Consider the following 136,515-nt stretch of genomic DNA (forward strand, 5'->3'; position numbering starts at 1 on the left):
GAACAAGAATGTAAACAGAAGGGCAAAGTCTCAGGTATTCTACAGAGGATCACTTCTGTGAAAATTATTCCATCCAGTAAAAAAACTGTAAAATGCAAGGCAACGCCTGAAAGGGAAGAGGGACACTGTAGGAGTGGACAAGGCTCAGCAAGACTGGCCCCAGGGTGAAACAGACTTGGAAATGGTTGCTCCCCATTGAGGTGAGCAAAACTGGTACAATACCATGCTGGGAAGCACCTAGGAGAATCTGAAAATAAACTGGAAAACAACATGCTAGTGCCTCAATTCCTGGTGCATTTTTAGTTTCAATATTTTCTGGAACAGAACGTGTTAATTTTAAATTTGGTGAGCTTATTAGAAACTCCCAGACCAAATCACTAATCTCACTATACTAGCACTAATATAAAAGAGAGTTTAAGACGGAACAAGAGCTGGATGAGCAGCTGTCACATCCCCCCCAGCCCACCTGATGAGAAGGGTCTCGTCCTTCTCCCAGTCATCTAATTTCCTCCAGCTACTGTTGATGCTGGTGACCCATGCAGATGCAAAAAGGGAGTGAGTATGGAGCAGAGCTCAGCAAAGCAGTTCTCCTGACTCACTAATGGAAAAGAAAAGGCAACACCATTCGAGCAGCTCTCAAGAACAAATCGGGGACCTTGACTCTGCACAGTGAACCATCAAAAGTTTGTTCTCCAGAGCAAGAAGATTTTGAACTTAAAAATAATCAGTGCTGGGACCTCTCTGTACTGTCACATTTTGTTCACTGATGTGGGATAAGACTACGAGGCAATACTGAATCAAGTCCCTTGTTTACTGCATCCAAGAGAAAACTCCGTATAAGCACACGTGTGATGTGCTGAAATGAAGACTAAGCTATTTCTCTCCTGCAGTCTGAATTTCAATTACTGTGCTTGTTGCAGCGTACTGAGACCAGACCTCGGTAGCCATTAGCTGGAGAATCAAACTGTAATGTGTTTGACCCAATATATGTCCTGGTGAGTGACAGAGAATGGTATTGAGGAGGAAATACCGTGGGCTGTGATGGATCGGATTCCTGGAACAAAGAATTACTTTCCTCTTCTCCATTCCCTTTATATCCTCCTGCCAAATCACCAGGGATGGTGCTATTAACTATGGGCTACAGAGAGCATTGCAGCATCTTGCAAGGAAGTCACAAAGACAGGTTTCATACTAAATAACTGGACTGTCAGAGAGAGAGGAGAGGACACTGCATTGCTGCGAGACAAAAACTGAAATATATAAAGTATAGCTACCCCATCTTGCAGCTTTTTTGGGGCCACAGGCTGCTATTTATTATGTGTGTACTGTGCCTCATACAATAAAGACTTTGATCCCTGACTGGAGCTTCTAGGAGCTCTGTAATACAAACAGTAATAACAAACAATTACTCCATATCACAATGATGAATGATTAAAACATTTTATTGTGTTTAACAATTGGGTATATAAAAAACACAAGGAAGTTTCAGAACAGTTAATCTTTAATTGTGGGTTGGTTTTTTTTTATTAACCAAACTGTCTTAATAAATCTCTGGGCATTTCATTAATGAGCACAGTTACATGTTGTGGAAAAGCCAAGTGATTATCATAAAAATTATGTTTTATGAAGATTTCTACGCTTTTGTTTTACTTGCTGTGTTACCAGGCCTGCAGCACAGGCCACAGAACTACAGTGCGGACATACAGTCACTTTTTTACCTCTACCTCCTTTCAAGCACACACCCTTTGCCTTTTTTGCCAGTACCACCAGTGGCAGTTTGGAGACAGGTTAGACCCTGTTATCTCCTTCAACACTGCGCAGTAAGTGAAGAGGAGAGTTCAACAACTCCTCATGACTACTCATAGTGGACAACAAGTCGGTGGCTGGGACTGCCAGGGCTGTGCCCCACCCTTTGTCACCTTAGCACTGCAAGGAGTTTAAGGTGCGTGCTTTATACCCCTTTGTGTTTGCCAGAACTCCAGAGAGAAAATTTTGCTGTCAAACATTCACAGAGAGACAATCTAAAGTGAAATCAGAAAGCATTTAGTTGGAAAATGAATTCCCGTTTATAATTCAAGAGTCCACCTCAGAAACCCACCTGAAATTCTTGTTTCTCTAACAGGCTCAAGGCCTGGATTTCCAAATAAAACGATGCACAGCTGACTGCTGGCTTCAGGATCCAACCCAAAGGCCACCGACTTTGACAGAATGATTCAACAACTTCAGTGTACCTTGGAGAACATCTTTTAGGACAAAGCAGCAGCACTCTAGCCCCACCTGGAGTCAATGGCCACATCATGGACACTGAGCCTTTATCCCTACTGTTAAAGACAATGGGAGACACCAATGGCCTAAGTCTGTCCCTAAGGCCAAGTGGCGTGTGCCCATACCACAAAACTTACTTTTTCCCCAAAAGAAGGCAGTCTGATCCAGGCTGGCAGGGTACTGGCGTTTGCAAACTACCATCTGGTAAATAATAGTTGCCACTTTGCTAACCAGCAAAAACAAACTCTTTGGGTTAGTTTCAGACCTGAAGAAAAGCCCATATGCCTGAAGACTTCCCTGTTTCCTTTCATCTGCATCTATATCAATAGGTCTAACACAAGATGCTACATCTTCCTGCCAGCCTGACCTTGCTCTTCATTTTCACCATTCCTGTCCAGCACTTCCCTAATGCTTGCCCTCACACCTGCATTTGTGCAAAGCAATTTGTTAAAGCTTGTGTCAAAAGTGCGTAAAAAGTAAATATTTGCAAAGACCAGCTCCACTGACTCTACCTGCTATTACCTGGGGTTGTGTTCCTCATGGACAGTCAGGTGTTACCAAAGCACAGGAAAGTTGACTTGTGTTGCTGTCATCATCTGCAGTAGGTATTACAGCCTGAACTGTGGTGCCCAAAGAAGAATTACAGCTAATGCAACACCCAGAAAGCCTCTTAGCACCAAACCAAACACCAGGCTTCAGCCTGAGCTTGGATTTGACTCACACACAGATCTGTTTACCCTTGATTGAGTAAACCACTTACAAACACTTCCAACCAGCCCCGTGGCCCAGAGAGCAGAGCAGAGCAGAACAGGGCCGGACCACAGGGTGTCCTGCCCAAAAGTCACACCAGCACCTTTGGTTTCACAGAAAGTTAACGCCAGGTCCAAACTCCACCCTTGCACATAACCAGACATTTCCCATTGATTTCTCTATCCCTTCCTCCAGTGACCAAGAGGAGATATTGCCAGATGACTGGGTGGTGGCAATCTGAGAGGGCCTTTCATAACGGCAACAGCAGGGTAGCTTAGCAAGCCTGTGGACATCCTCATTTGAAAGATAGATCAATGGGCTGGCATTCAATGAAAGTGGCTTATAATCCCCCTGTTGTTTTTCTGAGGAATTATCTTTCCTCTTTTTCAAAGGTGGTGTTTTTTTCCAGGTTCCTGCTACTTTCATGTAGTGTTTCTACAAATGTGTTTCTAAATAATTTTACTGGCAAGAATATATTCAAAAATAGTGTTCTCAGAAAAGCTTTCAGTAATGGAAAATAGATTGGGTGTTGTGTAGACCGAGTCACTGAAAATAGAGTTTCTATCATTTGGGTGAAAACACACAGAATTTCCATATCAACTGACCAGTGTGGTGTCCAGCCTGTAACTAACAAGATGCAGAAAGCTTTGCAGAAAGCTTTAATAAATCCTTATTAAAGAAGGCATTCATACCAGAACAAATCATCCCCTTCTACTTGGTTCTTTTTCTGGTAAAAGGGAAGAAATAATATGTGACAGATGCTGATAACTTTGCTCAGAGTGCTTCTGCAAGATACTGAGATATGGCAAGGCAATGCATGGATCAAAAAGTTATCCCTGTCAAAAGAAGCTGGAGGAAATTCCACTACTATCATTTGTCAATAAGCAGCCCACAGCTGTTTCTTCCTAACTCTGGATCAAATTCTTAAGGCATAGGTCAACTACTAAGGATTTTAATGACTTACTATTTTTAGTAGTACAAAACATTTTAAGGTCACACTCATTTTAGTCAGAAAATAGAAACACATCAAGTACCTTAATGCATTCAGACCAGCTAATCAACACATCAGCACAGCCAGGATTTTGAATCTCAAATACCTTACTTTGAGCTGCTCACGGACTGAAAAATTCATAAATCAGAAATGACTAATGGCCGTATTCAGCAAATAATTTCAGACAGCAAATGCATTTGAGAAGCCCTCAATCTGTCCATAGGAAGACCAGAAATGATAAGAAGAGCTGACTTTGGCTGTCCTTCTCTGGGAAATGATTTACTCATAGGAAACCCCAGTTGTTCGGCTCCCAAGACACTGGCCCAGAGGAGCTGGACAAGCCTGGATCCAGCTCAGGGCATGCTCTTGACAGTAATAGCAGCTGCCCTACAGAAACCCTCAGGAAAATGTTTACAGAAGCTACCATATTTTTTTTTTTTAAAAAATTAAAAATCTCTATCACTCCATCTCCTGTGTTGGCTCAATCCATCAGGACAAGAAACATCTGTTCCTGCAGTGGCTGGCTGATCTCTCCACTGAACCGCACGCGTGGCAATAACAAAGCATGTGAGGTTTTAAAATTAAATTTGCTATGAGATTGAAATCGGGCAGATCTGCAGCAGTTTCTGTAAAGCCATATACACTCAATTAACAGCCAGCCATCGGGCAGTCGCAGCACAGGCACCGCAAGGTGATTCCAAACCCTCAGGCCCATTCCCTGACCGCAGTAGCCATTCCAAGACACCCAGGCTCAGGGGATCAGCTAGAGGATTTCACCTTTTGGATGACAGCACAGCTCTGAGGGACACCAGCCATGAGCAAGCTGAACAACACTACTCCAAACACTCCTGCTCATCTTCCTGCTTCCCTGGGAGACCCCGTGGGCAGCAGAGAGAGGAGTTAGAGCTCTCAGCTCCCTCTAACTTGGCAGAGATCACTTTCTTCCCCAGTGTAGTCCGTGTAACCTGTGCCCAGGGCAAGGTGCTGCTGGCAGGTGGCCACCACCCATGAGGAGAGGTCCCAGCCTAGCCCAGCCCCTCAGCCACCATGGTGGCACCTCGGGGAAAACATGCTTAAGGAATGGAGAAATGCCATAAAGACAGAGGGAGGAAAAACGTGAGAGAAACTGCCCTTCAGAAAACAATCAGAGAAGGCAATTCAGCACCTGGGAATCCTCCTCATGGCTTCCCCCTCCACCCATGGCAGAGCTCCCAACAGCCCCAGCCACACACCATATCCCTTTCTAGTGCAAAAAGGCAGCTTTTTGTTTGCCCACCTGTGTCTGCCTCACATGTGAGAGACCACACATGAGCTAGAGCACAGGTGACTGCACACATTTAAATCCTATAGATACATGGAGCAAAGATGTGTCCCAGGAAACCCACCTCTTTGCATGAGGGACACTGTGTGTGCAAGAACATGGGAGAGCCAAAACCATGTGAGCACACAAGGACCACAGCACAACCACCAGTGCTGCATCTGAACACCTTATTCCGTGTTGAATCATATGCCAGATCTGCTCACTCTTTCCCCTCCTGCACAAATCTAATAAAAATGAAAAAAAAAGCTGCCACTTACGGCCAGCGGATCAGCCCCAGCCAGCCGTGCGGTTCCATGCTGGATATAGACTTTACTGTCAGATACTCTCTAATCAACTGAGCTGTTTTGCAGGGGTTGTTTTTTGGTTTTTTTGGGGTTTTTTATTTAACTTTTTGTGGTTGTTTTGTTCATGGCTTCGCTGTGCTAGCAAAGTTCTGCTGGGCTCCTGGGCATATCACTCACACCGCAGTCCGTGCATGCCACAGACAGGGTTTTCACTGGAGTTCAATGTAATTGCTACCATTTATCACTTTAATAGTCTAATGAAGGTGAGATGTAATTAGAAAGGTGTCAACTGGAATATGGAGTTTGTTTTACAATTATCTATACAGCAGGTAACCGCTGGCACAGAACAGCGCCTTTTAAAAAGCTGGTAATATGTGGCATAAATGTTCATCACTGAGTGACTTAAAGTGACCCACAGCCACGTTCTGTAATTGCTGCCTCTCTTTATAAGTGCTTGAAAGCAAACACAAAAAGATTGAGCCCCTCCCAAGGTAGCTTTTCCAGCCAATGAAGATGGTTTATGTCCATGCAACTGAGCCCATATAACTGTCACCTCAACTCCATTCCCACTTGCAGAGTGATCAGCAGTGATTTTGCTTGAGTGATTTTTGTCTGTGTAAGCAAACTCAAATGAATGCAACAATAATAAGAACTCCCAGCAGAGCTATTGCAAAAAAAAAAAAAGTCTTCAGAAGGAAGCACATAGCCTTCTAATTGCACCCACCAAAAAAAAGAAATTTAAAAAAATCACTGAGAATTAAAAGCAGTTTAGGAAGTTGCATTGCTTTCTGGTTTACTCAAAATAAATGTTTATAGGGTAAAGTGAGTTTTATGCAGTTGGCAGGATGGCTGACCCTTACTTAAGGCAAAATGTCTAAAGGCACAAATAATGCTTCTCCTGGATAACGATCTCCTGCTGCTAAATAAATACCAGGGTTTGTTGCTTGATGGATATTGTGCAGTAAAGTAATGATGGCTGATGGTGCTGTTAGCAGATAGCTTAAGGCTGAGTGGGAGACCAGAGATTCAGACAGTCAGAAGTCTCCTGAGCCCACCAACCACAGTACAAAGTATGACTCTCCTTAAAGAGCTAATCTTGTTTCTGAATAAAAGTGTAGTTTTAATTTGTATATTCTCTTGAGGGCTGGTCAAATTACTGGAAGAGTGGTTACTTCAGAGAAACAAGCCCTTCCCTCTACAGAATGGAAGCATGGACTTTGGTACTTGGCTAATATCATGAGTGTACTCTAGTCCTGGTAGCTTTCTCCAGAATTTATAGCTGTAAGATTGATGACCTGTTGTACTGACATCCTTCTGACATTATCTAAAATGGATTTTAATTTAGTGCAAAAGACTGACTAGAAGTAATGTTGAAGATTTTAGCTCAAAAAGTCAGAAACAGTGAAGATGTAGCCTGCAGCTGTAAGAGCTTAGACTTTGCCTAGCCCTGCTGTAAGATGAAGGCAGGACTCGCACCTGCCTCTGAGACACTTCCATCCCGTTCATCATGACAGGGTTCCCCCGTGTCTTACAAACCCATAACTGGCTCTGCATAGAGCCTTCCCACTGCAGATGCAGCAGTGGGTTAGATGAGGGTAGATTCCTAAAGTACTTGCACATGACACCACAAGTGTTGCTAGCTATTTATCAGATGATACTCCTGTCACTAGTCTACCATTTAACATTTTCACCAGGCAGTAGGAAGCACTCAAGTCTTCCATAAGCATCATCCTAATAGCTATGAATTGAGCCCCTTTCTGCATTATGTGACCAGCTATAGTGCAGGTAGTATAGTATTTTGAAGAGTGTGGTCACACTCTTAACCAAGTATCAGTCTGCCTCCTGGTACACACTCCCAGCCTGGTCTTCATTTCCTAGCCTAAGTGACATGCACATCATTTCCAGGTGGCACTTACTGTCATGGTGACATAAAAATTGAGTTTATGAAGTTCCTTAAACTTCAGGTTGAGACCTGATTACAGCTTCCCTGTACTTTGTGTAGCCATCTGAAGCTACACAAAGAGAACATGAAAAAATGACCATTTCAGAGAGGCACCATTTTGCACTCACCTTGCAGGATTTTACGTGCCTTCACAAAGAAGAGGTGGCAGCTCAGGTACTCTCTTCCTTTTCGTCAGTTGAACACAGTTCTTTGATATTCTCAGAAGAAAGTCTTCCTGCTTACAGTTGTATTGTAGCAGACAATCCGACTTCTCATTTGGGGATTGAGTATTTATTTTCTATGTGGACATCCCATACACGAGAATCAGCATAGGTTGCTCCAACAGGTGGAAGCCTGCAGAAGTGAAAGCTTGCTACAATGTGGAGGCCATATGATGACAGTGATGGGTTAGAGAAAGTGATACTGCTAATTGCAGCAATTAAACAGTAATGATATAATTAATGCAAAAATTATGCATGGCTCAAATCCAAGCTATTGGAGTGCAAGAGGTATTCATCACGCCTAGATGAAAATCATTCCTGTTGAGATGATATCAAATCTGCTTTTATGACTTGATCGTGGATAATAGTTACGAGGAATTCAGGGAACAGTGACAGACTATGTTCAGCAGTACAAGTAGCCGATGGGAATGGCAATGAAACACAAAAAGACGTTAAATTTGATTGGACAAATTGAGCACTGAAGGTGAAGAGAACTAAAAAAGGCTTGCTATAGCAAGACCTTTCAGATCCATGTCCTAGACCAACAGCAGATATTGTGCCCCACGTAGCCACATGCAAAGACTGGTTCAGTTGCCAATACACTCAAATGTACATTTGGTATGGCCCTTTCCAAATGCATGACAAGAAACAGGACCAGAAAAGTCAACTGATTCATTTTACTTTTTATACAGCAACTTTTGGTGAAGAGCAGGTTTAAAGACCAGCATTAACTCTGCATAACCCATATCCCACATTTCCAGCCTAGTATACTCACAAATACCTAATCTGAGAAATAAAGGAAATTAATTGGAAGTGACAATAGGAAATTTTAAGAAGTTTGAATAATATTCCTTAAACTTCAGAAATCGGGTATTCTCAGATAGCTAGTAAAAAACAGTGAAAGTTAAAAGTCATCTGTCATGTTTGTTCCATGCCTGTCCCAGCTCTCAGCTCATTATGCAGTTTGGCTTCTAAATTTTGAAAGTCTACCCTGTCATATTTCAAGGTATCTATCTCCCATCAGGGCTGTTAGGAGGACATGTTAAAAATATGGCTGAGAAGGCCTCATAAATTGAAAGGAAAAGATTTTTTTATGATCAAAGGCAATTGTGGCAGCCTGTGAATGTAGACAGTCACATCAGTCAGATGGCTGTACCCAGTAACTCTTTCCCACATTTAGACCAAAAGACTACCACTGTGATTGCCATTTGATTGTGCAGCAGTAGCAGAACTGCGAAATGCTTAGAGTTGTTTGGCTGTGCTACAGGTTGAAAACATTGTATGTCTGTTGCTCCTACAGAAATGTTTTGGATTTGCAAAGCTGGACTTTGGCCGCCCCAAAGCCTTTCCCACAAATTCAGCTTGAAATATTACCGCATTAAGTGATAGTTTACTGGAACTATATTACTTATGCTTACATACTGGGCATCTTAATGTAGCAATAAATAAATAAATAAAATGTTTGCTGAATATCACCATACATTTTACTGATTGGTCTTCCTATGGACAAGGACAGAGGTCTCAAGGAAAAAGGGAAGGACTCTGAGCAACCTCTAGACTGAAAATACACAGTGCATATCAGAAAGCAGTCTAGTTGCTAGCACTGAGTGTTCCTGTGTGTTTTTTTGTACCATGGCCCACATGCAATCACTTTTAACCAATCCCTCTGTGCTGAACCCAGAATCCTCTGTCTGGTTTCTTAGCAAGTCACTGGGGTGAAGTCACCAGGGAGTTCTGAGAGTCAAACTTAGCATACAGTGTACAGCTTTGTCCTCCAGTAGCTTAAAAAATTTTGGTTTATTTGTCTCTAGCTAAACATAGAAAGCCCTGAGGTCCAGTAAAGTGGACCTAGTATTTGTGTTCATGCAAGCATACAATATATTGTCCATTTGGCTTTATGAACATACCTTGTTTGGTGTCTGAGGAGGAGTAATGGTTTTCCATTTAGACTGTGGAGTCTACTGCTTAATAATAAATACACTCCTGACATTGTTAAATGATAGCCTGCTTCTAATAAACCCCATGCTGATCCGTGTGTTGGTTAGAGTGGGTAATTCATCTTCCTGGGCTGTTAAAACTTTAGCTGGGATTATAGAGACAACATGAATCAGACACGATCAGTATGTTCCCTGCTGGTTTGCTCATTTTCTCCCCATAACAAAATACTGGCTAGTTTTCTCTTCATGTTGCAGATTGTGTTATTAGTTGATTTCATTATTAATCACTCCTAAGGCTTGGGAGGCCTTTTCAAGGCACATACATAAGGGATCCACACGGTCTACAGCAAAAGACCACTATACTTTCATGCTCACACTTCTCCCAGGCTACTTGGTATCAAGTTGTAATCCCTTTGTGTTACTGCATAAAGAGCCTGCAGCCACACTCTAACTCCACAAGAATGAACTGAGTGCTCCGATTTTTTCCTTGATTTGCTACCAGAAAGAAAGAAGGAGGGGAAAAAAAAGAGGAGAAAAAAAAGAGAAAAGAATCGTATTATCCTCAAATCTAATTATGGCCTCAATAGCTCCTGAGGATTTGGCTTTATCAAGTGGCTCATAAAAGCCTTCCTTGCCATCATGCCTGCTAATACCCTTTGGTCTCATGCGCTGATAAGGGCTTGTTTGAGTCATTTTAAATTAGCTGATAACATGCTGACAAGTAGGCTGCAGGATGCACCAGCCAGCCAAGTGCCCCTGAAAGAGCAGCCTCCAAGGAACAGCTTGCAACTGCCTGAACAGACCCAGCTTCTCGCTCCATCGGGGTCTCACCAAAAGTAAATGGGCTCCCACTAGCTCTGCTGAGGTTAGCATCAGCCCCGCCAGGACCAGGCGTGTCATACCAGGAAGGTATGCACAGCTCACCACCAGTGAACCTCCACAAGCCATCACTGTAAGACTGCGGAGACAGGGCTCCTCAGGCCCCAGCACAGCCCTGCACACTTGAGCACACAGGACACATGATTTAAAAGCAGAGCTTTTAACTCCCCACTGCCTTCACACACACCCACAGCCACTACTATTATTATTTACCCCAAAAAGTTGAAATCAGGTTAAGGACACATTCTTTTTCTGTCCCCAGTCCAGTTACGTCTTTCAAAATCCAGTTGAGGCACCACGAATTTTTACTTTCCCTTCTGGATGCTTAGGGTCTCAGGCACCTTTTGACAACTACCATTAATTATTGTGATACATGAACATGGGACCTTACATTTCCACAGCTGCATACAGGCAAGCCAACAGATTTGCTTTCTGCCACCAAAGGCAACAAGCTCAGCTATGACCCTGTCCCCTGCAGAATGACCAATGCCTGCCCCAGGCCTGGTCAGCCAGGGTCTTTCTCCTGTTGTCTCAGGGACAACCTGAGTTGGCATCTATTACAGGGAGTCCATCTGCTCCTCTTTGGGGATAACTTCTCAGTGTTCATGAGCCAACCTGACACTCCTGCCAAGGCAAAACGGCAGTGCAGGACCCACAAAACATACCCAGTCTTGGCACAACTATAGCCAGCAGCTTTGCGCTGAGGGAAGAGAGAGGATGACTCCAGGCAGGAGTTGCACTGCAAATGCACCTGTATCTCCAGTACCAAAGCAGTGCCCCAAGCTCTGATACCTCTTAGATATCCTAAAAATTAGATGTTAGCACACATCAGGAAAACCTATTACAAAACACCAGGAGAGATAGGGAGAAGGGAGGGAAAGGTGGTGGTTTTGTTGTTGGTTTTTGGGTTGGTTTTTTTTTTTTCCTCACTGCTTTTCCCTTTAAGGCATACTCTGTTTTGCTGTTTCCTGAAGGTTGACTGCCAGAGTGCCTAAACAGTCAGTCACCAGCTGAGGACCAGACTGGAAGGACAGAATCATCCAGAAGAGGGAGGAAGAAAGATACAAGACACAGAATCTATCCAGAGAGAAAAGCAAGCTGCATGTGTGACCTTCTAGACCACCACTTACCAACTAGCAGCCCAGGTGGAACCTCACAGACCAGCTTGCTGCCTCCTGAGGGCAGTGGGAGCAGCCTGGCATCTTATTTGCAGGGCAAGTCCCTCAAAGCCGATAGAGCTGCCACATGTGCCCTGGTAATACACTCTAGATTACACCACCAGGCCTCATGAGTCTCTGTAATATGACTGGGAAATATGATACACCTGTCCTGAATTAGAGTAGATAAGTTTATCTCATTTCAGAGCCAACTCATGGATGGGTAGAGATCAGATCAGCTGTAAGAAATTCCTTTTATTGTGCAACTTGTTATTCACGGTAGGGTGAAAATGGCTTCAAAGGTGAGCTGGTGCACTCTGAGGGATATCTTCTTATATCTAATGTAGTTTATACAAACCAAATTGGTTTTTGCTTCAAACATCTCTCCGCAGAAGAAAATCAATTTCAAGATGCAATGGCTGTGATCTCTCAAGCTAAGGATCCATTGCAAACATACTAAGTGTTTGGCAATGCAAAGCTGCAGAGACACGACAAGTAATGCACGTTATCAATGTATGTGCCGTGTTCAAATCGAGGTTTCACTTCCAAGGCACTGAATAATCTGTTGCCATTCTAACAACAGTTCCACTAACAGAAGTGAAAACATGGTGTGACCAGATAAGCAAATTTCTTTCAACCCCTATAGCATTCTGGGGCAGTCATTTCAAGCCACTGGATCAGTTATCAGTCAAAATAAACCACCCTGAATGTGCAGGGTGCTGACCCAAGATCCACCCAGGCTTTCTCCACCCCGGGGAGCAGGCATTTTCATGCTCAGATTTGAAACATCCTTGGTTACTCCCCAGTCTCACCTGACCTGCCGCAGCAGCAGCAGCCTCACCTCCACAACTTATTTTGCAACTTGTGAACCTGCCTTGCCCTCTGTCAGCTCTTGTGTCAATCAGACTACCTGTCAGTGCTTCCTACCACGGCCAAACCTCCAGGAAAACTCCTAGCTTGTGCACAACCCTCCCCAGATCAACTCCCCAAGGATTAGTAAGGAGGTGAAAGCAGCCTCAGGATGAGGATTAGGAGCACTCTCTACCAACACTGCATGCTCTTTTGCTTCTTGTGAAATGATCATTGCTGTGAGTGTCCTTGTCAGCGGCCCTGGGCAGCTCAAGTCCAGTAAAACTTGTAACAGCTATCTAAATTGTGTTGGCTTAGCCCAAGAGGGTCACAGCTAATGTTAGTAATACCCTTGGATCAGGTTGTGACTGCATGTAGACTTTGGGTCTATCTCTGTGTTTAAAGAAAATAAACTGGGTGCCCATGGAGGTGATTCAGGAACTGTCAGCAGGATCAGAATTCATGAAAACTTGACAAAGTGCTTCTAACACTGATTCATCTAAAAATATTTCAAATGCAAGAACAGAATTACAGTACCAAGACGCTGACCTCCATTAAAATAGGCTCAGGCAACCTCCCCAAAGCTGAGAGGAGGCATGGCATTGTATCTGTCTGCTGCAGAGACACACAGACACGTGGCTCATTCTGTGTCTCCGTGGTCAGTTAGTTGGGACCATGTAGTGCATGTTTAATACCTGATAAGAGCACAGGAGCTCAGAAGGACTACGGGAACACTGCAGAGTCGCATGATCTTCTCAGCAAGAAAACCGAGGATTGGGGGGGTGTTGCTCTGGTGCTCTGTTACAAACGGGACCCCATGGTGTAGCTCTGAGTCACTGGGGGTGAATTTGCAGCTCACTCGGGCAAAGCACAGCCACTCCAGCCCAGGCCAGGAGATCATGCTGACAGTTTGCGAGGGTCCTGCTGCAGAATTAAGGTGCCTCGTGCGCATCCTGGCAAAGGACTCCCTGCTGCAGTCCCTGCAGGACTCGCCTACAGGGAAGGCAACCCTTTCCGTCACACAGGGTAAAACGCAGAAATTTTAAAACTAGGAAGACTTGTATCAGTTTAACCTTTAGATGGGATTTGCTTCTTCCCACTTCTCTCAGTTTGAATGGTGGGAACAGGCTAGCCAGGACACTTCTGTCTGCAGTCAGCTCACAGCCCGAGGTAAGAAAGGCTGGATTGCAGAGACTGCAGGAAAAGTATGTTTACAATCTGTAGATTTGTTTACACTTCAGATCTCTTTTTTCCACCCTTCTCTTAAAAATAACCCTAAACACATTCCTACTGACTTGCAGACTCCAAAACCTTTCAGCCTGGGACAGGCAGTATCTTTCTTTTATTACATACAAGCTTTCAATGATTCCTTTCCTTTTTTTCCTCCTTGTTTGTTTGTTTGGTTTTACAACTGAATTTAACCCTGTACAATAGCAATGTCTTGCCTGGACACTTCTTTCACATAAATCACAGGAAAATGGGAGTCATCACTCATTGTGTTAGACAGTCAATAGATAATTACTAGATGAGCACTTATGCAAAACCCAACCTTGGAACTAAGTCATGTTTTCTTTTTGTACATCACACGCAACCAGCTTGGATTTTCTTTGTGCCCAAGTAATACCAGAGAAAGAAAAACAGCCCCCTACACCGCAAAAGCAGCATTCTTACCTGCAAATTTGTATGTTGCTTTTTGTCAGCTCTAAGCTAAAATGCAGCTCAATTTGAAACTTAATTAGACTCAGTTGGAGAGGTAGTAGCTTGTAACAGGTTTTTATTCTTACAGGGTTCTGAAGGCACTTCCAGTGAGTAACAGAACAGTGGACATATGGAAAACATCCATAAATCTGGAATAATTCCACTGGATTTCAGCCCTTAAGTCTCAGTGTAAACTGGACACCCATACCAGGCTTCCTTAAACTCTTCAGCCATCTAAAGCAGCTGCATAATATTAAAACTGACCTGGACTGATCATTCAAAATTAATTTAGCCAGAACATTAATGAACTACAGTTTCTTGTGCTGCTTGCATGTAATCTGCTTGATTTTTCTTCTTTTACCATTCTACAAACAATTCTATCCCACAGCTTTTCACTAAAGCTTTTAAGATCTGAAATTTGAGCAGCGCAGATCCTATTGCACATTTGTGATCAGAGTCCAAGCCATGAAGAATACCTACCTGCTATACCCTGGTTTGCTTGGGGCAGTGTGGTGGGTTCACCCTGGCTGGCAGCTAAACCCCTACCCAGTCACTCACTCACTCCCTGCCAAGTAGGATGGGAGAAAGAATCAGAAGGACAAAAGTGAGAAAAACTTGAGAATCAAGATGAAGACAGTTTAATAACTGACGGAAAAGGAAAGACAAACAACCCAACCAAGTGATGCAAAGGCATTCACTCACCACCTACAGACTGATGCCCAACCAGTCTCTGAGCAACACCGACTCTGGAAAAACTCCCACCCTCCCAGTTTTATTGTTGAGTGTGACATTGCATGAGATATCTCTTGGGTCACTTTGGGTCAGCTGTCCCGGCTGTGTTCCCCCCCAACCTCTCACCCAACGCTAGCCTACTCGCTGGTGCAGCAGAGAGAGATGGAGGAGGCCTTGAGACTATGCAAGTACAGCAATAACTAAAATAGTGTTCTCTGTTATCACTGTTGCTTTGGTCACCAGTCTAAAACACAGCACCATACAGGCTGCTATGAGGAAAATTAACTCCATCTGAACCAGACCCTGTATAGGCAGATAATAAGGGTCCACACAGGTAACTCCAGAGACTGCCAGTCCATTGCCAGTCCAGTACTGCAGTATTGCATGCAACAAAAACTAATACTTGGCTTTCTCTCTGTTCAAAACATTCAGTCTTCACTAAAAGTTTAGGAAACTGAGGCAGGGAAATGAAGTAAGCTCTCCCAAGTCGCTCCTAGCAGCAGAAGAAGGGATTAGCACTCAGGGCTGGTGCTTGTCTTGAACCACAGTCCTCCAGTCTCCATCCACCAGCCCCATTTTCCTATTGCATCACTGGGTAATCAAAAAATCTTTGAATTCAGTTTCCATCTCTTTACTACTAAATTACTACATTGGTATGTTTTAAGCTGAGGTTCCATGCATTGATGCTTTGTGTTGTTATCTTCTGGCACTGCACTGGTACAGAGAAAGGATGAGCACAAAATACCTGGAAATCACGTAAGCAGAGAGGTAGGGACTGTAAGACTTCCCTAGCCCAACTAAAACCGGATAGATTTGTTCTCACAGGAACACAGATCTCCTTCAGGAGGGAAGGGGAAAGCTAAGGTGCTTTTTGGTTTGGGTTTGGTTTTTTTTTTTTTTGCATAGCCTTGGTTGGCTCTTTAAAAGGCAGTAGTAGTTCTAGCCCTGAGTTTCCTGCTCTGAATCTAATTTTCCCAAGGCACAAGGAGTGACTTACCTGGAGATCATAAAGGTTGTCACAAAGCTCAACAGCCAGGATTAGAACCATATTTTCTACTTTATCTTCTGTTCTTTCAAGTCAGTACAAAACGTTGTCTTACTACCAAATGACATCAGGGCTTAAGTATAGGCATAGGAGCCCACCTAGATACACCTATCAGTGTCATGTATATCTGTTCCCAACATGATAATAAATGTCTAGGCAAGTAACAAATACAAAGCAAAAAAGGTTCATCTGTCTCCAGTGTATTTTAATAAGTGAAATAAACCTAAAGGTATGAGCTGGATTTCAGCACCAGTTAACCTTTCCACTGACACAATGCAAGGTCTCTCTTTGCAGGGATGCTAAGCAGAAGATTTGCTAAATGCCACACTGGGGCTAACTCAGGAGACTGCCAGCCCATTGCCTGCTTATATAAAGCTTCCCAGGAGTCAGGCTGATACCCTCAGCCTTCTCTGAAAACACTGCTGATCTATAGGGATAACCTAATTTCCTGGACCATGAAATAAGCTGTAGTCTAAGGGTTACAACTGATGGATGCATGAGACACAATCACCAGTTTGCCGCGCAGGTGCTGCTCCCCAGGTCTGTTAGGTACTTGGTGGCTTCTGGGCTTGCAAGGGACTTAGCTGAATGATGCTACTCTCTGGTAGGGGACACCATGCTTGATGTCACCTTCCCCACTGCCTGCCTTCCACTGCCCCCAAACAACTTCACCGGGATGACCTTAGTGCATGTTTTGGAATAGGAGGGGTTTGGTATAGCATTTGAGTTTCACAAAAAGGTAGAAAGCTGAAAAGCTGGTCGAACAACTTCTCCCTGGAATACATTCCTGCAGGTCCCATGGGTCCGCGTGCTCAAGCACACACATGTGTAGTGAGGTAGCTGTTTCTGCTAAGGCAAAGAAGAGCATTACCTGTTTAGAAAGCTTTGGCTGTCAGCAAAATGGATATTTTTGGCTTTGGTGGAAAATAATAAAGCTAGGTAGGTCTGAGGTCCTGCTTCAAGTGTACCCACCAGGTGCTGGACTTCAAAACTGATGCCAAGTTGTTCATCTCTGAATTTTCCGAATCGAAGTGCCAGTAGCTGGGCAGTCCTGGGCTGCAGGCACAGTACAGGTGTGAACACATTAAGCTTCAAGCTCTTGGGAGCTGCTTTCCCTTGTAAGCACTAGACAGGGAATTACTACCACTTGCCTGTCATCACTGGTGTGAAAAGTAGGTGTGATATTTCCTGGTTCAATTAAATAGAAGGAGCCCAAGGTCCCTACCTTTCTTTGTGAAATGGGTCCATTCCATTTTAAGTGCTTCCCTTTGTTTCCTGCAAAGTGGTGACATGGAAACAATGCCATCTCCCACCATGAAATGACAGCCTGCTCCAGCCCTTTCATAACAGAAGCCCTTGAGGTTTGCACCAAGGGAGCTTGATGAGGTTAGTAATCACTGCAGCACACGGAAAGCATTTATACACTGCAACCCTTTGTAAATAAAGAGTTATACTGGTTTTGTCACTAAAGCCGGGGAGATTTATACATACAGCTTTCTCCCAGCACTGAGGAAGGAGAAACTGAGGCAATAAAATCCCAAAAGCCAGCAATTTATTCAAGAAGGGATGCTGAGAGCACTTGGAAGGCTCAAAGCTTATGGTATTTTACCTATAGTTTGCAGCACAGGAAACAAAGGATAGGATTTTCATTAAACCCTAGCATTTTGAGGGACATAAACTGTATTTTCTTTCAAGTCACATTGACAGTCCTGTGAAAGTTCTCTTCAAGAGCTGTTACTACACAGGAGCTGTGTGCACAGCTCTTGGTGATTCATTGCCTGTCACCTGTTGCTGTAGTGGGAGATGCTCTGAAAGAGGCTGGAAAGGACCTTCCGGTCTTCTATTTCTAAGACCTGTTCTGAGGTCTCCTTTGGCAGTCACCTCACTCCCAGATAGTTATAGCACCTGACATGACCTCTGGTTAATGACTTATGTCCAAAAGCTGAAGAAATAATTTCTGCCAGGTCTGCCTATGCTAAATGACTTTGGGAGACAGGTACTTTGTGACCCAGGGTTCCCTGCTCACAGGTGTGACTGGGGGAATCCCAAGCCTTTTCTTCAGTACTTCACATCTTGGGCTACAAGATACCTGAGAAGCAAAACCAGGTAATATCCCTTTTCCTTTCTCAGAGCAGTCTCTACTTTTAAGTACCTCCTCCATTCCTTCGGTAGCAGCATTTCATGGGAGTCCCCTCTTCTGTACTTGGGAAATTGGGAAACAGAAATATGACACAATTACCTTCAATTACCGAAAATATTACTTTTATGGAAGAAAAGTGAAAATTTGACTTATTCCAGATCTGAAGCAGTGAGAGACACATAGTGAGATTATAGGGGAGTTTTCAGTGTCCGAGGCTCACCCATGGCCTTCAGAGAGGAAAAATAATCGTGTTACTGCCTTTCCTCCCAGTTTAACAGCAGTTTATATCCTTTAATCTCACACACTGAAACCTGTGTTTGCTTGGGCTTTGGAGATTCAACAGCCCCCATGTGTAGTCAGCACAGAGCAGGATTCCCCCTTTAGTGGCTGGTTTGATCCTGGCCACAGTCATAAATGACTGCCCTGCCTCTGTACACACAACATGTACGTGGATCAGGTACAAATTTGAACGTGCAACACGGCTCCACCTGTGCCGTCTGCAGAAGACATACCCATCCACGGCAAATGAAAAGTGCAAAGATAATTCAGTGTTTTCCACTTGATCCCAGGCAATGTTTCTTAGCATCCCTTGGCATATTTCTCCTTACGTACCTGCCTCACCCCCCCAAAAGCTATTGAGATTCTTGTTTTGCTGAGTCCAAGTCTCCTTTTGGTCTCCAAGGCTCTTCTACCTGTGTTTCCAGAGAGATTAATCAATGCTGTGCACACTGAACTTCTGTAGGCCCCCCTGAAGGAGCCCCGGTATCCCTCTAAAACATTTCAAGTTTGTTTCTTTACCACCCCTTCTCTTTGAATGTATGACTGCTAACAGGCCAATACCATCTGCATGTCTTGCAGACAACATCCGTTGTTTAACCTGGAGCACCATGTCCTTATTTTTATTTGAATTATTCTTCTCCTGTTCCCTAGTACACAAGGACCCCCAATGGTTTTGCATTTGAGCTCCATCTGGTGCATCTTGGCTGCATGTAGCAACGTCTCAGTGCACATCCCCATTGTGTAAGTCCTCCAGCAGGTCAAGACATCACCATGTCCCAGCGCTGACTCATGGCTGTGCTCTCACAAGGGTTGATGACAAGCTCCTTGGTACTCTCATTTGTGTCCCCAATCGTCTCAGTGTCCAAACAGAAGCGTGAAGCTATGTGTTCAATGTGTGATCCAACTTTACCCCATCGCTGAGAAGAAATACATGAGAGGAGAAACAGGGGTCAACAGGCTTCCTCCTCATTATGCTTTTACTACACTGTGCCAACATCAAGAGGACAGTCGTCACTAAGCCTCTGTGCCTGATGCTGGGACGGACAGGGTCCCCAAACCCACACCAAGCAGAGCACACACTGAGCATTTCTCCCATTAAAAGCACACTTATTTAAGCTCAGCCTCTGCCTGGCTTCAGGAAGATAATATATTACTAACAGCTTTTTCCCCAGGTCACTGGTTCAAATGCCAGCTCGATGATTAACTGCAGAGAAATGTTAGCATCTGCTGGCTGACTGGCAGCCTGTGTGAACTAAATTGCCAGTTTTAGTTTGACTTCTGCAGATAAGTATCCAGATCACCACCCGCACTAATAGACATCCTTATCAACACGCTCATTTAAGAGGCAAAGGGCTGAACAGGCCAGTCTGTACTCCCAGACAGACCGTGCTTCCCAGATGAAGTCAGAGCGCATGGGCGATTTGATGTGCAGTAATACTATGCTGAAAGAAAGGGAACTTCAAAGAAAACAAGATCAACAACAGGCCTCACCTGCTTGTTGTCACCTTCTTTGCAAGGTGACAGCAACACCTGGGAACCAGGGAAGAGGGTGTACACAGACAAGCAGAGCTGCTGCTGGCGGACTTGGTGGTTGTATGTGTATGTCCACTCCTGCAAAGAGGAGAAAAAGAATGGAGGTGAGAGATCAGGGTTGATTCTTAGTATTCTTCTACCTGGAAAGCAAACACTTTGACTTGGATCCTGCCCCCTCTGAAACCAAGCACAAAACTCACTGACTTCAAAAGGCACCAGGACAGGTCACTAGGATGTTTGAAGCCTCCCCAAAACAGCAGCTGTCATTGGAGGACTGAATGTGCCAAAAAAATGTCTACAAAATCTGCTGGAAGAAAATTGTTCACAAAGCAAAGGATTTCATAGCCAGAACTGAGCTGTGGCTGGGGAACAGGGGGATGGAAAAATGACAAAAGAGAGGCAGAAATACTACACACAATGTGCAATCCTCTTTGCAAGTGGCAGCAGGAAAGAGAAGGTGATATATAGCAAATGGTTGCAATTCCCAGGATTCTGTTCCCAAATATGACAAAAATCAGGGATAAAGCTCCCTGTTTCATCAAACGAGTGGGACCAAACTCCAAATGTTTGCTGTACTGGTTTGCTATGACCACTGCTATTCTGGCTCCCCTGGGTTGTCTTGGAGTTTTTTTCCTCATGCTGCTTTTCATGTTCACTGGGTCTTTATCAGCTCCTCAGCTCAAGAAATAATATTTGGGGGAGCAGAGACTCTTTGTCCTGTATAAAGCTTACCATACAGTGGGGGCTCTCTGGGATCATCCCCTTTTTCACCCATGGAAATTTTCCTTGGGAGAAAAAGAGAAGCAGCTGATAGCTTGACAAGGATTTCAAAATGTGCTAGACAAAGCATCATGCAGGTACAGATATACTGCTTAGCACAGGAGTATTTCACGGAAGTTTACTCACAATGTTTATTCCAGTTGAACGTTTTCCATTATTTACCTGCGCTCATATTACCCAAGAGCAGCTCCTGTGGGTCTGAGACTGTCCAGGCAGGGATGTCTCCCTGCTCTTCGTGTGTGTACACAAGCAGACAAGAGCTGCTTTGGCTTATGAGAAACCACAAACCATGCTTTTATATAACCCCGGAGAGTGACTTCGGGAACAAGTTTTTTGCTTAGAACTTTGTGCGAGTATTAACTTTAAAATTAGGGCTGGAAGGGGTTTCTGAGGGCATCCATCCAGAGTGCAAAGCAGGATCAACTCCTGTGGTCGGAGTAAATGGCTCTGCGATAGCAGTCAGGTGAGCAGCAGTGGGAGCAAACGGAAAACAGGTTCCTGAGCTGTGGCCAGGCAGGTAAGCAGGACTGGAGGACAAACAGCAGACTGGCTTCACTAGCAGAGGGCAATAACCGCACTGGAGAGAGCAAGGCCAGAGAGCAAGAGGGTTTCCACAATAGGCCCCAAGAGCCAAGGCAAATGATTTGACAGGGTACAGGCTATGAGAACTAGGAAAGCTGCTGTGAAAGAAAAGGTGAAGAGAGAAAGAAAAACAGTTGAGAGCTCAGATATGGAGGAGTCAGAGCTCCGGGAAGAGTGAAGTGAGCAGGGGTGTTGGCAGTGGAGGGGAAAGCCACGCTCAGATGTATGGCAGCTAGGCTGGGCCTGGAAAAATGAAGGGCAAAAGGTGTTCCTGGGAGACTGCAACCCTTTCTGAGTGCTGGCAGGTGAAGTGAAGAATCGCTGCCCTGATCTCAGAGCTGAGAATGCCTGCAGCTCCCCCTGACTTTGAATGGTGAAGGCTTTGGGTTGCATTAACATGACTTATTAGAGCAGGGAAACGCTTCCACCCCTTTGGTATTTGTCACCGTCAGCAGCTCTAACTCCTCTCCCCGACTTCAAAACAGACAGCTACAGGCATTTAATTCCTGGGAATATAAATCTCACTTCATTCAGGTTCTTAGCCACCTGGAAGGAAAAACACGCTTTTGCACAGCAGACCCAGATCCACAAGGACTTCACACTGTGATTCTCACACCCCGCGATTCTTAGTCTACTACTCCCCACCAGCTAATGGAAATCAAACCTGGCTTTCTGAACAGTCTGTTCACAAGCTTCTCAGTGAGAGCTGCCCAGGATTTCGGCACATAACAAGCATTCATTTTCAAAGCTGTAATCTGCACCCAAAGGGCCTTCTGGCAACTACTCCTTTGTCAGATGGATCAGAGTTTACCTGATCCTACAGTGAACACGTTCCAGACATCCCAACCATGCATGCTGTCAGCTGCTGTGTAAACCACCAGCCTGGGAAATCAGGTGCCAAATTAGTCCTGCATCTGTGAACAACGGAGCCCTATGGGGCAAGCTCCAACACCTGTTCTTGGCGACGGCATTGCTACAAGCTGCTTTGAAAACCTGCTTTACATTTTTAACCAATTGTTCGCCATTTTAGCTCAGGACAGGGCTGGAGTTGCACCCATGAGGCTCCTCAACATGTATATGTTGAATCCCCCAACTAACTCAGGCCATGGGACTTTCTTTTTTTTTTGCTTTGACCTCTTAACCTTCTTGCTTCACTGAGGCACCTCATGGAGGACTGCTCCTCCCAGAGATTCTCCATGCTTTGTTTCCAGGCCAGGTTCTGTTCAAGCCCTCCCAATATTCACATTCTCTCAAGGCAGGACCATCCTCTCATTCAGCAAAGTGCCACAGGATAGACAGGGTGGTGGTAGCCATCTCTCCTAAGCTGTTGTTCATCATAAGAAGTGAGGCCTTCAGGGCTAGATACATGCGTCAGTTGGACAGCTGACATTGGATCCTCCCCTCTTGCCCCCAGGCTGTCCTGCTACTGTCTTTATCTAAACTGACAGATTTTCACACAGCTCTTCTATTTTGGCAGAATGGCTTTTTATGGAAGCTAGTCCTGCTGAAAATGTTTTATCCAGTTCTAATCATATCTTGTCTCTTTTCAGCCCTAGATGAAAGCCAGAGAAAATGATGCAGAAAATGAAGAAATTCGGGAGGAGCAGAGAAAGTCACTTGAACACCACAGAATCCATTAAAGGCTTCAAGTTAAAATACAGGCAAATAGCCATGCAAATTTTTATCTTATCCCATTCCATCTCTTCCCTGATTTGTATCAGTTGAGATGAAAATTCCTGCTTTTTTTCCCCATGAGAAACTACTTTATCTTCTAAACCCTGGCACACTGAGCACTCACATGGCCAGCACAGCAGTAACAACACCAGCACAGCAGTAACAACAGCAGAGCTTCGCACCCTGGACGTTGTGGTGGATGGGGCAGCCCGGGGTACTCCTAAGAAGAGAGACCTTCAAGGTTCAAGCTAACATGGCTTCAGGGCTGCAGACTGGCCTGAAGAGATGCCAACGGGGTTTACAGCTGACCCTGGCACCAAGGAAAAACAGACATACAATGTGAAACTGAGATCAAGATTTCCAGCCGTTTCGAAGACGAAGATGAAGTGGTGGTGGAGCAAGGAGGAAGAGGGCAGACTGGGAGAGCAGAACTACCAGCAGCACACCACAAACAGCAATCCCCTTCCTCCAAAGCCTCGGATAACACTAACCTCCATCTGAGGCTTGCGACCATTTTTCAAGGCTTTAGCATCATTTGAGCAGGCATCTGTCACTGTTACTCAGGAGCACTGTGAACTGAGGAAATTATTTTAAAATGTGACCTTTGGCTTGGAGTAGCCTGGCTGGCAGAAGGAGAAAGGAGCCCCTCAGCCTAGCAAGGAGTAGCCCCATAGGAGCCTGGTGTTACGTGACAGAGTTGTACATGCTCTGCTGCTGAGCAAGAGGTCAGCCATACCCTAAAGCCGGGGTAGCAGCTAAAGAAAAATGTTTCTGAAGAATCCAGGAACAACTTCAGCCCTCAGTTATCTTTTTAAAATCACAGGGAAAGATTTCCCAAGGCATGTGACTGAATGGGTCACCTAAGGATATGAAAGTGCTTCCCTCATCAAAAGGCCCTGGGATGCCACTAGCACCTACCACATCTGGGGAAAGGGAAAGCAAAGTACAAAAGGTGCCCATGGCAGCCTGGGTGCAGAGGTGACACTGCTGCCAGCCAGCCCCTCTGCTTGGCTGGCTCAGCTTGGCTCTTGCAGCTCCAGACAGCCTACAGCTGGGGCAGGACGTGCCCAAGAAGGAGAAGAACAAAGACTTTTGAGGGGAGGAAGGTCAGAAGAGAATTTTTATGGTTGAGATGTCTCAGGATGGACACTGTCAGGTTAGTTTGGATAGATGCTAAATGTTCACCAAAGAAAGTTCAGATCTAGTCAGCCCATAGAGGTCCTCAAGCCAACTGGGGTAAGCTTCAGTGCCACATCAGGCTGATGATCACATTGCATTTCCTTCACAATGAGGGTCAAGGACATGCCACCCTAATGCAATGGCAGCCAGTCAGCTCCAAGGCACAGATATTTTGGGGTACAGGCCAGGGAAATGAATGCTGCAACCTTTCACTGTTTCCTCACTTGTCTACGAGATGACTAACTTTACACTCATCTTGTGGCTACCGCTTACATGTGTGTGAGTATCGAGGCTGAAGCGTCTTCTACTTTTTTATCTGAAGTATGTCAGGTTTCATGCAACTGCTAATGATTAATGGTTTATTAAATAAATCCCAGAGTCAGATGTCTATTCCAAAGATGTACGTACTAATATCAACTGACACTTAGTTTGAAAAGAAAACCAGTCACTCACATCTTCATCAGATAGAGCAGGGCAAAATTATGATCAATTATTTTCCCTCAGATGCATTTCTCTTGTGAAAAACTAAACCAATCAGTTCATTTAGCAAATGAGACACAACAGCACATAGAGTACCAAGGCTCCAGTGGGCAGGAGCGCAAGGCAGAGCCCGCTGTGTCCTGGGGATGGGCAACATTGCATAAAGATCTCTGCCAGTCACTATCTTAAGAGCAGGTCCCTCTGAGAGCCACCCCAAGGGACAGAGCCTGCCCTGACTGCTACCAGACCTTTTGGAGAGGGAAGGGCCAAGTGGATCCCAGGGATAAGAAGATAGAGGTATCCCACACACAGATGAGGGGTCTTCTTGTGCCTCAGCACTCCTTTTAGTAATTCAGGACTAACACCAGACACCACCAGGGAGGGTTTGTGAGAACTGCTAGGGGTGTAAATCTGATTTCACGGCAGTCAGAGTATTCTCAATTTACCCATGCTATGGATGCGGCCAGAGGGCTTACAACATCCTTCCCCTGCACTACAGATAGAAAAAACTAAAATAAAGAGCAATTGATTGTCATCTGACAGCTCCTGTAACTCTCTCCTCAAACCATGGTGATCTATGACAGCTCAGATCTTCTCACACCTGATCCCACGACTTAATGCATATAATGCTGGTAAAGGGCTTGGGGAGCCTTGTAGGGAGACAGCTACAGAAGGGCAATCAAGCAACCAAATTAATGCTACTAATACAGATAATAAAGGATGTGGATGGCCAGGATATTTTCATAGTACTTACTGAATGCCAGAAAAGCACAGCTTTGATTTAGCTAAGCCTATTTTTCAAATAATGAAGCTTAGGGTAAACAAGATGTGACTCCAGTATGTTAAAAGTGAGGATTATTGCTCTATTCTGGTATACCAAATACGAAACTAAGTAGCATTCAGGACTGCTGCATAATCTATCCTACATAGCCTGGTGACCATAACCCCCCATGTCATCCACAAGTTCAGGTGGTCTTGTAACAATGTGTAATTAAAATTCAAATTTCTATTCACAATGAAAATTTAAATATCCTGCTTTCATCTGAAATATTCTCCACGGGTACAAGTAGCAGAGAACTAACCTAGAAAGACAGAGAAAGATAAAAGGAAAAGGTTTTTCTCTATTCTTGCCTGTGTATTGAGTGTGTATTCAGCAATCTGTTTGTAGTGCATTTTTCTGTTCCCCTGCAGAGTTAGTCCTGGATGTGCACAAGAAATGGACTTGCCATCCAGTGGGAAGTGTTGACCTATCACTAACTGCTGCAGAATCAAAATGGGAAGATGAAAAGTTTGTGGCATGGAAAATTCAAAATATTTACTCCACAGAAATGTCAAAACAAGATGTGCTCGATGGGAATGAAACAATCCAACTTGTTGGCATGACATTTCTTATTTTAAAATATCACATCAAATTGGTATTTCAGAAAGACCAATGCCATTTCATTTTGAAACGCTAGCTTGCAGCAGCAGTTTTCATTCTGATTTTCCCAGATTTTTTTAAAGACATCCAATTCATTGAAAATTGCAATTGTCACTAAAACTTTTTTTTTTCCTTCAGCAGAGTTGACCCTGCAAAACACAATGATCTGATCTCAGATCACTTGTCTTGCTGCTTGTGTAAAAAGTCCGTGTAGCAGTGGAAGAAAGAAAAAGAATCCTAAAACCGGGAAACCAGTTAAACCATAAGAACTGTAACTATGCAGTACTTGCTGTTATATTCACTATATTTTCTGAACTGCCTAAAATTCAGGCAGTCATTGTTGGTTTTACCAGACTGTGAAGCAGATATTATTTTCCTGACTAAAGGCAGGCACGCAACTGCATGCGAAAGAGATGCACATAATGACATGCTTCATTTGCACATACAAACTAGGGACATTTCCAGCAGCATCTCTGGGCTGGGCCTTTTATATGCATAGCTACCTGGTTTGAATGTGCAACCATGAGGGTTAAGGATGTACAGTGAAGTATAAGCAAGCACACCATTGCCTATTAAATTATTTCAGGGCACCCCAAAGAAGCAAGTGATTGTTATCCTCCCTGTTTTATAGATGGGAACAGTGAGAGAACTGACGTGCCCAAAATCACAAAGGGAGCCTGAAGCAAAGGCAGGTTTTGAAGCTGTGTCTTCAGGGTCTTGCTCCAGCGACTCCACTGCAAGGCACATGTGCCTGCTCTTGGCTCTAACATTTCACAGAATATGCTTTTGAGAACACTGATTCATATGTTTTTTTCTCGTCTCAGTGAGATTGAAAAAAACAAGATCATCCTCATTAAACTCTCACTAGTTTAATAGGCAATCTAATATTGAGAGAATGCACACTATGAAGTTATAAATACCATCGCGATTCAGTGCATTTTGAAAGAAATAAGGCTGAAAGATGAGAGGAAATTATAGTTCTCTGTCTTTCTCTGATCTCTGCAGATGAACAGTGCGTGGCGTTCCTGAGCAGCAGTAAGCACTCAGTGCAGGCTAGCACAGAGGTGAGTGGTCCACCCTGTACTGTGGCTCCTGCACTAGCCCCTGCTGCTGCCCAGGGCCTCCACCGAGGTAAGAAGAACTTAGCAGGGTTTAACTACAATGCTACCTTAAGAAAGGGGCTGGCAGAATGGGTAATTCTCCAACAGAGCTTTAGCAAACTTAAGAAATCACCTTAAACCTGCCTGGGAGCCTTCTCTCCAGCAGGCATCATGGGATAAGGCAACACATCTTACCTGTGCTGTTGCTGCCATGCCTTTGCTGCTAATGCAAGGATTTAAGCTTAGGACAGGGAACTCTTGGACTTCAGACTTGTGCGACTCCAGGCAGCTCTGCCTTTGCCTGATCATCCCAGTCTGATAAAGCGATTCCTCTGGAATCCTGTGGGAAAAGCGTGAAAACAACATCCCTACTCCCCCAGGCACACAGAGTACTCAAAGGGAGCTCAGTGGGGTAAGGAGGGTGCAGCCGCACCATTTCACCTTCAGAAAATGAGAGTGGCAAGATCTATTACAATACTGAACCACTGAGAGCAGTACATGGACAGGGATGCTGCAGAAGCAGCACTCAGAGATGGATGGATGGCCTTTATAAGAGGAAAAAATAAATAACACCGCACAAGGCAAACAGAGGAGCAAGGAATAGACTGTGAGCAGGCTGAAGGTCAGCCTTCAGCTTACAGGAGTGGGAAACTTTATAACAAACCAACACAGAGCTCTGGCACTCCCTGTGAATGCTACTGTGCAATGCCACACATGGCAAAAAAGCAAGAAAACAGCTATAAATCATTTTCACACTGTGATTCTGCATTCAGCCATTGCACCAGCAGGTCTCTGGAGATACCTCCAAAACTTTTGCATCCTTCCTGAGGATGGCTCCTAATGGTGACCGGGGGAATGGATGCAATGCTTTCTGGAGTAATTTTGGTGACTAAAAGGCATCTGTGCAAAAGTAATTCTGGTAGTGCATATTAAGCAAAGCATTAGGCTAGGAGTGAGGCAGAGCCACCTGAATACAGGTCATAAACTGCTAGAGTGGATGGTTTGACAACAGAGGAGTCTTGAGTATCACAGAACAGTGTGAAAGGACTGGAAATTACATGCTTGTTTTGTAAGAGTCATTAAGTACTGAAACAACCCACCAGAGGCTATGGTGGATTTTCCACCTCGGGATACTTTTGTAAGGAAAACTGACTATTTCCGTATACCACCTGTCTCACAGCAAGGGCAGGAGGATACCTGAGGAAGCCCCAAGAGCTAAGAGAAATAACTGGTGCTTTGCCCCTCACCACCCCTGTAGCAAAGAGCCACAGAGTGCAGGATCACAGAAGAACCATGTCACACTGTGAGCAAGCTGTTTAAAGCCAGCACAAAATTCACTGGGCCTTTCTGTGAAGCTCAAGGGAGGGGTTGCCTGTGTCCCTGGGGCAGTGTGGGCACTGGGGGTGCAGAGGAAGGCTCTGTGGGGCTGGAGGGATGGAGCATCCCACTGGCCTGATAGAGACACGTGGAGATCGCACATCCCTACCGAAGTTCGGGATAAACATTTTCCAGGTACCACTTGAAGCTGTGGCATTTCAACCTCTTCCGCAGCTCCACTCTGCTCTGGACACTGTGGGAAGAAAATATCATAGAGATACAATGGAAATCATGAAGGTGAGACCCAGTGCACCAGAAAGGGAGGCTGAGAGAAACCCCAACAGATATGCACAGAGAGCAAACACAAGAGCATCATCAGCTCTATTTTCAGGTCTCTTCTGCATGAGCTTGGGCAGTCATTTTGATCTCTGTCTCTTTGGAGGTCTCACTTGGTAAAATGGCATGATGACATGTTGCCATTTTATCAAGGGGCCTGGAGTTTGGTGGATGAAAAGGTTCATGGAAAAGTACAGTCATTTAAAAATGATTAGTAAAAAAAGGTATGCTATCTACTATATGCAATAAAGAAATCAATATATGCTATTGTAAGTTACTTTTAGTTTACAGGACTACAGAAGGCCTTGATTTCCAAGAGCACCTAAACACGCCTTTAAGTCAGCAGAAGTTAATCACATGGTGAAATACTTCTTTCTTTCATTAACCAGGGCAAAATTTCTGCTGACAGATCATGCTGTAGTGACATATTCTGAACTCCATCTCCTCCCTGGACCAGCCTCTACCCATGGAGCTGGTATGAGCTGGCATTTACAGAGCAGTAGGAAGCCTCCAGTACCTTCTCTTCACATAGGCTATCTTCTCTACACCCTCATATATTTAGCAGGACAGAGCTGTTACTTCATTTGGTGCTGATGGACGGGAAGAGGATATGAATTCAGTGGAAACAGGTTAGTCAGCAGGACTTCAATTTATTTATTGTGGAGATTGAAGAGTAGCCACAAGGAATTCGGGTTTGGATTTGGAAACCCCTGCAGTTCAAAGGAAACTTTCTAACGAAAGGAAGAGCGTATGAAAATGGGAAATTAACAAATACTGATGGTCCTCCTGACAGGGAGGCATTTCTGATTGTTCACAGAATGAATGGCAAACTGCCTGCATACAAAGCACTTGCTCCTTTCCAATAAAACCTTAGTGGGCCCAAAATCTGATTATTTTCCTGTCCCCCAGCTGCCAGCGAGGACTCTGGACTCTCCATGCCAAACTCTGCTCTGGGACCAGGAGTACTTGTACCTAATACCAAGAGCAGGAGATAGGCAGAAGGGGTTTTTCCCCCACCTTGATTTGGTTCACTCACCGGCATAAACCAGCACAGCATATAAACTAGCTGCTTATATGTTTCATTGCTGTGCTTATAGCATCTGCCTACCATTAGCATTTAATTGAGCGTTACTACAGAAACAACGCAGGCGGGTTTCGCAGCAGGGCGATGTCACTGTGAACACCCACTGCAGCAGGCAGGGCACAGGCAGGGCAAAGGCAGCAGAGAAAGACACTTACTTTCCATAAGGCCTCCCTTGGGCTGCAGGACGAGCCGCGTAGTAGTACTGCTTGAATTCGTCCATCCACACCTCCGCGGTGCGCTTGGTGTTTCTGAAGGAGGCAACGACAGACAGATGGAACCAAGAAAGCCTTCAAGGTGACACTTTCTAAAATGCATTGACTAATCCATCCTGCTCTCCTTCCATCCTCAGCTTGGTCTTTGGCTTCTCCCAAACCACCTTTGAGCCAGCCCATCCTTCACTACTAGAGAAGGTACTCCTCCCCATTACTCCAGGGACCAAACACAACAGGCCAAAGCTTGGGTGAAGATTCACCATTTCAAACTCAGCTGGGTGCCTCGCATCCACCAGACTCAGAACTGAAGCTTCTCTTAAGCATCATCTCCCAGGCAGGCATGGCTGGGGTTTTATTTAGTGGCTGCGATGGTGCTCTGAAAAGTGATGTAAAATTTGCCAAAGATTGAAGGCAAGTATTTCCTTTGCATCAATTCTCTATGGACTCTCCTGCTTTGCACTCCTGATTCCACTGAAGCAAATCTCAGCATTCAAAACTTAAGAGAAACCACCCCGGCCACAGTGCTGTAGCACAAATGTCAGTCTTCCACATCAGCCAGGTGTCTGCAGAAGGTTTATGAATCTCAGGAAATCTTCTGTTGACTTCAGATGGCTCTAACTCTCCCTGTAAATGGCTTTGTTGCTCCATGCCTACCTGCCTATCCCTGCCCAGGTCAGAGGAGTCCTCCAAGATTCAGCTCCAGGGCAGGCCAGTGCCTCCAAGCTATTGCTACCACACCACTAACTGCAGGTGCCACAGGGCAGGCTCTGGATCCAGCCAAGTCCCACACAAGCAAGCACAACACTGGAGCTGAGCTGTCTCTTGGACTGAAGTAGACACTGTGTGGAAAAAAAATCAATACCTGGCAGAAAGGTGGAGATATTTTTTGCTAACATCTCTTTTAAACAGAGGTACCACATAGCATCAGGTTGCCAGAAAGCTGCTTCTCCTCTCAGTCTGTGTACTGTAACATTAAGTTTAAGGCCGATAGATACCATAAGGTTAATAAAATCCCAGCTCCTAATGCCTATATTTGGAGATATGTTTCTCCAGACCACTTCAGTCCCTTGCTGATTCATGGTGCTTCTTCCTCTCTCTAAGGCCACTGCAATTGCCTAAGTGAACTTGGTCAAGAGATGCCTAAGTAAGTCACAGTGTCTACACCTCTACCTAACGTTCCCAAAGTGCAGGTTTTTTTGTCTGGCTTCCTGATCTCAGTCAGGTTTATAAGAAACATGGGGATAAATGCCGAGGCTCACACCTAAGCATTGATTCAGATCTCCCCAAAGTCCCCAGACGCCTGTGCCTGAGGTGCAGCCAGAAGACTGTACCCATTCAAGCTCCCCTTGCTCCTCCTGCAGGTGATGCAACACAGACGCTACCTTTTCCCTTGGGTTTGCAGTGGCTCCAACAGTGGAGGCTTTGCCACATAGCCTCTTCTGTAGGAGTCTTATTTCACTACTAAAAGCAAGAGCCCTCCTCATGACTCTCAAATTTGTGCCCTCCTCCTTGATGCCAGCAACGCCCTGTGCCCCTCACCTTTTGAATCCAGGTGACAAGGTCCCCTTCCTGCCCCACCTGCTGCGTGGCTGGAAACTGCATATTAGATATAACCAAGAGATGTAATTTTCACTCCCCCAGGTTGTTGTTTCATGCAAAGCATGGGGAAGCTGCAGAGAGCCCGGGTCAGTGGTAACACCACTGCAGGCGGCTGGGTCTTCACAAATACTGCCGGCTCTTTATAACACTGGGAAAGCCACACTAAAAGGAATGCCTGGTGTGTAAACACACACAAATGCAGTTTAGCTGAGAAACAACCCTGCATTAAGTGTAAGTGCCTCTGGTGTTTTTCTTTGTCATTTACTTAACGCACAACCTTCAACCTCATGCTCTAAAAGAGGAGGAAATCCTTCCTGAGTTCGCTAGCTGCTCCGATCATCTTTCCAATGCTGATTCCCACTTCTGGACTACCTCCTTCCTTGCCTGCTGTTTCCAGGATCTTGGCCCATTTCAGCCAGACGTTTCACTACCTGATTCAGTCTCTGTTCCTGCATGTGAGGACAGATTCCCTTCAGCTGAGATGCCCTGGCAGCTCACTCAGTGCCCCCACCATTAAGGTGCAGCCCATTGCTGCCCCTGCTTGAGAAGTAGCACCAGCCTGGACGCAAAGCTGCCCACTTCGGCACGCTGCTCGGCTCCTCTCTCTGAGAGGCATCAGGAACCAAATTTTCTGGTTCAGCTGAGCCACACTTAGCCCTCAGCTAAGGTCACTGGGAGCTGACAGACATTTCTAGCACCGTGATTTCAGGTCATTGTAAATGTGTTCTGACGATGTTAGGGTCTAAATCATTTGCTGTTACGGTAGCTAGTGCTCAGGGAGATGCTGGGGTCATTCCTCCATTTTCATGCTGATGAAAGGTACCATGAAGTGTCCTATTTCTGTCATATTCTTGACACTGTAGAAATCCTAAGGGAGAGTTGTACTGACTTGCATTTTCTTCGGCTCAGGAGATTCTCGCCCAGGGGTATTTCAAAGTTTTCCAAACCAACTTTACTCTCCATCTTCTCTGCTCCCTGCTCCCACAAGGCAGCACCTTATTCCACTTCACAAAAACTAAGCAAGCACAAAACACCTACTTAATGTATGTATTGGCGTTTCCCTCTGGAAAGACGTATGGATGTTTCTTCCGGAAGACATGTCCAACGCGGCTGCAGGGGATGATTTCCAGGCTCCCTCCACACATCCACACACGGAAAGAGATTTCTACAAGAAAAGCAGCTTCAGCGTTTTGTCTTTCTGTCCTACAGCAGGCTGGATCCTGGTGTTACCTCTCACTTTATCCTCTGCTACATTAAACTGGGGTAAATCAATTACCAGAGGGGCTTTCCTAGGCACAACTCCCTTAAAAGCACATTTCAAAGCTTCTTGTGATCTGTTTGAAGTCAGTGCACTTGAAACCTGCCTATAGCACAGCAGGTGCTATCACAATGGCAAGAGCGAGATGGTAAGTAGGTCCCTTTTCATGTAGACCCGCTTACATTGCAGAATCATCTTGCCAGTTTTGTGCTCCTGTAATTACTTCTGCACTGCCTATTTCAGAGTCAACTCCCTCCATAGGGCTGTCAAGTTCACCAGAAAAGGCCATGAATTCTACTTATTAATGACTACAACCATTATTATCTTTATGAATCCACCATTGATTCTGCAAAGTGAACAGAGCTATGCAACCATCACCTGTCCCAAAATGGATAGGAGCTTACCCTGCCCAGCACAATCTCTGGGCCGTGAGTGCCAACATTGCAGTCCAACAAGGCACCCACCTTCACACAAGCAAAGGTCAGTGGTGGGAGGGATTATCCCCAAAAAATCTGGAAAAGCTGTCAGTACAGAAAATGTCTCCCAGCTGCCCCAAGCTGCTCTCTGACTGGTCCACGGGGCCTTTGTGGAGGAAAACGAGCCTGTGGTACAATTGACACCAGAAGTTACGGGGCTCTTGGCAGGGAGCTGGATGAAATCCTAGCTGGCAAGGTAGGAGGGGTTGAGCAGAATGGCTGATCTAATGGGTCCATCTGGTCCTAACGCCTGTGAAGCTATGAATCTGCAGCTATATTGTCAGAAAGTCACGCTTAGACAGAACCAGCATAGAAAAGAAATGAAATTAAAAAGAAAAGGCTTCTGCAGTTCTTTGCATCCTATTTTATCATCTGTTGACAGTATAGAGCTACATGTAGCATGTATTTACTCCAAAACTACTAATTCCTTTTCACTCCCCCCGCTACCTTTAACTACAGAAGTCAGACAGGAGGCCACCCATCGTCTTTGCCAGCTCATGCTTCCCGCAGTCCCCTCACACACACCAGCGCAAGGATGACTTGTCCCCAGGTTGGATGTTGGCAAGACAAGTGCCTGTGGCAGGAAGACTGTTTGGGCAGTATGGACAGGAGTCCTCCTCCTCCTCCTCCACTGCCAGCCCACAAAGCTGCCATGCCTCCAAAAACAACTCACAGCTTCAAGGAGCAAAGGAGAATTGGAGCCCGGACCTCCACAGCCACCTACTCTCAGCACACATGGCTCAGCCACGAGGTGCACGTCGCTGCAGAGGTGGGAGCTGCCTTCACGTCGCTCCCATCCCTGCTCCCAGCACACCCACCTGAGCTGATGGAAACGGGAGGCTGGCACAGCCACAAAGCCCTCTCGTCTTGATGCCCAGGTCCAAAATTCAAGGCTTGAGCCCATCCCCAACAGCTGTCCCTGGCACCAGGGGCCAGCAAAGGCTGGGGTGGGAAAGCACAGCAAATCCCCTCCCCTTCCCTTCACTGCTATGTTTACAGGCAAGAGCTGCAACAGCAGCTGGAGCCTCACCACTTTCTCCAGCACTGGATATTAACAGGCCAATAAAACATGCCCTTGCACCGTGTCCTGGTGCTATATTGGGAGCAACAGCTGCAGGGAAATGAGATTACGGCAGGATGCGGCCACTGTAAGCTGCTGTGCTCGGTTCCCCTCGCACGTGGCTGTCACTCTCATTTGCCTGTGTGTCACAGCGCCGGCTGCACCGCCAGCACTACTGTGTAAATCAGAAGGGCGCCTGATAACGGGGGACAATCAGCTGAGCAGCTGTGAACAACAGTGTGGCTGTTGCATCGTGCCTTGCCCTCCTCTGGTCCTTCTGCTCAGCCTGGGAGAAGAGCAGCTCCCTGAAGCGCTACAAGGGAAAGACTTGCACTGTTCAGTCCTTGATTGCTCTTAATTTAAAGCCTAATGAAGAGGCGATCTCTGTGCACTGCGAACTGGAATGAGAACACAGTGCTGGGGAGGCAGGAGATGGTGAGGAGTCTGAGCTCTCTGCTTCAGACATGTTGCACCCTGCAGAGCCTGCTCCAGTCCCAGCAGAAGCAATTAAAGCACAGGTTTTGGCAGGTAGGGATGACCCACAGAGCCATCCCTGGCAGCTAACAAACAAGGTCTCCAGCCAAGAGCTAAACGCTTCAGGAGGAGGTAAACTGAGGCACCAGCAAAGGCATGGCATGGGGCCAGCTCAAAGAAGCCAGGGAAGCAGGAACCAACAGCGTGCTTCACCTGACCCTCGAGAGATGTCTCCAGTGTGGGTCACCCCTCTGAGTGACCCCCAGGAGAGATGCGAGCAGTACGTGCTGGGGTGCTCTGGGCTTGGCCTTAGCTTGGCCTTTAGCGCTTCTTGCTGGTCTGCCAGTCCTTCTCCCATTACTCATCAATTCATCTACAGGGGATTAAGAAAATTCAAGAAATAAAACAACTACAATGTCCTCCTTCTAACCCAAACATACTTTCTTTTGTTTTGCCTGAAGTCTCCAGCCCCTTCTAGCTGCCCAGTCAATAACATTAAAGGCAGAAGCGATGCTCCCCAGGACCAGTTTTGGATCCCCTCAGGACTAAGCTACCACAAAAAGCATGGTTCACTGCAAGTGCCCAAAATGAGGAGCTGCTCAGTCAGCTCCTGCTTTCTGTCATCTGCCCAGAAGTGACCGGAACCAGCAGGACCACAGCTGCCCTTGCCTGTGTACAAAGGAGAGGTGAGACACGCTGCCCTCGACTGCTGTGCCTGCAGGAGATGCAGCTTTGAGCTGGGTATGCTTCTGCTGTCAGGGTGATGGGCAAGATGGAATCTGCCCTGCTGCTCTGCAGACCTGCACTTTTTTGTTGCAGTGCTAACCTGCCTGGCTTCCCTCTGTCACGCTGATGCTCTGAGGCAGCGTTACACCCTGCAGCACAGCCAGCGCGTGCTCGGTTGGGACCAGCCTCCCGGGGCATAGCACCAGTAAGGGAAACATCACGCTCCGTAGGATGGGCAAGAAGCACAACGCCCATTGCAGGGCATCGGACAAGCTGACAGGATGGACCTTCCCCAGAGGGCAGGCTGCCCTGTCACTATTCTCCCAAGAGCAGCTCAGGCTGGCTGCTGTCAGAGATGAGTGACAAGCAGAGATGGACAGCGGGTCAGGCACAGTGGGGCAGTCCGTCTCCTCCTGTCTAGCTCCCTTCTTGAATGTTTTGTTTGGGCCACTGATTCAGCGGGGGAGGCAGGAGGGCTGCCACTCCCCTCCTAGGTTTCCTCAGAGCCACCCCACTCAGAGGAGCAGATGCTTTGGGTCAGTCTGGTGGCAAGACACCCACCCACAGAGAGAAAGCATGAAGGAGCAAGATCCTACTGCATAACGAGATATAAATAAATAAAATATGCTAGAGGAAAAAGGCATGTGAAGGAAACAACAGTGCCAGGCAGCGGATGGGTTACTGCAAGGCAGCAGCATCTGTTCCCTTGGATGACTGACAGCATCACCGTATGTGTTAAGACATAAGATCCTTCCTTCCTTGCTAGCTATCCTCCCCAGAGGTGTGAGCTATTAAAGCCAGGTTCTGATCTGTCTCCCTGACATTGAGTGCCTCCCCCTTCTTTCATGGATACAGTCTATTGCTCTGATCTGCAGCATTGCTATGGCTTCAAAAAGAGAAAACAGCCCAGTCTGATCCAGCTCCGCTCGACAATGGGGGACAAGGGACAGGCTGTTACCTCTTTCATGTGCCCTCTCAAGTGTGCATGCAGGAGATTTCTTAATGCCCATCCTGCCCCATGATAATGGACAGAGGTGACTGAATTTGGGTCAGCTCTTAACCTCTTTTTTTCCATGCAAGAAAAATGATAGTGTCAAGGAGAGCCTGGCAGCGCTCAGCCATCTAGTGATACAGGAATGAATAAGCAGCCATGTTACTTTGCCACCTGCTTGCAGCATGCTGATAGAGCTACTATTTCAGGCACTCTGCAAATTCAGGGAGGCACTGATGCCTGAGTTCATAGCTTCGAAATGCCGTCGTCAGACAATGGAGTAACAAAGACACTTTTTTGCTTTATTAATGAGAATATAAATCAGGAAAGAATAGAAGGGTGCATATGGTGTTCTTTCATCTATTGGTAACACCAAAGCTGAAAACTGTGGTTTAGGGTATTTACCTATAGAAAATCAAAGCAGCATGGAAGGCAGGGAGTCCTGAGTACCAACAATTCTCAGTTCTCATCATTCGTGGTTGTAGGATCTCTTACTCACCTGAGACCATAACCTATGAATTTAAGTGACAGAAACTATGCAGAGCACTCAAAGTAAAGTCCAAAATGACCTTGTATCCATCTGGCATGACTCAGGAAGAGAAGCCAACACAGCAAGGCATAGGAGGAAGAAGAGTGACTCACCGAAGTTCTCCCCACCCCAGATGTCCATAGCACTGTCGTACTTCCCCAGGTGGTTGAACCAGGATTTGTCGATCACAAACAGCCCACCGGCAATGATGGGAGTCCTGCAGAATTGGTAAGGGAAAAAGGGACACGCTCTCAAACACTGCTGCAGCACCTGGATGCACAGAAGCAGCCCTTCCCTTTGCCTCCTCTTCCATGGTCAGGACACTACCTATGTATCTCTTTCTCACCAAATGAGGACAACACACCTCAAAAAGCATCTGAGCCTTTTTTTCAGTTGCCTTGGTATTTTGCTGTCAATCATAAATTGCCTGGCACTTAATGACTGGCTAACGCACCCGTCAGCACAACTCCTACAAGCCCGAAGTTCACAGCCCTGATTGTAGGCTTCAGCATCAAAAATGCACTTAGCGCTCAGGGGGGGTTATTCACTCAGACGGGCTTTTTGCCTGGAGCCAGCCTATTAAGAGCACCATTCCACTGGGGAGGGGAAGGCAGAGCCAATTCAGAAGGGCTTTTTAAAAGCCATCACTAGCTGTGTGATCTTTATTTCAAAACAGGGTTATTTTTCATTCTTTGGATTAGCTTAGAAAACTGCACAGAGAAGGTCTGTGGAGGAGGGGAGGACAGACCCAGAAGATAGCTTGAGGAGACTCACCATTTGCTGGCACAAGTCCTGTCTCCATTCAACTGCAGACTGTGGACGCCTTAGTGTAGGCTTGGGAGGAGCTGGGGTGACTGCTGTGCCCAGCCCTACATGGCAGGACAACGAGGAACGCAAGGCAACCCTTTGGGAAGCCAGCAAGAGCCCCTGTTAACAACAGCGTCCTAAGCAGCAGCAGTGTTTTGCTCCCCTGCAAGCTTTCTGAGGCCCTGAACTTCCCCCAACACTTAGTCTCCTTCATGCCGCACACCTCAGCACTTCATGGCTGGGGATGCAGACACCAGCACTAGGCTTGCTGCCAGGAGATTTTCAGCAGAAAGAAGGATTCCCTCCATCCCACGGCATGAGGACAGATGGCATCTCTCCCATTCAGTTTTGCTCTCTCTCCTGAGAGAGCACATCCTGAATTTCTAAGGAGCCTTCAGCGAGGTCCAGAAGAGCAGTGCTGACCTGGAAAGGCTGAACTACACACTACATTTTTATCAAGTATGCTGAGGACACTGCCTTATTTTTAAGCGACAGCTGAGCTGAGAGAAGCAGGAGTCTAGAGCACTGGGCTTTTCCTCTAACCATATTCAGCCTCCTTAGCACTACCAAAACACAAATAACCATAAATATACCACTTCTACCCTTGTAGCACCCTCAGGCTTCAGTGTTGGGAGGTGAAGCTGTACTGCAAAACCCAAGCTAGCCAGGAGCTCGCTACAGGTATTAGAAGTTCAGAGATGTCCTGGAAGGAATATCACACTGCTATGGTGCATGGTGACACACATGAGGTCAGATGAGATGCCTGTCCTGCCCCATGTTCCTCAGGTGCCTCCTTCCCCCTCTTGACTTACTTAATGGGTTCAGTAGGATCAAGACGTTTGGCTTTCTGCTCCGGGGAAAGCTGCTCCCATTTGAAATGCAGACTCCAGTCAAAACCTTAAACAAAATTAGAGAAGTACCATGGGGAAATTAGAAATGGGTATGGATTAGGAGGCAATTCAGGCTGCAGAAGCTGTGTTTCATGGAGTATTTTCATAGAATCATAGAATGGTTTGGGTTGGAAAGGACCTTAAAGATCATCTAGTCCAACCCCCCTGCCATGGGCAGGGACACCTTCCACTAGACCAGGTTGCCCAAAGCCCCGTCCAACCTGGCCTTGAACACTGCCAGGGAGGGGGCAGCCACCACTGCTCTGGGCAACCTGTGCCAGTGTCTCACCACCTTCACAGTAAAGAATTTCTTCCTAATATCTAATCTAAATCTACCCTCTTTCAGTTTAAAACCATCACCCTTCATCACTACACTCCCTGATAAAGAGTCCCCCCCCATCTTTCCTGTAGCCCCCTTTAAGTACTGGAAGGCCACTATAAGGTCTCCCTGGAGCCTTCTCCAGGCTGAACAACCCCAACTCTCTCAGCCTGTCCTCATCAGGAAGGTGCTCCAGCCCCCTGATCATCTTTGTGGCCTGCTCTGGACCCGCTCCAACAGGTCCATGGCCTTCTTATGTTGGGGGCCCCAGAGCTGGACACAGCACTGCAGATGGGGTCTCACAAGAGCAGAGTGGAGGGAGAGAATCATCTGCTGGCCACACTTCTCTTGATGCAGCCCAGGATACAAGTGGCTTTCTGGGCTGTGAGTGCAAATTGCTGGCTCATAGTCAGTTTTCCACCCACTAATACCCCCAAGTCCTTCTCCTCAGGGCTGCTCTCAATGCACTCTTCGCCCAGCCTGTATTTGTGCTTGGGATTGCCCTGACCCATGTGCAGGACCTTGCACTTGGCCTTGTTGAACTTCATGAGGTTTGCACAGGCCCACCTCTCCAGCCTGTCCAGGTCCCTCTGGATGGCACATCCCTTCCCTCCAGCGTGTCGACCGCACCACACAGCTTGGTGTCATCAGCAAACTTGCTGAGGGTGCGCTCAATCCCACTGTCCGTGTCACCAACAAAGATGTTAAACAGTACCAGTCCCAACACCGACCCCTGAGGAATGCCACTCGTCACTGCTCTCTACTTGGATATTGAGCCATTGACAGCAACTCTTTGAGTGTGACCATCCAGACAATTCCTTATCCACCAAGTGGTCCATCTGTCAAATCCATGTCCCTCCAATTTAGAGAAGGATGTTGTGAGGGACAGTGTCAAAAGCTTTGCACAAGTGCAGGTAGATTATGTCAGTTGCTCTTTCCTTATCCACCAATGCTGTAACCCCACTGCAGAAGGCCACCAGATTTGTCAGGGATGATCTACCCTCGGTGAAGCCATGTTGGCTGTCACCAATCACCTCCTTATTTTCCATGTGCCCTAGCATATTTTCCAGGAGGACCTGCTCCATGATCTTGCTGGGCACAGAGGTGAGACTGGCTGGCCTGTAGTTTCCTGGGTCCTATTTATTTCCCTTTATAAAAATGGGGGTTATGTTTCCCCTTTTCCAGTCAGCGGGAACTTCACCAGACTGCCACGACTTCTCAAATATGATGGACAGTGGCTTAGTCACTTCATCCGCCAGTTCCCTCAGGACTCACGGATGCATCTCATCAGGTCCCATGGACTTGTGCACCTTCAGATGCACAATTGTCTTGATGGTCTTGAACCTGATCTTCTTCTACAGGGTGGACAGTTCTTCTTTCTCCCAGTCCCCACCTTTACCTCCTGTGTCTTGGACGGTGTGGCTGGAGCCCTTGCTGGTGAAGACTGAAGCAAAAAAGTCAGAGTACCTCAGCTTTCTCCATATCCCAGGTGACCAAGTCTCCCTTTTCCTTCCAGAGAGGGCCCACATTTTCCCCACTTTCAAAAAACTTAATCCATGGAGATGCAGCTCTTGGTAGAAGAGTCCAATGACTAATATATTTTACTACTGCATATGAACAAGAAACAACATACTTCATTACAATTGCAAAGTCAAGCACTGCAAAGGCAGGAAAAGTCAGAATTAAAGCTCCTGCTGAAACCTCACTTTGTCCCCTTGTGCACACAGACACACGCTCAAATGGATATTGCGTGCTACAAATAGCACAGGCATACTAATAAGCGCTACAGTCGCATCCTCTATTTGTTGCCTAGACATCCCCCATTCCTCTTGTCGGCAGCCCAGCTTTCAGTGCTGCCAAGGGTGGCTTCAACATGACCCTTATTTCCTGCTTGACCTCTTCATCCACTGTAGCAAACACCATTCCTCACGCCATGCTTACCGGTCTCTAAAACAGCTTGAAAACAGCCAGCAGGGTGCACTGAACAGTGCTAATGTGCTTTTTGCAAGATAGCAGGAGCCAGCGGTGTGGTGCACAGCCGCCAGCTCCTCCAGCCAGTGCATGTTCTCACCATGGGATGGACACCCACAGGGCATGTACGTGGATTGGACTTACCTCCTCTGAGATCCGAGGAAGCTGCCACATAGGCAAAAGTGTCCAAGTTAATGATGTCAATAACAGGGCTGACCACTCGGGTAGAATCCTGGAAAGCAGAATTGAAATGACTCATGACTTCAGATCACATTGCTCAAACTGGTCAAGGGATGCTCTAAACTCTTGGAGACACCAGGTTGCTGAAAATCTTGGTGTCATGTAGGTTTGTCAGGGACAAGTGCCCATCACTGCCCTCTTCTCCTCAGTCATCACATCAGTTCATCCAAAGAATTAATGGCAGCAGCACCAAGCAGCAGAGGTATTGCTGGGAACCAGAGACACACCAGCAAGAGATGCTGGGAAGCCAGGCACTGTCTCTCCTGGGAAAGAGGACTGCGTGCTGCTGGGCCACTGAGCTGGCATCTCTCACCAGCTTTGGCTTCACCCGCAGTCTCCCCCTCCACAGGCTGTGCATGTACTTGGCGCCCAACTTGTCTGTATGCAAAGCTCTGTCTGTCTTTTGCAAATTCACCTATTTTACCTCCCTTAAAAACTTTTTACTGGAGCTCAGAAGTCAGGCAACAAACAGGCAGTTGAAAAGACAGAGGAAAAACACAGGCAGTCAAGCAGCTTAAATACAGATATTTTTTAAATGTACAAACTATGGGGTCAGAGTTTTGCCAAAGGTGTGAAAGGGTTAAAAAAAAGATATGAATTATTTTAAATAATTGGTAGTGATTTAAGTAACATTTTGTTATGGGCAAAGATATTATGCAAACAGTTATGAACAAAAATATCTACAGGAGGAAGAGACTCTGACAGCTTTGACTTGTCTCTTATCTCCCTTTTCTTTTCAAAAATCCCAAACTCCAATTATAGCTCAAACTTCAAGCTTTTACCCTCACTAGATCAAATAGTTTTTCACAGCCATGCAAAGGAAAGCATCTGAGTGCACACAGGCTTGCTCTCTCCCAGAAAAGATTTTGTTTTAGAAATTAGTCCTAACAAAGAAGTATTCAAATGCAGCTGTAAGAAGCAGCAACCAAAAGCCATGAGCTGGGAGTTGGACTAGAGCTCAGGTTTTCCAAATGAGCAAGACAAATACTTAGTATTTCCATAACAACGTCAAGTCAGGAGTCTTAACATGACTTTCTGTGAGTCAAACATCCCACTGAAAGGGCAAGGTTTGCTGTACCTACATACCACATGGAGAAACTGAAGCCATGTTCAAGCGTGATGAGCCTTTCAGACCCATCATAGCTGCTGCACAGTGCCACCAAACTGTCACAGCTCAATATACCCAAGCATCCTTTAGTTGCCTGAGGGTAGGGGAAAGGTTTTAAGCAAAGCACCTGCTTTGTGTGCCAAACACTGAAGGGAAAGGATCACATCTAGCCATTTAAAACTTGCCCCTCAAGCATCTTACTGGTGAACACTTCTAATCAACTGACACTCATCCCCAATTTCTATTCCACTCCTACTTGTTACAGGGCACAACTTCTTGCAAGAAAATCCCTTTTACATCTTGGTGCATTACTGCAAAATGCTAGCCTTCAGCAGTACAACCTTCTCCATGCCTCACTTTCCCTGCCATGTCACGGGAACATTTATATTTACTCAGCTTTCATGAAGGTCTCTCTGGCCCTCAAAAGAAAAGAACGGTATGCTCAAGAGCACAGCACTATTGATACGATTTATTTTGGGCAGAGCACCAGATCTTATTATAGGCAGCTTCACCCTTCTGGTTTTTTGATACCCTCCCATGCCAGGGCATGTTAATATTAGTAACACCCAAATCTTCAATCTTCTTTCACATGAAATCCTCAAAAATCTGAGAATGCATTTCTCCAATACACTTCTCAAACATACTAAATTATGAAACATACCAGAAAAAAACTCAGAAAATGGTCCTGAAGACAACGGATACATTTCAACCTTGGAAAAGGACCTTGATTCCAGCTTGTCTCCCAGCCTCTACATCATGACCATGTAATGGACAACAAAAAGGGCCACAGTTTCTCCTCCAGCCCCACAGCAGCAGCAGGCAAGGCCAGAGGGCCAGGCTGCCCCTCAGCTGCCTCCCCCTGCCCCAGGAGAGCTTCAAACTTGGGGGAGGATGCTTGAGCTGAAAGTGGGGAGACACCATCCACTGGTTCATCCCAATGCCATTTGCAAATTGAGTTTTGGGGCGAGCTCGTTGAGTCATACTGTAAAAACGCCTTGGGCTGGATAATTACATTTTTAGAAAAGTTATTCAGTCGAGATGCACCGTTAATGGCTTTAGAGACATTTGTTCTGTAAGTAAAAACAAGAGCCTGTGCCCACGCACTCACAGTCATACGCTTGCAAACACTCTGGTGCAAAACACCCACTGTCACTGTCACTCCCTGGGACATGCACCCTTCCAGGCACAGGTCTGAGACCCCCCAGACACCCTTTCTTCCCCCCACATCTCTTCACTTGCTCTTAGACTTTCTAGTCCTGCTTGTTTCCAAACTCACATGCTGGGCAGGCACTGCCCACAGCTGAAAGTGAGCGTGGGCCTGCGGACGGGTGCCTTCAGCTGCTGGGAAAGCTCGACGTGGGGCTTGAGGGGCACCTTCATGCAGATGCATGGTTGGCACATGTGGGCTCTGGCATTTCCCACCACAGAAAGCTGCAGGAATAGCTGCTCTGGCTGAGAAAATAAAAGATAAGTGATGCACGGACTGGCTGGTGGTGGCAAAAGTGCTCGGTGTGCTTTGAGGCACTCACTGATCCTTTGCTTGAAACTTGTATCACATTAGCTCAAAGCAGACTGTTCCTAAGACTAACACGGTAAGAAAACACTCTTTCTAGGTAGCTAATCCTCACCGCAGCGGTCGCACAGGGAAGCCATCTCTGTAGCACAGCCTGAAGGTGGCAGCAGTAACATTTCATACACTTCATTGATCAATATTTTAACCCTGATGGAAAGGATTGGTATGGTGGGAAGAAAGAAACCGATGAGACTCTGCCCTTATCCTGCAGCTTTTGTGAGCAGTTAAAAAGCAAGCAAGGAGGACTCCACTTGCTTTGCAAGTCCCTCAACACTCGTCATGGTAAGTCTCCCTTGCCACCTGGGCTGCAAGACCTGGGCAGTGTAAGAGCAGCATGAGCAGCAGTGCAAGCTAACAGGCTGTCTTACTTCCAGCCAGAGAAAGATTTAACCCAGAAGAAAAAATAAAAAGAAGGCCACAGAGGTGACACGCGCATTTGATGCTATATTCTGACCATGATGCAATGAAACTCCTATGGCGATGCCGCACGTGGCATCCACATTCACTTACCCCACGGGCACCAAACGTGGGGCACAGTCGAGGAGCTGTGCAAGAAAGCAGCTTTGCCTGCCCCCTTCCTGCTGCCACTGCTGCCCTACTCCTGCCAGAACACATCAAAAACTCTGCCTGGGAAAGAGGCAATTGCTCTGGATATTCCTTACCTAAATACAGCAGGGTTTTGGCAGAAAACGAGGAATGCCTGCCTTAAATAAGCTCAGAGGAACAACTGATGCAGTAAAGTTTAGTGGGGAATCCCACCCTGGGGCAGGAGCTCAAGGGAGCTATGAGGCTTGAGTGCGATATCATAGCACATGTTCTCGAAATTCCACCGGAGCTGCAATCAATAATATGAAAAGGCCATTTTCATTATATTACGATTTATCAGCAGCACTATGGCCCATGCTGCAAACTGAGGTTGGAACCTCTTCAGTGCTGGCTGTGCTATGAGCACCAGCAGCACCGACTGCCCTCGCCCACCACAGAGAGACCTGACCTGGTGCTGTGCCCTGCTCCCCTGTCTCATTGCTGCTGCACACAGCGGGGACACAGCCCTGCCAGCACAGCTATCAGGTATGGAGGTGTGAAAGGTTGGACACTTTGGATGAGGGGCACCGTGAACATCAGCTGAGCAGGTTTCTCCATAACCCGTCTCAGCTTCCCGTTGCTCCTCAGCTGCCTTTATTTCAACATAATTCAGTAGTTTTAAAATTACCAAGTAATAAGTACTAGCAATCAGGAGCCAGAGGTGTAGCAAGGGTGGAGGAACAAGGCACAGCAAAGGGAAAGGACCATGCGTCCACGCCAGAGCTAAGAGCTTCATCCCCTGCACCATGCCAGCAGGTCACCAGCACAGAGCTCCCTCTGACTCAAGTGACAAGGCGCCGGGAGCCTCTGTGCGCACGTCTGGCGAGAGAGTCGCCGCCGGCGAAAGGCGAATGTCATTGTCTGCTCCGAAATCAGCAGAATTTAAATCCTATTAAATCAATTTATTAGCACTTAATTTGCGTGAAATTAAATTCGGCCCCTATTCAAGGAGCCGTCACTCCCTTAAATCATCAGCACTGAGCATTTTACATGAGCCTAATTAAAAACTCTGCTGGAGCACTGCCCACGTATTCCCCTTTCACCACTCAACCTGTGCTTGCTGGTTAGAGCTCCGCTGCCCTGGGACGCACCTTGTCCCACCCATCCACGTGCTCTCTCAGTGACGGAGACAACCCCACCTGGCTGTTGTGCGGACGAAGACCAGCAAAGGCCACTTTTTACCCCAAAAGCTCATTGCTTTCTTACTCAGATGCCTGCATGCATTTGGTTACGGTTGGGTGGTCACGCCCATTGAGAGGGAAGAAGAGGTGGACATCAGCAACGCAACCCCTGAGGGTGGCCCTGGTCGCTCAGGAGCACTCACCTCTTTGATCCTCTGCAGCAGAGGGAGCAGCCAGTCCTTATTCACCTCACAGTGACTGTCAAGGAAGGTCAGGACTCCTGCTTGGGCCACATCTGCCCCTCGGATTCGGGACCGGATCAGACCTGTTCAGGGACACACCATGTCAGCTGCTGCCCAGATGGCTGGGAAACATCCCCAGGCTCCTCCAGCATGGTCTCCTGCATTCACGCATCTCCTGGGTTTTGACCCTTCTAAATCCCATTCAGATAAAACATGGCTCGGGTTCATTGCCTCCTTCCCGGCGCTGCAAGGCATGCCCACCATTTCCCAAGGTTACCAATGCAAATAAATGGCTCCACCAAGATTAATGATTTATGGCATTTATGCTGATCCTTAATCTGTGCAATTATTTCTGCTGTCACCTTCTGGGGCAAAACACGACTTAAAATGCTTTCATAACCCCCTGGGTAATAAAACCAACATAGATATAAGTCAGTGGGGAATGGGCCAGGGGAGTTGAGGATGGGATCACCTCATGCCAGAATTAGGCTTTTCTTAGACTGCTGACTTTACCCTGCTGTGCCCCTTTCCGTGTCTCAGTGACCCCCAGATCTCTCTCCTGCCCTGGGGGTACTGCTGATGTGGAGATCAATGGGAACACATTTTCCACCAAGGAAAGAGGGTCAGCTCTCAAGGTGCTAAGAGCCCACTTGGCTCATCAGGGCCCTGATGGTGAATTTAGAGCCCTTCAGAGCTGGAAATAGATTGCTGCATGTGTTTGTGACAGAGAAAAATGAACAAAGAGGGAGGTCATGGAAAACAGCTGCACACACATGAATTTCACACTGGACTCTTCGGCAAGATCACTGCTCTTAAAGATGCTCTGTTCTTATTTATACAGGAGTCAACTGGCTTTCCAACACTCCTCCTGCCTGCAGCTGATGCTCAAGTGAACCGCAACATAAGAAAGGAGATGGTCCATTGGCAAACAAGAGGACACACAGGTTGCTCAAGGGGAGCAGAGCTTCTTGATCAAGGAGAAACAGTGGTGATACGAGGGGAGATAGGGGCAGATAAAGAGAGACAGAAGGGTTTCAGGGAGCAGCCACACATCAGGTCCATGCAGAACGTCACTGACTTTCATATTAAAATTCCCTAGAGGAAATGGGTCAAGGAACAGCCTCTGAGCAGGAGGGAGAGGGACAGGATAACAAAGCCTGGAGCAATCCAGCATTTGCCGAGGTCAGCTCCTGCAAAGCAAGATGTCCCTGTATATCCCTCTGCAACTTCTAAGATCTTGTGGGTAGGCAGTGCCTGCTGTATCCACCCCAGTCCTCCCCAAATCCTGTCAGATCCTGAGGGATACAGCTTCAGTGATGTATTAAGTGAAGAAGGCCTCCAGGCTGGGTTCCCAAATCCTGACTGCTTTATAGAGCACCAATCCTGCAGGTCCATCCAGTGCTGGCAGCAAGCCCATATATACCCCCATAACACAGGAGAGAAAGGTGAGGAAGTGCAGGTCTATGGAGACCTCCCCTATCCTCCTGCCAAAGCAGGTATGCCTCTTACACCCATGGTGGAGATTATGCCACCCTGACACCAGACGTGCAGAGCTGAAACCGCCTGCAGAAAGAATCCACAGACAAACCCTCTCCGCTCCTCAATCTTCCCAACCCAACACACACCTGGACTCACACCTTTGATTTTCAGCGTGATAAAACTTCCTCGTTTTTTGTTTTTCTAATACTGCAAAGCAGGACTTAAAAACACCCATTCAGACTATGGGGAACCAGAAAATGTCTCAAAATGTTGCCAGCAGAAGTCCAGTAGGACATACATTCATCCTCCATATAACCCCTCTTAATCTTTCAAATGTAATTAATTATTTAAAAAAAAAAATCCCACAGAAGCAGTAGAAGCAGATCTCCTCTCTTTCATTAGAGCAAACATCTTTAAAAATAAGACCTGGGGCTTTGTTTTGCCTGTTCTAATTTTCTGGCTAATAGGCTACAGCTGAGCCTCACTGGATATCTTAATAGTCCTATCTTTTTCAGAGAGAGGGGGGAATCTATTTCAAATTCCAGCCCTTTATCACATCTCCTTTTATCAGGGCTCCCTATCCCCAGAAGCCCATGACCTCCCTTGCCACCCACTTCATGGAGGTCATCCCCTCCTGGCTCCATCACTCTCGCGCCTCCCAAAATCTGGGTTTCCCACCTGGGTTGTGAGCAGGCAGCTCTTACCTTCTCGCCGTCCGTTCCGCAAGCACTTCACCTTGGGGAGCTTGCCCAATAAGCGGCAGTCATCAGCTTGGGAAACACAAAGGGAGGACATGTCACCCTCAGCCCTCATGGTGGCTCTGGCAGCAGAAATGGTCCTAGGGAAGATTTGGAGCAGGGAGAGGACCCTGCCCTGGACTGGTTGATAGCTCGTTAGTGTGATGGCACTGCTGGGGCACAACAGTCTTACCCCTCAGCTCACGCAGTTTAAACCACGACTGGCAGAGCAGCAGTTTTCATAAAACTAGTGTAAACCCATCAGAGTTTACACCAAGAACAGCTGAACTGCACCATAAAGTCAGCGTAGAAGAGCCATGACTGGGGGCAGAGTCAGAGTTTTTGCACATTAATGGTAGTTATTTGCACTGGTTTTGGTAGTTGCAAAGCAACACAAGCCGTTTGATGTATGTCTGGATGGCAGGGCGGCCTGTGACCCTTAAGCAAGGAGAAAGGGATGGTCAAAGAGAGCCCCGTGGAGCATCCGAGGGTTCCTCATGCCTGGGGCAGCAGGTCCATGGGGCAGAGAGGCCCCACAGCTGCCCACACCCGAGCTAGGGAGGTCCTGCAATCCCACATGCAGTTGCTGCCACTGCTCTTGCCCCAGTGCTGCCTGCAGTCCCAGCATCCCTCCTCACCTGGATTTCTCCCAGCAGGAGCAAGTGCAGCCATCACAGCTCCCTCTACCTCCACACACCCACACCATGACCTCCGCAACCCCTTTGTGCCTCTTGCTACTTCTCTGCATCTTCTTTCTCAGCACTATAAACACATGCATGTGCCCCATCCCCGCCATCCACCCCGTGTGCCCACACAGACCTCTGAGTGCTTTCATCCCCTCCAGCAATCTTTGCTGACAAGAGACATCGCTGTACTGGCATCCCTAAAAATTTGGCTACAGAGCTGCGTTCGTTGCTCTGCGCACGCCAGGGGAGCTGAAGTGGCAGGGGTTGGCTACAGACCTATGATGGAAATTTCCTAGGAAGAGCGGGAACCCATGTGCAGGACAACTGCCTTCCCACGAATGAAAGGTCAATGGACAGACAGAGGTGAGAAATGAGACACAACTAGGCACGAGATTAAAGCACCAATTGCTTGGGGTCCACTGCAGGGAAAAAACTGACCATGGTGTATAGCGTATTATGCAAATACATGTATTTCATGTAAATGCATGCAGACTAGATGCCAGCAGGCTCAGACTTTCACAGGAAAGAAGATGTAAGAGAGCTGAGAAGCGCTTATTTCTAGTAGTGAAAAGGCTGCTCTAAGTTAGTCAGGAGATAGGCTCCCCCCTGGTGCCCCAGGAACAAGAGGAGTTTAAACCCAGCCCTGCTCCTTCTCCAAGGCTCACGCCATCAGGTGTGCTGTGACAGGGAAACTGCATTTCTACAAATCTTTCTCCTTTCAGGAAGGCAAGCACTTTGTCTATTTAGTCAAATACCTGGCATTTACTTCTTCCACCCCTCAAAAAGCCTGCTCTGCTGTACACCAGGGCAGTATGAGTCCTTGCAGCAACTCCTTTTCTCCATCACAGCCGCTCTGCCGGTCCCCAGGCTTGCCTAGCCTGGCCTCCCATGCACTGGAGTTGCTCCAAAGCTCACTGTAATCACTGCAACCCTTCCCCTGGCTTCGGCAGCTCCCCAAGGAGGCATCAATGCTGAGAAGTGGGTCTCGTGTGAAATCTGTCCCTAATGCTCTCTGAGGCAGTGCATATTTATAACATTCAAGAACAATGCGTAGATTTCTTTTTTTTTTTAAACCTCTCTGGCTTTGTTTTCACATTTCCTAGTAAATGGCTACATTTTGCAGCTCCTTGAAATGTAAGTGCCATGGACTAGGTATATTTTATCATCCTTTTAATGCCTGAGACAGTTTTTTTGAGCACTTACTCTCAGCACATGGATCTTCCACTCACCCACCTCACTGGGCAAGGTCTTTAGCTGGGGTGGTTCCCTGGGAGCCCCCAGGGCTTCAGCTACCAACTTCTGCTGGAGATCAGACCTATTGATTTCACTTGAGTCACGCTATTAACTGGGAGAGAACGGCAGGAGGACATGGGCTGTCTGTGCCATACAGCACTATTATGGTGCATCTCAGAAATGGGCAACCCAAGCAGGAAATCCTCTTTAGATGGGTGGAAAAAAAAAAAAAAATCAAACAAGAGTTGCTGGCCACCTACATAAATGTATGCAGAACATATGCATACATCAAGAGAGTCAGACTATCATTATCCTGTACAATTCCAGTGGTGTCAACCCAGAATTGCTCCTGGCTGCAGCTGAAAGCCAGATCAAACACACTATGGCTGTGGCAGGATACAACCAGGTAAGGATTGGATTAATGTCTACCAGGCATAAAAATGATTTGCCATATGCTTTTCTTGTATTACTTACATGAAAAGAGGTTTGATCACTTGGAATTTGCATTCTCCATGTGGTGACGCAAACCTGGCACAGCAGGGTTTGCTATCCACACCTATGGAGCTTTAAATTTCCTTCCACTTCAACAAACTATCTCCCCTCTCTGCATAAATCCCGGTCTCTCACAGTCCCTTTTGGATTGGCCCCTCACTTTTAACACAGAAAGGGTCACTTACGATCATCACTGAAGTCATCCACTAGTATGATTTCATGGACGAGGTGCACTGGGGTGCGGTTCAGCACGCTAAAGAATGAAGAGAGAAAATCCATGACAGTGCTTGACCAACTCAACAACCCAGCAAATGGGGTGGAAAAGCCTAGGAACTGATCCATGCCAAAGCACAGAAGACCAGGCTTGGATTTCCAGAAAGGATATATTGGATAAGACCCAGAAACCACACCCACCACCCGCCAGTGACCTACAGTGCCCAGCTATCAGCTCCCTGTAGCCTGATGTAAGAGCCCAGCACCTGGTATTCCTGGAAATAGCCGAGATTCACCCTTTCGAACTTTGTGAGCAAAAGCAGAGAACCATATAAAGCCAGGAAATAGGCTTTTTAGCAACATGCACGTTGCACCAAGTTCTCTAACAGGGCTTACAGCAAAGTTGCTGTCACCCCACCACCTCTCCCAGGGCTAATGATACGGTGTCCACTGACAGCAGGGCCAACACAGAGAAAATTACCCAGCTCAAATCCATCTTTACAGAGCTCACAGCCGTGGCAGGACAACTCCTGCTTTTATCCATGAGCTGACTGTGTTTCAGAGACTGCTGAGAGGATAAGAGCAGGGTTAGAGCCCGCCTGTTTAATGGAAGAGCAAGGCTGAAGGATGTGGTTCACAGCTCCCTCCAGGTGGACAGACACTACGAAACATGGCTGAAAGCTACAATCTTCCCTTAATTATGCCATCAAGGTTTTTATTATTATTATTATTTTTATTATTAGAAAGTCTAGACATGTTCTTCCCCTTTCTCTCATGGTGCAGAGGTCTGCAGAATTACACCTGCTTAAAATCCTGCCCCAGCAAAAGGTTACGGCTGACTTCTTGAAGCAAAAACCCCAGGGCATCCCAAATATCTCCTAAGTGCTTGACTTGGCCTTTGATAACGCCAGTTGGGTTGTACAGGCTTTTCCAGCATTTCAACTCTTTTGCCTTCCTCCTAAGCATGGTTCCTTTTTCACACAGGATTTAAAATCCCCCCCCAGATTTCACACCTGCCTTCTGGTCTGTTTAAGAAACAGCCTTCAAACTTCCCGCTGGCGTAAGAGGGCAGACACCCCATGGGCTAACAACCTTGAAGCCCCTGATATCTCCAGATCCTTATTGACAGGTTTCCCTGGTCTCTCAGGCTCCCAAAGCTCTGGCAAGAAGCCTGGAAGTCTGGAAAACCACATCCCTGGCCCAGACCCCAGTCAAAAAGGCTCCAAAGGGCAGGAACCCCAGGGGACCTGGGTGCTCAGGAGCCACCAGCCCCGCTGGCAAGAACACAGAAGATTTTCACGGCATCACCCCTGGATATCTGAGGACATTCAGCCAAAGGGCTGCATTCCTCTGATGAAACCTTCTTGATGAGAAACTGCAAGTCCACCCTACCTAGGAGGGCTTGGAGCATCTAAGCCTATTGCCAGGTGCCTGCTGCCAGTCTGGTGTACCTCCACCCACCAGGTGCTGGAATGATAACCCACCAGAGAGAAAGAGTTGAGTTGGATTTTTACTGAAGGAAAACAGGACATCCCAAGGCAGATGCTTGAAATGGATCCTCCGTCCATGGGTTGGATTTTTTGTGGGGGTTTTTTTGTTGTTTGTTTTTGTTTTGTTTTGTTTTTCCCCAGCAGAAATTCTCAAAAAAAAGGAGTTTCATCTCAGACCACAGTGGGTAAGGCTGGTACCTCCCTTTTGGAGATCCTCAAAAATCACTTCCAAGAATTATTTTCCCTGGAAACACAATCCCTGCCTCCTCCAATTTCAGCAAATTGGCAAAAGCCATGATTTTCCCCCTATTTCAGATGCCTTGCATGTTAAGGGTGGGGTGGGGATGAAGAGAAAGCCTCTGTCCCCTAAGCAACAGTCATGGTGGGAGCCCTAACAACCAGGGGCTGCCGTGGCCACCCTGGCATCACTAAGGCTTGCACCAAGCAGGGTCAGACAACACCGCCTTGCCAACGCCCACAGCCTGCACAAAGTATTGGCTGAATGCCCCTCCTCCTGCTGGGGCACACAGAGCAATTTAGATGTGCTGTTCCCACCTGTCAAGTGTTTTTTAATTATTATTATTAATAGGTTTGTTATTTTTAAAAAATCCCCATATGCGAGAGCTGAGTTCAGCAAATTACCGCAGCTGAGCGTCAGTACAGAGAGACAGGAGAGCAATATCATGCTCAATGGAATATTTAACAAGCGCTGATTGCCTGGAAACCTAACTTGGTGAAACCTGCAGGAAAGAAGCAGACTTGTAAAAAAGCCAGCAAAATAAATAAATAACCCGACGAGAGCAGGAGCAGGCAACTTGAGCATTCAAAGTTGCCTCCACCCTGTCTCCCCTAAATGCAGGGCTTAACTCTACAGGAAGGTGGTCGGTCACAAACGGGCTGATTCTGATTTTGCTGGTACCAGCAAGAATAACTCGACCAAAACTGCCGCACTGGGCTGTAGACTGAGACCTGGGCTCTAAGTGGTATTCAGTGCCTTGGAGGAATTCCCTCCAGGGCACCTCTTGAGGAAGAAAATCCAACATGGACTGTTTTCAAGGATGCTGGGATGGGGAGGTGTGCATCCCAGTCTCAGCTCAGCTGCAGGCTCACACTGTTTCCAGGTCAAGCCATTTGCTGCCATCTGCGTGCCTCAGGTTGCTACCCCATAAATCGGGGATGGTGTCCCCTGAATGCCCGTGATGGCCATCCATGGGATGCAGAGGGTTGACCAGAGCCAAGGGCGGAGAAGTCAGCATGCAGACGGATGAGGGAGGAACCTCCCCAAGGCTTGCCCCAGGTCCACAAACCATCATCCTTCCACGGGGTTAATGACAGACACCACCGTGGGTGACGCAGCATCCCCCGGCACTGCGAGCTGCCTCACCCCACGTCACCGCAGCCCTCTCCAAACATTTCCCTTGTGGGACTCACCCACCATGTGACACTTCCCCAAATCTCGAGTGAAAAAAGCCCTGGTGAGGGTGGTCCAAAAGTTGGGTCTACCCTAGCTCCAGGGGACCTGATGTCCACTGATTTCAGTTATTGCCCTTGCAAATCTGTGCACAGACACCTGCACACCCCAAAACTGCCGCTAAGGGCCACTTGATGCAGGCACAAAGAGATCCACAGCAAAGGCTGCAGTGCCACGACCGCAGCCCGCTTCCCAATGCAGCTGACAGCAAGCACGCTGGCTTTTCAGCAAAGCCAAATTCACGTCTCCAGTGCATTTTCTACCTGTGCTCTATTAATCACATGACAACACACCCATGCCGCTCGAAACACAGGAGATTATAAACACCCTCCTGCGGTGCTCCTCAGGGAGGATGGGAAAAAGAGGCACCAAATGCGGCATGTTTTCAATGTTACAGGGATTTATTTTTTCAGATAGACTATAAAAGCACTTTTAAAAATTCAAAGACAGCTTTTCTATTACTTGTGCCTTTGCTCAGCTTTGATTTCTTTTTAATACTTTATTTTCTTTCTTTATGTGTGTGCATGGCTTTTTTTCCTTTTATATGGGTAAAATCAGAAGAAAATTAAAATTATAGTGCTTTGAAGTCCTTCTGTTATTTATAGAATTTTTTTCCTGAAATCAAACATAGGTAGATATACTGCAGTGATGGGCATAATTTAACAAATCAAAACAGCTTTTAAGTTCTGTTGAGCCAGAGATCACAACACTTTCTCCCTTAAATCGTCAAAAGATCTGTTACCATCAGAATGAAAACTCATGCCTCTAGTCCAGGAAGTGCTTACGCTTATTCAACCCCATAAGACCAGATTTGCCGCTGAATTATCTTGAAAAGTTAATGCTGAAATTTTCTTTGTTTCAATGGATTTAGCAGACGTTATGCAGATGTAACCATGGAGAATTTTACCTTAAATTTCCATCATGAGGTCTTTCTTTCATCCTCCTCAACAATTTGTTGGGATACTTTTCTACCTACCCTGAAGTAAGCATTGGATTCAACAATTTCATCTCCAAATAAATACCAGTGCGAAAGTCACCCTGACGTGTAAGACATGGAAAATGTTTTGCGGGGAGAAGTTCAGCTCTTCTGATCAAAGGTCAGCATGTTTTTGGTCATCACCCAGAATATTCGTCGCTTTAGAGAGCTGACCGTGTACATCGATCCTCAGGAACTCGTGAACCCACTAATTCTCTCCATGGCAACATACTGGGACTTGTTAGGGGAAAAAAAACCCAACCTTTGGGAGTATAATAAAGTGTTGAAAGGGCCAAGGGTCACAATTATCAAAATCAGACCGAGAGTGTGGAGAAAAAATGCCCACCAAAATGAACTGCTTCAACAACCCAAAATGGCTAATTATGTAGGAAGAGAGACATCACACCAGGAATAACCATAATGAGCTTTGATTACACTGCGGCTTTCGCATTTTATTCTTTCAAATACCCACCAAGCTCTTTGAAATTCAAGAGTTCTCTTATGTTAACATCAAAAGGTAAAAGCGCATGGAGGGCTGTGTACTTAGTCACCGCGAGAGATGATTAGCAAATTAAGGAAAAAAAAAAAAGTCCAGGGTTTAAGCAAAAAGAAAAAAAAATACTCAGCACAAAGTGCTAATTATACAGTTTCTGCGCAACACCTGGCTTGTTTTTGCTTCTTTAATCAGACCCATTTCAGTTATGGCGCAGACTCTATATGGTGCCGCCGCTACCTAAGGAAGAGGCGGCACCTCTGTGTCAGATGTGTTTGGATGCAGACAAGATAGAGGCATGAGGGGAAGATGAGAGGTGCTGGCTGTCCAGGACATCGCTTCTCTTACTTACGAGCACTGGAAAATTAAAGGCATGATATTCCCCCTGCTAATTAATAAGCTAAATATTTGATGCGGTATTCACAGCACTCGCATCAGGACTTTTGCCAAAGGATGTGTTTTGGTTTGTCAGTGAGAGGTAAATAATTAAGTTTCCCTATTCCTGTTCTGAGCTCACCAGCTGCATGTTTGAAGAATAAATAAATAAAGACCACTCATCAGAGTAAATGGGACTGGCTCACCCTCTACCCAGCAGGTCGCTGGCATGACAGCCTCCTACGCTCCTTTTCTGTCCAGCCTGCACCAGTGCTGACCGGCCATCAAGCTCCCAAAATTGCCTTGCTGGAGAAAGTCACAGCATGGTGGTCACCGAGGGTCCCGGAGCAGAGCCTCACCCCAGGCTGCCTGCAGCTCTGCCTCCCTCAGCCCTGCTGCCAGGGCAGGCAGCGTTTCTCTCCCCACTGCTCCCAGGGATGCTTCCAGGGATGGGGCACGCACCAAGCCTTGCTCCCTGCGGACCTCGGCATGGGATGCCACACTGCATTGAGCCCTGAAAGCACAACTGGTCCCCCAGCAGTGGCCGCATCTCGGCACATGAGCATGCCGATACCTGCAGAGGAGGGACAGCAAAGGAAAAGGGATGAAATTCTCATAAGCAAGCCATGGAGTAGATCCCCCTAACCACACAGGGCTACAAGATGGGGAGGCAGTATCACCCATCGCTGTCAAGGGTCCCAGCACCCAGCCCAGCCCCAGGTGACGGGAAGCATGTGCTTTCCCTGCCACGCTCCTCCTTCTCCTCCAGTGACGCTATGACCTTGGGGACATCCTTAAACTCTCCCTCTGGAGGAGCCGGGCAGCTATTGCTGGGCAGTGAGCTGGATTCCCTTCCTAAATCCAGACTAGCACAGGATGGAAAGAGAGGAAAGAAGAACTTGTATTTTTTAAAAGATGCCTCTGTATTGCTTATTCTCTCCCTTGCTTCTGCCTTCCCTCCTTGAATTTACTTAACATGGTCTCACCCCTGTACTGTTGGAGACTCTCACCACCTTTAACGCACTGAGCCCTGGAGCTTGAAATATGCGATACCGAACTGTGGGGGATAAGAAATTTGCCCAACGTTATTTGAAAAGTGGGTGGCTGAAACAACAACCCAAGGGTAGCTTCTTCACTGTCTGCACTGTAAAAAAAAAACCAAACAACAAAACAACAAAACCAAAACTCTCAAGAGCCACTTTGCTATTCACCATTTCCTCCTTTCTGGCCTCTTCTCCCCTTTTCTATTTCCTTTTCTCATGACACCCATCCCCTACTACCTGGACACTTGTATGTATTCACAAGCATAGTTACATACTCATTTATAAACGCTGACTACACCATTTGCAGAGTTTGGGGCATTCGATTAATTTAGCTTTTTTTTTTTTTTTTCCTCCTCATTTTCTTCCAGCTGGCAAATGGTCAGAGAAAAGATCATGAAACTTTTAAATTAATACATTATTCAACACAGTCCACTAGCTTTTCTCAATAGCTCTGACAATGCAAATTGTTCATAAATGAGCTGTCCCAAACGCTTGCAATGTGACTTGCGTAAGGGGTGCTGTGGAGGCCACGTGTTGATGCCTCTGTTTCACGGGTCTGAGCACGCACATCCTCATCAAGAGCCACATGCAACAGACTGAGCCTGCAATACCGCTCGGCCTCAGCACTCGGTGAGCAATAAAGCTCTCAAGCACCTAGGAAGAGCATAGGAATAGCAAAATCCCTCCTGCTCATCATGTATGTGGTCCGTTCTGCAAGAGCTGATTTCCAACCCTGCTAGAGGGTGCCATCGCCAGCACTTCCCTCTGCCACTCCTCCACGTTTACATGGGGTCCTGTAAGAAGTGCTCCCTTTAGGTGGTTGGTGCCCCATCACCCAAGGCTTTGGACAAGCCAAACAATGTCCCTTTGCCCTGTTTCTTGCTCCTGCCATGGTGGTTAACTGAGAACATTCATTTTGCAATGAGGCTGGAAAATCCAACTTGCTGGAACTCAGGAAACCAGGTTTGCAACCCAAAATCTTCCACCAGCCACAGACAAATCACCTCTGTTCTTCAGTCTGTCTACCTGTCACCTGGGTTATACCAAGAGCTCACGGTGGAGATGTGCTGGTGAGAACAGGGTCAAAGAGGTCCCCATTTTACTCACTGCTGTGCTCAAAGTGCTTGGAGACACTTGGCCACAGACTGCTCCAAAAGGCACAAAGTAGTGTCAGGAGGACAGAGTTTGTTTTGACTGGCCATGGAAAATGATCCATGTTGTTACAGTCACCATGGGATGGAGTTATCTGGAAGATCTAATTAAACTAAGCATTTGCGAAGTGAGTGGGGGAAAGCCAGAGCAGTCACAAGGCATGGCAAATTAACCTACAGAGGTTGAAGAGGCAGATGAGCTCTCAACTGGGTCCAAAACCAGGCAGGGAGATGGCAATATATGCACAATCATGGCTGGAGAGGAGCAGGGCAGGAGCCACGTAACCAGGATGACTTGCCACCAAGGGCTGGTATCTCTAGGGCTGGTTGGATCAAAGCAAGCTTCCGAGTAATGTGTCAAGGAGGAAAATGGTGAACCCTGACGCCAGGAGGCCACCTCCAAACCAGGGGGACCAGAAGAAGGAGGGTCAGCTCAGGAGAGCTTAGGATATCAGCCCAGGCAGAGGCAGGGAAGATGGGGACCGAAGTTGTCCCGATCAACCAACTAGTTCCTCACTGCCCAGGTTTGCCTCTGAGCTGCAGTTCAGTGGGATGCTCCATAGGGCTCTGGATCCATTTGGAGATCACTCTCCAGGGAAGAGGGCTAAGAAGCATCCCCAGAACTGAGGAAAACTTCCCCACAGGCAAAACACAAGTGCCAGGGCACACGAGTGGGGAGGAACAATGCACAGTGGGGAAGCTGTGGTAGAAATCACCAGAACCAGGTAAAGAAGGCAGTAAAGCCAACTAATCAAGTCAAACAAAGAGAACAAGAGGAACAAGGAAGAAAGTCTTTTTATAGCTGGAAATCAGAAGTTCCAGAGGACAATATCCTGGAGGAAGAAGGAAAAATTCAAACTACCTGTATTTCTGCCCATACTATCATTGCAATGGACACTAATGAAGCCAGATATGAGGGATCCAGGCATCAGAGATATATCATGGGTCTAACATCTCTCGTGTGACAACATCAGTCACGATCATACCTGCCAGGATAGTCAAGTGCTGAGTTATGGGGAGAAATGAGATTAAAGTCCATCCCTGCACATTACATGTCATAAACATCCTGTATCTCAGGGGCTAGAGGACTGCACTTGGCTTTGCCTTACCACCTCTGTTACAATGGGTTCTGGAGGATGGTAAACCCATGCAAGGCACTGTAAAGATAAAAGAGAAGGTCCAGGATCAAGGAACTGGTACACAGCACCAAGTGGCAGTGCTATGACACCCAAAATCCACACACCCTAGAGAGAAAAAGCGGTGATATATTATTAAGTGTGAAGTGAAGGAGATGGGACTGGGCATGAAACCATAAAGCAAAGCAGAAATTCAATTTCAGGACTGTCAGACTCACTTGTGGCACTGGGTGCATTAACCTGAGGAAGGACGCTCTTTGCAGAAAAGAGCCCAACAAGAACATGACAGTGAACAGGGCACAGCTGAAGTCTCCCCCCGGCCAGCAAACCCAGTCTGACCAGTACTGACGATGGCAAGAGGTCCCTGGGGATGCCAGGGTTTAACTGACAAGGTTTGCAGCAGGACACAAACCTTCACTATTGTGGGCATGAAACCCACCTGCAGAACACTTACTACTGGCGCAGAGCAGAGCACACCTAAGCTTGCTACAGAGGAACCCATCAGCTGAGACCTGGAGATAGACCCCTCGAAGGCCACTAAATCTTCCTACAAGGGAACTTGCAGATTCAAGGCACACATTGGGATTAGACGCTGATTTCAAAAAACTGCGATGAAAATGAAACCTTTAGTCTATCCACTACAGCAAAACATGGCCAAGAACAAACGAACAAATGAAGGAATGGCCACATGCCCAGAGCGCTCTACCGTGTATCCAGAGGAGCACAGAAACTGCCTTTGAAAATCTAGTCTGCGTGTGCACCATTAGGACTTCTCAATTAGCAAGCCTTTCTGGCACTCGATGGATCACCGGAGAAGCTCAAACAGCAGTACCAGAGCAGACATCTGCAGAATAGCTGTCTCTAGAGGACTGGCACAAAATACAGCTGAGCACTGCTACCCAGCTGGATATAAAACCTCTTATTGCAGACTCTGTCTAATCTTCTGCCACTCCCCCAACAGCACCCCATGCTAGATCCTGCAAAGGGAGCACAGCTACTTACTTTCCTGAGCATCCCACTGTAAAACCCACTTCTCAGAGACCAGCTTTCACACTAATTTCTCCCATAATCATTTGAGACCATAGCTGGAAGGTCCACTCCTGTCGCTGCAGTGAGTGCAAACAGATTCTGCCTTTATCCACAAAAACCTCTAGCCCACTCACCCTTTTTTAAGAGTGTTTATAAATAAGAGCATTTCCAGCCAACTAGGAGCTCTTACCTCCGAATCGTCCTTAGCAGGGTCGACCTGGCCTCGTTGTGGAAGGTGATGATGACGCTGGTTGGCGGGAGGTCCTGGCGATAGTGCAAAGTTGTACACCTGGGGAGGGAGAAAGAGGAAAAGGCCACTCAGGCGCTGGAATTCAAAGTGGGAGCTCAATTCATTAATGCAGGCAGCAGAGTTCATCAGTAGATGGTCCTCCAGCCGCTATTAAAAAAAAAAAAAAGAGAAGTTTTTCTGCATGAATCCTTTCTGAAGGAGTCCTGAAACTGTCAAGTCAGTCACTGAGGATTAAAGCAGCAAAAAGAGCTTAACTGTCATTAATAGGAAGGGATAAGAAAGGAGGCACCCAGCTTGCAGCCTTTTTCTCTAACCATTGCTTCCCAGCTAGCACACCCTCTTGGTGCCATCAGCCTCCCCCACCAACAGGTAGTGGGAAGAGTGCCTTTTTTATACCAGTTAGGGCTATGCCACATTCAGCAAAGATGCTCCTTGCTGATGTTAGCATGATAGGGTCAGAAACGAGTCCTTCGTGCCAAAGGTAAGGCACAGGTGAGGTGCTTGCAGAAGGCCAGCTGCAAGTCTTATGCTGCCTCAGTGGCTTTGTGAGCTTCATGGGGCTTTCGGTGTCATCCCAGAAGTACTGGGTTATCATCATAAGGTTTTTTCCTTTCTTAAACTGAGGCAAGAGCCCAAGCACTCTCACACCCACCCAGCTGGGGGCACTGGCAGAGCATCATTGCAGATCCAGCTCCAAGCCGCCTCACTCCCACCTCCCAAGGCAGCAATTTCCACCAGCCGGCTGCAAGGTAAGCCAAGTTCTGTTTCTAAATTGATTGTTTCCTTATTCATTCTGCCTTAATGGCATAACCTGACTTCAGGGGAGATTGGGATTTAAAACTTTCCAAGCCAGCCTGCAGAAGGTAAAAAACCACAACTGCAACCACAGCCCCTGCTGCCTTCTTCCCAGGAGGAAATGTCGTAGACTCTGTAATTACTTTGACCTTTAGGTGATGAAATATGTGGCTTTTATAGACTGACGCCAACATATTCCTAGCCCAGGAAATCCAGATACACCTCTTACATCCGTGCTGCTCTTTCCAGGTCCCTGTCAGCCCCTGTGATGACCTTAAGATGACACACCAATGACAGGAGGGCACCCATGTCCAGACTGAGGAGCTCCCCATCACGGCTGTCATGCCCCTTCCCATCCACACACCACTCGCCTGCTCTTGTGTCACTGCCCCAGGTGCTACCACTACCGTCCTCAAATGAAGCAGGAAAGAGGACTGAGCAACAACTTTTTCAAGAAATCATCAGTTTGCTCCCCCAAAGCTCTGGACCACAGTATCTGCAAAGTGAAGTAAAAACCGAGGGTTTCTGAATTACTAAAGAGCACTGGGTCATGCCCTGAGCTGCTTGTCTGGGTTACTGTAGCCCCTTGCATCATCCGGTAACCAACTTCAGCTGAGCTTTCCCAACCTGATATGATGAGAAAGAAGCTGCTGCTGTTGCTTGGCGCCTTTTTTGCCAGGCCCAGGCTCAGCTCTAGCTTGCTTTGTGGAGCTTCAGGGACAGACTATGACAATTGCTCTCTCTGTGCTATTTACACACCATTATCTCCTAACCGTTCTCAGATGCATGCCCCTCCACCCACTTGTGGCATCAGGAGGGGTTCTGTGGAGTAAACAAGGGAAGCTATTTCTGGAAAAGAACAAAAGAGGGTGAAAAATACAAAGTCATCAATACTTTCCTTATGTTACTACAATAGTTAAGGAGCTAATAAATAAAGCTGCAGCGGATGTGTGCTGTATCACCCACCGGTGGGAGTGCCGGGGATACTGCACGCTGGCTGAGCCTGCCAGTGGTATGATGAAGGCTCCTCGTGTGTGACAAGGACTTGTTTTTAAAACTCCAAATGTCTATGCACTAGATCAGTCTAATGAGACAAAGTGCATGCGGGAAACACTGAAATGTCATATACAAGCACCTTCAGAGCTTGGTCACTGGCTCTGTGACTCACCCCTGACTTCTGCCTAATGAGGCCTGTTGCATCCCAAAGATGGGAACAATGACTGCGCTGCTGCTGCGGAGCAGACAGGGACTCAGCAGCACCCCCAGCCTCGCTTTGCCTCTCTTACCAGCACTGCAACACAGGTCGGCCTCACCTCCCCAAAAACAAGCCCAAAAAGGGTTCGGCTGAACTACTGCATCTGCCAGGGCTCCTCTGTGGTCCCTATGTGACCCTGACTCTGCCCTTGCCCAGGATTTTACCTCTGGGCCCTTCTTTCAGGAGCCCTCACAAAGTTTCCTCCAGTTGGTCCCTTATTTTTTTTTCCCTTCCTCCCCCAGTGTAACTGCAGCTAAACATCCTAGCTCCCCACAAGGCAGATTTCAGTTTAAGTTGTTGACTACAAGTGGGTTTTTGGCACTTGCTTAGGTAATAAAAACCACAGCTTGGAAAAGCATTAAATCCAGCACGTCCAGAATTATTTTGTGTGACAATTACATCTGGGGTAATTTCAATTTAATACCTCACTGCAAGTGAAAATTGCAGCATGCAGCCCTAAAATTGCTGTAATAATGAAAATAAACCCACTAAGAGCTGCCTGTGCTACCGCAGGCTGTCACTGGATAAACGTTTTGTGCTGCTTATGGTATTTCATAGGTCACCCAATTGCCAACAAGAAAAAAACCAAAAACAACACCCACAACATTTTCAGGAAACCAATGAAAGTTTGAGGGGTGGTTTTTTTAAGAATTTTTTTTTAAAAAAAAGAAAAGTAAAAAATAGTAATAACTGCGTTGCTTATATTTGCAGTGTGCTAAAACTCACTGGTTGAAGTCATTTAAAGTTTCAAGCTTTGAAAACTTGCAGCAGACCTGGGGACCAATCTTAGCACAGCAAGTGCTAGCAGGAATGCTGCCAGGCTGAACCGCCTGCAACGTGGGCTGCTCCACCAGCTCACAGCATCTGGGGGGCCAAAAGAAGACAGAAGCTTGGCTGGCCTGCCCTAAAAACCCCAGAGAGAGCAGCCAGCCATAGGAACAATTATTATTTCCTCCTGCAAATTCAGAAGTCAAACTTTCATTTGATGGGAAGTTTCTCTTTGCTGTTTTAAGGTTATTTCCCATTCAAATTTGAAATAATTTCAGAATCAGAAAGTTATGAAAGGGGTATTCTGGCTGCAGACATCTTAAAGATCACCCTTGGAAAATCCCAGCCTGGACTGGCTGTTCTCCATACTTCCTTCAGGGTGGAAGGAGCAGCACATCTCATCTCTGTGTTCCCAATACGCTGTTAACAGCTCAGGAATAAATTATGGTGTACCCATTTGCAGGGACAGGGAGCAGACAGCTGGAGACCTGCACTCATTGCAGGAATTGCAAAGCCCTTCTGCAAAGTTACAAACTTTGGACACTCCAGTGTTCCTCACAGACCTCCAAAGTCCCTCGCTTTGAAGACTTTTTTCTCAAGTTCCTTCTACCCTTGTGCTCATGGTGAGCAATGGGATATCACACCCTGATGGCCTCTACACACAGCTACCGCTGCATCCCTAGAGGTCCTTCTGATGAGGCAACAAATGCCCACTCCCATGGCATTTCAACCTGTTTTACATTTAAAATGGCAGACTAAACTCATAGTGCCCCTCACCAAACCAAAGTCCACCTTGGAAACACCATTACGCAGCACAATGGTAAAGACTGATGGTGTGAACAGGGATGGACCCTGTTCTTCAACTCCTCCTGGTCTACCCCTGGGCTCATCCAAAGCGTGTTTTCTCCTTGACATCTGCCATCAGATGCCCACTGAGCTGCGCCATGTCTCCTGAAACCCACCTCTCATGCTCACCCTCTCCTGTGCCTTGTTAACTTCCTTCAAGAGATGATTATCCTCATCCCGCTCCCCCAGCTTCCCCTGCCAGGCTTCTGCTCATTTCTCTTTTCTGCTTCAACGGTCATCACTTGCCAACAGCTCTGCTTTGAATTTTTAACGTTTTCCATGAAGTCCAAACTCTCCCGCAACACAGCTCACCACTTCCAAAGCACTCTCTGCATATTTATTTTGAACAGCCAGCCACATCAGACAGAGCTACAGCATCTTTGAACTCCCTCCTGGCTCCTCTCTTCTTCTTGGAAACATGTGGGAGAGCAGTCTCATCACCACACATCTAAACCACAAGTATTTGGGTTTGTCTCCACACTGTGCACTCACAGGGCTCTCCCTCTCACATCAACCCAGAGGACAGGGACCTGTCATCAGAAACAGTATGGGTTCACACCACCACTGATGGGCAAACCTATAAGCACTGTGGGTTTCAGATGACATTCCTTGAGTCTGACTAGCTCTGCAAGCTTCATGGCTCTCTTGAGTGAAGACACAGGCAAGAGTCATGTCACAGCAGTGCAACTACCACGAGCTGCAAGTTATAGACTGGGGCACTTCACCAGAAGCAGAGAAGAACTTGGTGGAGAAAGGGGAAAAACATAAAAAGTCCTTTTAGCTCACAGAAAAAGTGAACTAAATTACAAAAATCTCCACTGCAACTTCAAAGAAGAGTTAATATTAATGTCAAAGCTCTCAGCTCACACCCACACCGGGAGAAATCTTGCTAACCTGGTGCACACCTCAGAAGGGACTCAGTCAGTCAGGACCAGAGCAAGCCTCTGCTCCAGCCTGGCCTTGGGCTGGACCAAGACATCCATGCCTGGGGGAAGCCTCTACAGCTTTGTTCAGGCTACACACCAGTCAGTCAATGACTACCTTGCAGGGACCGTGCTGTCACACCACACCCATCCAGAGAGACAGAGCAGCAGGGGAAGTTCAGGAGAAAGACCAGAGATGCTAAGAACATGTCTACCTTAACAAAGGGACAGAAGCCAGTCTGCTTCTGGAAATGGGTGACAGTCCAGGAAAGAAAATAAAAGACAGCTTTCTTCTACCATTTTTCTTTCTTATCATGAAAACCAGCTCAGCCCTCTCTGGTTTTTGCTGCTTCGCCTAACTATTGCAGCCGGGTGTCCTTGGTGTAATCACTGCAATTCCTCCCTCTAGGACCCCAGAGGAAACTGGAGTAAGTTTTGACAACCAACCCGGTGTGAAAAATGATTCCCTCAGAGGAAAATGAAAATTTCTGCCCTAGGGAGTGAGGAAGCCACCCACTGTATGCAAGCAAATAGTTGCCAGTGGGAAGGAAGAGATTAGAACTCCAGCTGCCTTGCCCTGGCCCATAGCGAATGTGTCCAGGCTTCACACACCTGCAGGAACAGCAGGAGACGCAGGCACCCTGGTCATACCTCTCAGGACAATCTCTCAGCATGGCATAGCCCCCAGCCCGTGGGAGATCATTGTGCCTAAAGCCTGTGTTCAATCTGAAGCAAAATTACAGGTGACTTCCATGAAAATGCTCTAAAAATAGGGACCCTGGACATGTTGTGATTTACAGCTATATAGCAGTGTATGTGCCAGCTCCTATGGAATTTAATGAGTTCATATAGCTTACTGCTGGACAGGACCATGCACTGTCTCACCTGACCTCTGGGTAACACGGTCTCTGGCATTTTTCCCAGTTATTTGTGCATTTTTCAGTTATCCATGCATTAAGCCCAATGACTTGTGTCTGACTGCAGAGTACCTTTCAAAAAATCATTACTTCATGCCCTCCAGAGATGGAAAATCCAAGAAGCACTGTTCAAATTACAGTCAATGTGTCAGTCTCATACGACAGTATAAATGGGATACAACAATTCACTATTTGCATAACCACATAGAGTGGTCAGTGGCATTTTTCATGACATTCCCTTCCCATCACCACCCTTGTGTCTTCTTGGTTCTTCCCCAGCCATCCTTTCTGCACGTTATCTCAAAATATTTTCTCACTCAGCTTTGAGAGGCCTTCAAAATCCTACTTTGTCTTCTCAAGGTATGTCAGTACCTCATCCTCCTTCTGTGGGTATGCTTTGCGCCCCCTCGATCAGGATGAGGCTGCCAAATAGAGGGCTGACCACAGTCTGCCTTCCTGCACATCTCCAGCACCACGAAGCACCACATGCACCGGCTGGCACCTGGGGTCATGCCAGGGGACAGCTGCTAGCAGCGAGCAGGCTGCTTGCAAATCCTGCACTTGGGGTCAGGTCTGGGACAAAGACCTACTGAGAAAGCTCTAGGGTTTTCTCCATAACGCCAAGAGCTTTGATGCTGACCACACCACCAGGACACACCACAATTTGAGCATGAACGTCGCTGCTCAGAGCACATATGTGGCCTTTGTAGCACAATAGGAAGAGCGAGGATTGCCACCAGCTACAGACCCTCTTGCATCTATCCTGGTCCTGCAGATCCACCTCCGGCTGGCCATGACTGTGGGCAGGTTGGTGCTACTGAAATACCAAAAGGCCTAGAGCAAAGAAAGGCTGAAAAACCAGGTGGAAGGTGGAGGACTCTGGAAAGCAGTCGTGCCAAAAGGGAAGAAGAAGGGACAAGGAGTCAGATGTCAGCTGACAATACCACATGATTGCAGGGAATGCCAGCTCAAGTTTGGCTTGACAAAGTGAAAAAAAACCCTTGAGAAAGGTAGGTAGGATTTCGCTGTGCTGGACTGGCATGCGCCTCCTCAGGTTTGCATTCCCAAAAAGGGACTGAAAAATCCACAGGGTGGCATGCACCAGCCTCAGGGGCTGCTGGGGCTGGGAGAAACGGAGGCAATCCAAAAGGAAGAATCCCCAGCTGAGCAGACAACTTGGGGGTGTGCAAAAGCTTGAGCAAGGGTCAGGAGGGACATCTGCAACAAATATCGAATGGTGGTTAGCATCAGAGCTGACAAGGAATTATTTCACAGGCTTTAACTGGATGTAATAGGATAAAACTGTAAGGAAGACCATCAGGAAAACACTGCCAGTGTGCTGAACCAGTTCTGGCTGCAGATTAGACTCCCAGAGGAAGCTGTCCAAGTCCCCGCCTCTCCCCTCCCCAGCACATGCTACCGCAAAAATACTAGAAAACAGGCAAAAGAGAAGAGCCATCCAGAAGGCAGGAGAGGATGCAGCCGCTGATGAAATAGGACTTCTCAGCTTCTGTGTTCTTCTGAAGTCGATGTGCTACCATGAATGTGATGGTCACAGCTAGTGCTTGCCTGAAGGCAAGAAGCTCCAAGCCGTGGCAGGGGACCACCACACATGCTGCTCACCAGGGCAGGGACCTGCAAACAGGAACCCAGGTTCAACTGAACTGCGGGTTGACCTGAGAAGGTCAGCCTTCTTGGATTGACCAAGAAGGACATTTTTCTACACATCTTCTGGAAATTTAAACAGTGCTATATTTGACTAGTGCACAATTAGTATTTCCTCTAACTCACTGCCTCTTTCAGTCTCCTTCTTTCTTTTCCCTGCAAGATAGATATCTAAAAAATTAATCAAACAGCTAAATTTGAAGAAAGGGAAAAATGCAAGAAGGCAAAAATAACCTTCTGTGCACATGACATGCTGCTGCCTGAAAACCTCAAAACTGATGAGATGATGCATTTATAATTTATTAAAAATTTGCTGGATTGTGGTCTTTGGAAAAGGGGAGGGGAAAAAAAAAAGAGAACCTACTAAAAAGGAAGGAGAGAATAGCACGGCTGCATTTAAAAACAAGTTAAACCAGATTGTGTGTCTTGATTTTCAAAGCAGCTCATGAATAATTCAGACTTCTAGGGCCCTCCACACAGACTTCGGGTCTGTCTTGCTTCTTGACTCCCCCCACCCTTCCTTTTTCAGAAATGAGGCAAAAAGAAAAAATACAGAACAAAAATGAAAAAAAAGAAAAGAAAAAAAAAAAAAGACCCTTCTTCGTTTTTTAAATCATGGCCAAATTTCTAATGCCAGTTTTACTGAAATACGAGACCTGACATCAAAGGTTTTCACCTGGTGAAAGTAAAAGCAAAATCTGGCACCTTGCACCTTCCCGGAAAGGCACCAATCCTTTATTAAAGATATTTAGAAGCCCGGTCAACCTGAAATTACATTTCAGAGGGTCAGAACCATGAATGTAAAGATTCATTAGTGAGGACGCTTTCTGACCAGAGCTTCCTGGCACCACGTGGCAAATCAAAGCAGAGAAAGTCCCCATCCCCACAACGCATCCTTAGTCATAACTGAAGAAGCACAAACCCAGCTCCATGCTGTGATAGCTTAAAAAACACTTTAAGCATGCAGGGATCTGCAGTGCTTACAGCAAACATCTACCCAAATGGCCCTGAAGCATTGCCTGTGATTGCCCTTTTGCTACAGTTGATGGAGTAGGACTTTAAGGCACTGGGTAGCTGAAAAAACAAACAAGAGTTTGATGTAAGAAACTGTCTCATGGCCTTAATTATCAATAGTAGCGAGCCTCAGAGAATTAGTTCCATTGCTTACTAATACTCAACTTCGATTTCAGCCTACGCAAACATATTGGGTCAATAGAAATACCGAGACAAGCACGAAAGTTAAACAAACAACTTCATTCTGTCAGAATTACTTGGAGCAAGTTATCAAAGTAATCGATGGCATGTAATAACTATAAGACAAGTGGTCAATATGTTATAGCAGTCAAAGGCAGAGGATGGCTCTAGCAAAGAGTGATCAATGACACCCCGGGAATGCTGAAGCACCTGGTGATGAAGCGACGTCCATCATGAAGTCACCAGCCGGCCTCGGTACAGCTCAGGTGGGCGCTGCATCACTCCCTACAAAGGACACCAAGACAAGGCTTTCTCTTTCATATAAAAACCCCAGGATCCTCTTTGTCCAGTGCAGGGAAGGAGGCAAATGGAATGTAAAGAGGACACCCCATGCCTCCATGGATTGACCAGTGGTGACACACCCACCCTAGGGGCCATGGCCGGAGCTGCAGTCGCTCCTGGTCTTTCAGAGACCCCCATCCCCCCCTCCAGTGGGAAGAAGCCCTCTCCCTGGCACAGTGACTGTCACAGCAATACCATGTCCTCCCACCGGTGGTTCCTGCAGCTGCCGACGCGCGTCGCGGCATCACTTCCACTCCAGCACATCGTTTGTTCCAGAGGAGCGCAATGTGTACTTTTCATCTGATACTCAAAATCACTTGTTTTTAAATACAGCCTGTCATTTTTAGATGACTAGAAATGTCAAAAACATTTGAGATCTAAATGAAATTTCTTCCTTTTCAGGATGAGAAAAACAGATCCCTTTGGCCTTAAGTTTTCCTTTATTTTTACTTTTAGATTCACTGACAGTTTTGCTTTTGGTTTATCCTGAAATCGCTATCTCCTGGCTTTTCTTTTTCTTAAGTAACCAAAGAACCAGAACACAGTTATTCACTCAGCTCTGCTGAGCCCTGTCCACCTGCACAGCCTCCAAATTCAGGCTCCAGAGATGTGGCACTGACAACACAGACATAAACCAGGTGTGGGGAGCAGACTGAATCCCACCATCCCCTGTTTCCATTTCTGGCTTCAGCCTCTCAAACAAAAGCAGCAGTGCCAGTGCCTGGACGTCCCTCACCTTGAAATGGAGCAGTTCATCCTCAGAGCACAGTGACTGGCAGGTCACTGTCTTTCATTAAATTCCCAGCTCTCCCCCCTCCCTGTCCCCCATCGTGACAGGGACTCACAGAAAGATCACTCCACCACAGACAGATATCTGGGGAACGAGCTTTTATCTCTGGGTGAATGTGTCGCAAAAGTGGAGCTAATTAACTGGGGCTCTGTTTTTGAAAAAGGTTAATATTTTATCACATGTCTTCTGTCTTGAGGAATAATTAGCCCTGGCAGTACTAGCTCTGCTGGTTCCCAAGGGACTGAGCGAAAGACTGAAGGCTGGAGAGAGACACGTGGTATTGATGGATAGACAGAATCTCAACTCTGGGCTAACAGTACATCCAACCAGCAGTTACTTCTCAACACAAACTAACCTTCCGTAGAATATCAACAGAAGCAAAAACCTGCTCCAAAGGCTGTATATGTTCTGCTTGTCCTATTCTATGCCCTTAGGTACAGGGGATGCTTTAAACCAAGGCACTGTCACTCAGCCAAGGACTTCACAGTTCTGGCACTGGAGCACAGCACCACCACCAGTGCCAGATCTGAGGCAGTCTCTTCCCTCGTTGCTCCGATGCCCCGGTTTACATAATGAGAGGGAAAATTTACACAATGAGAGGGAAATCCCAGGAAATCCCTGGAGCACATGTCATACGATGAGCGGCTGAGGGAACTGGGGTTGTTTAGTCTGGAGAAGAGGAGGCTGAGGGGAGACCTCATCACCCTCTACAACTACCTGAAAGGAGGCTGCAGAGAGCTGGGGATGAGCCTCTTTAACCAAGTAACAAGCGATAGGACAAGAGGTAATGGCCTCAAATTGCGCCAGGGAAGGTTTAGACTGGATATTAGGAAGTATTTCTTTACAGAATGGGTTGTTAGGCATTGGAATGGGCTGATCAGGGAGGTGGTGGAGTCCCCATCCCTGGAGGTGTTTAAGAGTAAAGTTGACTTAGCGCTTAGGGATATGGTGTAGTTGGGAACTGTCAGTGTTAGGTCAATGGTTGGACTGGATGATCTTCAAGGTCTTTTCCAACCTAGACGATTCTGTGATTCTGTGAGTTATCCTAACTCTTCCATCCCAACAACAAACCTGTTCTCATGGGAGGAACCAACCGTTGAACTGCTGAAACAAACTCCCATGGGGACTGTGGCGAAGAAGATCCCCCCAGTGCTGGCACAGCAGTCCTCACTGGGGAGTACAGGACACAGCATCTCGCCACAAGGCTGCTACAGACAGGGCTGGGATGCAAGCAGAGTAAATGGAGGAACTGGAAAAGGATGAGGGAAGGGTCATTTCAGATCGACCAGAACTATTTTGTGCATGCATTTTTCTTGGCAAAATGTAATGGTCCAGGTAGGTGGCGAATTTCCAAAATGAAATCAAAACTGTCTCATGGGAAAACAAAACCAAAATAACTTCGGTGAAGGAAAGCTATCACTTGGGGAGGGGGGAGAAACTGTTTCAAGCTTTTCTTCTCTCTGAAACACCAATTTTTGGCAAGCAAAAGGTTAGTCCAAACAAAATAAAGGTGTTCTCCAGGGAAGGGACAGCTGGAACGGAGGCTGTGCTTGCTCCTGAGTGAGATCCTTTGACTCTTCTCAGAAGGATGCCTGTCCCGTGTGGATGCTCTTCCTACCCATTGAGGCACTGTGGGGCTGGAGCAAAGGACAGCTTGGAGAAACAGAACACAGCAGGAAGAAATTTAATATTATACCATGGTGCTTGCTGGAAGAGTCCAGAGTCACCCCCACAGCCAAGAGCCAGGCTCTGAGACACCAAGGTCCTACAGGCTCCCCCGCTACCCATGCTGCTGATCCCCTTTGCCCTGCAGACACTTTTAGCTGAGAACACAGCTCAGCAACCATTTCTGCTCATTGTGCAGACAGGTGCCTTAACTCACACTCCTAGCACAGCTCTTTCAGATACAACTAGCTTTGCCCTCAGAAAAAAAATGAATAACACAGTCACTTAACTGACACATCCCCCTGCATTCAAAACACCCGCCTATACATTTCCATCAGCTCCTCATATAGTCTAGCTCACTCCTCAGTTCCTTCCCAAGAGTTGCCCTCATACTTCTCACTCAAGACAGAGAAAAGGAGGGGGGAGGAACAGCACTACAAATCCACTGCTGCAGAATAATCACTGTCACATTTGCCATTTCCCTACAGCATCCATGATTGAGACACAGCCAACCCTGCTCCTGAAGAAACACCAGCCTCCCTGTGCCCCTGCCCCAGCATCCCTTCCAGCACCATTTTTAATTAAAGCCCCTTTTCTCTAGGCAGCCCCTTGTGATACAAAACTGCAGCATCTCACAGCACTTCAAATCCTGCCCCCTTGGTGACTGCAACATCTAGCACCAGAGCCTGTGACTCCAGGGCATGATTTGCAATCTGGGATCAAGGTGAACTGCAGTCCAAAACCTGAGCAGAGCCACTGTGCTGCCAGGGTGAGGAAGACATAGCACCTCCAAAACCAACGGGGTGGCAGTCCTTTTGCTCTGATGCAGTTACCCTCTGCCTCTGCCAAGGAGGTGATGTTGACTGCCTTGAGCCACCATCTCCAGCTCCAGGGAGCAATTAGGCACAGCTTGGAGGGCAGAGCAGCATCACAGGCTGCCTCAGACATCAGAGAAAAATCCAGCGTTGGGTTACTACCGCAGCACTTGAAAGCCTCTCTTCTCCCCAGGGAGGTCTGCACAAGTCACGCAGGGCAGTTCAGATGTCACTGAGGCCCAGGGAACACACTGACTCCCGGGACAAGCAATGGTAGAGACAACATGGACCATGGCAGAAGCCCTGTCACATCTGAGGAGGGAAGAATGGTCTCTTCAGGACAAGTGGATGTTGGGATGATGGTTTGGCCAAGGATAGCCCCCAGCTCAGACACAGGCAGCCATCTCAGGGGAGATGCAACTCCTCTCAGTGCTGAAGCTCACCATAATCCCATTTCATGCAGACCCTTCTCATCAACTCTTCCTTCTGCCCACCCCATTAAAAAAACCCAAAAAGTTTCAAAAGAGGACATTACATAGAAAGATATTTGAAAAGGATCATCACATTCGTCAACCTCTGTCCCCTGAAGCCACCAGACCCTGTCTCAGGAGACATCAGGTCTAGCTGGCCTGCTCCTCAAGCCCTCCATCTTCTGGCAGGCTGCCCCATGGGCCACCAGACAATAAACAGGGGGCAGCAAATGTCACAGACACTGTCACACATTGGGGTGGCCACAGCCATTCCCAGTATGGGGACTTGGACACACACCAGCTGTTTCCCAGGACCATGCGTTTCCAGTTCACAGCCAGTGAGTCCCCTGAGAGACCCATCATGCTTCTTGTGTGAGCTCTCCAGAAGCAGTAGGTGCAGTTATCGGAAAGAGGCACCTTACCAACATCTTACCAGGTGTCCCTACATCTGTGCAAGACGTCAACTCCAGCAGAAGCAGGAGAACATGAAACACTGTTTTTCTGCAGCGCTAAAATGGTCCCATTAATATTTTTCTCCACTTTCACAGAGTGGAGACTCGGTGAGATTTTTGTCTCTGACTGAGTTTTCACAAGTCTTAGGAAAGAGAAAAGTTTGAGACTTCAGTTCCAGCTTGAAACGAGGAGTCAGGTCACTTATTTTTTCTCAATTTTTTCCCCAATGTTCTCTGACCAGAAGTCTGGATAGATCGCAGCCCTGCAGTCTAGGCAGAATTTAGCCAGGACCACCTTCTCTTCTGTGAGGAATGTCAAAGCGGATGGTCATGGTCAGTCCTCCAGTGAGTTTAGGCATCCCTAGCAGTAAACACTTCAAATCATGGGTCCTATTCTCTCAGAGAAACGCACATAAACCAAGAAACTCTCTACTGGAAGAAGTGAAGCAGTTTTGGATTTACACAAATGTAAAGGAAAAAAAAAAAAGTGCAGTTCTGTATGCGTAGCATATTCCGAAACACCAGGGACTAAGAAGTGCATGGGAACAGGGAAAAGACAAGGTGCTGCCTACAGCCAGGCAATTAAGGCTTTCTCCTTTGCTGATGTGGACTGTAAGTCTGGCCAGTTGACATGAGGGAACTCCGTCTTTACAGCAGTCTTGGATGGATGCAGTGCTAAGGCCACCACATCCTCACACTGGATGCACTGCAGAGGATGCACAGTGAAAAGCAGGGCATGAAAACAGCTGCAGAGCCCCAGCAGCATGAAAAGCTGGTACTGAAACGTGGTGGGGACTGTGCTGCCGTCTAAGCAACCCAACCATTGGCAAAGCCTTCCAATGTCAAGCCAAAAAAGATACCTGAGCACGGTAGTTAAGTGCAACAATCTTAGGTGATGAACCCCAGAAAAGGAGATGAAGGAACTCCCCTCACTGCTGTCCCACCAAGAATGGGAGGCCACCAAACATATCAACATCATCCAAGCAGCAGCACAAACTCTTGCTTATTAATCACATGGATAAAGGTCTCAGCAGCCCTCCAACAGGATGACCCCACGGTGGTGTACAGATCTGAACACAGATTTGCTACTGACATAACGATCAATCCTAGAAAACATGGCAGGCAGCAAGGACAGGAGGCTTTAGCAAGCACGCTTCAATGTGCACCTACCCCTCCTCCCATTTAAATGCACTTGCTATGAGTGACTGGAGAATTGGGCCCACAGTGTCTGCAAAACAGGAGAGATATGGGTAACACAAGTGCTACAAGGACTGCTACTTAGGCAACTTCAAAGCCTGTTACACAAACACAGGCAGCTGGGGGAGAAGAACTACATATTACATGCACTGCAATCAAGGTTTGTAAATTATGTCAGGTCTTACAAAACGCTGGGCCAAGCCTGAGAGGCAGGAGTCCCAGAGGGCTCAGTCATTTCTGCAATGAGAGAGAAACCTGGTCTGACTTCATAGATGACCCTGCTTTGAGCAGGAGGCAGGATCAGAGACCTCCTGTGGTCTCTTTCAGCCTGAACTATTCTATGATCTTATGAAGTGCCTGTTTCTGATTAATAGCTGTCTTGCTTTCCCTGCTTAACTGCCAACAATTGCAAATCCCAATACTCCTTGTTCTTTGTGGTACCTGAAAACAATCCCTCTGGGTTTTGATCATAATACTTGTTCCTCAAACCTCCTTCAAGTTCAAATTCACCCAGAAGACCAAGTGCAAAATGCCACTATGTGTGGTGAGCACTCCAGATGGACCGAATCTATGAAGTGCAGAACTGAGATTTTTTTGAGTGAAAGACTCAGGTTTTGGCCCACCTATAGTCATAGGTGGGTCAGGTTTAGCCAACAGGCACACGAAAGCCAGTGTTGGCCCAGAAGCAATGGGCAACAGACTGGCCATCACAAATATCAGATGCTAGTATAGCTGTCTGACAGGGGCTGGGACACCAAAATAACTAGTGCATGCTAGTGTGGGGGACACAGTGCACACCCTTACTCAAACTACACCTCACCCTTAAGTCTTTGGCCAGGCACGACCGCCCCAGTTTGCATCCTCTACGTTGTACTTTGGGCTTCACACTTCAGTTCATTCAAAAGCCTCATCTCTCCAGCAACACATAGGTCAAAACTGTGAGTGACAGCTGGTATAAACTAGCACAAAGCTACAGACAGTGGGTTTTGATATGGGGAGCTCCACACTGGGTCTTTAGTTAGCAGATAACAAATTTTCCCAGCTAGGGGAACTGACTGTGCTAGTAACTTAACTGTATAGCAAAGGTCTGAATTCTTGGAGGGCTGAAGAGCCTGAAAACAGGATAACTACGATGAGAAGAGATAACAACAACAGTTCCCTAAAAAATAAAATAAATCCTAGCATCACACGATGATTCCCTCTTACACAGATGGTACAGCTGGATCTCAAATGGACGATCAGTGGTTGGTGATAGTGCACGGAGAGCGAGCTGGATCCCCAAAGTTGTCTCTGACTTTCAGCTGCCCAACTGCATTAATAGAAGCTACAGAACATATTAAGATATTTTCTTTCACATTGCTAACCTGTGCTAGCTAAGCAAAGGGTTACCAAGCTACACAGCAGAGGCATGAGCAAGTCTCTCTCTGAAGACACTGCCCAGCCCATGAAAGTTTCAAATTTAGGTCACAAAAGCCAGCTGATTGACAGCAGAAACAAAACCTTGGCCAATCCAGGTGGTTCTAGTTTATCCCCAAGACACATGCCAGCCCCTGCTCTACTTGATGGACTGTTCTCGTATCTTCATCCCCAGAGATCTCAACCTAAGGAGGTGATGGAAAAACACAGTGTCGAGCACTAACCTCTTGGGGTCTGCTGTCCAAGAGATGGAAGCAATCACGCTGTTTCCTAATGGAGACACTTTAATCTCAAATGTGTTTTCCACCGCTCATTTGTGTAACTGCTTGCCTGCAGGGTCATGGCTGTGCTCTTGCCTGTCATTAGAAATAAGGGGACCAAGACCAAAGGCAGGGGGATCCCAGATGTTCTCTTACTCAGCTAATTCAGCCTCAGAGTATGCTCTGGAGGCAAGAGATCTAGGGACAGCCCTTGCGCATACAGGACTTTGCCCAAATGTGATAAATCTTATTTTGTAATGAAATCACAAATACCCTGGCTCTGCCCAGAGAACAGTGTAACAGCTGGAATAACAAATCAAGGGACAGAAAAACTCTTTGGGATATTGCTGGCAGTCACACAGCAGCTAATAACGAACCCCAAAATCAAGAGACCCATACCCTCTTGCATCCAGCCCCGCAGCCCACACAAGGTGCTGCCAGCCCGCTCTCCCCAGGGTGTCACACACTTCTCATGGGGGAGCACCCACACAGGGACCCCCAGCCCACACAAGAGGGTGCAGGACAGAGCAAGGCCAGCAGCACACACATGTGGCTGCATGATGACACCTCCTCCAGCTTTCTCTATCACTGACTTTCAGCTGCCCAACTGCTTTACTAGAAGCTACAGAACATATTAAGTTCTGAGTCTGGAGATGTGGCAGCATTTGAGCACTCCCTCTCCCCCACTTTCCTCACCTGGCTCCTTCCTTTACATCTTAGACTGTACAGCTCCATCCATCCTCATGGACAGAGGTTCCTCCACCCCCACCACTCTCAGGGCACCTCTGCTCCGAGATGCCCCAGCTCCCTGCTGTCCCACCACCCCTCTGCCCCAAGCAGATGCACCCAGCAGAATCAGGTGCAGGGAGACCACGTGCACACACACCTGTCCCCACGCCACTTCTTGCCCTGGTCTACAACACAGCGCATCCAGAGTCAGCAACCCGCAAGACACTGCCTGAATAAGCAAATTTTAAAAATAACAGAATCCCTCGGGACTTTGTCTGCATTACACAGGAAACTGGATTAGCTCAGCTACAATCCAGAGGCCACAGTGAGAAACGTATGGACTCAGCAAAGGGAAAGGCAGCAACAGACCAGGAAAACCTCTAGGTTCGGTTCTGCTCTCAAGGTCCATCTGGGTAATGCCCCTGCAAACCTTCCCTCGAATTCAAAGGGCGTCTGGCCACTGCTAGGTACCTACCTGCTTCTGCAGGTCTGATGTTCAGGTACCATTGAGGATGGCAGAGCAGAGCAGAGACCCACCTCTGTCCTGCCTGTGAAATAAGATGGGCTTTTCCACACATGTCATTCTCCAGACATTAAGTTTGAGGACTCTGAAGAAACCAGGCAAGAAAAATATGATGCCTAAATCCCTATGTGGGGTTTTATGCATTTCTAGCTGCTGAGACCCAGTGTTCATCTTGATTTATCTCAAAGCGGTTTGGTCTAGTGGGCAAGGAAGTTAAAGGAGGACAAGGCAACGCGAGAAGTCCAAGGGGATCATAAACATGCTAAGCCAAAGGCAATGCTGTCAAAATCTACTTTTCTCCTCTTCAACTCTTCACTTCCAAGAAGATATTACAATATTTTCAGTGCACTTGACTGCTTTCCACTCCTGGGATACAGTCATCAAGTCAGCCAAAAACAGAGCCACTTCAAAAGCTGCATGAGATACAGCTGCCCTCACGCAATCTGCACGTGGACATCTACACACACTTTCACATGCCGTGCGCCAAATGTGTTCGCATGGGACACAGGGACACGTGGAAGGTGTGCAGAGGCAGAGATGCACACACAGCCCCATGGGCCCGTGTACACAGGTACCACACCTGGCACAGGCAGGACCACCCTGGGGACAATGTGTTCCTCCTGGCCATCCCCCTGCACAGCACAGTGAGGTATTTTCAACTACCCCAACTAGAGCTGCTCCAACATAATGCTGAATGTGCAGCCTCTGCACCCTTGGGATGCGCACTGCAATTAACGGGTAAAAATAACACTGCAGTGTGTAGTGCTTCAGGGCTGAAATCCTGGCTTTTCTGGACCTTGAGAACTCAAAACAGCAGCTCTCTGCCACAGGGTAACATCACACCCATCACCTCTTCCCATCCCTCCATCCCTACGAGCAGATCCACCAACCAGTCCTGGGCAGCTCTCCCACCCAACAGATGCTCTCCAGCTGGCACCACACTGCAGTTTGAGTGAGGAAACCTGGAGGAAGTCTTACGGTGTGTGTTGTTCCTCACAAAGGGAACAGGACAGACTGTGAGGGCAGAGCTTTTCTAGGGGGCACAGGTTGGCATGACCAGGCCGCTGGGCTGCCAGAATGCTCTCATCTTCACCAGACAACGCAATGCCTGATCTTCGTATCTGCCAGTATCCCTGCCAGCCTCGCATTTCAATCACAACTTGATTTTAGCAGCTGCTTTCTCTCTCTCAGACACGCACATACGCACACAAATGCACCCCGTCAAGCAGCTGTAAAATTCAAGCTTAGCTGGGTAGGTAGGGCCTCTTGTAAAGCATTTGGGACTCAGGGAGGGAGGGAGCTTCAAAAATTCAGAGTATTATTGCCTTAGGCCAGGATTTGAGAGGGCTCCCTCCCTGGCCCCCTTGCTCTACCCGCTCTTGAGACAGCACTTCTAAACACATATTGGCGCTGTGGAGGAAAAAAGCAAGACAAATAGAGGAAAACAGGCAGCAGGGGATGCCTGAGGCTGGCTGGCATGATTTGAAATAGCTAGAGAAGTCTGCTGGAGGCTCTTACCTCTCCTCCAGCCATTACCCTCTCATCTACTCTCCTTGTCCCTTATTCCACCTCTTTGCCACCGTCAGCGAGCACAAATCCCAGCTCAGGTTGGTGCTGGCCACGACTCGTGGTCCCAGCCTAGCCTGGCAGCCACAACAGCATCTGCACATCTATTAAACCTAACGGAGCGTTTGGGAGGCGGAGGTCAGCCTAAGCAGCATATGGAGCAACCGTGTGGTGAATACCGGCCTCCCTGGGAGCTGTCTGCCACAGATGGAAAAAGCCCAGGAGCCATCACGACGAAATCTTCTGGCTGGGGGTGACGCATCTTCCCTGTCGGCTTTCCAAGCTGCTGAGCAATACTGGAAACCTCAGCTCCTCTCCCCCTGTGTGTGCGCCTGGCACTGACTCACTCGCTGACGTTTTGGTCCTGCGGTTTGCCGGTGGGAGTTGCAGAAGGTGGGATGTGGCGATGAGGTAATCCCAATGGCATGTGGCTACCACAGCGGAGGCAGACTAGCCACCCACTCCAGAGGCATGAGCTGGTTGCACATGATGTGGACATGCCCACTGGATCTGGATCCAGCCTGCTGCTGTGGTCACAGGCATTTTTTAACCTTGATTCTTGGTGGGGATGGAATACAACCACCATGGGACCATACATGGTCTTCTCCTGGAGAAAGACATCCCTTCACATGGTCCAAGAGCTTAGTCATTGTGCAACCAGGAACACAGTTAATGGCAGGGAAATGCAGGCAGGTCACCAGCAGCAATGCTTCAGCTGTGAGATCTTCCAGGCCAAGGGACATGACGTGGCCCATGGAAGCCATGGCATTTCCCCAGCTGAAATCACCCGCAAATCGAGCACAGGCTTTCAGCCCTGCACTGGCTGGAGGCAGGCAAGGGGAACCACCATGGTTTCTCCAGCTCTGATTCCTTGCAGCACTGTGATTCCTCTCCATCTGAAACTATTCCACTGGCTGCAATTTAAAAACAAAATCAATCCAACAAACATTGCTAAGCAACTGTCTTTCAGTGCCACATCCTACCCCGCCAAAAATATTTGCCCTCTCCATGACCTTCTGGCAAGGAGCTTGCTGCTCAGACTTTGCCAGATTTTGTATATTCAGCTATTGCTGGCAAGTCCAGATACTTGTCTGGATTAGCAAAGAAAACTCCAGGAAATCTGCAACCATCCTGGTGAAAAACACCCCACAGAGAGGCTCTGAGGAGCAGCACTCCCACATCCCGGGTACTAGGATCAGGACTGCGAGGTGCTGGTCTCAGGGCATTATGGTGGTCTGCAGGTCTGTGAGTCTCAGTGCTGCCATGCGTCATACAGAGGGGATAAAAGATGGAGAGCAAACACACTGAAAACCTGGTTGCAGAGCAGAGCAAGCTGCTTCAGGCAACAACATTCAGCTGAGAGGCTGAAGGAGAACATGCTTGCTCATAGGGAAGAGCTGCAGAGGCAGGTAAGACCCTCTCCAAAGCCTCCTAACCCTTGCGTGAGCTGGGCAGGAGCCCCTTGTCATGGCAGTGCCCCTTGGTGTGGGGCCCACGCTAGGATGTACCTTCCCCCAAGGTCAGCTGGAAAAGAATCGAGGTCTAACTCTTTGGGTTCACTCTCAAACAAGAAAGCCTGAGCACTTCCAGTCTGGCTCACACAAAGCAGCCTAAGCCAGGTTTCCCATCCAAACCAAGACTCTAAGCACAGCCTCCAGCAGGTCACGCAGCATGAGCCCTGGGGGTTTCCCATCTCTCATGATAGCCCAGTCCATGGTCCTCTGCTCTCTGCTTCGCAGCAGGGACCTCTCCTAGTCAACCCCATGCTGGACTCTCTTTACACATTCTTGCACACCCATCAGCAATTTCTCCCTGCTCCAAGAGCAGGCCATGCTCATCCATGCTCTCCTACCCAGCTCTGCTGGGCCATTCAAGACCCACTCCCAAGTTGCACAGTAGTGCCTGAGCATCGCCTGCGGCAGCTCCTGGAACACCTGTGCTGTGAGCAAGGATTATCTTTCCAGATAGGGCTTAGCTCTGCACCCTTCTCTCCCCTTCAACCACCATGCCAAGACCCTTCTCCCTCTCCTACCCCCCCCCCCCATCAGCGCCTGCCTCCCCCAGATCTCCCAGCAGCCCCATTTCCTCCGTGGCCACTCTAATGCTCGGCTAATGGTGCATCATCCGCAGCATTGTTCAGACATATTCAATAAATCAGAATCCAATTACCGGGTTAAGGAAATTGGAAGCAAATGCAATTAGCCCCAGCCCCTCCCACGTGCTGTGCCCTCGCTTCCTCCTTAATGAGAACTTTTCTTTCACAGGAGCACTCAGGGCCGCATCTGCCCGCCCAGGAACAAGGTGGCTGCCACCGTGCAGCAGGGGTACAGTGAGGGGGCAGCCGACTCAATCTTCCCTTTTAATAGGGCAGATGGTTAATATCCCTGGCATTAATTCTCTCCAGGAATAGCACGCTCACTCTCTGCTCAGTTATAACAGGCGTCCGTCAGGGCTGACAGCTTCTCTCCGGAGAAAGGAGCATCTGGTCCTTACTACGAAAAGGAGCTAAAATAATAAATAAATAAATAAATAAGCACACTGCTTGCTATAGGGCTGAAAAACTGGTGCTGTTTCAGCATTTCAGCCTAAGTGCTGCATTTGAACTGGAATACGGAAAATTCAGGTGCCAGGTCAGGTGCCAGGAGTTGAGTCGCTCTGACCTGGGAGCAAGGTGCAGCCTGGGCAGCGTGGGCAGCAAGGTGCCATGGCTGGGTCCAGCACAGAGCTCCCACTGGAGCAGGACTTCCCCCCAAAGAGCTCCCAGGAGAAAGCAGTAGAAGACGGCTACTGCCAGCGGGCTGGGACATAATGCCAGGCACAGCTCCTCGGGAAGGGCCTGCACCAGCTGTGGGCTGGGGACCGCCAGTGGGGGCCAGGCATACGCTGTGCCCTGGAGGACAAGGAGGAAAACTGCATGGGGGGAACCTTGGGAGCATTTCCTACACCAGCTGGACACTCTGGAATCACTTTGTCCAGCAGACTAACAATTAACCCCATCGACCATCAACAACCTGCAGCCACGAGGGCAGCTCTTCCCTGATGAGTTTGGAGAGGTGACTGGAGGGAGGCTACAGCTGCTCTCATGGTAAGCGAGGGTACACCAAAACTCCCACCCTGCCCTTCTCATGCTGACAGCAGCAAGGGAACGCGGGTCCCACAAGGCAACCCTCACTGCAATCCTCCCTGCCTGTCCCAAGAGTTCCTTTGGGTGTCGAGGATATTTTTGACCTCAATGGTATTGGAGCAGCTAGTAATCCAACGAGTTCTTACCTTCCTCTCCCCCTCACTCAGCAATAGTCCCTTATTTCCCACATTAACTCCTCTCTGCAGAGCAAAGTAGGTGCTCAACAGTTATTTTACCCCCCCTTGCACCATCTCATTTCATCCCCTGGAGAGCAAGAGTTCCCAGCACCAGTGAAGACTTTGCCCGTCATGGAGATGTGCTCTCGCACACCCATTACTTTTCTGAAGGAAAAAAGAAAAGGATTTTCCTTTCTTTTCCTATGGTCCTGGAATAATTTATACAGGTTTTAGTTAACAGGTATAGGACTGCCAGACATGCCAAGAAATCAAGTAAAGTGAACGACTCAATCCTAAAAATACAACCCAGGCAGAACCAATCCCAAGTGTACCCACTGGGTGTGGGTGAAGGGCCCAGACCCACCTAGCATCCCAAAACCATGGCCCTGAAGAGGAATGGGACTATCCACCCATATAACGAAGTTTTGTGAGGAAGATCAGGAGAAACCATGGGGGAGGCAGAACCTGTGATGGCGGGTGTCGCGGACGGCACGGTCACTGGGGATCCTCTCGCTCTCCCGCTGGTTAAAGGCATGGAGCCGGTATGGGTCCTCTCCACCCTTCCACCTCCGGGCGCTCAGGTACCTCCGCTCTTCAAACTGATCCCAAAGGTCGTCCCAGTCCACGTCCGAGCCCTGTGCGCACAAAGTCAGCCCTGTTAGACAGAGGAGAGACCAGAGGACACCTGACCCCACTCTGGAGGTCGGTCGGCCCCACGGTGCAGACAAGCATCGCAAGAGCAGGCTAACAAGGAGCCTCATTAGGTCTTCAGGGTTTTTTTTTCCTTAGGTCTTGAAACAGCACGTCAAAGAGAGCCTGCCAATTTGAATTTAAAATGACTAATTTGAAACCAAATTCATGTCTCTGGTGGATCCCCCTCTCAAACAGCACCGTTTCAAGAAATATAAAAGCACAAAGATCTTATTAGGGTTTTCATTTCTCTCCAGCCAAAACACAAAGGTATTTTACACCACATGCCCCATCGCCCCTGTAACCCTTCAGGCAGGAAAGGGCCATCAGACAGGAGCAGTTTCATCAAGCACAATCCCACGTTTCCACAGCTGTACCCTGCCCCCAGGGCTGGCTCCAGCAACTGGACCCTGAAAGAAGGGGGCCATCATCCTCCCAGCCCGATCTCAGTCCATCTTTGCCACAAGTCTCCCACCGAGGACTTCAGCCCTAATGCAGGGGGAAGAGCAGGCAAGCATGGACCCATGCTGTACCCCCTGTCCAAAAGGATGGAGGAGCTGTTTTTCGGGGTTACCTGACAGCTCCAACAACCATCAGGGGGTTTAAGCATCCCTTGGCAGCTTGGTGCCATCAGGGGGTTTAAGCATCCCTCAGCAACTTGATGCTGTCAAGGGGTTTAAGCATTCCCTGGCGGCATGATGCCTGAGCCAGCGAGCACAATGCAGAACCGATAAGATCTCATCGTTACAGCAGCACAACCTCTTTGATCTCAGCCCACGTGTAACACGGAGAGATGTAAACATTTACAGACATCTCAGCCCTAAAGAAAATTGTGATCTTATCCAATAATTGATCTTTTCTTCTTCTTTCCTTTTTTTTCCCCCTCCTCAGTTCACACCATCTCAAAGCCGATTTTGCCTGCTAATAGTGCAAAATGAAGCTTTTGAAACGGGTGATTTTTATCCTGTAATTGATTTTACTCGCATCTGGCAGCGCATTTTCTCTAGTCATAGGAAGGGGAGGAGGGAGCACTGGCTCCTGCAAGTGAACCACAGCAGGACCAAGCCGGGCGCCTCCAGCCACACGATGCCCCACACTGCCCTGGGTCAGAAGGACATAAGCACCCCCAACAAGCCAACAGAGCCCAGGGATGCAGGGGCTTCCAGATACAGGGTCATATTCATCCTCCTCCAGTGTGACCCTATGGCCTTCTCCAAAGCTCCTCCAGCACTTACCCCAGTGCAGGGAAGATCAGAAGAAACCCCCAGAGCACCAGCCATATTGAGAGAAAGTTTTTCAGGACCGGGAGAAAGTTATTCAAGGCTGGGAGAAAGTTATGAAACCAGTAAGGTCACCGCAGGAGGTTTACAAGGAGGATGTACATAACCCGCCTGTGGGCTTTTGCGAGGACCGACATACACAGGGTGATAAATATTGTTTATGTTTTTTCTAAGGCATCTTGCAAAACATGATTTACCACAGCAGTAAAAGATCAGGGAAAAGTGAGCCGATTGCATCGCAGAGCCACCGACAGTCTGATGTTTATAAGATTTCATGATGACCCTGGGGGGGCCTGGCACCGTTAAAACAACCACTGCAGAGTTGCAGTCCCTAAATTTTAATGCTGTGAAGAAAAGTAAAAGTTGGTTTTATCAAACTTAATAAGAAGATAAATTACTTTTAAAAGCGGCCACATAACACTTAAGGCTCTTGGATGTATACTTTTTTTTTTTTTTTTTTTTAATGTCTGTTAAACCCAATAGCCTGGAATCAGCTAGAAAGGTGCAGATGGGCAAGCATCCAACAGCTCGAGTGGGAGGGCTGGCAGATTCCCACGGGCAGCCACAGCTCCAGGAAAACTGGAACTTTTGCACATGCTGCAGGGCAGCGAGGCTCTTGGCCAGGCCAGCAGAAGCAGGGAGTCGGCACACAGGAGGGTCCTGGCACGTGCTTTGAGGTCTGGGATGGCATTTCCCCAGCATTCAACTAATCTCACTACCATCCTGTCACTGGGGGGTTGCAGTGGTAAATGGATACATGGACAAATACCAGTGCCTTATCCCACAGCATTTGCTTCTCATCCTGCTCTGGATATACCTTGCATCCAAGGATTACATTCTTGGTTCACAGCGCAGTGAATAACTAGTATTGCCGTGAAATCTCCACCTGAAAGACATCAGCCCTCTTCGATTCACCCAGGCTCTCCTTTTTGGGTCTGGAAAGGTATCAGTAGGATGGTTCCTAAATATCAAAAGCAAATAGATGCCAAATAGAGATTAAAGAGTTATTTTAACCACTATATGGCCACAAAACAAGCCCAGGGATGGGGTTAACTTTCTCAGCCAGAAGTAGATACCCAGGTTTTGTCATTTGCTTTCAATCCTCATCTCCTGTCCAAATCTTCTGAGTGTCCTTCAGCTTTCCATCCCAAGCTTCCCGCAAGGTGAACCGAAATCAGAGCAGGATGCTCTGACACATGCACACACCAGCCTCTGCAAAAAAATAACTGTGCAAAGCAGTGAGGGAAAGCAAGGCAGTGGCCTCGGATGAAAAGCTCCCAGCTACGCAAGCAGTGGGAGACAGGAGACCTGCCCAACCACACACAGGGGCTCGCCTGTTTCTCGGTGCTGGATCAGGGATGGGGAAAGCAAGTTAAAGCGTAAGGAGAAATCCCCTTCGCTCACCCAGGGACAGCACATCAGTTACGGGTTACTGGGTAAGGTCTTCATTATAATATTTCCTCCATGTATTATCACCTCTTCCTCACACCAGAATTCTGTCTTGGGAGTTAAATAACTGATGTGCAGAAATCTAAATTTAATTTATTATGATCTAACTCACTTTAAAAGCCAAATTACCCTGCACTAGAAAAGGATCAAGTCAATACTCAACTTGCCTTTCTATTTATCTTCTACAGGGCTCTTCTCTCCAAGTTTCATATTCATTTTCTCTCATGTACTAGTAATAAATTTTCATTTTTTTCCTTAGAATTAGGTAATTTCTCTTTCAACATTGCAGTTTAATGGTTGGTATTAATTATAGGAAACACAGTCAGTGCTTAAAAGAGTTTGAGAGACTCAACGAGTCTGCAGGAAAAAAGAGAAAAAAATATCCAAGGGTAACCAGCCACTCTCAGCAAACAAGTGCCGCCCCTTCCGACACCACATTGTGGGGGTCCCCAGGAGGCTCAACAAGAGGGACCCCCCAGGCAAAGAGACATGGACAAAACTCATTGCGGGGAGGAGCTCCAATCTCACACCAGTGTGCAGCCAAGAGCAGGGCTCACTGAGAGCTTTCTCCTTCACTAGCCTGCTAAAAGCACCTCCCAAAAACATCCCCAAATCCGCCTGCTAAAGGCACCCCCCAAAGAGCAAACAGCAAACCCCCAGAGCAAGCACAGAGGCAGCTTTTCACTGCAACTGTACATTAAAGATCGAAAGCCTCTCAGTGCAAAGATGTAATTCGTCATCTGCCTCTTAAATCACAGCTCAGAATCAAAAAAAGGGGAAAAAATAATATTAAAAGAAAAAGGAGTGGTGCTACGGGGGGAGAGCAGGTCATTAGCAGTAAAACTACAATTTTCTGGCAACTGCTAATGCCTTGTTTATGTGGATTTCTGCGAATATGACATTTTAATGGCATGATAATTGTGTGATTACAGTACAGCGGGGATTGCTGGAGCGGGAAGGAGGAACGAGCGACCCAGCCAGTTGCTGCTGCGGGCCCACAGCATCCCCACGGGATGCTCTGCTCCCTCCTGCCTGCACCCGCAGGCAGCCCCTGGCACCCCGTGCCAGCAGGGGAGGCCAGAGCAGGCTGGACACTGGGCAGGGGGCCAGTGCACTGTGCCAGCACCTTGGCCACAGTGAAGTGGCCCAGCGAGGAAAGGGTATTTCAGGTGAAAAGTTTGGCCCAAGCGGAGCCAGTGGTGACTGGGGATGGGCAAGTCGCACTGGTCCCCAGGGCCAGCCTCCAGCTGCCCAGGAAGAAAAGGAGTGGGCGGCACAAGCCAGAAGCGGAGTCTGATTCACTTTCTTCTTTCATGACACTGTTTTAAAATAGAGAACATAAGCCTTTGCTAAAATAAAAGCCATTTTTCTTTTGGGACTGCTGAGTGTTGCCATTAGACTGAGGTGAATCAGACCTGCACCATGCACATCCTTTCAGGAGGCAGCAAACCCAAACCAGCCCGCCCGCTGGGTTTGCCAGGGAGCCCAAATCTTTGGCCAGGCAAAGGGGTTTTGCCTGTGCAGGTGCAATGATGGACCCAAGGGGGTCTGGCAGCAGCCAGATGTGCCTCTACCTCAGCCCCCCTCACTCCCAGCTTTCCCTGGAAAATCTCCCCCCTACATAATCCCTGACCAAGCACTTGTCACTGAGCCTCTGTCTTACCTTCCCTGGGACTCAGGCATTAAAAAAAAAAAAAAAAGGAGGGGAGGGGGAAATAAAAAAAAATACATCAGCCTAGCAACAGCTTCAATAAACAAGCGAAAACTCTAGAAACTCAGGTGCCACGCAGCATGTTGCTGCCTGGCTGCACTCAGTTGCTCCTCTGCCTTTGGACAGTTGGACCACATGTGCATGTTCAGCACAGCCCAGGGGCACTGGAGGCAGAGGGCAATCTTTCAGCAGGAGTTGCAACCAGGCATTATACAAATGAGATTTAAACATCTCACTGAAGCGCAAGGCCCCTGCAAGCAGCAGGTTCAATTATAGAGCTGTTACTGGCCGAGGTGCTAATGCCATCTGAAAGGATTATAATACTTCAAACAGGGTAGGACTCATCCTTCGTCAACCCCTGGTGCCAGCACATATGCTAAGAGGGTCAGCAGCCCCAGAGAAGAAAGAAGCAGGGTAGCATCACACAGCCTCCGTCCTCTTCCCTGTCTTCCCAAACTGCCCAGATAGAATATGAGGTACAAGATCCTTCAGTCAAGCTTTGGTGTAGTTTTTCTGACATGAGAGCCCAGCTTGGCTGAGCCCCATGTGCACAGTGCTGTGCATCCCGATGGCCTCATCCCCAAGATACAAGGGGGAGACAGAGCACCATGGCCATGGTCTTTGTCCTGTCCAAATCAGGCTGTGGGTCTCTGGAGAACAGGCCTCGTACCCATCCTGCAGCACATCCTCCAGGGCATCAGGTACCGCTCAGCAGCAAACCAGCATGGACCCTGGAAGGGTCATGTCCCACACCTCCTTCCTCTTATCCCCCTTCCCCAAACTGCACAGTTCCCAAGCCAATCAAGCCAGGAGCCCCCGTTAAAGTGCTTGAAGTTAAGTACTTGCTTAACTGTTTCACTGACTCAGTGCCATCTTCCCCAGCTTTGTGCTGACACCAACCACGCACTGGAAACAGAGCTAGTTCTGGTCCCCAGCTATCATCTGCCCTTAATTAGTCTTCTGCCCCATGGCAATTTTAGCTCCAGTTCCTTTATTTGAGGGAGGTGAAGCTCCTCTTCCTCTTGCACTAGTACCTGGGCACAACACCCAGGTGGACCTTGGTGGCAGCATCTCCAGGACCCCACAGGGATGGGCAGCATACCAGGCATCTGCCAGGATCCCGCCCTGCCCCAAGGAGGACTGGCATCTCCCACTGCTTGAAGGCAATTTACTGCCTCTCAAGGGAGACCTGCAGATCTGAGTCTGCTCCGACCCCACTTGCTGGGGGAAGAAAGAACAAAAAAAAAAAAAATCAAATAAAATATTAATACAGATACCTAACTGAAGCAAAGCATCTCTCCAGCAAAGTCTGTCCTGCAGCTGAGGTCCCTGGAGAAGCTCTCAGAACTCACCATTAAGCTTCTCACTGCCACTGACCTTTCCTTGCTCAGGCACATCCACAGGCATGCTGCTCCATCTTCAAAGGATGGAGCATTGCCTCCTCCTCTGCTAGCTCAGCAGGGAACACGAGTCCTTGAGGACCTTCCAGTAAGTGTCCCACCTTCTCACTTGGCCCTGAGGCCAAGGCCATGCTATCACCACCTTTGCTGCCCTTCCTGCCCACTGCTCAGTTTCCTTTACCTGTCTCACCTCCAAGCCCCCCTCTCTAACACCCACTGCTGTGGGGGCAGCGTCTGGCTCTCTCCTGTGGTGCACACACATGTTTATACCATCAAGACACCTGCTGCATCAGGCAACAGGACTGACAAAGGCTGGAAAGTGGCCATGGAAGAAGATTTGACCTTCAGGAACTGGAAGAAGACTTGACCTTCAAGAACTACAGCTGCAACCACTGCCTGGATGGAAACATCCCCATTCAGACTCTGAAAGCAGCTCTTCAGTGTCTTCCTCTCATCACCCCCATACTCAACTATCACCAGCACAGGCTGTTTGCCACTGATTCAGTGCAAGGAGCTGACCCAGGGCTAGGGCAGCTGGGCCATCGCTAAGTCAATCATGGCTAGAACCAGCTCTTTGTGTATCTTCTTGTCTGTATCTGTGGTAAACGATATACAGTCTGAAACACCCTCCAGAGGCTTAAATCTGCTAAAGTCTCCAGCCAAATGCAACAGCATGAAAAGCCACCAGAGAATTATTGATGCTTTTTCCAGTAAGGGCACCAAAGCTTTCATTTTAAAATGGATGGCCAGGGCAGCCACCAAAATGGGGAATTCATTTGCAAATCAGGAGCAGGGGACTCTGAGTTGCAAGGAGGGGAAGATGACAGATTCATTGCTTTGATGAAAGGCCAAATTTGTTTCCAGGGCTTCCCTTAGGAGAAAGTCAGCTCAGAGTTCACACCACACTTATCAGCAAGCACTCACCACACCAGCAGTGGTGCCAGGTTAAATATACCCCCACCTCCAGCAGGCAGCCTGGGCCTGAGCTTCACGTGTGGACAGTGGTCCTATCCGCCAGCTGGCCACTGTCCTGCCTCGATGCGGGGAGCAGCAATGCATGCTGCTGGCCAGCATCACGCACCCCACCCAGATCCCAAGGAATCCCCATGGTGACTCCTATCATCTCCAACATGTTGAGGAACCTCCTGCCTCCCTGTGATGATGGAGAGGAGCGCAGGATCCAGGCCACTGACCTCTAGAAACAACATCCAGCTACAAAATTCCCCACTTGGAAAGATGCTCTTCCTTCTTAGAGCCCCCAAATCAGGTGTGTACAGAAGGGTAGCGCTGCATAAAGAACACAGACTTTAATTCTTTAAAATAATAAATTAGCCTGTAGGATAGCCTGACACATAAAGACAAATCCTGTATAATTAAAAAGGAAAGGAAGCCGATTATATCCTCCTGGCGAATATTGCTGCCTGCTTCTGTTTTATTTATACATTACAGTGTATAATGAGCTGAATATTTAGGAGGTCAGCACAAACCAAGCTGCTGACTAGAGAAAAGAGAAGACCCAGCTCTGTCTGTGCTGGGAGCCAAGCAGGAGGACGGAGAGGATTTTTGGTCATCTCCTCTCCCCCTGCCCACAGCTCCCCTGAGATGCTGTGGGACTGCTCGGTTCAACTGCTCACTCTCAACTGCTTGTGCTTACGCTGCACCAGTCTTCCCAAGCCTCCATCAAAAAAGGTCTTCTGGACTCCCTCACAGTCCCCCAAGAAAGGATGAGCGAGGCCAGCCTAAGCCTGTTGGCACCTGTGAACTCTTCTAATGGGTCTGCAAACAGTAATTCTGGACTGCGAACAAGACCAATAGGTTTTAAGAGTCTACAAGAGAGTCTCTGCTTCTACTAAGATTTTTTTTTTTTTTAATTTCAGGTTTAAAACAAACAAAAAAGTTGGAAAACCTCTGCTCTGGCAGCAGCTCTAGTCCATGGTGAGCACCCTGGGTTGATGGCAACAGTCCCCCACCGGTGCACCCACTGCTGGTCCCATCAGTGGTGGGACACCTGCAGCTCCCCCAAGCCCTCTCCATCCTTCATTGATGCCAGCTCCCCCAAGTGCCTTTGCCCCTGCCAGGGGGAGTCCCCTTGTCACACTCCCACTCTGGGCTCGCTGGGGCATCGGGAGATGGCAGAGAGCATCTTTGCAGCCATTGTGCCGCATTAACCGGAGCACCACGGGCAGCCCCTCCACTGCCCATCGCCACCACTCAGTGCCACCATCCTTCGGCAGCACAGCGTGCGCAAACCTGAGAGCTGCTCCCCAAAGGTCAGCGGCAATTGCACGGGGCACTAATTAGGAAAGAAACAAAAGCAGCATCCCGTGTCCCCCCTGTGCCAGCCAGGTTCAGCTCACTCCCAGAATCATCAGAGGTCAAATGCATCTGGGAAGAGCCCAGACCCATGGTGGATAAATAGAGGGGCAAAAGGGAGCTCCTGCGTGGACAGACGGTGTTTTGTTTTCCTTCTGTGCCTTTTCAGGATGGACATGAGCTGTCTCCCAGCCATGAAGGTCAAACCAGCCTTCCCAGGCTTCAGCAGGAGCAGCAGATGATTTAGTACTTAGGAGCCCATAGCTGCACTTGGTCTCCTGCTGAGCTTTGCTCGTCCTTCTGCGTAAAAGCCAAAGCTGCTACCAAAGCACAAAGCCTGAGCATCTCGGAGGTCAGAGGAGGTCTCCTTCTTCCCCACAGAGCTGGGGGTCCCACGTGCCAGAGCACAGCCTGGGCACATCAGGGGGAAAGGGAGGGGGAAAGGGGAGCAGGGAGGGAGGGTAACAGAGTCAGCAGTTGGAGTCCTGCTCTGACCCCAGCCCTTTAAAAAGCAGGCGGCTAATCCGAACCACACCTCCCGAGCAAGGAAGAGATCGTGCTGTTAATACACTCGGCATCCTCGACCCGACACGGCCTTTTCGCAGCAGCAAAGCCAGGGGTAATCCATCTGGTAATTGCTTTCATGGGGATCTTTACACAGCTTTAGAAACTAATGCTACTATCCTTCCCTGAGCAGCCGCCCTTCCAAACTGAGCAGCAACAAGGAGCAATGGATAACAGCAGCGTATTAATGTGAAGGGAAAAGTGCCTCCAAGGGAAGGAAAGCTCAGCCTTTATTTTACCTTGGTTTATTCTAACAGGGGCAAAAAACCCCTAGAGATTAGAAAAATAGACATTCAAGCAAAATAAAATAATTGCAAATACACAAAAGCAATTATATGCATGGCTTTAGCTGTGTTCAGGAAGCCACCAGCCTGCCTTTCCCCTTCCCTCGGTCAGCTAACTGCTTTTGAGGAGCAGAGCTTTACCAAATGGGCACCAAGGCACAACCTGCTCCAGGGAAGGAGCTCAGCAAGGAGAACAAATGCCATCAGTCAAAACTCCCCACTCCTACACTTGATTTCCAGCTCTGGAAAAGCCCTGCGCTCCCTCCCAGCCGTGCCTCAGTTTCCTTGCTCCTACAATTAATTCACAAGGTTCCCGCTTGGTGGGAGGCTCCCCAGGGAGCATCACCTGTGCCGAGCAGCTCCAGCACAAGGGCTTCTTTTCTCTTCCCATCTCTCACTCTTTGCAGAGTGGGAAGAGGGAAGAAAACCTTTGCTGGTGACTAACCAAAATGGCCCAAGCCCTCTCGGAGGGCTTTCCTGGCACATGCATACCGTGCAGTGACGTGCTGCGGGCCAGGCCAGCCCAAACCACACCAAGCAGCTACCATGGTACCAGTGGGAAAATTCTTGGTCGGAGCCCAACCTCTCCAACGCATTTAAAAGCACCACCAGAAACATGTGGGCTGCCCTACCCCACATTGATAGGGTACAGGAGCCAGGGGTGGGTTTTCTGCAGCTCGCAGGGGCAGCACGGGCTGTGGAGTACCAACCCATGGGGTGTTCTGCAAACCCTCACTGCACAGCCAGAGCGTGGAACCCACCAGTGCCCACCTGTCAGATACCATCCCACTATCAAAAAGTACTGGTGACCCACCTCCTCATCTCACACACACACCTTTTGCAGAGAGGCAGGCGTTTCTGTAACCTCAAGCTGGTCCTCAACATGCAGGCGGAAGGAGATGAAGCTCAGGTCACGGCAACGATGCTCCAGGGTACATGTACTACCCAGCTGGCAGCCCATCCTCCCCACAACTCTCCTCAAGGAGAAATTAGATATAAAACATTTGTGACAGCAAGAACTGATCTAAACCTTTGATCCTTAGGTACCTGCTGCTGGTGTGTCTGCGAGATCCCTGGCCTGGGAGCAACATGACTGACAGCACCAGAGATACAGCAGCATAATTTAGAGCGTATGTGTCAACCCAACCTTCTCCTATCTCAGCTCAGTAATAGGAATAAAAAAAACCCAAACCCTGGCTAGTTAGAAATGCGTTGTAGCAAGGTATGGTGAGTTAGAAAATAAATAAGCCTGTTGAGAGGAAGGACTGCAGGCCCCTGCCAGCCGCCAGCACAGGCACTGCGGGAGGCTCAAAAAAGTGCTGCGCCTTGGGATGATGTGGGTTTAGCTGGGGATGGGTCAGGGGAGACCAGAGGCAGGGCATGGCTGGTGTGGCCTGGCCAGGCAGATCACAGGCAGACCTCTAGGGCCTGGCCACCTCACCGGAGCACAGCACTGCTGCTCACACGAGCAAAGCCTGAGCAGAGCTGCAGCTGGGTCTGGGAGCCAGGGCATGGGACATGGAAGGTCCATGCAGCAAGGACAGCCTGAAGATGACATAAGCCTAACCTCATATCAAGGCCTGAGCAATATTTTAGGGTAAATTTGCCCCAAAAATTATCCCCACAAGGAGAGAAGAGATGGTGCTGGGAAAGAATCACAGCTTCTTCCGGAGCAAAGACCCCCTTCTGCCAGTGCAAAAGCCACCTGCTTCTCTTGAGGGACAGGCTTAAGCAGCATTATCCTTCCCAAAAAGAGAAGTAGGCAAATGAGCATGGACACACATCCCACCGTCCCCTCCTGCTGTGCTCATGCAAACGTATAAGCACAGCTCCCCACATTGCTAGGAAGATGAGAGATGCAAAACAGAAGCAAGGGGAAACAAAACAATGACAGCTGTAATTGGGCTTGTAGCAAACGACATCTGTAATTTGGAGGACAGCTGTGTTACCACCAAGGGCCCATCACTGGAGATCTCACACCCAGGAGGACAGCTGGTTCAAAAAGCACTGCTATGTCACAGCCCAGAGACACAGTGCAACCTTCCCTTCCCCCTTCCCCCAACACATTGGCAACATCTGATCAATATTTCTGCACATCTCTAGGAAACAAAACCAACCAAACAAAAAGAATACAAAAAAGCCCATTCAAAATAAAAATCAAACCTACTGCGAAGTCACCTGATGCAGCAAATTCAAAACACATCCCAAGAGCATGCAGGTCTGGATGGAAACCAGTAACCACGTACTGAGCTTTGGTGGTGTTATCAGAAAAAAAAGAAAATCTGCCTTTGGCACTGATTCTCTCTCACACATACATACATACATGCTTCACTGCAATTAGGAAAAAGAACTTTTGGAGTCATCAGTCATGAAAACAGCATGAAAGTCTTGATGGGCAGCTCCTGCTTGGGCATGCACCAGCCGCTTTGCCTGACACAGGAAGATGTTTTCTCCACTGCGGTGAAGCAGTATGGCTAACAGCTCCCGGCACACTCCTGCTCGGCTCCACCATGCCCAACCCATGTCTGGAGGCAGTGAGCCTTGCCACATACCTCAATGTGTCAAACCCCAAAACCTTGTCCTCTTCAATGCAGACATCAAAGCGCTGCCATAGATGGCATTTTGTATTAGTGCACAATGTGAGGAGGCACCATGCATGTGGGCAAGCAGAGCAAGTGTGATACAAGCCAGTGGCAGGGTTCCAATCAAGGCAGAAATAAGGCCCCCCTAAATCTGTTGGCTCTTGATGCTTTGGCAGCATTGGGCTTTGAGGGGGTGGTAGCTGTGGGCATGGTACAGCTTCTTGCAGCCCAGTTGGGTAGCAAGTCAAAACATGCTCCATTCATTGGGCATAGCAGCATGGAGGTATCACCGCACAAGGCTTGCCCACTCATCTACCAGAAACAAGTTGATAGGCAACACCTCCAGGATCTCCAAACTCAAAGAGTCAGCACTGAAACAGCCTGATGCTCTCTTCAACGAAGAGCATTTCGCACCGGGTAGACACATTAGCTCCACCAGAAGCTGCACAATACCTACTGAAGGTAAAGGTCCCTGTTCTCATCAAGCCGAGGAGGGAGAGGTGAAGCACCCCACACGATGCAAGGAGTGGAGAGCAGAGGCTGGACCCACTTTCAGGCAGCCCCACCACCCGGCTAGGCCACAGCTCATCCCGCACGCCTTTGGTCCCCCTTGCTCCTGCAGCGACACGCTCCCCTTGCCAGCAGCACCGCATTAAGGATTAGGTGGGATCAGACGCGGGATAATACAAATGAGGTCGTGTTTGCTGCTGACAGTAGCTGCAAAGAAATGAGGAGCCAGTCTTCCCAGCCGGAGGGAAATGAGATGCTGTTAAACTCTGGCCAGACAGGAGAGGAAAGGAGGGGTAAGGCTGAGTCTGGGCTAATGCAGCTTCTCTGCCCACAGGTTTGGATATACCACTGCAGCACCTGATGGCCCACAGCTAGAGGGGGAAGGGACTCGCCTTGCAGAGGAGCTCCAGCCAGTTCCTGGTGGAAACCAGGGCAGGTGGGGAGTGGAAGCAGTAGGGAGGCCCCCTACCACCACAGGGAGATGTCTTGCACCACCTCTGCATAACAGGAGATGAAAGAAAACCCTTTTGTGGGCTGGATGGTCCTGAAAGCACGAGTCAAGCCACAAATTGGTGATGCTGTTTCCCTTAACATTGGGCATCCACTGGCTCATTTCTCCTCCTGGGTCTTTTTCCATCCTCACCTTCTCCTACATCCCTCAGCAGCTCTCTCCTCCCAGCTACAGGCATGCCTCTACCTCCCCTTGCTCCCCTTGCCCTTGGCACCAGCCATGGCATACTTTTAAATGGAGGGGAGAAGATGGTGATGCAAAGGGCTCAGAACACTCAGGCCTTTATAGGCATGCCAGAGTAAGCAAAAGCCATAACACCTCATGGAAGGAAGAGTGGGGGGCAGAAGCTCTGTGGATGGAGAAGATCTGCAGAGGAGCAGATGTGCTACTTCACAGACACTTCCCAAAAACACAACAGTCAGTGCAGAGGTCCTACCAGCTGCAGGGCAGGCTGGCTTGAGCATCTCAACCAGCACTGCTCCTGACGGCTCTAAAATAACCCCACCTGACTGCTTTTATATTTGATTTACTGCTTGTAAAGGCACGTCCAGATTGCAAGCTCCAGCTGAGCGCTTTCATACTCTTTCTGCCCTCGGAGCCCAGAAGAGAAAAAATTCTCGTAAGACGCACTCCGGACACACGACCGCAGGCTCTCAGCTCTGAGTGGGGTGACCTGCCGCCGGCTCATGCACGGCCCCGGGAAAGGCAGGGACGCAGAGCCCCAGCTGCAACGCCCGCCGCAGCCCCAGCAAGCCTGCGCGCAGATGGCAACAGGACCGATCCCTTCGCAGCCGGCAGCATATGCTGCTGCTGCTGCCCACATCAACGCAGACGCCTGGAGAGACACACCAGAAATAACTGGTTACACAAGCCAAGACTTTCTCCTATGCAGGCAAAGAGAGCTTTAATTCCAAACTACCAGGTACAGCTCAGCAGCTGAATGCATCCCCGCTTCTTGCAGCAGGAGGAACAATATCTCAAGGGCAACAAAATGGACCTAAAAAAGTCCTGAAACAAAAGAAGGCCAGAGGGAGGTACTGGTGGCTTGTGACAGCTAGGCTGGTGAACCTCTGTATGGCAGATAGTTTCTGCTCTTGGTCTGCCAGCAACCTTTATGTCTGCTCTAAAACAGGGGCAATAATGCTCACTTAAGAGTCTCATGCTGAATTAATCGTTGCAAAGTGCTCTATGGTTCAGCAACAAGAGATAGGAAGGCAGCACTAAGTACGATCATAGCTGTACTCAGCAAGACTAATGGTCTGTGCTGTGCTATGGTCCCTGTAAGCCATCTCTAACACCGCTTAATGCTTCAGAGGAGGATGCTCGGCAGTGCCAGTGGCAGGGGTGCACCCTCCGCCCTGTCCTGGACAGGGAGCAGTACCACCTGCCCAGCTCCCCACGTCAGCAGGGTGTCTCATCCCAGTCAGGCACGGCCACTGAGGTTGTACCCGGTTGTACCACCTGGCTCTAAAAGTGCGGAGTGGAGGAATGTGGTGTTCGGAGGAGAAGAGAAAAAAATTAAGTCTTGTGAAGCTAAAGGAAACAAGTTATTTTAAAAGGCTTCCTCCTCTCTGACAACTCCTGACCTGTTCCTGGGCTCTCTGCCCAGCAAGCAGCATCAATCAGGCAGGGTGAGGTGCAGGCAGGGCACGCATGGCAGCGCCTGTCCAGGGGTTGGTATTTCCTGCATGAGGGTCAGCACCACGTAATGCAGCCAGCAGAGTGGTGCAGAGTAGCAGGGGGAGGGATGAGGGTTTCGGTCCCCATCTGGCCCTAGAGCAGGCTTCCCTCCACACCCCAGGTGGAAAGGACCTGCGTGCCCACAGCTCCCTCCCTGCCAAGCTGCTCATTTCCACAGCCAGCCCCAGATTTCCGCAGCCCAGTTTCCTTACAGGGATGTGGTAAATTAAATATATCAGTGTATATTCATATATATGCATGCACATTCCTGCTCATTTACACGCCCTTCTCTGCAAAGAACCTCCAAGCTGAATGGACAGAGCTGCCCTGGCAACGCGCTGGGGGCATGGAGAGGGAAATCTGACCCCCGGGGAGGCCAGGTGACAGCCACACACAAAAGGGTTGCTCAGAAAGGCAGCAGTGCTGGGTCACGTCTGCCTAAATACTCCGTCTCTGATGTGAGTCTTGACAGCAAAGACCTGGGGAAAACTACAGGCAAGTGAGCACAGTGACACCTCTTCTGAGCACCCTCCCATCTTCTCGTTTAACACCTGCATGGCCCTTTTTCCCCATGCATCTGTCCAGTCACCGCTGAACCCACACAGGTTTTCAGCAGCCAGAAGATGCTGTTGCAGAGGGCTCTGGAAACATCCTGCATCCATCCACACTGAACCAGCCCCTGACAGCTTCCTTTGATGATCCCAGCTTTTGTTCTGGAAGAGATGGAAGCATATCCACCCTTTCTCTGCCATCAGTGATCTTCCAGATCTCCAACATAACCCACCTCATCCACCCCAGGCTAAGCAGCCCAAGCCTACTTCTCGCAGAGCAGCCATCCCAAAGCCTCGATCACCCTACATCCCACCTCTGCACCATTTCCACCTCTCTGAGATGGCCAGGAACAAACAGCAGGTAGGATTTGCTGGAGATTCGTTCAGCAGCACCCTGCTTGCTCTTGCTCCTTGACCACCCATGGTTCACCAGCAACGCAACTAACCTGCCCACCACACTCCAGCCCTTGGTGCTTGCTATGGGGCCAGTTGTGCTCCCCGAGCACCACCAGTAGCACTGTAAAACCCAAGCACAAGTCACCCAGGAGAGGCTGTTCAACAGTCCTGTCCTCTACCTTGCTACTTAAATGTGACTACAAAAAGACAAGCAGCAAAAGCCTCATTATTTGAAAATACGAGTTCAGGCTGCTAAAAGGCACCAGGGTCCTGGTACACAAGGACAAGATGTTCTTCCCCTCCACAAGGCATTTGGCAGGGGCTCTGTTATTTCCAGCACCACAGCTGAGCTCCGGCAGGCTCGCTGTGGCTTATTCCACACGCCCTGCCTGGCACCAGCGATGCCAAATGGGAATGGGCAGTCAACATGCCAGAGCAGGGCTCTGCCACCAGCACCAGGCTAATCCCACCAGCCCCTTACTTTCCGAGACAGAAGTGGTGAACACAGGAAATAAAATTAAAACTCTTCTTTGTGTTTCAATTTAATATTTTATCGATATTGGAAGCAGCAGGGAAAACATGGGAAATGTGAAGCAAGTAACCGCTCTGGCTCAATAGCAGAAGCCAGAAGAAACACTAGGGCATCTAGGGCAAGCTCTGCGAGGCTTATTTTAAAATGTTCCCTCCGCCAACACAGATAAATATTTGAGCAAAAAATATTACACAAAAATTCAGTTGACTCACGAAGAGCAAGCACGTTAAATATAGAAAATAAATTAAATAATTAAAGGGCAAGAGAGATGTGATTTTAGCCACGTTTTGAGCATAATTTTCATTACAGCCTTACATGGGGAGCTACCAAGCTGCTTTTAACCGTCAGAGTGGGTGAAGCAGGTAGCAAAGCAAGCTTTTGCATGCTCCCAGGCCATACCTGCCCCTGTTGGGAAGAGCAGAGCTGTGTGGCTGCTATGGGGAGCTCCCCTCAGCCACCGCCCCATGCCCCTGGGGCACAGCACAGCTTCACTCAGGGCTCCCCATCCCTTCTCCACATCCTGGTGGGGCAGCTAAAGTGCAGAGACAGTGACTGTTGCCCACAGTGGCCCAGAAATTCTCCATGGGATGTAAATCCACCAGGAATGTGCTATAAGCTGTTAGCCCACACTGGCCTCTCCCAGAGCTGCAGGTATACATGGCAGTTCTTCGGGTACAGTCCAACATAAGCTTAAAAAAAAAAAAAAAAATCAAAAAAATGCAATCCCAGCTCCAAATAGACTCAAAAACCTTAGAATAGGCTGAAATTTAGGCTACAGATGTTATAGCAAGATCCTGTTATTGCCAGGAGCCAAACCCTGCAATTTAAAGGTGCCCTGGCACTAACCCACCCCAAACGTGGCTCCCAGCCTCCGCCACGCTTCACAAATTACATATGGCGAAAAGGGCAAGCTTGAAACATCTGCACCACTTTTGAGAGCTCAGCACTGATCTGGCTTACCAAGTCTTTCACTGGTCCCCAGGCAGAGCAGGAGAGCTCCTCGCTTGGACCAGCAGGGAAGTCCAAGGCTGCCCAGGAATAAGGGTGCCACATGCTGTTCCAACCCCAGGAACTATTCCCCAATATTAAAGCAGGAAAAAACTCACAGCAAGGCTGGGCTGGCAGGCGCCTGCCGTGGCTGGAAGAACAGTTGGGCTGTTGGTCGGGCATCACTGTCCACCCCGATGGCGCTCTCCCTCCACAGCCTGCAAGATGCAGCAGGTGGAGGTGAGCAGTAAGGTAAAAGCCAGGGAGAGGATAAGATCAGAACCAGGCTCTTTTATTAACATCCCTCTCCTTTATTCCACCAGCCCCCCAAGAAATGTCCTTTCCTCTGTCTGCAGTGACATCCTCAAAGTCTCTGTCTCTGTTGCAACAAGCTCGACCTCAACACAGGGGTAATCTGGGCAGCCCACAGAGGTGAAACAGGAGAAATTACTTTAAAACACACTTCTGTGTCTGTGGTCAGGAGGCTGAAAACCAGCAGCATCAGCTGCCTAAATAACACACAGCATTTGAGGCTACAATGCTGATCTCGGCAACAACTTCCTCCCTCCCTCTCAGCTACAGAAAACCTATATATAGGAAAACATACATATATATATATAACTTTCATATCATTTTGCCTTTTCTAAAAAGTCCAGTAAAGCATCGCAGATTCGCTTTTCCCAAGCGGGGGACTGACATGCCTGTGTGGCTAAGCAGTGTCCCCCGCTCACCATGCCACACTGCTCCCCGTCTTGAGCCCCAGGCACCTTCTATTCTTTACCAGTGCTGCTGGAAGTTGCAGAGAGGAGGACTAAATCGCTATGGCAAACTAATTTAAACAGAACAGAAATCTTCCTAATCTTTGTCAGGCCACGCTCTTTGTATTTATCCTGACATCAGCTCTACAGGGATGGAAGAGAGAAGTACACGCCTAGGGCTGCTGGGCCACAAAGGTGCAGCCCAAGCGGCAGGGACAAATTCAAGCAGTGAATAAGAGTTGTGGTTAATGGTTCGCAAATGTTTTATGAATGCGCTTGCGTCTTCCATGGTCATGAGTGATGCCTGTTGCTCACAATGGGCTGTGCATCCCTATTGCAGCCACCAGCGCTGCTGATGTCCCCTTCAATATGTCCGTAATGTACCGCGCTTGCGGCAGGACCATGGGGAAGAGGAGGTGATGCTGGGTGGCATCATTCAGTCCCCTCTGGGGCGGTGTAAAGCATCAGGATGCCACTTTGCACCCCAAGGCATACTGGCTGCTGCAGACACCCCCTAAAGCATCCCCTCAGCTCCCGGGTAGCCATATTCAATCTGAAACATCAAATTTGCCCACTTTTCCCAGGCTGTAGAGCGACCCTTAGAAAACCTAGTAATACTGAAAGTGTTAGCCTGCTGCTTTTCCTGCCTCACTTCAATGTGTGTGGCTCAATTTTGGTTTTAATTGCAAAGTCCCCGCATTCTGCAAACCAAATGTAGCTGAAATTGAAATTGAAAAGTAAAACCACCTATCAACAAAAGTCAAAGCACTACGCTGCAAAACCTGAGATGGACAAAGCAGGGAGCTTAAATAGGGAGGGGGAAAAAATGGCAATTACATTAATAGCATATTTTCATTCGTAATAATCTGAGCAAGACTGGTAATGTCACTGGAAGGTGAGCTATCCTCGGCCCAAGGAGACGTGGCTATTTATGAAACCATCTGGCTGTCAGCTGCTCAAACACGGCGCGAAGGTGAAGTGTAAACGGCCTCTGCATCACGCCGCCGTGCCAGCTGCGGTCAGGCTACAGCCAGGCTGGCAGCAGCCCTCTGGGCAGAGAGAGGATGCTCCGTCCTCCACCTTGCAGTGGGGGAGGCAAAAAAAATCCAGAAATCATCTGCATTATGGAGAGGAATAGCAGTCTGCAATTTATAGGGGTATTTTTTCATTGTATGTAACTTGTTTATTTAGGAAGAGGTTTATAAATCATTGCTTTCTCAAAAGTAGGCATGAAGTCATGGCTACAGGAGAGTATTTCTTTGCTTTTAAGACAGCATCGCACAAAAATCATCAGATCTATTTAATGGGCTGTTGAAACAGTGTAATGCCAGTCTCTTCTGTTATCCTGGCTCCTAATGATTTTATTAACCAAAGAGCTGGAAGGAGATTGGCTTGGCACTCCTGGTCTCTGCAGTTATATTCTGCTCAGACACAAGCAGGAACTATAGCTGAACAGCAACAGGTAGGATGATATCCAATGCCCACCTCTATACCTCAACATTGTCTGGTTTGAAATAAGAGTTCTTGTGCCATTTACTGGCAGTGAAACTAATCGGATTCTGTAAAAATCAATCCATAAATGCACAGACTCCAAAACGAATGGCTTCCTTTCTGTTCCATTTATGGGAGGGCTCTTTTATGGATATCTATATGCTGGCGTAAAAATTTCAGGAACAACTTTTCTAAGTCTTCATTAAATTCAAGGGTATTTTTGTAGAGAAGACTGCTTCAAAAGAAACTGCTATTTCACATCACAGCTCGTTATTACCCACACACCTAAAAGAGCGATGCTCACCCATGAGAGCTGCCCCGACCATGCCATGTTCCCGATGGGCACACCAAAGCCACAGGGGGGAAAACCAAGGTCAAGGTTAGGATGAGACACCAAGCCCCACACCCAACGCAGGGAAACAACATGCCATCGTCCACCAGCATCCCCATCCTTTTGAGAGCAGCAACCACACCCAACAAAGAACACTGCCAATGTCAAAACGCTGCCCAGGCTCGACCCCGTGACCCCAGTAAAGCTGCAGTACAGGGGTGTGCCCTGCTAGCGGGGGGACTGCTGTCAGTGGAGGGTTTCCAGAGGGGAAAAATAAATTCATTAACTGAAACTGAGTGCTTTTGGGCAGACTCCAAGGTGAATGTTTCTTGATAAAATATTTAATGAAATCAAAGGAAAAAAAAAAAGAAATATTTCTTCCTCGCCCTATCCACTGTGTTAATATCAGGGGGTGGGAGTGGGAGGTTTGGGGCTTAGGTTTTTTTGGAGGAAGCAAAAAGACTGTGTGTTTCTCACTTCTGAAAACAAAAGTTTATCACAGCGGTCTGCAAACTGAGAGATTATTCAGATTTCTGTCTCCACAAGGATATTTCTTCCAAGACCACTTTCCTGAAAGCGCTGCAATAATTCCTGCCCCAGAAGCAAGGTGGGGATGCTGGGCAAGTCCCTGCATTGCTCACCGAACCAGCTCTGCGTCCCCTTCTCACCTCCCAGCAGCGCAGGCTCTGGAGATAGCCTTAAGTCCCATTTTGTGGTCCCGAGCCCCCCTGCTGCAGTCAGGGATGCTGCCACACACCTTCCCCTGGCATCAGTCCATCTGACTCTGATTTCATCGGTACCACTCAGATGCAATGACTGCCAGCTCCAAGAGCTGAAAATAGATGGGCGGATAAGAGACAGGTCAGGCACGCACAGTCCACAAAACTAGGTATCCCTGGTCCCTCCTGATCCACAGGGGACATCAGCTCCCCAGCTTTCCTCAGAGATGGTGACCCCACAGACCAGCTTCGCTGCTGCTGGCCAGTAACACTGACACCCCTTGGTTAGTCTGCTGGGACTGCCTCTGGGAAAAGCCAAAAGGCAGAAAACCACAAGCACATCACCAGATCCTCTACCAGGAATAATTTTCCATGGGGCTTACAACTATCTTGAACATAAATTGGGATAAAGGGAAAAACGTACAGCCAAGCCCTTTGTACATCTGCAATGATCCGTCTTGTCTCTGGCAGCTTAACATCTCCAGAAAGATGTAGCTTTGCTGTAGGAAAAATAGCTCCTAAGTGCTCCCGGTCGTGACAGATCCCAAGGCACACAGCAGAAGATCACCACAGCCTCCTGGCCACCGGCCAGGCTCGCAGAATTGAATTTCACCTTACCCTCTTTCACCTCCTTCTTCAGCCACAGAGGCTTTTCTTCATCTCTCCTTCCTCACATTTCACTTTCAAGGACACAGGACTACAACAGCATTGTTTTTTCTCCATACTCAACCTCAGAAAACAAATCATTCCCAAACTGTCTGACCAGACACCTTGTCTCCAACACCAGCCAGGAGGATGCAAACCTCCCCACACTGGTTAGCTACACGCAACTCCCTTACAAATAATGCTTTTCCGCAACTTTCTGCCAGCAAGACTGTCCTGAGTCACAAGACTTTTTTTTTTCTGCCCTCTCTTTTTCTTCCTCTTATAAAAGCTGTGGCTGAGGATGGCCATGCAGGTGTCAGATCCTTCTGCTGCCAGCCATCAAGTGCTCAACCTCACAGAAGCCTGGCAGCAGCAAGGTCCACCGGCGAAATCCCAATCTCTCCCTGCAGATAACTTTCCATCATTCACCTTAATTTCTTCCAACCCAGGACCCCTCCCAGTGAGATGCCCAAAACTCAGCAGCACACTCAAGGCAGGGGCATGTTCCTGAACTATCGACCAGTGTAACAACTTCGTCAGCATGACTAACTCTTCACTTTCCGCTTGGATTTCTCCTTTTTCCCCATCAAGAATGACAATTCTCCAATGATTTTAGCTAAATTTAACTGAGTTTTAGCTAATTTGGCTAAGATTTTGCTAAATTTAGCTAAGTAGCTAATTTTACAAAGCATTCCCCCATTAAATCTTCCCGTGCCTCAAAGTCCCCGTCTATAAAAAGCAAATCATTATCACCAATTTGTCTCCAGATGACAGAGGCTTTAAATCACTGCCACCCAACATCTGGTTTGCAGCCCACGGGGAGCTGCCGGGCACCATTCAGCTCCGAGCGGATAATTACCCACCAGTGGAGATGCCACCAACTCTGCTCCAAACACCTTTCTCCATCCCCAAAGCGTGAGCCAGGGTTGAGGGACACGGTCTGGGCAGCCCAGGGACCCAGAAACTGCTGCTGCCTGCAGAAATCAGTAGAACATTAAAGCCTTGGAGGCTGCCAGCCTCTTGCCAGCAGGAAAGCGCTTTAAAATTTTTTAAAAAAGAAACCCAGCCAAGGCAGGCAGAAAATGGAGAGGTTACAACCTTAAGAGCTGCAGAGACATTCAAACAATAGTATCTCTGCTCAAACCTTCCCCGCAGCTGTAGACAGCGAGACTATAAATTGGCCTGTGATTTAGCTCCATTTGGTGTCCTCTATTCAGTCCTGTGCCTCAGCCTATGCTGCAGATACCAGCTTTCACCCTTACCTTCACCATTCATTAACTGCTTTCAGCAAGTGGGGTGCCAGCACAGCTCTACACACATGGGAACCCCCTTTTCCTTCCCCAGCAGGTCCCACTGCAGCACCTTGAGTCATCACTTGGACCACAGCGCAATGCCGAGGGGCCTTGGTCAAGGTAGATATTTCATTTCATAGCCCATCCATTGTTGTGCATGCTATTTTCTTCCCAATTTTTCCTTTTTTTTTCTTTTTTTTTTTTATCTGCTCCCCCTCAGTTCACATTATAGCCATCATTTATCTCCACAGCACCAGCAAGCTGATTTACTGCCTCAATCAGCGCAGTTCCAGCATGAGCTGTGTGAAAAAGGGACGCATCAAGCCCAACATGCAACAGGGTCCTGGTCATGGGAGCCTGGCAGGACAACAGGAAGGGACAGGGCAGAGAATCACCCCACAAACCAAGAGCACCAACAGTGCAATTTTCTTCACCCTCTCTCATTGCGGCAAACCTGCGAGGATGGGGCAATGCCAGGACAGATGCCCTGCCAGGCACCCCTGGAAGACAGGAGGTTTGAGGCTGAGTACTTTAGGAGCAGAAGAGATTTGGCCAAGATGATTTTTTTTTTCCCTCCCTAACCAGGCAGTGGAGAAACCTGCTCCACCAGGATCGACTTGGAGCATTTCTGCTAAGCACCTAGTTCACTCTCTCTCTCCTAATGAACAGCATGACAAGCTCAAAAATCAATGGAGGCTCGCTGAACTCTGAGTAAAGCCTCTTGCCAGCACCCAGCCAGGCCTCCCCGCCGTGCTGCTCTCTCTAACTGAAACCGACGGGGGAGCGATTAACTGACAGGTTTGTTAATGGCCACCCAGTCAGGACTGTTATCACCGAGACCCCGTGAAAGCAACCCACGGAAACGAGTCATGTGTGGAGGTGCCAGCCTTCTCCCTGGCAATACCGGTCAGAGAAGAGGGGCTGCTGAGGCCACTGCGGTGCCTCCAGGAACCAGCCTCGGAAAAGCCCTCAGTGTTTCCCCACAGACAAGGATGTTCGGCTCAGCACCCCTCTCCCAGACACCAACAGGCCTTTCAAAGCCCTTGGCCCCATGAGCTAAATCCAAGTCTTTATGGCCAGATGGACACCACACATTTTGGAGCCGAATGGGAAGCCCTGGGACACCTCCAAGACCAGCCATCCACTTACAATACCTACGGTTGAGCGGGGAAGCAGGCAGGGGAGAGAGGACACAGCCTTGGGGAACCGGGTGGGATGGGGACTGGCCAAGCGAGTGAATGAGGATACCAAGAAACTGCTTTTGGCTCTTTTCCCTAAAATACCTGGCAGGCTGAAGTCCCCTCTGCAGCACCTGGGGCTGCGTGCAAGGAATGAGGCTTTGGTGGGGAAACAGCTGTGTCCCAGCACCAGCTAAGGAAACCCAGGAGCTGAGACGATGACACCAGCATGGCAGGTAATGGACACTCCCCAATCCCAACACCGACCAACCCGAAGAGGAAAAACCAACAGGGTGCAGCTTCCCCCCAGCATCCAGAGAGGTTAGGGTGGACTGGGGCCCTTGCACAATAAGCAGCTGCTCGCTTCAGCTCCAAAAGCCTTCCCACACCACTGCCACAACACTCCCCGCCACTATCCCACTTGCTGCACTATCAAGTATATATCAGTATATATATATATATACATAAATATATGTATCTTACCCAGCACACTGCTTTTCCCATCCACATTTGAAAAGAGTATGAGGAGAAGCAGCGTGTACAGCAGTGCTGCATCATGCATGTCCCCAGAGCCCTGACCCCAGGGCTCCTTCCCTCACAGCGCCCATGCCCTGTTCTCTTAGCCTCTCCACATGGGGCTCGTTTCCCGTCTCATTTCATGGCTCTGAATCATTCCTTCTGTGTTCTGTTTGCTTAAATAAAATGTCGTTACTTAAGAGACGGAGAAAAAAGGAGGTGGGCAAACGGGAGGGATTTAACTCTGCCTTTGAATCTCCTGGCTGGAGGGGCTTCACACACTATTCAGAGTGGTACTGGTGATTTAATCATCGGTGCAATGCTACTGCAACAGCAGCAGACAGCAGCGCCTGCAGGAGGAACGTTCTCTCTAACAGCATGAATATTAAGGGCATTTAACAGCCCTTGTAATCACACTGTGGCTCCTTGCAAGAGCACAGCCAGGCAGCACGAGGGAAGGCACTAAACCACGCTGCTGGGTTATCAAACTTTGTCATGCTCCTTTCGGCATCTGAAATCAGCCCCACTTACAGAAAAGCGAGCGTTGGCTTCCCAGTACGTTCTCTCAAAACAGAATCTCATGCGGCAAAAGCCCTTAAGCATGTGTTGGGATGAAATGGGTGGCTTTAAAGCCCCTTTCAGTCAAAGCTAGCCCTCTCTGGAATTTGGGTCCCTGTAAGATGGAGCAAACATTAAGACCTTCAGCAAATTAATCTCCTGTACCTGTGTTTGAGGCACTAGGAAAGGATTATTGAGAGAGGAAAAGAAATCCTGAGCATGGCATGAATTTAGCTGCACCTTGGAAACAGAGACGTATCACACTTTTCAGGTCAAGTGTTAGTCCATTCTCAATGGAAAAAGATCCCCAGCTTTTACACTCTAAAAGCATTTACTTCTTCATTGGCTTAATATCATTCAGAATAAATTTCCTGTGATTTCAATGCAGAAACAGACAGTTATCTATTGCAATATACTGTAATGACATGCCTGCAAAATACAGCCACTCCTGCCCTATGGACTTGAAACACAATTTCTGCAAATTAGGGAGAAAAGTAGGAGTTCATCTGCTTTATCTTTCTGATACAGTAATGGCTGCTAGTTCTGTCTGAAGATGGGGAGAACATCTTGAGCCCCAAGCTTGCATTCAGAAAGCAAGATGCTGGCTTGCCCAAGGCCATATGCACAGCTGGTGCTAATGCCCAAACGAGTGTTAATACCAGGAGATATGCATCAAAAATTAGTTGATTCCAGTTGATATTTACATATAGAAACACAGAATTGTTTGGCTGTGAGATGGTGCAGGCAGGTTTTGGCTGGACTAACACCCACATTCCTGGGTGCTCCCACCTCCCTGGTTATCTCAGCACAGCCAGTGCCCCAGAGGGAAGGGAAACAACTACCTGGCCTTTCATTCACACCTTTAATTATTCAGCTTATATTGATACAAAATTAATTGAAGCGGAATAGGCTTTTATCGCAAATACAGGTGTCTGCACACAGGCATCACTGAGATTCAAAGGTGCAAATTACACTTTATTTAATGAGCTCATTTCCAGCTATTGCATGGGCAAACCCCTGTGCTGGACCTGCACGTGCTGCTCCACCTACGGCAAGTGCCTTTATACCAGCTTCTGCTCCAGTTCTACAACTGCAGTCTAAGTACAATGCTCTGTTTAAATAGCAGATGTACAAGAGTTTGGTCAAATAGCAGGGATGTTCTTCACTTCTGGGATGCATCCAGTGTCAGGATTTGGCCACGATGCCGGCAGTGAGACCTGACCTCCAAAGGACGCATAACGCGCTGAGCGCAAAAAAATCCTGTTTTGCAGAACACCGCTCATGCCTGTTGGGGAAGGCTGACTGCACTTCACCTCCCAGCAGCTGGTGCCCTCGAGCACCGACGCATTTTCCTCCTGCCTCACACACACTAGCGGAGCTTCTGCTTGCAAAGGCCAAATTGCAGCTGACCTTCTTTCACTGAAGGCAAGGTGTCCTCACCTCCCCAAGCCCCATGGTGCCTCAGGTGAAGAAAAACATCTGGACGACTTTCCCCAGCATTCGGATGCCTGCTGGAGCTTGCTCTCACCTTGCAAGGTAGACTGTGTTTATATTTTATGTCTGATTTGGGAAATACCATGTTTCTTGAGTGCATGGGCACATCCGGGAGCTCCCTGTTGAGGAGACACATCCACATCTGTGCGCAGTAATGCAGGCCATAACACCAGTCAACAACACTTTTCTCATCATCCGATTCTCTTTTTTGTCACTTGCAAGTCTAACTTCAATTTCAGGTATTTCACTTGAAGATGTCCTGGTGACCTCTGTTTTGAGACGTCCTTCCTTTTCCAAGCTCTAGGGCTGGGACTTCAAATTGGGCAGATGACAGCCTCTCTAATGGGCTGATATTTCACTCCCCCGCCCCCCAAGAATGACACTAAACCAGGCAAAGTGAGAAGCTTTTGCAAAGCCTAATTTTGCACAAATACCTGACCGCAGCAGCTGAAGTCTCAGCAGATTTCAGGCGGTTTGTAGGCTTGATCTTCTCACCGTTTCTAGTGCTGACCACATCCTTCACATATCACCTCTGCAAGAGGAACGTACATCCTTATTTATCCAGGATCTGTGCAAATACAATTATTACTGCCTGTGAAGCTCTTGGCTGCCAGAGCATTGAGCATGACAGAAAAGCCTGCGTGGAAGTCCATAATGTTGTCCTCCATCTATGGGCTTGGGTTCAGCAGGGAGCAGTAAGGAATGAAACAAAATAGTTGCTTGAAAAGGGAGCAAGGCCATTCAGCATGCTGGGTGGGTACTCTTGTACATCATCGCATTGGGGAGGATTCAAACTACACCCATAAATTAAAGTGGTGATGGATATGGCAGCATGTTCCACTTTAAAATCTCAGTCCTGGTCCTCAAACACCCAGAACAGTATTTTTGTGGGTAGTTAATTATATGGTAAAAAATGTCAAAACTTAAGAAAAAAAGGCAAATTGATTTTCCTTCTTGCTTCCCAAATTTCAACCCCACAGTAGAATCACTGCTAACAGCTTGCCAAGACAGGTGCCATCTCTCTGCTGTAGCAAGCTGTCCATCCATCCGTCCATCCGTCCGTCCATCCCTCCCCTGCTCCATGCCATGGCAGTGAGGCTGAGAGAGTTGGTGCTGCCTGGCCCCAGGCAACACTTGTCACCTCCTCCACCACAAAATTGGCTCCTCCCGCACCTCCTCCAGCAGACAGGACTGCTGGGGCACTACTGGGCAGAACACCCATCCCCAAGGGCTGCACGGTGGTGGGTTCTTTCTTTTCTTAAGAGACCTAAATGAGAGATCTTCCTGCAGGATGGGAGGGCTTCTCACGAAGCCTTTCACAGTACCACAAGGAGCACACCGTATGCAGTCTACACACTGTAAATGGTTTAACTCCAAGCGTTATACAGATATTCATCCATTTTGATCTCAGTTGCAGGAGCAGATGGCTGGTTAATGCATGTTTGAGTCTCTCTCTCTCCAAATTACACCGTATTATCATGCTGAGAAAATGCAACGGGCATTATAAACACCACAGCTCTCTCCTGCTCCCTCCCTGTCCAGCTCCGCTCTTGCCAAAAGGCAGGACTGTGTGACACAACGGCTTCCCTCCCAGCTCGGCTCCCAAACACTTGCTCCAGCAGCCCCCATGCATCTTCCTATTGCCCACACTGCTGGAAAAACCACCCACCTTTCCCAAACAGACCCTGAGTTTCATATTTCAGCTGGGAGAGGTCAAAGCACAAAGGGGCTGCATCCCAAACATCCCCCTAGGGAGATCCCAAAGAATATTGGAGGATATTATTCCATCCTGAAGGATCCTGAACCAACCCATTGGGTAGAGCAGATTACCCTGACTCAGAGAAAAAAAAATCTTTAAAAAAAAGTAAATCAATGTTTAATAAAAAGAACTGACCCAAGCCATTGAAAATGAGCCTGCTCACACCTGTAACTCCTCCCTTCCATCTTTTCTCCGTCTCACGTAATGACAAGCAACTAAAAATTCAATCCACAAAAAAGAAAAGATGCGCATGAACTCCCCCCAGCCCGGGGGTGGCTGCAACCGAGGCCCACGCTACTGAACATATTCATGTCTTATTTGCAAGCCGTGTGCCTCCATAATGTGTTATGAGGTGTGTTTGTAACTGGCGGATGCCGACAGTGGTCCTTGAGGAGGAAATGGTGTGTGTCTAAATGCAGGCAAAGCTATTTAGAAAGTCAGGACAAAACAGCCTTGCTCTCCTTGCTTGGGCCAAATTACATCCTTTGGACTTATTCCGTCAGTGGCTTCAAAAAAAAAAAAAAATCCATCTCAATTTCTTTGGCTCTGCAAATCCCGTTTAGAGAATAGAAGGTGATTTCAGAGCTTGTTTGTTTTTGCACCACACGAACCCTGGTCTCCTCGTATCACTTTCCAGTCAGGTTTACTGCTGGCATTTCCACTAGAAAACCAAGGAGGGAAAGGCCAAAACCCTCACTCACACTTGAGACTGAGGAGAAAAAAATAAAATTTAAAAAAAAAGAAGAATAATAATCTATCTTCCCCTTGTCTTTCAGCCTGATCTGAAAATGAACCTGTTTTGCTTCTGAATCAATTCTCTTCTGGCACTGCACTTACCGCGTTCCTTTCCGAGACAAGATGCAATCATTAGCTCACCTTCTCCTCCAAATAATATCACAAAGACGGAGCTCAAGCTGCTTTGCGGTAAATCATCACTACTTCCTCCCTATGTGCGGCAAGGCAGGGTTTGGTGGGAGACACAAGGCCCCCCAAGCGCCACAGGTGCCACCAGCAATGACTCTGCATCCCTTCTGACTGGTGACAGTCCCCAACCCAGCATGTCCCCCCCCATGGAGAAGTGAAACCAGCACATTGTCCCTTCCTGAAATGCTTCTCTGTGACATTCTGAGGACCACCACACCTCTCTTGCTCCCTCAGGGCTGCACTAAGAGTTAATTAAGGCTCATAAGGAGCTTCCAAACAGCAGGATTGAAGGCAAACTATTAGTACTACTAATGCCACCTCCATAAACAAAGCGGTGAACTCCTGCTGAACCTGTCACCACTGATCATTTTCCGAAGGCAGGCATTAACGATGAGAAATCCTCCTCCTCCTCCCAGCACTGCCGTGCCACAGGCACCCAGAGCCCCAGCCCCCCCAGGACACCAAACACCCATCTCACGGCAGGCGGTTTCCCTATAGACTACCCTATAGACTGATCCAGCTCAACTGAGGGCTGCCCTCCCCACCACAGCAGCAGCTATATGGGAAAATCTTTATCTAGGCAGCCCACCTTCCCAGGATCCTATGGAAATACATAGGAAGAGTGGAGCAATACTAATTTAGACAAGCAGAAGATGGGGCCCCAAGATCTCCTCCTTGGCTCACACTTCCCATAATGCTGACTCCTGCTGAGACTTTGGAACCAAAAAGGGGAAAGAGGGTGGGAAATCAATTTAATTGCAGCTTAGTAAGCAACTGTGCTAAGTGTTGCTGGCAAAATCTGAACATTTCACTGTGAGAGAAAGGGGGGGAAAATGGCTTTTTCATTGCATGGGAAAGTGGATTAAGAGCAAAGCCCCCCCCCCCCATCATCTGCTCCTCCTCACCCCTTCCTTCTTTAAACAGGAGGAAGCCAGCAAGAAACACACAGCTAACGCCAGCAATCTCCTGCTCGTGCTACTCCAATTAATAGTCAATCCGCTGCACCCTTTGTCGTTAGGCTACACGTAATTACCCCTTCACACAAACATCTTTCTTAAACAGATCCTACTTTTGCTTTCTCTGCAGATACATTCCCCATAATTGGTTTTATTGCACCAAATGCTGGGCTGCCCTCACGGAAGGGAAATGGTTATAACTGTGTTTCTCCCAGCTGCAGTAAGTTGGTTTTGCATTTCCACAGCTTTTCCCCAGCTTGCTTTTTCCACTGGCAAAGAGACCAGAGCACCCAGAAGTACCAGTCTGGCATCCCGTGGGCTGTGCACACTGGACACGCACGTCCACAGATCCAAGAAAAACACTCATCTCACAACACCTCTGCTGAAACCCCATATTCAGCTACCTGGGGATTAGCCAGCCTGGGACAATAACACTGCACCTGCACTTATACGGGCTTATAAAATGGTGCTATTTGCAAGGCTGCTGCTCCCAGTGCTGCCCTTCCAGTGCTTACCCAGCTCGCATGGGCTAAACCACAGCGGTTCAGCACAGTGTGCCCTGTGCACTCTGCCCTGGTCTCCATGCCTAAAACCAACCTCTCAGCTTCGGGAAGGAAAGAAAACCTGAAGTCCCGGTACCACAGGGACCACAGACCTGCCTTCCCCAGGCACAGCTGTTTGTAGCCCTTACCCTGTAGCCATCACGTGTGCCAAGTCCCCCTGCCCACGGGGAGGCATGGATCACACTGCAGAGCCAGCATCAAGAGATGTCTCGGCAGAGCAAGAGGAAGCAAACCCAGCCAAGACAGTCCCTGGGCCATCAGCACGTCAAAATAAATCAGGATGATGTTCTTTTATCATGGAAAGAAAGAGCAAGGAGGAGAAAACAGCCAGGGGTTTTGAGTAAATAATCCATCTCTGTACATATCTGAGGCGGCAAAAGGATAAATAGGAAAAAACATCTTCCCCAATAGTCAGCATCTTTCTCAAGCATGGAGACACTTCACAACATACGTGCTGTGTCTATGATGCCGTGGCATCCAGACACAGAGCTGATTTCTGAGATGTCCCTGCTCAAAAGCAGGACTTTCTTTTGTCAAACCCACCCCTAAGGGTCACCAACGGCTCAGGGCCATGAGCCAGAGCTGAGCCCTCCTAAAAACCCAGCTGCAGGGGCCAGGGCGAGGGTCCTTCCCTGTCACCTACCGAGGGGACACTGCCACACCACACCAGCGGGCGAGGGACGCTGCAGCCTGGTGTGATCCTGCTGGCAGCGTGCAGGGTGCTCCGCAGGGACCTGGCCAGAAGAAGCAGACTGAAAGAGAGACGATGACACTCCTGAGCCCAGCTTACCCCGGCAGCATCACCACCTCCAGCACCCCTTTGGAGCACAGCAGCAGCACTTTTCCAGCTTTCTATCCTTCCAGAGCAGAATAAAAAGTATTTTTCTTCTGGTGCTCAACACCTCTCATCAACAAGACACATACCAGCAGCATAGAAATTTATTTAGCATCTCACCAGCAAAGAAGCGAAATCCTTGCAGCCTCTTCCTCCTTCCTTCATATTTTTTTTTTAAAAGCACCAAGCTAGGAAAGGTGCCTGGACATCCCGATGCTCACTGTTTTGCAAAGCAAACAGGTCTTGTTCAATCAATATTTATGCTCCCATCAGTCACAGCTGCAACACAGAGCTCTATCAGAATGTAATTGGGGTAAAATTCATTCACTGCAATTACCAGTGAAAAATTAACAGGGTTTTCATTGACTGCTTATCGTTTCACAGGTATCTCAGAGAGTGCCTTGATGCGCAGTGGATAGATTAAGTAAACAAGACATACAAGGCAGACTGCTCACCGTTCGTCTGCAGCTGGTTTAGTAGCAGAGGTGACCAGGTGCTGACTTTGGCAGGACTTCTCACCTCGCTTCTGCTCCTCAAGGACACAGGCATTTGTACAAGCAGGCAGCTGTGCTGGGAAAACCTCCTTCCCAAGCCCACCAGAAGGAAGGCAAGTGCTTGAGAAACAGCTCCTGTTGATGCACCAGACTTGTCCCGCCTGGTCTTGGATGAGGATGGCTTGGCCATGGTTTTCTGTTTTGCATTTCCACATCCATCACTAAATACACCAGCAGGAGAGAGCAACTGGATTCCACCCCACCTCCTGCACTGGCAAAGCTTTGGACATCCTAGAAAGCCTAGGTTTGCTCCTAGAGATTTCAGGGTGGGATTTCACCAGCAAAGCATGACAGAAGTTTCTCCTTCTCTCCCATCCTGGACCTACCCATGCCCCCAGTCAACACGAGCTTCCCTGGTATTAAACACTCTGCCTTTTTGTTCCCGACAGCTTTGCCACTTCAATCCCTTAATTGTTAAGATCTGAATTTTTGCAGGATACACAGTTATTTTAATCTGTTAAGTGGCTCTGCTGCTATAAAACTGACAGGAATTTAATATCTGGAGACTGTCAGCTGAGCTCCAGGTGCTGAGGCTTTCTAGATGGCGATGATGCAGAAGGAAGCGCAGGCTGGTGCGAGGCACACAAGCGCAAAGCTGGCAAGCGTCCCTTCGCACCGAGGTCCTATCCTGCAGGGTGCTGAGCACCCCGAGGCACTTCAAGCAGGCAGCGAGGGTGCTGAGCCTCTCGTCAGCTCCCAGGAGCCATCCCCCAGCTGCATTTGAACACACTCAGAAAGGAGCTGTTGCATTGCAAACACCAGTACAAGTCAAGTATATCAGGGCACTTAATAAAAGGAACTTTTCCTCTGTAGCTTTTCTCCCACAATCCAGCCCACAACGGTCCTGCTCTTCCTCCAGAAGCTGTCAGCAGTGCTCCAGCTGTTCATCAGAGAGAGCAAGCCAGCACGCAGGAGGGAATTAAGAGAAATAAAAACCCCAAACCCAACAAAAACCATCTTCCTGCCCCTTCTGCACATATTGCTGGTCCCGAGCACCGGAGCCCAGACCCCTCTGCCAGCCTCTCACTGCAGCAGGGCTGCTATACAGCCAGCTTCCCACTTCGGTGTCGTATGGATTCACTAGGTGGAGGAGATGAGATGACCAAGGGGTCGTCGCCTAGTCCTCTCCCGCTCTCTCCTCAGCATCCCCCAGGACCACATGGCTGCAGACTGGCACAGGGCACTGGTACAAGCCGGGGGAGCCGGCACGCTGGCATGCTAGCGAAATATCGCTACAGAGCCAGCTACACGTACTCCTCATGAATCAATTTGGGAATTTGCCTGTAATTAATCCTGCGTATCAGTTCCCCTCATTATTACTTAATGTAATTAAGTTATTAATTTATATGTTCCCCCTTCCCAAAGCAAAGGGCTGGATCAGAGAGAGGCAGGGGCGATGCCTGGTGGCAGCATGGGGCCATGAGCCCGGATTACCAGAGCACATCCCAAGCCTCAGCGTCGCCTCCATGTGCGACTTCAGGTAAGGCACCAGCAGCCTGATTTTCCAAGAGGGTTGAGTGACTCCAATTCCTCTGGAGTCAACAAGAGCCAGAAGGATACAAAGTTCAATTAACCTCTCTGGGTCCCAGTTTATCCAGCCGGAAAACTGCCGGGACAGGGAGACAGGCTGGAACTAATTAATGGTTGCAAAGTATTTCAAAACCCTCCACCAAAAGGCAGGGAGGCGGGAGGCATCGACGAGTCCCAGCTGAGCCATAACCCCAAACAGTTCCGTGTCCTTACACCCTCATCCATCAGACTTGGCTCTCCTGCAGGCTGAGCCCATGGCTGCTAACCAGGCACCCGGCTGGGCCATGTGGGCAATGCACGCTGGCAGAGGCAGGCATGCTGCTACAGCTCCTCTTCTCAGCCAATTTACAGGACTTTATAAAGGGCAGGGAAAGGGCAAGGGCAAGTTTTGCTGACTGCATTAATTGGGCTCGATCTGCCCTTTGGAAAAGAAAAAAAAAAAAACAAACGCCAGGCGGCAGCAGTAATAACAGCACCAGAGGGACCAGGGAAGTTGTCCCAGGAACAGCTTCATGGTCCTAAATGGAGTGAGTTATTTTCTTCCATACCCTACCAGCCCTGCAAGGTTACTACACCCCACAGCCAGGAAGGAGTCCCACACCCTAAAATCCAGCCCCAGCCTGCTCCAGCTGCCCCAGCACGTATTGCCAGCGGCTGCAAGCAGCAGAGAGGAGGAGGAGAAGGGAAAGGAGGTGACCGGGGTTGAGGGGAGCAAGTGCTGGCAAGAAGGGGGGCCCTCTGAGCCTGTCTGCCACTGGGCACTGGTGAGAGATCCACGGAGATGAGATTAGATGGGAAAACAGAGGAAAAAAAAAAAGGGAGGGGGGAGATGAAGCCAACTTAATTACAGCAGACAGCTGCGCCCACCTCTTTGGGCACCAGCAGTTCAGGAAAGCTCAGCTACCACCTTTGGACCTGCCCTGAACACCCGCAAGAAGCCAAGCCAGCAGTGTGTTTCAGGGGTAGACAGGACCCAAAGCCCGTGGTGGACCCCTCACGCCAAGTACCTGCTCCTTGGAGACTGTGCCGACCCCAACATAGGGTTCTCTGGCTACAGGAAAAACATCACGAGCCTTCCTTTGGGAAGCTGAGTGCTGGATCTGGCACAGGATTTGGGGTAAAGGGTGAGGGGGTGGTACAGACCAAAATAACAGCGAAGGACGGGCAAGGCCTCCACGCAGCCGAGGGCGGCAGCTCCACGAGCAGCAGCTCTGCCGCTGGCCCTTGGCAAGCCACCAACGTGCCGCAGCCAGCCAGCAAGCTCGGGCACCACGGCCCTCCAGCATAGGATGTGTGCCACAAGCTCTGCTGGGAGACAGGCACGGACAGGAGGAGCCATTACCAGCTGGAGCCTAACTAGAAGGGTCTAAAGGTTAAATCCACATGAGGCATGATATATAGTGTGCATATGGCCACAGAAATAAAGCTCGACTGAGAGAGAAGGCAGAAGGGATGGGGGGATAAAAAAAAACCCAACACATTGGAAAACGCTGCCAGGAAGGTTGATGTGGATTTGCTCCATTTCTCCACCCTAGCCATGTTACAAAATTTGCACTGCCGTTAGCAACGTATTACCTCCCTTGTTTCTCCAGGAATTTAGGAGGACAACTCTAACTGTTCAAGTTTTCATCACTGGCAGCCAGTCCCCCCTGGCCACGGGACCAGGACACACCACCAGGTTCCTCCCTGGACTGCAGCATCCCTGCCTCTGGTACCCAAGTCAGCTCTGCAGCTGTTCAGAGGGGTTAACTGCTCAAAAACAGTTTCCAAGGCCAAAAAATGTCATGCATTAAAAAAAAAAATAAAAATAGAATCTGCACTCTATGGATCTCAAGGGGATGCAACTGTTTTGATGGAAAATTCAGAGGAAATGAAGGAGAGGCAATTTTAGCAGTCAAATTGCTGGAGTTATGGCAACTTGGCAGTTGCAGCTTTGAAACTCGGGGCCTGATCCTGTGTGACAGGAGAAGTTCTCTTTGTCAGCTGTGGGAGCCCAGCCCGGCCCCTAACAGCATCAGTAACCCGCACCTCGGGGTGGGGGGAGCCTTGAACAGGAGCGAAGAGTCAAAATTTCCTGCAAAATGGCAGCAATTCAGCTGCAGCTGGTGCTAAGTGAGAAGCAAGGTTCATTTCAAGGAGAATACAGGAGCTCACGTCAAACAGGGGAGGTCTTACTTTGCAATTTTTAAGAACGCAGTTCCAATAGGAACCTATTGACACCAAAGCACAGTCGTGGTTAAGAAAGCACTTGTCTTGTAACTCTGCTTTCAGCATCTCACTGCCTTCCCCTGCTTAAATAAATAAATAAATGTATATATATAATTATTTATTTTGGAGCCTGAAATTGCATAGATTTATTCCCCTCTGTTAGGACTGAAAGATTTCTGAAAGCCTGAAAAAACCTCCTCAATCATTTTTATTTAAAAAACATGGAAAACCAATAATTCCTCAGGATGAAAAAAATCAAAGCTTTATGAGTTCTGACTTTTTTTTTTTTTTTTTTTCCCCAATCAGGTTGTTAATTCAGTTGCAGAGGTGACACATACATGAGACTTCTCCAAAGACCCAGCCAACACGTATAGTTGCCGTATGTCACGGGCCAAACGCTCAGCTGGGCGTCACTGGTGCAAAAAAGGGGCTGAGGGCTCGCACCCTTCCTGTGCTGTGATACCCCTTAGTCTCAGCAGGTTTTCAGAATCTGGGCTCTAACCCCCGAATAATTTATTCAAGACTTACAACAGTATAACTAAGAGCGGTATCTAATCCGGGTCCTTTGGAAAGTTAACCCTCAGCTAAGCTCAGGCCGCTCTCAGCCGTTAGAGAGGATGCGGGACCTAGTTCCAACGAAGCTGCTCACAGCTCCCCTGCTTTTCGCAGCGTTTGGGCAGCGAAACTCCACTGCTTCAGTCCCTGGGTCGAGTGAGATGCTCTTCGCATCTCGTGCTGTCACGCCGGTGCACTCCGGGGAGGCAAACAGGAGACAGAAACACGGGGCTGCTAACGCTCCCTTCTTCCACGCAGGCTGAGACTCCCCGGGCAACGCTCCTGCCCGCGCCCTGCCTTCGAACGAAGACAGTAATTAAAAGCCCCATGACTGAGCCCGGCTGATGTGCCCGTGGCTCTGCCAGCCGACGTGCCCCAACCACGGGCCACCCCAACGCTCTCTGCCTGTTTCCCTCTCGCGTCGGCCAGCGGACAGGATCGAGCCCTTCTTGTTTCGGAGACGGTTCAGAAACACTTGCACGGGGGGAGGGGGAGGGGGGGGGGAAGAGTCGCCTGTCCCCCACGCGTGACACGAAACACGCGTTTCGCCTTCTTGGGGCGCGCCGGTCCCCCCGCTCCCCGGGGAGCCAAGGCCCGAAGCGAGGGATGCTCGGAGTTGGCGGCGGGGCAGAGCCCGGTACCGCCGGCGCCCCTGACACCCCCGGCGGCCCCCGCGGATCGGGGACCCCGACGGCTCCAGCCCCTCGTGAACCGGGGTGGGGTGGGGGGGGGCGGCTGGGAACGTCGCTGCCCGAAGCCGTGCGGAGGAGGGGCACCGCGATCGGGGCAATTCACCGGGGCGGAGGGGGGATTAAGGAAAGGGCCCGACCCCCCCGCTACAGGAACAGAGCCGGTGCAAAACTTTAAGGGGAGCGTGATGGGGGTCCCGAAAACCGCCAGGAACTTCTTCCCCGGGCGGCGGCGGCGCACCCTGCCCGCCGGCTGCCCCTCGGCCCCCCTCCTTACCTCCGCCGTGCGCCCCTCGGCCCCCGCCGACTCCAACTTCCTCCTCGCCCCGAAGAAGAAGAGGAGGAGGGCGGCGAGCCAGAGCACCCCCAGCAGAGACAGCGCCAGCCGCCGCGTCGGCCGCCTCATCCTCGGGAGGGGCGGGAAAAGTCCGGGGCGGGGGGGGGGGATGAAGGGCCGGGGAGGGGGGTAGGGGAGGGCGGGGAGCGCCGCCGGGGCAGCGGGGCTCGGCGGGGAGGAGAGTCCCGCCCGCCCGCCTCGGAGCTGGCGATGCGAGTCCCGGGCTGTGCGTGCTCTGCAGGGGAGGGGAGGGGAGGAGGAGGAAGAGGAGGAGGAGGAGGAGGCGCCGGGAGGAGGTGGGGGGGGAACTGGAGCCGGAGCCGGAGCCGCTCGCCAGGGGAAGGTGCTGGGCGCTGGCAGCCGGGCCGGCACCCCGGGCGCGGCGAGGGAGCGGCGGCCACCCGGGGACGGGGACACCGAGCACACCGGTTGGGGGTGAAGGGGCGGGGGGGGTGTAACCGGGGCTGCCCATCTCTGTCCCCGCTCCCACGCCCGTGCGTGGGTCCGGGCCACTTCCCAGCGCGGGGCCGGGCCGCGCCGCTGCCGAGTTGTCCCGGGCCGGTGCCGGTGCTCGTCCGGCCCCGGGACAAGGGGAGGCCAGCGCTCAACATCACACAGGGGAGGCTCAGACATGACGGGGAGATTAATTTATCCAATTGAAACAGCAGGGGGAATTCAGGTAGGTGGAATTTAATTACTAGATTTGGAAGAGAAGATGTGAGTCTCCGGAGCTGTCAAGAGCACTTAAAAAATAAAATCCTAATCATCAGCTGTTGGTGTGCCGGCAGCAGCTCGGTGCCGGGCCGGGGTCCTGCGGGGATGGCCCCCGGCCGTCATCCCTGTCCTGGGGGGTGTGCCCTGGCGGCTCCACACACAGCCCCGGCACAGCAAACCTGCCCACACAGGGCAGCCGAAGTGGGAATTACAGGCATTGCTAAGGGGAAACAAAACCAACAGAGTAGGACTCCAGGCAAGAGCTGCCTCACGCAGCTGTCCCTGCTCACCTGCCTGACTCGCTGCTCTTCCGATCCTGTCACTGACAAGTATTGCACGAGCTGAGCAATCCCTTGCAGAAGACATTAGAGAATAAATTCAGTATTGGAACAGATGCGAGTCATTCATGTTAGTGCAAAAACCATAGAACAAACCCCATAAAAACAGGAATCCATGCATAAAGTAACATATGGAATGATTTGGAGAGAAGATGTCAAATGCTGGGAAGTCCAATGCACATGTTGTAAACAACCTCTCCTATGCATTTCCCACACACTCCTCCTGGTTTTATTCTTTCCCGCAGTTGTTCTCTGTCACTTGCTAATTTATCATTTGTGATCTTCATCCTCTGTCCTCCTGATTTATTTTCAGGGCTTAGTAAGCCCTTCTCCCCTAACATAATCCATGCTTCTCAGGCCCACTATTCACAGAAAGATGCCCTGATAAAAATTTCATTGGCATCCACAAATAGGGACATTTCTCTTTCTTTGTTTTAAGGCCGTCTGACTTTGAAATGCCTTTACCAGAACGATGAAATCCAGGTCCAGCGGGCAGGCTTAGGTTGAACTTTGTTTTATAACAACAGCAGCAGCACAGCCAAGCAGGAGGAAAACTGAGCAGGTGGGAAGAAAGTGGAAAGCACTTGTGCCCTGGTGAACCACCAGCCTGATGTCACATGGGAAGCCCACACCAGCCTGAAAATGCCACCTCTTCCCATGGTGTGCATCATTTGTCACTCCAATTAACCTTCCTCAGCCCCATGCTCGGAGTAGCTGGACCGCCGTGCTCTTGCTCTACCTCCATGAGGCATCTCTGCCCAACCTAGAGGGGACCTGCAGGTTTTACTCTCTTCCTCAAGCTGCTTTATGCTTTCTCCTGTGAGCTGAGGTGAAGCACCTGAGCAACATTCAGCAGCTGAGGCACATGGCTTATAGTTGTCTTCTTACCTTGGCCCACCCCAAGTGTTGGCATGAGCTGGTTGCTGCCCCTCACATACCTCCCGCTAACCCCTTTAGAGCAGGAAGGCCTTTCTGACTAAAAAGATCATCTTGCCACAAGTACAAAGCAGCCGCTGGTGTTTTCCTGGCTGGGATGAAGCAACCTCGGCTGCTGTAATGCAGTGTTCCCTCAACGCTTTCACAAAGGGTGCTGAGCTTTTCCTACCAGACCTCGCTCCGTGCTGAGAGCTTTTCCAGATAAACGCACCTGGGTGTTATCATTCAAAGCTGGATTAAAAGCCTCATCTTTCAGCGGAAGTTATTACAAAATGTAGGGGGGAAATATAGAAAATATCAGGGAAATACATTACAAATTAGATTACAGGTAAGGTAATAAATAGGACGGACCTGACAAAAATGCAATCAGATAATGCTATCTTATTACCTTGAGAAACAACTCCCTCTGCTGAGGGAAAGCTTTACTGGCAGGGCTCGGTGCCGTGATGAATAACCCACTGTGCCTGGCGGAGATAACGGGCAGAGGCCTGACTCTTCCCTGCTGGCACCGTCCTTACACCAGCGAGGAGGGTGACACCACCAGCGCCACGGTGACACTGTACAAACCCCTGCCTGCTGCAGGATTGCTCTGTGCAGGGGTCTTGTGATGAGACGGGAGATCCGAGGAGCTCTAGCAATGCATACGATCTCCAAGAAATTATATTCCTCCTGACTGTGTGTGTGTGTGCTGGGACAGATAATATATTGAGCAGATGATGGTAACAGCTATTTAAACAAGAATAAGGCAAGAGTACAAATCTGTAGGTTCAGAGTTTTATGAAGTCATAGACTTTCAGAGACTTGTATAAAAATCCTACCGCAATTCTATTAAAGCCGTGGCAATAAAAAAAATCTGCTGTTGTATTATTGATACCCATATCTTCCCCATTTTTCTAATTTTTCACTGCCAATCTCAGACACTTCACAAGTGAGGTCCATAACATACTACCTGTCTCCAAGAGAGCAAAATTTAAGGCCAGCAGTGCAGCCAGAGACAGAAAAACAGTCTAGGAAATGGGTATTTAGCATTTGTTGGTATTGGCATTGCAAAGTTGATGAAAGCAATTGTTTCATGAGTGCAAAAATAGGACATCAGTTCTGAGTGGAAGGGGGGCTCTTCACAGCTGCAGCCTCAGGCAATGGCCCTTCAGGGTCCCACCTTTAAGGAAAGGGTGGTAGGGGAAAGTAGTGCTGCTTGCTATTTCAAGGGCATCCGTAAAGCACATTTCAAGAGAATTTCCTCTCAGCAGGTCTACAAATGAGCTGGGCACTCCTTCAGTGCAGTTTTTACTAGGAATACTCCTGGGTTTGAGGTTGGTTCACATCCAAGATCCAATCCACAGAGAAAAAACATGTTTCTTTTCCAAAAGGATTTGCAAATAGTTTGCAGTTCATTCTGGGAAAGTTGGAAGGAGCTTAAACAGATACACTCAAGAAATGATCGGAAGAAAGGATGAAAATCTCCCCCCAAGTTGGGATGCTGAGGAGTCTCAGCTGAACATCACAGGTCAGATGGAGGAACCCCACCAAGCTCTGCCTGAAAAGGGGCTTCTAGGACATGGAGTCCCACTGCCAGGGGAGGATCTGGTACACTCAGTGGTTTGGGGCAGCCCAGCTCTCACTGCTGTTTATGACAGTGCAGCTTCCCCACGAAGAGGTGCTGCTTGCAGTAGCAGCTTTATCAGAAAGAAGATGCTTGTTTTCAAAAATAAGAGATCAGCATTTGAAAGGGTCGGCATGGTAATATGTGGTTACACAGGGAGATGGATTTCATTCAGTGGTTAACGGTACCCTTGTGGTCCCTGCTCCAGGTTTGGGGAAAAAAGCTAATACAGAGGTTTCTCTCCCACCCCGGAAGAGGGTGCACTACACTTCTTGAATTAAACCCTGCTGCGGACAGGGCCAGGAGAGAGGGGAGAGCACATCAAGCTGCTCTCAAATAGCTGTTTTGGCAAGTGCTGAGCACTGGCATGTTTCACAAGACGCCCAGCTGTCCCTTGTCACCCAGCAGCCGAGGTGCCAGCCAGGGTGCAGGGCCTCCAGGAGAGCAAGCCAACACATGCCCCTGGCCCAGGCACCACCCCGACAGCCCTGACCTGCTCCCGGAGGATGACTCAGAAACCATTTGCTACTTGTCTAGGGGTGGAGCTGTGCTTCCAACTGCAAACCGTCATGTCAGTGACTCTTCCAGGTTTATACTTAATCCCTTTTTGGATCCACAGCTGTTCAAAAAGCCTCCAGGTCACTTGTTCTGTCCCTAATCCAGTCAACGTGGGCAGAAGAAGGGAAGAAGCCAGCAAGTCCTTTGCACAGGAGCAAGGAGAGATTGTCGCTTTGCCATGGGGGTCCAACAGCTCTGCAGCACTTGTCACCACTGTGTCTTGGCCCCGTGGCACATTGCTGCAATGGTGCAAGTGTGTACTGAGCTGGTGGTTCCTAGACACAGCCACCATCACATGCAGCCCTCAGGGTTGCAAATGGCAGCAAGGACTCTGCCACCTCAGGCAGTACCCTACCATCTCAAAAAGCAGCTTGCGTGAAGGCTGTTGAAGATACTGTGAACATCACCCCACATTTTTGTGGCAGGTAAGCTCGGCCTTTGCTTTTGTGCTGTAATGGGAGTCAAAAAAAACCCTCAGTGCTTGTACAGAGCAGTGTTCCCCCTGTGTGCCCTCAGAGAAGCCTGCAAATGTTAGAGATGGCTTTGGCCTAATACCGGGAGAATTGTAAGTTAAAGTTCTTTAAAACAGTAAAAGCTTCATAGGTGTCTGTCTCCTTTCCCTCACTGAGATAACAGAACTGTAGCTTGTCCTACATATGCAGCCTAAACCAGAGAGTCAAACATGAAGCTGTGAAGCACTCACCTGCTCCACTTGGGAGATATCGCTCTGCACCTCCTCACCTACTGCTGCAATCAGAAAGAGAAATGGAGGAATTCCTGCGGACTTTTTGCCACTTATTGGAGTTGCAAGCAGATCTTTTTCAGTAACTGTAAAGGATTTTTTTTCTTTTTAATTAAATCGCAAGCATTCTTCTCTAGCAAAGTTTCCACGATGGCATCTCTAGTTAATTAAAGGTTTAAGCTGTCAGGAAAAGCTATGCATAAAAAAAATAAAATAAAGAGGAGAGCTACTTTAATAGCATTTGTTAATTGAAGTTCTCATCAAGTCAGCTGGAGGAACACAAGCTGTTCTCTGAGTAGATGGGCACCAGCACACATCCAGACATTCACCTGCAGCTCCTACAAGTCAGGCTCCCACCTTCAGCCTAGCTTGTGTGGCACCGATGGATGAGGCAGTGCGGAGCTCCCCCACCACTGGGACAAACGCAAAGACTTCTCCATAGTAAGACTGGGGGAGGGTGGGGAGAATTCTTGCCTACCACAAGGTATTATTATATCTTGCATCTTTGGCAACTGTAATCAAATGCCCACGCACTTGCCCTTGTGTTTAATTCACATTCCCCCCAGTCTTTTGATACAAGGAAATGATCACCTGCTTTGCAACTTATTTACTTATAGCAACTTATAATGATTTCTGAATATTGCTTAAAAATCCTGCTTGCCCTGACTGTTCTGTGGAAGCTTACCAAGGACTACTGTGTTCATCAGAACAAAGCAGTTTTCTGCGGAAACTTACCAAGAATTACTATGTTCGACAAAAATATGTTTCTTGTCCTTGGAAAGCAGATGTGCTCTAACTAGTTTAGGCTTTTAATGAATAGATAGCCATATATGGACAGTAGAAATTGATACACTGGTACTTTTAGATAAGATAGAATGAGTAAACCGGCTGAAACCACTCTTGCTCAAGAAATTGGCTAAGAGAATCTGCGCATGCTCTGGGGAAGAAACAAGGTGAGAAAGACTACAAGCCTTCCTCCAAAAGACCCCCGAAGATGCCCACCAGGAGCCAATGCACAGGTGCAAAGAGAACATAAACTGCTGACACCAGCCTTTTGAACTAACCCAGCCTTACTTATGTATATGTATATTTGTATTATGTAATCCAATGAATATGTATATCCACGCTCTATAAGTTTTTGGTAAAATGTGCGGTGGGTGTGCAAGCTTTGTGGAGAAATCCCCTTGCACCCCGGCACCGGAGTAAACATACCTGCCTTATAACTCTATTCGAGTTGTAGAGTCTGTTTTCTGCAAATCACTTTGTCTCTATTTGCTGGAGCACAGGCTTTTCTGGATAGATGCAGCCTTTTTACTAGCTCCCAGCATTTCCAGGTGCCCCATTGTGGCAGCACAAGCAGGTGTGGGAACAAGGACCAGTGCAATGGCAGATCTGAAGGGAGACGCAATGACTTCAGCTTGTGGCTGGGAGACATATTTGGGAGCACAAGAACAGATCCCTTGGGCAGTGCTCTTCCACTGTGGCCACCTTCAGTACTGTTTACTGGTTACTTTTGACCAGCCCTGCTTTTGTGTAGCTTACTGCCACAACAGTTAAGTCTTCTGGGTCCTATCTGTCTCCAGATGTCTCTGGTGGTAGATAGTCTCTCCTGATGCTCCCCAACACAGGCATTTTCTGGGAAAAGCCCATGGATAAGCGATGGCTGCTGATCTCACAGCCTGTTTTTATAGTGTTTTGGTAGGGAGGAAGCTGTCTAGCTCCAGGTCACTGCATCAGCAACCAGTGGCAGCCACTGCAAGTGGCCACAAAAGAGCATTTGAGACAAGAGGCAGCAGATAGCTTTATGGGCCAAGCTGCAGCAATCAATAAACAAACACAGCACAGGGCAGATAAATCTTTACATCCCTGTACCTGAGCCTGTAATGTCCTGGGCACCCTGCAGTCCTCAGCACAGCTGTGGCAGGCACCCATGCTCCTGGGGGACCCCAGTGCCGCTGGAATCTACAGGGGAAGCAGAGCTGCTCAGCTGCCTCCCAAGGAGATGTGCTCCTGAGTGCATACACACCCCCACCCATCTCTAAGAAAGTGGGGAACCCTGCCAGAATTTAGACCAAATCCTTTTGTTACTTTGAATATGCTAAATCAGTCCTTTTAGCCAGCTGCAACACTATGTCCATTAGACACAGCCAAGCCCATAATTGCAGTCTGGACAGGTGACACTCAACAGAATAAAGAACAAGACAGGTGATGGGTGAGAGAACACATTAGCCAAAATACAGCTTTGTCCTTAAAGCACCTTTAATGCCTCTATCCTTTTGTGTGCAGGTGTTAAGCAGACTTGGAGCCAAATCTCTGCTTCTGTGATGTATAAGTGTGGCTTGATGCCAACTGGGATTTAGGCATCTATTAACACAGCTGGCAATATGTAATATTGCACCAGGCATTTTGTGGGAAGGAGCGTTTTCACAGCTGGATGAAAAGTTTTACCCTTGTCTTCCTCCTAGAAAATTTTTCATAGAAAAAATTCTTGACTGTTCATCCCTCCCCTCTCCTAAGGGATCCAAAAACTGAAGAGAGTGAGCCACACACCACGTAACTTCTTAAGATTTCAATCCCATTATTTAGGTGAAGTGTCTAGGAATAACCATTTCTTCCATATAAAATCCAACGCTTTAAGTATAAAGACGGAGGGATTTATATTTGATCAATCTCCAGCTCTCAACGCAAAAGCTCCAAGGGGCTAACAACTAACCCTGTATCTCCTTGAAAAATAGTTAAAAGCAAGCAGTTACTCTGTGCAAAAAGAGTGCGTAATGACAAGGTCTACGCTTGTTCCATGTCGATCTTTTCATGGGGATCCACTGTGATCTCCTACAGGAAAACACAAATGGTGCTACAAATTTTGCCTGCCTACAGGGGAACAATACTGAACGTGCTCAGGTGGATTAACATCTCATTTCCCATCACCATCATCACTGCTGTTGGTTAGAAAGCAAAGCAGCAGCTTGATTTCCCCACTAGAAGGACAAAATTTCAAGGCTGCTGTTTAGAAAACAAAGTAATGTTTAATTGCACACATTTGTTTTGTTGTTATTGAGCAAGAACAAGTTAGAAGCCCAACAGCATTATTTTTCCTTCCCTGCATAACACCTCATTAATGCATTCAAACCTGTTAGAATTTGTTAGTCCCAGAGGCTCTTGTTGAACCGGAACGATCAATAGATGCAAACAGAGCAGGTAAAGAGGCAATCAGGGTCCTAGAAAGTTGAAATATTTTCCATTAGGACACTGTAATAACTTCCCCTGAACAAGCATTTCAACAGCTGGTGCTACGAGCAAGGGGACATCCCAGGTAGGAGCAACACAGGCTAGACACACAAGGGAAGAAACGCATCTTGATTTAACTACGCAGAGCAAAACGTGCTCTGGACAGCAAGACGTGCTCCAAACAGCTTGGGCTATCCCATGCAGGAGAGGTATTTCTCAGGAAATTCTGCGTATGGGAGATAATTGGAGGAAACTGCTCCAGCGTTTCGGGTTCTGATCTCCTGGCAGTAATGAGCGCACAAGCAGACGATGCATATGCATGAGAACATAATTAAGAGTGGTAAAACCTGGAAGATTTTCAAACTCTATGGCAATTACCAACTTAAACACACAAAAAATTAAGATAGCCTTATACCCAAAGGAAAGTTATTATTCAAAGTGCCTTGCCTCATTATAGTTAGCTCAAGCTCAAACAGCAGGCTAGCGAGCAGGGGAGAGCTGCCTTCCATTAGCAGCAGGTGCTCTCCCTGGGACGGAGGCAGGATGCTGACATCCTTCTGCTCTTGCCGAGACATCTCAGATGGTCCCAAAATGCTTTATCAGAACAAAAATAGAAAGCAGAGGGTGCACATGACTGGCAGCTCTGGTTCCCCTGTTGCTCTTTGGGCCTCTCTGGTGAAGTGCATTCATGGACAGAGCGCTACCCTGTGTAAATAGATTCACTAAATAAATGTGGTAATTACGCTGAATATTATTCTCAGTAGAAACAGCAGCAGGGAAATGATTTGCATAAGAAATGTGGATTATTCATGTAAATGAATGTGTTATTTGTTTATAGAAAAGATTAAGTCTTGTCTAAAGACCTAGAACTCAGCTATACATAAAAGCTAACACTTAACCAGTGTTTCATGCTTTCACTGTGCTCTGCCCACCTTTATCAAATTCATCTTTGCAGGACTAGCTATGTTTTTCTCATCAGTCCATTTTGGTAAAGATCAAACTCCCTTCAGTCCAGGGGATACTTAATCTTCTTTGGGGAGCCTGTTATGGCTGCCATTAGATTACCTTTACAGGAATTCAGGCTTTTAATCTTTGTTTCAGCAAGTCTAGTGGCAGGAGAAAGAGGAGCGTTTTCTAGGTTTGAAGAGCTGTACAAAAACCTGACTTGGGAGGATGGATCCTTTCATTTTCTTCCTCCATGTGCTGGATGCAAGGAGGGGCTCAGGTCCCAGGCTGGCTCTGCCCTGCACAGTCCAGAAGTTGCCAGAAGTATCCTCAGTTTTGTGAGGCAATAGTATGTCAGGGCAAGCTAGCATAGCCTTGCCACCTCCAAGAGCTGGGCTGCTGATGGAGACGTTGTGTGCCCACCTCCCACCCTCTGTGCCACCCCATGGCATGCCCACCCTTGGGGTACTTTCACCCTGCTACCTGATCAGTGCAGAAGGGGTTGATCCCATTGTAACCACCCCCTATTAAATTCAGGACAGCCTCATCCCTCACCACAGCAATCCCAAGCCCAGGGTTATTCAGCAAGGGAGAAACACTGACTTAACACAAAGAGCAGAAAGGCAGCCTTAGCTGACACTGCAGGACCTTCACCCTGCCACTCAGCCCCACAAAACAGCCAGCTCAGCTCCTGGACCCATGCTGGGAAGGGCACAAGCACCCAGCACAGCCTCTTAGAAAAGCAGTTTTACCAACCATCAGGAGACCTTCTCACTAGGCTTTACCATCAAGAACCTGCTAACTAGAGGCAGCTCTGCTTGTACTGCCAACTGTATCCTGGGCTGCATCAAGAGAAGTGTGGCCAGCAGGTTGAGGGAGGGGATTCTCCCCCTCTACTCTGCTCTCGTGAGACCCCACCTGCAGTGCTGTGTCCAGCTCTGGGGCCCCCAACATAAGGAGGGCACGGACCTGCTCGAGCAGGTCCAGAGGAAGCCACGAAGATGATCAGAGAGATGGAAGACCTCTCCTAAGAAAGGCTGAGAGAGTTGGGGTTGTTCAGCCTGGAGAAGAGAAGACTCCAGGGAAACCTTATTGTGGCCTTTTAGTACTTAAAGGGAGCCTATAAGAAAGATGGGGAGAAACTTTCTAGCAGGGCCTGTTGTGATCAGAAGGGGTAATAATTTTAAACAAAAAGAGGATAGATTTAGACTAGATAAAAGGAAGAAATTTTTTACAATGAGGGTGGTGAAACAGTGGAACAGGTTTGCCCAGAGAGGTGGTAGATGCCCCCTCCCTGGAAACATTCAAGGTCGGGTTGGATGGGGCTCTGAGTGACCTGATCTAATTAAAGATGTCCTCATTGCAGGGGGGTTGGACTGGATGACCCTTACAGGTCCTACTGAAACTATTCTATGATTCTGTATGCCAAGTCACTGAAGAGTAACAGTCCTAGCTGATCCTAACTTTCATGCGTATGCAACAGTGTGGGCCACCTGAGGATCTGTTGCCTCTAGTTGCTTTAAACAATTTGAGAATGGATGAATGTCTGCTCACAGAGGGAAGGGCTAGATTTCCTGCCACAGTTAGCTCTCCAGTGCAGCTGTGTTTGTAGCTCTGGTTTTGGCACCTTAATTCAGCAAGGTGATGTAGACTTCTCAGCTTGCTTCAGCTGTTTCAGGTGATCAGAATTGATAGAAGTTCTTTGACGTTCTTCAAATTTATTGCAACATTTTACATAATGTAGTGTTGAGGAATGGCACCCCCACATGGCCTTTCCACCAAATTTCTCCTGTGATTTTGTATTTCCAGGTACTTGGGCACCATTAAAAAAAAATAAAATATGAAGAAGAAATAGGGGTTCCTTCTACTGGACTCAGCAATTTATTCCTGCAGCATATGAATTATTTGCTGTTAATTCATCCCCTAAATTCTTTATGTGTTTAGCTATGTGTTACTTTGATAGAGTATCCCTTTCCTTTTTGCATTTGATACAATTAAAGTTCTGCAAAACTCAGCGGTTTAAACTCTTGGAAACTTGTGCATATTGGAAAATATTGATCCAGACGGTGAAGGCTGGGAAGTGCCCAAGCCTTGCTCATGCGCTCTGCCCTGCACAAGTAGAAGAGCAGGCTGAAGTGGAATTTCTCAGTAATGCTCATCTCAGCTGTTCAAAAATCAGGAGCCCTTCAGATCAAACTACTCTGCAGATGCTCAGGGTTATTTTCTGTTGTCCGTATATAAGCGCTTGGGGATACAGTGTAGTTGGGAACTGTCAGTGCTAGGTTAACGGTTGGACTAGATGATCTTCAAGGTCCTTTCCAACCTAGATGATTCTGTGATTCTATTTGCCCGATGAGCTTTGGGAGGCCAGAAGTCACAGTTCTCCACAGTCCCTGAGGACAAGCATCTTAACATCAGGCTAACATTTCTCCAGTGTTGCTGAAAGGCAGGTAGCGCAATGCTGGCCACAATGGATGTGCTCAGCACGGGCCTCACCTGGGTTTCAGAAAATGGGTCTGTAACAAGCATGGCTCCAAGTTAAGTTAAGACCTCCAGAGGTCTGTCCCACCACTCCGATGGATGCAGTCAGACCCTGGTGCTGGGACACAGGGTCCGACAAGAGCCAGTTCCTGCGTGACTTCAGACATCAGCCTGCAGAGCTGGAGCTAACAAACAACTGGAGATAATGTTGGTGAGGGGATCGGGGAGGGAACACCTCAGCCCTTCAGTTTTAATCTGTTGGTACATGTGCACCCATGCCCTAAGAGTAGGAGACAGTTTTTAAGGCGAGGGTTATGACTCTTCTGAGATGTGTGTAAGATTAAGGAGCAGGCAGGAAGAGCATGTGATGTTTGTTTTCTTTTTCCTTTTAAAAGACAATAAACACCCAAATTACAGAGAAGGGGCAAAATGAAATCTCATACCCAAAGATGTGCAGCCCTTCAGGATATTCACTGCATCCAAAATGTCCCATGGCCATTTCCATGACTCTTTCTCTGGAAGGGGCGTGCTCGCTGTGTGCTCCAAAGCTCTGCAGTGCCTGCTCCATTTTCATATCAAACACACTAATAGGGGTCTGGGTCTAGAGACTTGCAGAGCAGGCATGGCCCCAATTTCTGGAGCAGTATTCCTATCTAACGCTTTCGTTTTGAAGGGGGCAGCGGGAAGGGAGAGGCAGCGGTAACAAGGCTGTCTCAGACATAACCTCACTCCTCACATCCTCTGGAAACTCAGCGTTTCGCTGCAGAGGCAGGAGTCTTCCGCAGCCTCAGCCCAGGCAAAAAGCATCATTGCCGCTGCCAGCAGCCAGGATGAAAGCACCCAGGTCAGGGTTGCTTAAGACCCAATTTCTCACTCGTGAGCTCCAGCTCTTCAGCAGCACAGAGCTGCTTTCAAGCAATAAGTGGTTTATGTCTAGCTGCAGCATATTTATGAGAAAGAAATCCTGCTTTTACCTGAGGAAAAAAAGCTACTTTAGAGCAACTACCTCTTTCATTTCGTCTCACTTAATGAGCACCAGCTATAGACATCCTTCTCGTAGCCACGTTTTCAGGAGCGTGAGGATCTCCACATTTCCACAGGGTGCTCGGCTCTTAACCCTTCCCTCCACATGAGATGTGTACATGACTTGTTAGAGAAGAAAATGGGTCTTTTAAAAATATGAGTCTTCATAGCAACCCACATTCTGGGTCTTTTGAATCTGAAAATGTAATTTTCACATTTGTACACATTTTGCTGTAAGTATTCCATCAAAATGGCTTCAGGAGAAAACTGGATTTTTAATTGCATGTTTTCTTAACAGAGATCCTCTGTGCTAGATTACGAGTGAAAATTTTCCTCCTCAACAGCAGTAGCAAAGCTCTTTTCCATTGTCTCATAAAACAGCTGAAAATTTGTACAAAACCCAACTTTGTTTTCAACCTGACTCTTGCTATGAATTTGAGCTTCAGGGACCAACCTGACCATCCAGCCATAACGTTAATAATGATAAAGGGGACATGTAATTCACCCAAGAATAATTTTCTATGGCACTTTTCACCACTTCAACAACAACAAAAAAGTAGGAGATAAGCCCAGGTGGAGAGCACTACTTCTGCCCAGTATCTGCAGCCACCCTAATACCAGGCGGATGCTTTGCAAGCAGCATCAGTCTCTGGCACCGCTAGGCTGGGTAGAATTAGTCAGGATTTTGTAGGTTTTTTCCTTTATCTGTGGAATGTCAGCTTCCTACATTACATAGCTGATCTGAGCAAAACAAAGGTCTGGCTGCATTGGGAGGGAGCACGATGGAGACATTCATTTCCCCAGAATAGGTAGTGTAACAAATCAATCCTGACTGCATTGATAAATTGAACTTCAAGCTTGGTGATACTGCTTTTCAGGTCTAATCCAGTGTAAGACACAGCAGGAAGGAAAGGCAAAGGCGCTCGTTAGCATTTCATTCTGCAAGGAGCTGCTCCCTGAGCAGGGAAGGAAAAAATAAAAAGATCATCTTTTTTCCCTTCTTTTTCAGCACAGCATTGCAACTATTTTTGAGGAAGGTGACACGGGGTGAGTGGGTACGTGCAGGGGCACGCGTGCAGATAGTGAGGTGCAGAAGTAGTACTCAGCGATCGCTGGCTTCTTGCCAAGCCCCAAACCCTGGGGCAGGATCGTAACTCAAGCTCCTGGATGCCAGCGAGAAAGAAGCGCTGCTTATTGCCAGCGAGAAAGAAGCACTGCTTATGGGGGAAATCTGGCTTACAGCAGTATGGGGATTATAGAGCAGACCCGCTCTGATATGCAAAGGGAAGAGGAGCTGGAAGGCTGGGCTTCAGGAGGCTGAGGTTCAGATCAAGTCTTGACTACAGAGCTCCAGGCTGCACATGGACAGATCACTCCCCCTGGTCATACAGAAGTATTTCTTTTTCTAAGTATATGGCAAGTCCTGCTCTCCGGGTCACACAGCAACCAGCACCCTGGGGACCTGATCTTCCTCCCCTCAGCACTGTGGCACTGTAAATAATAATAAAGGATATTTTTGCCCTTAGCTATTCTGAATCTGGATGCAAACATCACGCCTGTGGGAAACTCCAGCTTTTCACTCCTCTTCCACACCGGAGCCCAGGGTTGCGTTCAGCCAGAGTCCAGCAGGACTAACACTGGGAGAAAAGTCTCCACAGCCTTCTGTGTTTGGGTAGAAAGTTTGAAACATTGGCCTGAAAAGCTCACAAAGGAAATAAAAAAACCCTTAAGATTTGTAAATTTTGAAATCCTATTGTTTTGATAGAGTCTCCTGGTGGGGTTGCAGGACTGGAGAGGGTGTGAATAAGGACTAAGTGGACACTTGGAAATGGCAGTAGCTTTGACTCCATGTTCCCACGTTGTCTCTTCATTCCCATCACTGCCCTGTGCAAAGGTCTGCGCTGCCAGGACACCTTGCACCCACTCTGCTCAGTGGCCAGGCTTTGGGTACTCCCTGTCCCAGGAAACAGGCTTTTCCTTCCAAAAGCTTCAAAGTCCTCAGTTTTATGGCTCCGGTGCAATGACAACATGCCCTTTAGAGGTCCCTTTTGTGTGTCATGGAGTTAGTATTACATGTTCTGCTTAATAATTAAAAACAAAGCAACATTATTCATTCTACACAGAGAATCTTGTGATATGGTCAAAGTCCATGGGCACAGTTTGGCCAGCCACCATGGTGGTTTGTGCAGTAGTCACTTACATGAATATAATATCTCACAGCAAAGGACTGTACCATGCTTTTAGGTAAAGCTGGAGTCTTGTTGGCCCCACTGTAAAATTGGTGAAAAGGAGAGATGTGACCTCAGACAGAGAACTAAGTTGCAGTGTCTCGACAGCATGTAGACCTTCAAAATTTAATTGATTGCCCAGAAAGAAACACACAGATAGGCAGAAATGCTCGATCTCAAACCTGGACCAGGTTGGTATCTCTCCAAAGTTGGTCATCCCTGGCTGTCCAAGGGCAAGAACCCCATGATCTTGGAGTGATTTGCCTTGGGGTAATTTGTCCCCAGAGGATAGCTCTTCCCTTTTTGCCTGAAGCCAGCTGTCAGGTCTCTGCCACAGCTTTTCACTGAGGCCATGACTGTTCCAGCCATGCTTGTCGTTCCTGTATGTCTTAGCCCCTTTTTGAATCCTGTTAGGCTTGAGAGTAGAGCCTGTCCTGTTGCCACCTGGACAGAAGCCCTGACCATGCAGAATGCACGCAGCGAGGCTGACAGGTACCTGCTGTACCCCAACTGCACACTAAACATGTGCACCAACTATATCCAGGAAACATGAAATGCTTCAGTTGTGTGTGTGTATCTTGCGGCAATAAGCTCTAGCTGCATATTTTGTTTGCAAAGGGTTGATTAGTTCCTTTCAATTTCATCTCAAGTCTTACTGTTACAGTATACCTCATCATCCAGCTCCTCTTCACACTCCAGCCATTATTTGCTATTCTTGCTGTTTGCACCTGCCTTTTCCAAAAAGGACCTCTACTAGCAATACTAGTCTCAAGCCACAGCCCCACTTTTCTTTCTTTTTTGCTAGAGCAATACCACCCACTGCAAAGCTCAGCATCTCTATAAACACTACGGTTACAAACGAATGCATCCTTCAGCAGCCTTTTAGACCATTTTTTCCACAATGCACATTGTAAATGAAGAGTAATATATCTTTAGAATTGCCCAGAAAACGTTATTCTGTTAGCAATATAAAAGCCTCACAGTGTCCGAGTAGGTGCCCTTGCCAAAAACATTTTACTGTGAGCCAGATAATTCAGTTTGAATTGTAACACGGTTTGGTATAATCATTCCAGTAAAGCATTCTTTACAATTCTGTAACAGCAAGTCACATGGCTCAATAAAGTTTATTGCTGCAAATGCTTAGTGATTCATAGCATGGATGAATTCTGTTTCTTTCCTGGATCAAGTAATCAATAGCAAAATAATCTCCCTGCAATTACATTGCTCTGCATTAAAGAGGTGCGAAGTAAATAAGTACAAAATCTGATATAAAAAACAATGTGTACAACATTAAAATGAACTGCAATTTGAAACTGGGTGTCCTGCACCACAGCTTTGCACACGGCCTGCGACAGAGCTATGTCCAGCATACTCCTAGCCTTAAATGATTCTCGCTCAGCTGATTACACACATTGTACAACAAACCCAGTTGGGACTGACAGATTTTCACCCCATCATGTCCAGCAGAGTCCTGCTGTGAACACTTTGCACTCATGCAGACCCCCCCCCCAGCCATCCCCGTGGGTGTCAGGGACCATCGTTTTTGGAGCACGCTGAAAAAGCAAGACCTACGCTCTCTCAGTCAACCTCTTCGGTTCTTCTAGTGCTGCTCCTGCACACAGTAAATCAGTGTTTATAATATTCCCCACTGAGTTGAGTGCAAATTAAATCAGGCTAATTTAGTTTGCACCACCATGTTCAGCTGCAAGTCACAAAAGGAAACAAGAGTCATGACAGTTGGGAGAGGGCATGTGCTTTGTGACGGGAGCTGCTAACGGAACGGAGCCTCTTCGGGAGCCCAGCAGGACGACAGCACTGCGACACCACTGCTCAAGGGTCCTGGATGTCCCTGCTCCCTCTAACCTGCTCTGCTTCCCAGATCTGAACCCTGGAGCTCCAGTGACACCACAGATGGGCCACTCACAATAGATGATAGATAGATCGTCTGTAATAAACAAGTACAAACACAGCTATCTATCTGGTTCTAACAGTTTTCTCATGAAAACAGTATGAAAATGATACTGTTGAGAAACAAACTGTTCTGGGGAATAAAGTGCGCAGTTGTTGTTACTGTTTAATGCCTCCTGAC

General features: G+C 48.1%; 1 protein-coding gene across 1 annotated transcript; it reads right to left on the reverse strand.

The window, feature by feature from the left end:
- Nucleotides 1-16,255: 16,255 nt before the first annotated feature.
- Nucleotides 16,256-119,699, reverse strand: GALNT14 (polypeptide N-acetylgalactosaminyltransferase 14). Its single transcript, XM_074820619.1, has 15 exons — nucleotides 119,571-119,699; nucleotides 82,764-82,933; nucleotides 60,351-60,449; nucleotides 50,969-51,036; nucleotides 48,340-48,405; nucleotides 46,118-46,239; nucleotides 41,432-41,519; nucleotides 38,920-39,004; nucleotides 37,414-37,517; nucleotides 32,825-32,951; nucleotides 30,131-30,223; nucleotides 28,725-28,808; nucleotides 27,434-27,578; nucleotides 19,982-20,101; nucleotides 16,256-19,407 (listed from the first exon to the last, which is right to left on the reverse strand). Exons 1-15 carry the CDS (start codon nucleotides 119,697-119,699, stop codon nucleotides 19,249-19,251), a joined length of 1,659 nt encoding a protein of 552 aa, XP_074676720.1. The 3' UTR covers nucleotides 16,256-19,248.
- Between the last annotated feature and the right edge of the window lie 16,816 nt (nucleotides 119,700-136,515).

The sequence above is a fragment of the Strix aluco genome, chromosome 3 (assembly GCF_031877795.1).
Source record: "Strix aluco isolate bStrAlu1 chromosome 3, bStrAlu1.hap1, whole genome shotgun sequence".
Classification (NCBI taxonomy): domain Eukaryota; kingdom Metazoa; phylum Chordata; class Aves; order Strigiformes; family Strigidae; genus Strix; species Strix aluco.

Excerpts from the sequence above, each read along its gene's own strand:
- GALNT14 (XM_074820619.1), bottom strand. The coding sequence starts at position 119,699 with ATGAGGCGGCCGACGCGGCGGCTGGCGCTGTCTCTGCTGGGGGTGCTC. Across the intron at positions 46,240-48,339 it reads GCGGAACGGACGGCGAGAAG|GTCTGATCCGGTCCCGAATC; the intron begins GTAAGAGCTGCC and ends GTCCCTGAACAG. Across the intron at positions 20,102-27,433 it reads GCATGGCAGCAACAGCACAG|GAGTGGACATACACATACAA; the intron begins GTAAGATGTGTT and ends TCCTCTTTGCAG.